Source organism: Carettochelys insculpta, chromosome 5, assembly GCF_033958435.1.
Source record: "Carettochelys insculpta isolate YL-2023 chromosome 5, ASM3395843v1, whole genome shotgun sequence".
Classification (NCBI taxonomy): domain Eukaryota; kingdom Metazoa; phylum Chordata; order Testudines; family Carettochelyidae; genus Carettochelys; species Carettochelys insculpta.
Window position 1 is genome coordinate 128,846,848 of NC_134141.1, and position 137,777 is coordinate 128,984,624.

At 63.5% G+C, this 137,777-nt stretch overlaps 2 protein-coding genes across 9 annotated transcripts; one reads left to right on the plus strand and one right to left on the minus strand.

Moving 5' to 3' along the window:
* Nucleotides 1–12,165: 12,165 nt before the first annotated feature.
* On the plus strand, nucleotides 12,166–41,732 carry SPAG8 (sperm associated antigen 8). 4 transcript variants are annotated; one of them, XM_074995916.1, is made up of 7 exons: nucleotides 12,166–12,209; nucleotides 18,764–19,073; nucleotides 33,303–33,477; nucleotides 35,893–35,938; nucleotides 38,816–38,930; nucleotides 39,210–39,272; nucleotides 40,842–41,732. In XM_074995916.1, the coding sequence occupies exons 1-7, from the start codon at nucleotides 12,169–12,171 to the stop codon at nucleotides 40,977–40,979; spliced, it is 888 nt and encodes a 295-aa protein (XP_074852017.1). In that variant the 5' UTR covers nucleotides 12,166–12,168; the 3' UTR covers nucleotides 40,980–41,732. The 4 variants fall into 4 exon arrangements, with proteins under 4 accessions (XP_074852017.1, XP_074852019.1, XP_074852016.1 ...); XM_074995918.1 differs by having other exon boundaries at nucleotides 40,857–41,732; XM_074995915.1 differs by lacking the exon at nucleotides 40,842–41,732 and having other exon boundaries at nucleotides 39,210–40,013.
* A 117-nt stretch (nucleotides 41,733–41,849) lies between these two features.
* On the minus strand, nucleotides 41,850–106,130 carry NPR2 (natriuretic peptide receptor 2). Of its 5 annotated transcripts, none has more exons than XM_074995913.1 (22): nucleotides 105,323–106,130; nucleotides 79,949–80,148; nucleotides 72,251–72,364; nucleotides 66,221–66,356; nucleotides 65,877–65,971; nucleotides 65,529–65,667; nucleotides 64,205–64,289; nucleotides 61,630–61,750; nucleotides 61,271–61,345; nucleotides 59,957–60,034; nucleotides 59,443–59,547; nucleotides 53,764–53,835; nucleotides 52,996–53,147; nucleotides 51,919–52,074; nucleotides 49,778–49,972; nucleotides 48,956–49,102; nucleotides 45,571–45,694; nucleotides 44,696–44,764; nucleotides 44,358–44,532; nucleotides 44,151–44,249; nucleotides 43,818–43,909; nucleotides 41,850–42,718 (listed from the first exon to the last, which is right to left on the minus strand). In XM_074995913.1, exons 1-22 carry the CDS (start codon nucleotides 106,038–106,040, stop codon nucleotides 42,656–42,658), a joined length of 3,210 nt encoding a protein of 1,069 aa, XP_074852014.1. In that variant the 5' UTR covers nucleotides 106,041–106,130; the 3' UTR covers nucleotides 41,850–42,655. The 5 variants fall into 5 exon arrangements, 2 of the variants coding, with proteins under 2 accessions (XP_074852014.1, XP_074852015.1); XM_074995914.1 differs by having other exon boundaries at nucleotides 49,778–49,946; nucleotides 52,988–53,147; XR_012645821.1 differs by lacking the exons at nucleotides 41,850–42,718; nucleotides 43,818–43,909; nucleotides 44,151–44,249; nucleotides 44,358–44,532 and having other exon boundaries at nucleotides 44,697–44,764; nucleotides 48,956–49,146.
* Nucleotides 106,131–137,777: the final 31,647 nt, after the last annotated feature.

The following is a 137,777-nucleotide window of genomic DNA, read 5'->3' on the forward strand; positions in this document are numbered from 1 at the left end:
TTGTATTTGAAATGTTATTTTCTGGGAGTGCACAAGGGGAGGTCTGGGGACCTATTGTGAGAGGTTCCTAGTCAGGGGAAGCTGCACCCGACAGACAGAGAACGTTATCAAGCTCCAACCCACATCTGAGGAACTCATCTGAAGGTGTAACCCAGCAGAGAGGCGGTGGCTGATTGTTTAAAAAGGACTTGGCCATGTGACCAGCCCATGTGACGGTCCCCATCTAGGACGTGTTTCCACACAAGGTGAACAAAGGGATTCCTTCCACACGCGCAAGGGTACAAAGGGGGCCCCTGGGCGTTCCTCCAGTTTTGTCTTCATTCCCCCAGCTCATCGCTTCAGGAACATCTCTGCTATGAACTCAGCCCAGAAGGATAGCTGACCCATCCTGACATCAGATGTACTCCAGAGACATACGATAGGAGCTTATTCCACCTGCTGCAAGCCTGCACCAAGGACTGTGTGATTGGTGAGTGTAATTTGATTGGTTTAACAATTTTACTCTCACCCTATTTTCTTTCTTTCTTTCTTTCTTTCGATGTTCGATTCTGAAGGAGTGGCCCAGGGTGCTCTTTGGGTAAGATCTGGGCATGGATGTGGCTGGTCCTTCGGACTGGAAGGAGCTGTTTGGATTTGGTGTGATTGTTTTTTGCAACCTCCCACCTGTGTGCAGAGGGGACGGGCTGTGGCACGAGGGAAGCTGGAGTGTCTCAGGGAATTGCTGGGGTGACTTCTCGCTGGCCAGTGGGGCGACAGCCATGCTGGGTGTGACCGGGTCAGTGCCTTATAGTGGAGGCCCCCGGTCTGGGGCTGTCAGTAGCCCTGTCTGAGCAATTCGCCCTGATTTTACCCTCTTGGCAGTGCTTGGAGAACCCCCAGTATAACATCCAGCTGCGGTTGCCAGACTTTTGGGGGGAGAGGGGTTACAGGACAGGCAGCCCCTGCCATGGGCTCAGGGGACCCTGGCAGCCCCTCGGCCGGGAGGCTGCCACTCTGCTGGGGGAGAGTACCCCATGCCCCAGCCAGTTCCCAGCCACGGGGCTGCTGGGGTCCCCCCGGTCTCTGGCCAGGGCTCCGGCGGTGGGAAGCTGGACTGTGGAGCCCCACCAGCAGCCCCCTTGCCATGGAAACCCTGGCCATGGCCTGGGAACTTCCATGACAAGTCCCGTGTCCTACGTCTACCCCCACGGGACAGTTTTACACAAATGCCGGACGCGGGACTTGTCATGGAAATTCAGGCCTGTCCCACAGCTTGCAGGAGGCCTGGCAACCCTAGAGCCAGCCCAGCGCAGGGGTGGCAGTTGCTGGGCTCCTCTCATGGTAATTTGTCAGCACCATTGACCCAAGAGCCTCTGGAAGGGCGCAGGAGATAACAGCTCTCCGCCTTGCTGATAGCCCTGGGCCACCCTGGGCTGGAGCGGCCGGGTCTGTGAACCTCCTGGTGGTGGGGAGCACGAGCTTCTCCTCCAGACATTACCACACGAGCCTCCATCGCCGGGGCTGCCCCAGCCCCAGCCCCAGCCCCAGCCCCAGCCCCAGGCCTGGAGAGGGTGCTCAGGACCCAGCCGCCAGGTGGAGGCCTAACCGGAAAGGCTCGTAGCTCCAGACCTGAGCTGCAGCTTCCCAGCAGGTGCAAGGCAGATGGGGGTGAGAGAACTGGAAGTCACACCCTACCCAGGCCTGTCTAATGGACCCACAGCCCAGGGCACAAGAGCCCTGTGGAGGGGCAGACGCCAGGCCAGACCAGAGCTGGACACCTACCCCAGGCGCCATTCGAACACGGCCACAGAGACCAGGTGCCAGGACTCTGCATTGCGGCAGGGGCATACCTGTGCCAGCACTCAACGCTGCAGGACTGCCAGCATCTTCACTGAGCCTGGCCTGGCCCACGTGGGGCACCCTGGGTCACCACTGGGGCCCTTGGCTGCCAAACTGGGGGGGGCAAGTGTGGGCTGGGGGTGGGGTTATCTGCCAGGTGAGGGGGGGGCAGGTGTGGGGGTGGGGTTATTTGCCAGGTGGGGGAGGGGCAGGTGTGGGACTTGGCCTTACCAATGACTGGCTGGGTTTGGGGAGGAGCCGGGGCCGACTTCAGTGGGCGGGTGCCCCTGCTGTTCAGTGGGGCCAGAACTCTCTTGCTCTGGGTGTGGGGGGAGCTGGGTCGTCCCCCCTCTGTTCCCCACTGTCTGTCTGTTCTCCCCAGGGGCCGCAGGCCTGCCCCAGTCCCTGCGAGCCGCCCCTGCCGCCCCCCCACCAGCCCAGCCCAGCCCTGCCCAGCCCAGCCCAGCCCAGCCCAGGCCACACGCCTGGGGCCTGGTGCCCAGCCTGCCCCAGTCCCTGCGAGCCGCCCCTGCCGCCCCCCCCACCAGCCCAGCCCAGCCCTGCCCAGCCCAGCCCAGCCCAGGCCACACGCCTGGGGCCTGGTGCCCAGCCTGCCCCAGTCCCTGCGAGCCGCCCCTGCCGCCCCGCCACCAGCCCAGCCCAGCCCTGCCCAGCCCAGCCCAGCCCAGGCCACACGCCTGGGGCCTGGTGCCCAGCCTGCCCCAGTCCCTGCGAGCTGCCCCTGCTGCCCCCCCCGCCAGCCCAGCCCACGTGCCTGGGGCCCTGGGGCCCGGCCGGCTCGTGCCCCCCCCACCAGCGACATCCCAGCTCTGGCGCAGCAGGGCCAGGCCAGGGACCCGCGGCTCGGCACAGCAGGCTCCACACGCTGCACCAGCTGCAGCCAGGCCTCCCCGTGGTGCCCGGGGGGGGCAGGAGAGACCTGAGCTCCCTGCCCAGCCCCTCGTCCTGCACCCGCGCAGGCGGAGAGCACGGGGCACAGCCTGCCTGGCGGAGAGCCCAGCTGTTATTGTCGCTCATGTCCCGGCCCGACCTCCTCAAGGGCACAGTGTGAGCTGCATCTGATTGGGCACCGCTCAGCACCGCGGGCAGCCGCCTCCCCCGGGCATCCGTCTCCCCCGCCCCTGCCCCACACCCTGACCCGGCCCTGGGCTCAGCACCACGGGCATCTGCCTCCACCGCCCCCACACCCTGACCCGGCCCTGGGCTCAGCACCACGGGCATCCGCCTCCACCGCCCCCACACCCTGACCCGGCCCTGGGCTCAGCACCCCTGGGCATCCCCTCCCCTGCCCCCACGCCCCGACCCGGCCCTGGGCTCAGCACCCCTGGGCGTCCCCTCCCCTGCCCCCACGCCCCGACCTGGCCCTGGGCTCAGCACCCCTGGGCATCCCCTCCCCTCCCCTCCCCTCCCCCTGCAGCCTGGCCCCAGAGATCGGGCTCACACTCGCAGTGCGTCGCACGCGGCCCTGCACGCTGGTGGGCTCCCTTGTGTGGGAGCTGGCGGCCATGGGGGGGAGGGGCGGGATGTGTCTGTGCTGGAGCGGGGGCCGGGGGGGCTGCGTGCGGAGCAGGCGCTGGCGCTGCCCCAGAGCTGTGCGCTGAGCTGGAGCCAGCGACTGCCATGGTGGGGGGGGTGGCTGAGTGGCGCCAGCAGCTGTCTGGGGAGGTGGAAGCAGGGAGGGGGCCGCGTGCAGAACCACAGCCAGCAGCTGTTATGGGGTGGGAGGGGGCTGCATGTGGCACTGCAGCCGACAGCTGGGGGGGGGGGGGCTGGTCTGAGCGGGGGAGGGGGCTGTGTGCAGAGCCGGCAGCCCTGGGTGTGGGGGGGGCTTAGCCGGGGAGGGGGCTGTGTGCAGAGCCGGCAGCCCTGGGTGTGGGGGGGGCTGAGCCGAGGAGGGGGCTGTGTGCAGAGCCAGCAGCCGTGGGGGGTGGGGGGCTTAGCCGGGGGGGGGCTGTGTGCAGAGCCGGCAGCCCTGGGTGTGGGGGGGCTGAGCTGGGGAGGGGGCTGTGTGCAGAGCCAGCAGCCGTGGGGGGCGGGGGGCTTAGCCGGGGGGGGGGCTGTGTGCAGAGCCGGCAGCCGTGGGGGGCGGGGGGCTGAGCCGGGGAGGGGGCTGTGTGCAGAGCCGGCAGCCCTGGGTGTGGGGGGGCTGAGCCGGGGAGGGGGCTGTGTGCAGAGCTGGCAGCCGTGGGGGGCGGGGGGCTGAGCCGGGGAGGGGGCTGTGTGCAGAGCCGGCAGCCCTGGGTGTGGGGGGGCTGAGCCGGGGAGGGGGCTGTGTGCAGAGCCGGCAGCCGTGGGGGGCGGGGGGCTGAGCCGGGGAGGGGGCTGTGTGCAGAGCCGGCAGCCGTGGGGGGCGGGGGGCTGAGCCGGGGAGGGGGCTGTGTGCAGAGCCAGCAGCCGTGGGGGGTGGGGGGCTTAGCCGGGGGGGGGCTGTGTGCAGAGCCGGCAGCCGTGGGGGGCGGGGGGCTGAGCCGGGGAGGGGGCTGTGTGCAGAGCCGGCAGCCGTAGGCTGAGCCGGGGAGGGGGCTGTGTGCAGAGCCAGCAGCCGTGGGGGGCGTTCGGAGCCAGCAGCTGAAGCTGTCACATCTGGAGGCCGCGTGGGGAGCGGAGCTCCGGCGTTGTTTGACTCTTTCCCAGCAGCTGCTCTGCAGATGGACGCAGGCGCGACGTGGCCGGTGGAGCCCCCCAGCCGGTGGGGCTGGCAGCATCAGCAGCCCTCCCCACTTCGCATGCGGCTCCCAGCGCCCCCCCCTGCGCTCCCCAGCCCGGCCTGCGGCCAGCGAGGGCCGTGACCGCTGCAGCCCCGGGCTGCTGGCCCTGGCGGGGCGCTGGCTGGCGGAGGGCAGCAGAGGCAGATCCAGGCTCGGCGGCAGCCCCGGCCCCTTGCTGGTGCCCCTCGCCCGGCGCCGCCCCTCCAGCACACGCCGCAGCTCTGCTGCAATAACAGCCTGCGTCGGGCGCCTGCCGGCGATTCCCGCCAGGACCTGCCGATCCGCAATCAAAGGGCCCTTCTTCTCCCGGCCGCGGCTGGGCCGCCGAGCTCCTGGGCAGGCTCCAGCTGGCCTCTGGCACCCGGGAGACGCGCACGAGGGGCAGCGTGTGGGGCTGAGCCCCGGCCTGCCCTGTCCGGCCCCAGGCTTCGTGCAGCACCCCGGGGTCCCGGCTGGGCTGCAGGTGAGAGGGGCCTGCTGCGGCCCTCAGCCTGAAACCCGGCGTCTCCGGACCAGCAGAGAGGGCGCTCAGTGGGCCCAGCCCGCGCTTTCCACACAGCTCAGCCAGCTGGGCTGACCCAGGTGGCCTGGGCTCCTCTGCCAACCCCACAGCAGCTGTGTCCGGGTGGGGGCGGTTCCCTGGTCCTGGCGAGGACACAGCCAGTCACCCCCCTTAAAGCAGGGGGGCAGAGACTAGGCGACCAGCTCCCTGGGGGGCCAACCGGCGTTTGCATGGGCTGGGGGAAGCTGGACTGCAAGCAGCTGCTTGGAGCCCACCATGGGAGCCCCCCGCTCAGGTCTGCCCTGGTTTAGAGGCCAGCCTGTGTGTACGGCTCTGGGCGTGCACGGCCGTGTGTACAAGTGGGTGTGGCGGGTGAGTCGCTCACTCGCTGGCTATACGTGCAAAGCGAAAGGCTCCCCGGAGCAGGATCGCTTTTCAGTTCCGTGGAGACAGGCACGGAGCAGACAGCTGGGCAGGACAAGGGCCGGCCGTGCAGCCCTGGGAGTCTGGTTAGCATCACCCCATCTGAGCCGGGGCTGGTGTTGCCGATGCAGCAGAGGCCGCGCTCCACCTCAGCTCTGCCCACCGCCTGTGGAGTCAAACAGGCACCTCAGCATGAGCGAATGGCGGGGAGGGGGGGCTGGGGATCCCTGGCTCGGGGAAGAGCAAGTCCCCTCATGGCCTGTGGGACACAGAGCACCAGGGTTTGCAGGGTGTTCCTGAAACGGAGGGAGGGGCCCAGAGAGCTGAGCTGGGGCAGGACACACAGCAGCTGGCTGCGCTCAGCCCATAGAAGCAAGGTGCTGTGCCCTCCTCTCAGCAACAGCTGCCAGTGTAACTGCCCACAGGTGGGCTCCGACCTGCAGCCTCTGGTGCTTAGGGCAGGCATCTCTCTGGCTTGGGCCAGACGCCAGCTCCTGCTCAGCTTCGGCTGCAGAGGGCACTTCCTCCCTCTCTGTGAAGTGGTGTGGGTGCCACTACCTGGGCCAGTTAACCACACCCAGGTGTGTGGGTTACATCAGGGCTAACGGGGCCATCAGGAGCAGCCACTGGTTGCAGCCAGGGTCCCGCAACGCACTTCTGGGAGGGCTGGGAGCTTTATCGACTTGTGCCTTCTCGGGTTCAGACCTCCCCGCCAGGGCAAATGGGGGCGGGATGCTCCCACCCACTCCCCTCCATTTCAGGGGAAATTCTAGTTGCTGCCAGACTTTTCTGCCTTGCATCCAACTGATTGCCTGGCTCCGTTCCCAGGCACTGGAGCTGGTTCTTTGGCGAAAGCTGCTCTGCGTGCATGGCTGCGACAAGTCACCTCAGACGTTTCACTCTGCTAAGCAGCACATGTTGCATGTCCTTGGTCATGTCCCAGCAGGCTGGTTCCCCACCCCTGCTCCTCCCTGAGATCTGCTCCACTGCTCAGGAGCCTTGCAGTGCGGCTCCAAAACTGGATGCAGTAGCCAGTGTGGTGGGTCCTCCTCCGCTGCCGCCAAGTCATAAGAACATACAAGTGTGTGTGCCAGAGTGGGTCAGACCAAAGGTCCCTCCAGCCCAGCATCCTGTCTGCCAACGGGCAGTGAACAGAACCAGCAATCAATGCGATCCATCCACCGACATCCATTTCAGCCTTTGACAAGCAGAGGCCAGGGACACCGTTCCGACCCAGCCTGGCTGTAGCCATCGATGGACCTGTCTCCATGAATTGACCCAGCTCTTCTCTGAACGCTGTTAAAGTGCTGCTCTTCACACCCTCCCCTGTCTGGGAGCGCCACGGGCCGGCCCTGCGCTGCGTGGAGAAAACCTGCCTCTTGCTGGTTTTACGCCTGCCGCCCATGGGTTTCCTGGGCTGTCACGAGGAACATGTAAATAGCTTCTCCTTATTCACTTTTTCCAAATCTGTCATGAGTTGATAGCCCCCGTAGGCTCCTCCTTCCAAAGCTGAAAAGTCCTGGTTTTTTAATCTCTCCACATGGGACCCCTTCCAAACCACCAATCATTGTCGTTGCCCTTTTCTGAACCTTTTCCAAGCTGAAAGATCTATGAGATGAGGCGACCTCCTCTGCACGCAGTCTTCACGCTGTGGGCGCCCCACGGATTTATAGACAGGCAGTACGATATGTTCCCTGCGTTCATGCTGTCACTCCAGCATTGCTCTGGGAGCTCCTGTCCAGGGTCTCCTCTAAGAGGCCCCAAAGGCCTTTTCAGTCACCGCACCCCATGGCAGGGTTTTGTGGTGCCTGGGGCGTGTCCTTGCAGCTGGCGGTGGTTCAGAAAAGCTCAACTCGCCCAGCAGCTGGGAGCGCGCTGTGCAAATGGCCATCCCCATCAGCAATCCCACACTGGTCTGAGTACCACTGGCACACTTCTCAAGTGCTGACACCAGACGTCCTGCCCCAACAGCTCTGCCCCTACTGAGCCCAGTGGCCTGTCCGAGTTTGGGCCTGGGGACGTTCGGGACGAAGTAGGAACTGACGCACTCTGCCTTGCTCTTCATTTATCTACATGCCCGTACAGAGTCCAGCTCCTCTGAACAAGACTGAAGGGTGCAGCTCTGGCTCTCTGTGGCCAGCCATGGCCCCCAAAGCTCACACCAGCTGGCTCCAGGCTCACAGTGTGCTCATGTAACCCCATGCCTAGGTGTGGTTCACTGTCCCATGGAGAGGCACCTAGCCCACTCACAGAGTGAGAGAGATCACAGAGGGAGCCGTGTTAGTCTGTAGCTTCGAGAACAACAAGCAGTCATGTGGCACCTTATAGACTAACAGATATTTTGGAGCATAAGCTTTCGTGGGCAAAGACCTGCTTCATCAGATGCATGAGTGGGGAGGGGGTTCAGAGGGGTATTTAAAGAGTGGGGTCCCAGTAAGAGGGAGGCCAGAGCTGACAAGGTCTATTCAGCAAGGTGGAAATGGCCCAGTATCAACAGCACTCATCAAAGGAGGAAAAAACAAGTCAGATCAGACAGGGGGATGTGAACCTTTGTCAGTGTCTAATGGGGAGAGATTAACACCCAGAGCAGAGAAGCTGCCTTTGTAAGCTGTGAGCCACTCCCAGTCTCCAAAATATGCTCCAAAATAGCTGTCAGCCTATAAGGTGCCACAAGACTTCTGGTTGCTCTCAGAGAGAGAGAGAAGGACTCTCCCCTGCAGCTGTAGCGGAGAGCCAGCCAGCCGGCTTTCAGCTCAAATTGTAGAGGCTCCTGCACTGAGCTCCAGAGCTCCCGGGACCGAGTCTGCCTGTGGGCAGTTACAGTCAGAGGCACCTGCCTGCCTGGCTTTCTCACTTCTCCCTCTTCCCATCCCTGCTACTCTCACCTTCCCTGGGCTCTCCCTACACACCTCACCCCCGTGCGCTCAGATGGCAGCTGCCGGGCTGCAGCACACAGCCAGCTGCGTGGAGTAGGGGTGATGCTCACGTGGGAGTTCTCACTCACCAGTCTCAAGGGGGTTCTCAGGCATATCCTAACAAGGGGTCAACCAGCTCCCAACCCTACAGGCTCGGGGCAGAGACACCCCCCGGCGTGAGACGACCCTAGTGACAGTGTGATGAGAACTGGGGTGTGCAGTGTCTGCGGAGAACAGTTGTGTATAGGTGTCATGTCCGGCTGTGGCAGTGGTTGTGTGAAGGTGTCATGTTTGGGTGTGACAGCAACTGTGCACTCCAGTTTGGGGAAGTGTTTGTGTGTGGGTGTAACATCTGGGGCAAATGGGTGTAAGTCTGGGCGTGACAGTGATTGTCTGTGGGTGCTGCGTCAGTGTGTGACTAACTGTGCATGGTTGTTGCACCTGGTGCGCTGGTGACTCTGTGCAGGTGTTGTGCTGGGGTGTGACAGTGACTGTGCACAGCTGTTAAGTTGGGGTGTGGCACTGGCTGTGCAGTTGTTGCGTCGGGTCTGACGGTGTTGATCAGGGTGTGACAGTGACTGTGCACAGGTGTTACGTTGGTCTGTGGCACTGGCTGTGCAGTTGTTGCGTCGGGTCTGACGGTGTTGATCAGGGTGTGACAGTGACTGTGCAGGTGTTACGTTGGGGTGTGGGTGAAAGGGTGTGCATACACACCTTTCCTTCCGTGCCCTGTGGGAGCGCAAAGCCCTCAGCCATCAATGGTGCCCTCACTCCTTGGGCCATGCAGGACCTGCCCCTTGCACTGGGTGCAGGGCCAGGAGGGACACCCCCCAGCAGGCAGGAGCAGGAGTTACCCAGGGGATGACCAGGGGTGGGGCACAGACCCAGGGAGAGGGGTCCTGTGTCAGAGCCGTGGGACCCCAGCTGGGTGGGAGGGGCAGGCCAGGAACAATGCAGTACTCACCGGAGCCAAGCTTCACAGCCCTTACACCAGCTGGTCGTCCACACTTGGCCCCTGAGAAAGGCAGCATCCATTCTGGGGTGTTATGGCCAGGGTCCCCCCAGCCCTGTGGGGTCTGTGCCCTGGGTCCCTAGTGCCGGACACACCCCACACCTGGTGGGGTTTGTGTTATGGGAGCTAGGGCCAGAGCACCCCCAAGCTGGGTGAGGTCTGTGCCCTGGGGCCCTAACGCTGGGACCACCCACAGCCCAGTACAGCCTGCACCTTCGGGCCCTGGTGCCAGATCCCCTCAGCAAAGTGCGATCTGTGCTCTGGGGCTGGGGCCAGGGTCCCCCGGCAGATCTGTGCTCTGGGGCTGGGGCCAGGGTCCCCTGGCAGATCTGTGCTCTGGGGGCTGGGGCCAGGGTCCCCCCAAGCCCGGTGGGGTTTGCGCTCCAGGGGGGCTGGGGCCAGGGTCCCTTGACAGATCTGTGCTTTGGGGGCTGGGGCCAGGGTCCCTCGACAGATCTGTGCTCTGGGGCTGGGGCCAGGGTCCCCCGGCAGATCTGTGCTCTGGGGGCTGGGGCCAGGGTCCCTCGACAGATCTGTGCTCTGGGGGCTGGGGCCAGGGTCCCCCCAAGCCCGGTGGGGTTTGCGCTCCAGGGTTCTCCTGAGCCCAGGCACTATAGCAGGGACTGGCAGCTGAGTTCAGCGCTCTGAGATCCCGCCAGGACTGCGTGTGTCAGACGGGCAGCCTGGCAGAGCCCCGGGCTGTGCCCTGGCTGCCCAAAGCTGTAGTCTGGAGCTGGCCGCGGAGCGGGGCTGGGCGGTGCAGGGGATGCACGCCGGCTGCTCTGCACACACGGCTCAAGGCGCTGCTTGTTGTTATAAATATCCCATGGGCAGGCGGAGCGGAGGCCTGGGCTTTGTGGTGCTTGGCGGGGGCTCAGGGCTCCTCCCAGGGCCAGGCGGCTGTGCTCTTGGCTCTGGCCTGCGGGGTGCCTGCTTGTGGGTTTGGCGGGAGGGTCTGGGTTCTCAGCTCGGCCCCGGGACGGTGCCTGCTCTCAACGAAAACGCCCGGCTGGCATTTGTCGGCAGCACACAGCACGGCCTGCGCCGCGGCATGCTCCCTGGGCACCGGCTGGGAGGGTGCGCTGCCGGGGCGCCTGTGCATGGGGGGATTGCACGGGCCGTGGTGCATTGCAGGGGTGGCGCACGGTGTGGTGTGTGCGTGCCGCAGGCGGACGCCTCACGCCCCCTCAGCCTGCTCCTCTCCAGACTAAACAAACCCAGTTCTGCAGGCCTCCCTCACGCTCCCCAGCCCCAGACCCGAGTCGCTGCTGGGGCTCATCCCTGGCCCCTCTCCAGCTTCTCCGCAGCTTTACAGAGACAGGCAGGAACCCGCCCTCTGCACCCAGCCCGCTTGGCCAGGCCCCTTCCTGTGGGGCTGTTGGGGGGCCCAGCCCCTCTCCTGGCCTCCTGGGGCCACGTTCTTTCCACCCGTCCCGTCCCCCCTCCTGGCCCCGGAGTCCCGCCCCTTTCCACCCGACCCGTCACCCCGTCCCCCCTCCTGGCCACAGAGCCCCGCCCCTTTCCACCCGGCCCGTCACCCCGTCCCCCCTCCTGGCCCCGGAGCCCCGGCCCTTTCCACCCGGCCCGTCACCCCGTCCCCCCTCCTGGCCCCGGAGCCCCAGCCCTTTCCACCCGACCCGTCACCCCGTCCCCCATCCTGGCCCCGGAGCCCCGCCCCTTTCCACCCGACCCGTCACCCCGTCCCCCCTCCTGGCCCCAGAGCCCCGCCCCTTTCCACCCGACCCGTCACCCCGTCCCCCCTTCTGGCCCCGGAGCCCCGCCCCTTTCCACCCGACCCGTCACCCCGTCCCCCCTCCTGGCCCCGGAGCCCCGCCCCTTTCCACCCGTCCCGTCACCCCGTCCCCCCTCCTGGCCCCTGAGCCCCGCCCCTTTCCACCCGTCCCGTCACCCCGTCCCCCCTCCTGGCCCCAGAGCCCCGCCCCTTTCCACCGGACCCGTCACCCCGTCCCCCCTCCTGGCCCCAGAGCCCCGCCCCTTTCCACCTGACCCGTCACCCCGTCCCCCCTCCTGGCCCCGGAGCCCCGCCCCTTTCCACCTGACCCGTCACCCCGTCCCCCCTCCTGGCCCCAGAGCCCCGCCCCTTTCCACCCGATCCGTCACCCCGTCCCCCCTCCTGGCCCCAGAGCCCCGCCCCTTTCCACCCGACCCGTCACCCCGTCCCCCCTTCTGGCCCCGGAGCCCCGCCCCTTTCCACCCGATCCGTCACCCCGTCCCCCCTCCTGGCCCCGGAGCCCCGCCCCTTTCCACCCGACCCGTCACCCCGTCCCCCCTTCTGGCCCCAGAGCCCCGCCCCTTTCCACCCGGCCCGTCACCCCGTCCCCCCTCCTGGCCCCAGAGCCCCGCCCCTTTCCACCCGGCCCGTCACCCCGTCCCCCCTCCTGGCCCCGGAGCCCCGCCCCTTCCCACATGGCTCCAGCCCTGCCCCATTGACTCCGCCCCTTGCCGCCTGGCCCCGTGTCTTAGCCCCGCCCCTCCGTGACGGCTGGTCGCAGAGGGGCGGGGCAGGGTACGGGCGGGCTCTGTCCATGCGGCGGGGAGGAGCAGTGTGGGAGTCAGACGTTCGCTTCGCAGCCGTCCAATGGGAGGTGCTTCTTATTGACCACGTGTCTCATGCAGCCAATAGGCGGGTGGCGTCCCGTCGCTTAGGAGACAGGGCCGCGAGGCGGCAGCGCATGCGCTCTGCGGGGGGCCCTTGGGCTTTGCTGTCTCGAGGGCCATCTCGAGGCTGTGGGCGCAGGCGCAGAAGTGATGGAGCCAGAGCGGGCGCGCGGAGACGGGAGCCCGCAGGGGTGAGGGCGCTGCCGGGGCAGCGGGGGCGTGGGTGGGGTCAGAGGTCACCTCCGCTCAAGGTAAAGCTGTGGGGGCGGGGCTCGTGGGGGGGCGGGACCTGGTGTGGGGGCGGGGCTCGTGGGGGGGCGGGTCCTGGTGTGGGGGAGGGGCTCGTGGGGGTGGGACCTGGTGTTGGGGAGGGGCTCGTGGGGGGACGGGACCTGGTGTGGGGGAGGGGCTCGTGGGGGGGCGGGACCTGGTGTGGGGGAGGGGCTTGTCGGGGGGTGGGACCTGGTGTGGGGGAGGGGCTCGTGCGGGTAAGTGGGGAAGGAGGAGGGCACAATTAAGCGGGTTTCCTGGGTGAAGGGGAGTAAGTGGGCCGATCAGCCCCTTGTCCAAGATGCTTGTACACTAATGCCAGAATCCTGGGGAACAAACAGGAAGAATTAGAGGCCCTGGCACAGTCAGAGACGTAGGAGGTGGTTGGAATAACGGAGACTTGGTGGGACGATTCGCATAACAGGACCACGGTCATGGAAAGTTATAAACTGTTTAGGAAGGACAGACGGGAGAAGAGGAGGAGGAGTTGCGCTCTGTGTCAGGGAGCAGTGTGATTGCTCAGAGCTCCAGTATGAGGAAGGAGAAAATCCAGTCAAGTGTCTTTGGGTTCAGCTCAGAGGTGGAAGTAACAGAGGTGATGTTGTAGTTGGTGTCTGTTATAGACCCCCAGATCAGGGAGAGGAGGTAGATGAGGATTTCTTCAGACAGCTAAGTCAGGCTTCCAAATCACAGGCCCTGGTTCTCATGGGAGACTTTAATCATCCGGACGTTAGTTGGGAGACCAGTGCAGCAGCACATGGACAGTCCAGGAAGGTCTTGGAGAATGTTGGGGATAACGTCCTGGTGCAAGTGCTGAAGGAACCAACTGGGGGCCGTGCGCAGCTTGATCTGCTGCTCACAAACAGGGAAGAGTTGAAGAGAACTGGCAGTATTTTAAAGATGTCTTACTGCAGGCACAGGAACATACGATCCCCCTGCATAGTAAGAAATGTAAACATGGTAGGCAGCCAGCTTGGCTTAACAGGGAAATCCTCAGTCAGCTTAAATCTAAAAAGAATGCATACAAGAAATGGAAACGGGGACAGTTCACTAAGGAGGAGTATAAACATACGGCTGGAGAATGCTGGGCAGTAATCAGGAAAGCGAAAGCACAATTGGAACTGCGGCTGGCAAGGGATGTGCAGAGTAACAAGAAGGGTTTCTTTAGGTAAGTTAACAATAAACGGGTTATCAGAGAAGGTGTGGGGCCGTTACTGGATGAGGGAGGTAACCTAGTGACAGATGTTGGAGGAAAAGCTGAAGTACTCAAGGCTTTTTTTGCCTCAGTCTTCATGGACAAAGTCAACTCCCACATGACGGTCCCAGACAATGCAGTACGGGAAGGTGGAGGGCGGCCATCTGTGGGGAAGGAACAAGTTCTGAGCTATCTAGAAAAACTAGATGTGCACAAGTCCATGGGTCTGGATTTAATGCACCCCAGGGTACTGAGGGAATTGGCAGAGGTCATTGCTGAACCTTTGGCCATTATCCTTGAAGACTCTTGGACATCAGGGGAGATACCGGATGACTGGAAACAGGAAAACGCAGTGCCCATCTTTAAAAAAGGAAAGGAGGACAATCCAGGGAATTATAGACCCATCAGCCTTACCTCAATCGCTGGGAAAATAATGGAGGGAATCCTCAAGGAATCTGTTTTGGAGCACTTGGAAGAGGGGAAAGTGATCAAAAGTAGCCAACATGGATTCACCAGGGGCAAGTCTTGCCTGACCAGTCTGATCAGCTTCTATTGACGAGGTAACAAGCTCTGTGGACATGGGGAAGTCAGTGGATGTGATATACCTTGACTTCAGCAAGGCTGTTGATAAGGTCTTCCACAACATTCTTGTCCATAAGTTAAGGACATATGGATTGGATCCTTGGACTATAAGATGGATAGAAAGCTGGCTTGTGGATCAGGCCCAATGGGTAGTGGTCAATGGCTCAATATCTGGATGGTGGTCTGTTTCAAGAGGAGTGCTGTAAGGCTCGATTCTGGGTCCGGTGTTATTGAACATTATTAATGACCTGGATGAGGGACTGGGTTGCACCCTCAGCAAGTTCGCGGATGACACAAAACTAGGGGGAGAGGTAGATATGTTGGAGGGTAAAGAGAGGATCCAGAGGGACCTGGATAAATTGGAGGACTGGGCCAAAAGAAATCTGATGCTGTTCAATAAGGAGAAGTGCAGAGTCCTGCACCTGGGGCGGAAGAATCCCAAACATTGTTATAGGCTGGGGACCGACTGGCTCAGCAGCAGTATGATGGAAAGGGACCTAGGGGTTATGGTGGATGAAAGGCTGGATATGAGTCAACAGTGTGCCCTTGTAGCCAAGAAAGCTAACGGCATACTGGGGTGTATTATGAGGAGCATTTCGAGCAGATCTAGAGAAGTAGTTATTCCTCTTTATTCGGCACTGGTGAGGCCACATCTGGAATATTGTGTCCACTTTTGGGCCCTCCAGTATAAAAAGGATGTGCATTTGCTGGAGCAGGTTCAGTGAAGGGCAACAAAAATGATTAAGGGTCTGGACCACAAGACCTATGAGGAGAGGCTGAGGGATTTGGGCTTGTTTAGTTTACAGAAGAGAAGATGTAGAAGTGATTTAATAGCAGCCTTCAACTTCTTGAAGGGGAGCTCTAAAAAGGAGGGTGAGAAACTGTTCTCAGTGGTGTCAGATGGCAGAACAAGGAGTAATGGTCTGAAGTTGAAGAGGTAGAGGTGTAGGTTGGATATTAGGAAAAACTACTTCCCCAGGCAGGTGGTGAAGCACTGGGATGCGTTGCCTAGAGAGGTGGTGGACTCTCCATCCCTTGAGGTTTTTAAGTCTTGGCAGGACAAGGCCCTGGCTGGGATGACTTAGTGGGGGTTGATCCTGTTTGAAGCAGGGGGCTGGACTAGATGACTCCTGAGGTCCCTTCCAGCCCTGTGATTCTGGGGTGAGACCATGACCTGGTGTGGGGACGGGGCTTGTTTGGGGGGGACATGGTGTGTGGGGGGGACCAAGACCTGGTGTGGGGGCAGAGCTCATGGGGGTTGACCAGTTGTGGGTGTCGGACCTGGTGTAAGGGTGGGGCTCGTGGGGGCGTGACCAGGTGTGGGGGTGGGGCTCGTGGAGGGGGGTGGGACCTGGTGTGGGGACAGGGCTCATGGGGGGTGACCAGGTGTGGGGATGGGGCTCGTGGCAGAGCAGGGCATGTGAGGGGCAGGGGCTAGGTAGCGTCCAGGTGTCTGAGATGTTGCAGGAGCATTGAGCCCCTGGGGCCCGGCCACTGTAGCACAACCTCTGTGCTTGTTTAGAGTCGTAGCACACCAGACCTGGAAGGGACCTCAAGAGGGCATCAAGTCCAGCTCCCTGCCCTCACGGCAGGACCAAGCACCATCCAGACCATCCCCGATAGGTGTCTGTCCAACCTGCTCCTGAATATCTCCAGCGATGGAGATTCCACAACCTCCCTAGGTTTAAAGAAGGGAAGTTTCTGGCTCTTGCAGCCTTAACGTAAGGCTTGGAACTGACCCAGAGGAGCATTGCAGTGATGCTGCCTAGGTCTGCAGTCTCAGAGAAGGGGGAGCTGTGGCTACTGGCCCCAATACAGGCCCCTGGCTGCCTGAGTCTGAGCGGTTTGCTGTGGTGGGGGAATTTCCCCGTGCATCTCATTTGGGTGTCGGGTACAGTAAACTCCTTCATATCGGCAGTCTATCATCTGGAACTCTTAAAGAGCCAGCCTTTACCGTAAGTAAATTTCAGTTACGTTTTCCGTTCAGTACAGTATAGTGAAAGTAAAACGGATAACTGCAGCAAATACAATATGTTTACAGAGTACAGTGTTACTGTTGCTGGTAAATAAAGTGCTCTGCACACGTTTTTGTTTCTCATCCCATCTCATCTTGTTTCTCTTTAGTGCTATGCATTGCTAGGTACACCTCTCTAGTATCCAGAATATTGAATATCCAGCAACCTCCCAGTCCCAGGGCTTCCAGATATGAAAGAGTTTACTGTACTCTGCCAGCTCCACCCCAAGAGAGGGACCACTGGTAGAGTGAGGGTGGCTGCACAAGGATGGGAATAGCACTGGGGCTTGGCTCTTTTAAAGCAGTAGCTGGGTTCTGAAAACTGGGTGGCTTCCTTACTGTTACCCAGTGTCACAGACCCACAGGACTGGAGCATGTCGCCGCTCTGTACAGGCTGGGCAAAATGCAGCCTGAGGGCTGAATCTGGCCTACCAAGCTGCTGGATCTGGCGGATGGGAGCCTCAGCCAGCTTCCTGTCTGCCCCACCCCTCTCTTGGTGCTCAGGAAGGCTTGCTGCATAGCTGTATGAACCCTGCGAGCCTGGGGGAGAGGGAAAAAGCTTCTCACACTGCCCCGCCTTCCCCAGCAAAATCTTTCCGATCCCATTGACTGGTTTTTGGCCAATAGCAGTGTGATGGAGTGGGGGGAGTGCATGTGTGAGTCAGGCTGGATGTCCGAGGCAAGCAGCAGCTCCCAGTGGCTAAGGATGACCCTGGGGCTACAACTGGCAGATAACACCTCTGCCTGAACAAAGAGCAGGGAGGAGCTGAGCTGGGTTTTGAATCGGGGGCGGCAGTTAGAGGCGAGGAAAAGGGAGAGCTGGAAGGCAGCCAGCTGAGGAGGGGGGAAAGCTACACCCCAGAGGGACACCCCTCGGGGTCTTCCCCCCAGGACAGGTTGGAAGGACTGTCTCTGGCTGCTATGCTGTTGCTTCTGTGAGAAACTGGACATCTGTTGCCTAATAAACCTGCTGTTGTACCTGCTGAGTGAGAGTCTCTCCTGCCAGTGGGCGGGGTGCAGTGCAGGGGGACCCCTGAACCCCATCACAAGCAGCTGCCTGCTTGCAGGACGGGCAGCATATGAAGTACCCACTCTTCCTGGCTTGTAGGTTTGAGTTCAGAGGTGTACACATGTCCCCGGAGCTGCTCTGAGTACATCTGCAGGCATGGGAGGCAGGGACCCTGGCTAAGGAACCCATCAGCCTGCTGGCTGGGAGCCACCCAGATAAATGCCTCCTGGCCAGAGCCTGCCTCCCCTCAAACCTCTGCTCCCTGACTGTCCTCTACCCCACATAGCCCAAACCCACTGCATCCCAGCTCCTGTACCCATAACCCCCAGGCCTTGAACCTTTTTCTCCATCCTTCCTCCAGCTCACAACCCCCTCCCAGCCACTGTACTCCAATCTGCTACCCCCATCACAGCCCAAATCCCTGCACCCCTGCACTCCTGCCCCAGGTCACATCCCCTCCCAGCCCCTGCACCCCAATCTCCTACCCCCAGCACAGCCCAAATCCCTCTACGCCCTGCACTCCTGCCCCGGGTCACATCCCCTCCCAGACCCCGCAATCTCTCTTTGTCCTCCTGGACCCTGCACCCCAGTTTCCTGCCCCAGGCCACAACCCCTCCTTCACCCAAAGTCTCTCTCAGACCCTACGCTGCACCCTGCAGCTCATCTCTTACCCCCAAGCTCCTGTCTGCACCCAGCCTCCATCGCAGACCCTGCTCCTTCCCCATGACTATCGGAGGAGTGTGATCCTTGACCATTTACCAGATTCTTGGAGTGCCCCACCCATCAGAAATGATGACCTACTCCTGCTCTAGGAGGGCTGGACTCCTGGGCCTGCAGCCCCCACTGCTTCCTGGGAGCTCTGCTTAGCAAGTTTCACTGAGAGAGACTCTGCTGGAAACTTGCCCGCTCTGCAGGGATCAGTGTACCTCACCCATCACCAGGCGGGTTTCTCAGTCACATGGAACGTAGCAAAGGAAGCCCTCAGGTTAGCACAGAGAGCTGGCGGTTAGAGTATTGCCCAAGCTGGGCAGCCTGGAGCCCAGCCAGGCTGTAGGGCTCCCTTGGGTCAAGCTCTGTCCACCCTTCCATCTGACCTCATTGGTCAGACTCCAGATAAGAGCCCGACTCCTCCCACTGCCCTCACTGATTCCCAACCACACACCTCCCAGCTTCTGCTCTCCAGCTGGGCCCTGGGGAAACCTGGATCCCTCTGGGCCTTGGTCTCTAGGTGTCTAGGCCTGGGTAACTGGAGTTGCCGTCATCTTCTCAAAAGCTCTGCTGATGTGGAGGCCATGGCCCAGACAGCCAAGTGACATTTGTACCTGTGTCTCTTAGCTGGCCCTGGAGCAAACAGCAGTGCAGCACCCTGGGGGAACTGGGGCACACAGGACTCAACATAGTACAGAAAATGTGTACTTCCTTGCACTCTGCCTCCCAGGAAAGAAAAGGAAACTCTGGTGCTTCCGTGGGTGGGGGGAGCTCATTGTCGGGGAGCATGGGATCCCTGCCAGACCAGAGGAAAGCGGGAGGGCTGCCATAGGGCAGGGCTGCATAGGTGGAACCCCACGGACCTTGTCTTTCTGGGTCCCAGGGGAGAGCAGATGTTGACTGTGAGCCCCTTGTGTTGTAACCGTGGGGTAAAGGATGGCTCTTTCTCCCTCCTTGGTACAAACAGGGTGATTCTTCCGGGGCAAGCCTTGCTGCACAGTGGGGGAGAGCTGCTGGTGAGCGATGGAGGGATGGGATCCACCGTGGCAGAGATGCTGCCCTGCCTGGCAGAGCGGCCTGGAGACATGGTGCACAGTGAGGCAGAGATGGAGCCTTGTCTAGTTGAGTTGCCCCCCTGCCACGAAGAGCCAGGGGCCAGCCTTGGAGAGCTGCCGCCCTGCATGGTCAAGAGGCTCCCCAGGACGGCGGAGATGCCTGAGGAGCAGCTGAGGCTTGTATCCCGAGGGACATGCCTAGTCCATAACTGGCAGGAGGAGGTAATTTCCCACTCGGTTTGCAGCAAAGCGGCTGCCTGCTGGTATTTGCACAGTGAATGCCACTGTACGGCGGCCACCCCCACCCTGCCACACCTGGTATCTGCCCCTCTCTGCCCCATATCAGGCCATGGGTGAGGGAACTGGCCAAGGGAGGGAGCCAGCACTGAGCCCATGGACAGGAGAATAAGACGGCTGGGGGATGAGGCTGGCACAGAAGCCAGCACTGAGCTCTTGGGCAGGGGGCTGGCTGGGGGATGGGCTTGCCACTGGCGCTGATAAGCAGCAGGCAGTTGCTAGGGCATCATGGAATTTGTTGCCCCGGATTTCATGGTGCCTTACAGAGCTGCATAGTTTGCATATCAGTAGGGTCAGCCCTGGCAGCTGTAGTGTCTGCCTGAGCCTGCAGGTCCCTGCTGCTGCAACTGGGAGCTTCCCAAGCAACTGCAGGAGCAACAGAAAACTAAGAAGACGGGTCAGTTTCGTGGTTGCTACTCTCCTGTGAGCGAGCAGTGGGGATGCTCTGGAGTCCCATGGCATTCAGTGGCTTGTACAGAGTGGTGCCAGAGGATTCCCTGGAGCCGTTCATGATGAGAGGGCATATTTATCAGATGCTCTCCAGGCAGCGTGTGGCAAGACTGACCACCCTGCCTGCTACCTAGGGCCATAATCTCACCTCTTCTCCCCCTTGGGCACTTCTAGGCCCTCATGCCCAGGTCAGAGCTGAATCTGGCTGGTTCTTTCTGCATCGTGTGTCTAAGATCATGCCCATGCCCACAGCTGGGATAAGAGGGAAGGCCCTCTCATGGATCAGTAACCGGTTAACAGACAGGAGACAAAGGGTAGGGATAAATGGCCAGTTTTCAGAGTGAAGAGAGGTAACTAGTGGTGTCCCCCAAGGGTCCGTGCTGGAAAGCCGTGAGGTGAGCAGATTTGCAGATGACACAAGACCTCTCAAGATGTTTCACTGCAAAGAGCTACAAAAGGATCTTACAAAACTGGGTGACTGGGCAACAAACCGGCAGATGCATTACTTCGCACTTATCAGCACTGAAGTTCATGTTGGAAAACTCGATCCCAAGTCTACGTATAAAGTGATGGGGACTAAATCAGTTGATCTTGGAGTCATTGTGGATGGTTCTCTGAAAACAGCCCCTCCCTGTGCGGAGATAGTCAAACCAGACTATGCTGGGAGTCAATGAGGAATGGATAGCGGATAGGACAGAAAATACCACACTGCCTCTACATAAATCCCTAGTACATAAGAAATAAGAATGGCCACACTGGGTCAGACCAAACGTCCATCCAGCCCCATGTCCTGTCTGCCAACAGCGGCCACTGCCAGGTGCCCCAGAGGGAGCGAACAGAACAGGTGATCCTCAAGTGATCCCTCTCCTGGCATCCATTTCCAGCTGCTGCGAAACAGGCCAGGGATGCCACTCCTACCCAGCCTGGCTAAGAGTCATCCATGGGCCTGTCCTCTGCAAATTTATCCAGCTCTTCTTGGAACCCTGTTAAAGTGCTGCTCTTCCCAACCTCCCCTGGCAAGGAGTTCCACCGGCCGGCCCTGCACGTGTGAAGAAAATCTTCCTTTGGTTAGTTCTAAACCTGCTGCTCATTAATTTCATTGGGTGGCTCCTAGCTCTTACGCTATGGGAACATGTGAAAACTTTCCCTTGCTCACTTTCTCCACACCTGTCGTAATGTTATCGGCCTCTGTCATGTTCCCCCAGTCTCCTCTTTCCTAAGCTGAAAAGCCCCAGTCTTTAATCTCTCATTATACGGCACCTGTTCCAAACCCCTCTTCATTTTTGCTGCTCTTGGCTGAATCTTTTCTAGTGCCAATATGTTTATTTGGAGCCGAGGTGACTGCATCCGTACGCAATATTCGAGATGTGAACATACAATGAATTTATACAGAGACAATGAGAGAGTCTCTGTCTTATTCTTTATCCCTTTCTGATGATTCCCAACATTCTGGTCCCTTTTTTGACTGCTGCAGTACCTTGAGCGGATGCTCCCAGAGAGTCCTCCACAACGGCTCCCAAGATCTCTTACCCACATTTGAATACCGCATGCAGGTGTGGTTGCCCCTTCTCAGAAGAATTTCTGGGAATCAGAAAAGCTTCGGAAAGGGGCAACAAAAAATGGTGAAGTGTGTGTAACGGCTGCCATATGAGAAGAGATTAAAAAGACTGGTCCTTCTCCAACCGGAAAATGAGTGACGGGGGGATATGATAGAGGTCTATAAAATCATGAGTTGGGGCTGGGGGGATAAATGAAATGTTACTGACTCCCTGTGGCACAGGGACGAGGGGTCACCCAATGACATGAACTGGCAGCAGGTTTCAGACACACAAAGTATTTCTTCACTCAGCGCACAGTGGAACTCGCCACCCGCAGATGCTGTGAAGGCCAAGACTACAACAGGGCTCAGAGAAGAGCTAGACAAGTTCATGGAGGTCGTGACAGTTAGGCCCATCAGTGGCTGTTGGCCAGGACAGACGAGGTTTGTCAGAGGCTGGAAGCTGGCGAGGGGTTGGATTGCTGGACGTCGCCTGCTCTGTTCATCCCCTTGGGGCACCTGGTGTTGGCCACTGTGGGCAGACAGCAGACTGGGCTGCATGGACTTTGGTCTGACTGTCCTTGTATCTTTCTGTCTCTCTCATGCTCTGGCCTTGCTTGTCCGACTCATCAGCCCAATCGCGACTCAGTTAATTGAATTCCAGGGTGGGAGGCTCCAGTATCCCGATCCCAATTTTACATGATAGATCGTAGACTCCAAGGCTGGACTGGATTATCCAGTCTGACACCCCTCCTACCTCTCTATCCAGCACAGGCCCTGGGACCAGTCTGACCCCTGTACAGCACAGGCCCTAGGACCGGTCGGACCCCCTGTAACACAGGCTGGAGGCCATCCTGGTATTAATCCCCATTTGAGCAGGATCTGGGTTCATCCAGCCGGAGTTGAACGTGGTCACTTCAACGTGGGAATTGCCTCATGACTTTCGCTGATGTGTGTGTTTTGGTTCCTGTCTGAATGTGTCTGTTTCAGCTCCCAGCTGTTAGGTTGTGACAGTGTCCTCTGCCAGCCAGCCGTGCCCATTCCTCAGCCTGGCTCCCCTCGCAGCAACAGTAACCAGCCCCCTAGCTGCCTCCCCCGAGAGCTGAGGTGAGGGGGATCGGTGGGCAGGGGCGGGGGTTACCCCTGTGGGTGGGGATGCAGAACGGGCCATACAGATTGGTGCTATCTGCACCGTTTTCCTTCCCCAGGGCCCATGGCTGGTTTCTCACTCCCCTTTGCAATGTGTCTGTGGCCAGTGTCTTGTTCCCGTGTTCCAGGCCCTGCAGCAGGAAGTGGCTGAGTTGCTGTCCCTGCTTCACCCTGTGGTCACTGAGCCACCGTCGCTGGCAGGCCTTGGCTGGGCTCAGTCTCCCAGGCCAGGCTGGTGTGTGGGCTCTGTGCTGGCAGGGCTGTGTCCGTATAGCTGAGTTCGCCGGTGACAGCCCCACCGAGGCTCAGTCCCTGTACTGGTGGTGTCGGCATGGCATCACCGTGGCTCACAGCTGCTGGGAGCTGAGCTTGGAGAGAGCCAGCCTGGGCACTCAGGCACTGGAGTCACTGTGCTAGTGCTCTGCAACACCACTCGCCCGAGGGTGGCAGTGCCACACGCCACCCGGCTGCCGGGAGCCCTCGCGGAGCATGGCAGCGCCACACACTCGGAGGTCAGGAGTCACTGGTGAGCTCTCCCCACTCGCTGAGGGTGGCAGTGCCACACGCCACCCAGCTGCCGGGAGCCCTCGCGGAGCATGGCAGTGCCACACACCACCTGGCTGCCGGGAGCCCTCGTGGAGCATGGCAGTGCCACCCACTCGGAGGTCAGGAGTCACTGGTGAGCTCTCCCCACTCGCCGAGGGTGGCAGCGCCACACACCACCCGGCTGCCGGGAGCCCTCGCGGAGCATGGCAGCGCCACCCACTCGGAGGTCAGGAGTCACTGGTGAGCTCTCCCCACTTGCCCGAGGGTGGCAGTGCCACACACCACCCGGGTGCCGGGAGCCCTTGCGGAGCATGGCAGCGCCACCCACTCGGAGGTCAGGAGTCACTGGTGAGCTTTCCCCACTCGCCGAGTGTGGCTGTGCCGCCCACTGCCAGGCATCACTGGTGAGTTAGGAACATAAGAGCAGCCATACTGGGTCAGCAAAGGTGCATCTATCCCACTGTCCTGTCTTCACTTTAGCCTCAACTCAGATACCCTCCTGGCTAAAGTGATGGTCACCAAAAGAGCTGTGTTGTAACTTAGGAACAGCAGGGAACAGGAAGCAAGGGGTTTAAAAGGAGCTTCTGTGAGTTTGACAGCAACAGATTCAGGTCCATGCAGGCAGAGGGGCCTGCACCTGTGGTGTGACCCTCTGCAGGCCCCTCATAAACCTTTTTACCACTGGGTCTAAGAAAACTGAAGATATCTTGGGGCCTGGGTGCAAGGCTGAAATGGCTGCTAAATCAGCCTTGATGGAGGATAAGGACAGCCCCTCTGGAGTTAAATGCCGTAAGTAGTCTAAGATCGAGGGTACTGAGGCCTGTAACGGGGACAGCCTGAAATACTTACCTGGAAAACCTTTTCCGCTTGGCCATATAGGCCGCCTTCATGGAAGGTTTCCTACTGTTCAACGGCACCTGCCTCACCAGATCCAAGCATGAGAGTTCCACGGCCATAAAACATGGAGCTTCCAAGCTGTGAGGTGCATGGACTGGAAGTTGGGGTGCTGCAGCCACCCCTCCTTCTGCGTCAACAGCTCTGGGCCTAAAGGGAGTGTTACTGGGTTGCATACTAACATAGCCATTGGAACTGAGTACCAGTGCTGCCTGGCCCACGTGGAAGCCCCCAGAATGACAGACACCTGATCTGATGAAATACTGAGCAGGACCTTGTGGGTGGGCGGAATCAGAGGGAAGGCGGACAGCAGCAGCCCTGTTCAGGAAATGCTGAACACATCCGCCAAGGACCTCGGACTCCAGTTCCAGTAAGAACAAAACATCCAGCACTTTGCACTGAGGTGCGAGGCCAACAAGTCCACTTGGGGATGTCCCCACCTTTGGAAAATTAAGCGCAGCACATCCGGGTGTAGCAACCACTCATGGTCCATAAAGAACCTGCTGGGAGAGTCCACCAATGCATTGTGGACTCCTGGAAGATAGTGGACCTGCAGAAAGATTTGAGGTTGAATGCAAAACTCCCTTAGCCTGAGGGCCGCATGACACAGGAGAGGGGAGCCTCCTGACCCCCCCCAGCCCCTGTTTGTTTATATAGTACATTGCTGCTGTGCTGTCTCTACTCACTGACGTGTAATGCCCCAGTAAATTGTCCCAAAAGACCTCGCAAGCCAGAGAAGTGCCTCTGAGCTCCCTGACATTGATTTGGAGCTTGAGGTCTGCTTTGCCCCACAGCGCCTGGGCTTGGTGCTCCCCATCCCAGGCCAGAGGCATCTGTTCCAGGGAAAGCAATGGCTGGGGAGGTCTGAATGGGACTCCCGCGCAGACCATTTGAGCATCTAGCCACCAATCCAGCGCAGACAGAATTTATGGGGGCTCCATCACTGAGCCTGTGCTGTCTGACAGGCTGATTCACTGAAGTGTGCCACAGCTGAAGGGGGTACTGGACTATAAACATACAAACTGCCATGCGGCTCAGCAGCCTCATACAGCAGCTGGCCATCGTGGTGGGGGAACTGGCAATTTCATGAGCGATAGCTACCATAGACTGAAACCTGCTGTCTGGCAGGAAGGCCACCACCACCATGCGTTTGGTGAAGACCCTCAGGGCAGTGGACAGGCTGAACACAAGGACTGTAAACAGGTAGTGTTCCTGCCTACCACAGACCATAAAGACCTCCTGTGCAACGTGAAAACAAGCATCTTGTACGTCGAGAGCAGCAAATAAGTCCTGTGGCTCCAGCAGTGGGATGTGAGACCCAGAGAGCTCAGAAGAAATCTTATCTTTTTTACAAACTTGTTCAGGGTTTGTATGTCCAGGATGGGCCTCAGGCCCCCTTTGATTTTGGAATAAAACCCGTGCCCTCAAAACTGGCGAGGGATCTCTTCCATAGCCCCCCATTGGAGAAAGGATTGTATCTCCTGCCTGAGCACTCTCGTGAGAGGGGTCCCTGAAAAGGGACAGGGAAGGGAGGTAGTATCCACCGGTCTGATGTTATACAGCACCAGGCAGGATAGAAAGGGGATAGGCAAAAGGAAAACAACTCCGCCATGAAGCCACTGAGAGCTCCATGCTAGTCCCAAGCCTGGATGAAGGAGGAGGGTTGGTAAGATGTGTGTCGATGCGCTGACCGTCAAACAACAATACGAATGAAATCTGGTTCCAGTACAGCCAAATGTTAAAAGATGCTGGCTCAGACGTCACCCAGATAAACAAGGTCTGCAATACCAATTGAGCTATCAGGGTTGGGTCAGTAAGTTGGCTACCGAAAGAAAATTACACCTAACGAGGTGAGAAGCTGGTAGAGTTTGCTACAGAGCATGAGATGGTGATTTGCAACACGAGATTCCAGCAAAAGGGCTGTAGGATGTGGACATGGCGATCGAATGATGGGAAGTATCCAAGAACATGATAGATATGATTTTGATAAGAAGAAGATGGATAACATCAGCACAGCAGTGCCAAACTTTCCAAGGAGCAGGTACAGACTCAGACCACAGTCTAGTGATTGCAAACATCAAGATAAAACTCAAAAGAAAGTGTAAGACACAGTTTAAGAAAAGAAGAGACGTGGCGGGGCTATGTGAGGAAGAAACAGGGAATGCGTACACAGCAGCGCTCGAAGAGACGATTAAGAATATAGCCACAGAGAAAGACCTAGATAAGAGAGTCGCAGGGATAGCCATCACTGTAGAAGAGGCAATTAAGCAGACTGTTCCAGGAGAAGAAAAGATCAATAAGAAGTGGATTACCCAGAAGACACTGAAGTTGGTTCAAAAGAAAAGAGCGTTGAAGATCAGAAGAGCTGTTTCTGAGTTGGCAGAACAGCAATATAGGATGAAATGCAATGAGGTAAGGAAAGCAGCCAGAAAGGATAAGGAGAAAGGTTAGAGCAGCAATGTGAAGATATCGAGAGGTATTACAGCGAATGTAAGACCAGGGAGGCATATAAGACAATTAGGAATATTAATAGGAAATGGCAACCGAAGCAGATGGTGATCAAAGATGAAAACGAAGAAGTGCTCATGAACAGGGAGAAGATTGTGCATCGATGGACAAGATATTGCACTGATCTATACAAAGGACAGTTGGACCCGAGTGTGTCAGAGAGACTGATTGAAGAATTGAAAGAGAGATTTCCCCCGAGCATCGAGAGCGAGACCGATATTTCGAAGGAGGAAGTAGAAAAAGCAGTGAAACAACTAAAGAACAACAAGAGCCCTGGAAATGATAAGATCACGGGAGAGATGGTCAAATACGGTGGAGAAAGCAGGATTCAGGAAATACACCGACTGTGTACTATAGCATGGAAAGAAGGGAAGGTGCCTCAGGAATGGACAAGATCTGTGCTAGTGACAACACCCAAGAAAGGAAGTACATTGGAGTGCAAGAACTACAGAACGATTGCCCTAACGAGTCATCTAGGTAAGGTGCTGATGATGATACTGACTGAGAGATTAAGATCGCAGATAGAAGAGCATATAGCAGACGAGTAAGCGGGGTTCAAAAAAGATAGAAGTACCATGCAGCAGATATTGGCACTAAGACTGATAGCGGAGAAAGCTCGATGAAAGAACAAGAACGTATACACTTGCTTCGTCGATTTCTCAAAAGACGTTTGACAGTATAGATCAGAAAGTGACTTGGGCAGTTTTGGAGTCATATGGAGTGGATAGCAGACTGATGCGGTTGTTGAAAGATATGAATGATAATGTGGAGGCAGCGATGAGAACATGTGGGGAGTTGGGAAGTTGGTTTAAAACAAGTAGACGTACAAGTAGACATACAAGACAAGGAGATCCAATATCACCAAGTATCTTTATCGCACATCTGGAGAGAGCGACGGACAAGGTCAAGGAAGAGGTAGAAGGGATATCTGTGCACGGGAAAAGAATTAACAACTTGAGGTTCGCGGGTGATATAGTTATCACTGAGGAAGATGAGGAAAAGCTAGCGAAAGTGGTGCAGGTGTTAAACAAAGAAGGGAAGCGGTACGGACTGATTATGAACATCGACAAAACAAAAACAAAGGTATTTGGAGATAAGGAAATAGGAAGCAAGATTAGTGTGGATGGTATTGAACTAGAAAATGTAGAGAAGTTCACATATCTGGGGAGCAACATAATGTATGATCTAGACTGTAAGAAGGAAATAGCGACTAGAATAGCGAAAGCAAGTTTGAAGGCGATGGATAAGATCTGGAAAAGCAAAGCAATTAGCTTGAGAATGAAGCTGGGCGACTTGAAAACGAGTGTATTCAGCAGCATGTTGTACGGATGTGAGACGGGTGATAACGAAAGATTTGAAAAGAAGAATATTGGCATTTGAAAGGAATTGTAATAGAAAGATTTTGAGAATAGGATGGATGCAGAAGGTCACCAGTGAGGAATTATAAAAAGGTTATAAAGCGGGAGCTACAACTGTTTGGACATATTTGCAGAATGAACGAAAAATCAAGACCCTAGTGTTCGACATCATGGACGGTTCGAATAGGAGAGGCAGCCCCACAGATAATGGACAGATGATGTAGTAGATTGGTGTGGAGCTAGTCTACAGAAACTAACCCACTCTGCACTGGATAGGGAAAGATGGAAGGAAATAGTGAGGGTGGCGTCGGACACCAATACGTGCTGGGCCAGCGGTTATTGATGATCATGATGAAAAGGAAAACAAGGGGTGTGCTGGACCTACGTCGGGGATTGGTGTGGTTCTCTTGACTGTGCCATCAAAATGCTTGCTTCGGTCCTGGCGGGGGCTTATGATGACCCTGCCCCTGGTTCTACTGGTCAGAACGCCTCCTGCCAGCACAGTTTCTCCTCCTACTCTTAACTCGCTGGTGCTGGGGGATTGTCTGGCTGGAGGGCTGGGGGTTAAATGTCTGTGCTGGGTCACAGGCCTATGAAGACCCAGTGAGTGCAACGTGGCCCTCAAATCCTTGAGGCTATGAAGCCTCTAACCAGTCTTTCCTGAATATAATGTTGGGCCTTTGAAAGGAAGGGTCTGAATTGTTTGTTGTACCTCAGAGGGAGGCCAGAGACTTGTAGCCAGGCCCCCCTGCAGCATTGCCACCCTCAATGCCATAACTTGGGTAGTGGTGTTTGCTGTGTCCAGTGGCGCCTGAAATGCTGCCCTGGACGGGGGTTTGTTCTCTTTCACAAGTGCTGTCAGTTCTGGTGTGGCATCTGGAGGGACTCTCCTTGAGGATTAGGACAGGGAGTTGGCAGGGTTATATGCCTATCTGCTGACCAGGGCCTGCTGGTTAGCTGTGTGTGCTCAGTTGTAAACCCAGTGGAATACATTTTCCTGCCTTCGAGGTCCAGGCGTTTTGCCTCTCTGTTCCTAAGCGAGGGGCCTAGAAATCTTTCTCTGTCTCTGTGGTTTGCTGCATCGACCATACGGGAGTCAGTGGGAGGGTGGGTAAAGACACTTGTTTCCCTGGGAAGGGATGAAGTAGCAGGGTTTGGTTTTCCATGCCGTGGGCAAGGCTGAGACAAGAGTCTGCCACACTGTCTTTGCAGTATTAGCGATTGTCTTAGTCAAGGGTAGGGCTATACTCATGGGAGCTGAGGAGGACAAGATGTCTCTGACTGGGTCCATTTCATCTTTATTCTCCGCTTGGACCCCAAGGCCTTGGGCCACTCAGCATAAAAGCTGTTGAAACATTCAGCCATCCTCTAAGACTGGGGATGCCGATGACCCCTCAACCACCTCTTTGGGGAAGGAGGAGGAGGAGATGCCTGTCAGATCAGCCTGCAATGGCAAGGGGGGAAGCCCTGAGTCCCCTACCTGAGGTCCCGGCCCCAGCTGCAGTGCCTGGAGCATGCTGCCCATAAGCAAAAGTGACACATGAGGCACCGGGGGCTGATGGCACCAAGGCCATCACCTGTTGCAAGGGCCCCTGCCACTGCACCAGACCCAATGGTGCCAACCCCAATGGTGCTGTGAGGCCCAGCATTGAGGCAGGAGGCAGCGAAACTGCTGGAGCCAGTGTCGACATCCATGCCAGTGGCGTTGGAGCTAGGGAACCTGGTGGTGCTAAGAAGGACACCTCCGACTGGTAGGAGGGTCCCCGGGCTTGATCTCTTGGAGGGGTGCCCAGTGAGGCTGACAGCACTAGAGGAGCTCCTGGACAGGCTGACACCGAAGGCACCCTTAAAGGGAGTCCTGCAACCTGCCCGTGACTCTTGAAAACCCACAGGGGCCTTGCACGGTTGGCAGCTACCTATTATTGTCTGAACGCCGACTCCGGTGACCACGTCTGCTGTGGTGAGATGTGGACTGGAAACTTCCACGCCTCCCAGAACTCGAGTAGTAAGAGTCTGACTGCGATGTGTCCAGCGCTGAAGACAGTACCTGCACTGATGTCTGCTAGGCCGGTGCCTGCGTCGGTGCCAGTGAAGCCAGCTGGACCTGCGCTACTGAAGGTGCCTGAGGCAGTTGTAACTGGTCCAGCACCAAGGTGGAGGATGATGCCAACAAGGATGGCATCCTCAATGGCCTAGAGAAAGGGGTAAGCAGTGAGGTGGCAAAGTTTGCAGATGACACCAAACTGTTCAGGATAGTCAAAACCAAAGCAGACTGTGAAGAACTTCAAAAAGATCTCAGCAAACTGAGTGATTGGGCAGCAAAATGACAAATGAAATTTAATGTGCATAAGTGTAAGGTAATGCACATTGGGAAAAATAACCCCAATTAGACATACAATGTGATGGGGGCAAATTTAGCTACAACAGATCAGGAAAGGGATCTTGGAATTATAGTGGATAGTTCTCTGAAGACATCCACGCAGTGTGCAGCGGCAGTCAGTAAAGCAAATAGGATGTTAGGAATAATTAAAAAAGGGATAGAAAATAAGACAAAGAATATCTTACTTCCCCTATATAAAACTGCAGTACGCCCACATCTTGAGTTCTGTGTGCAGATGTGGTCTCCTCACCTCAAAAAAGATATATTGGTGTTAGAAACGGTTCAGAAAAGGGCAACTAAAATGATTAAGGGTTTGGAACGGGTCCCATATGAGGAGAGGCTAGAGAGACTGGGACTTTTCAGTCTAGAAGAGATGAGATTGAGGGGTGATATGATAGAGGTATATAAAATCATGAATGGTGTGGAGAAAGTGAATACAGAAAAGTTATTTACTTGTTCCCATAATATAAGAACTAGAGGACACCAAATGAAATTAATGGGTAGCAGGTTCAAAACTAATAAAAGAGAGTTTTTCTTCACACAGCGCACAGCCAACCTGTGGAACTCCTTACCAGAGGACGCTGTGAAGGCCAGCACTCTAACAGAGTTTAAAAAAGAGCTTGATAAATATTTGGAGGTTAGGCCCATAGATGGCTATTAGCAAGGGGTAAGGTATGGTGCCTAGCCTTTTGTCGAAGGCGGGAGATGGATGGCAGGAGACAAATCGCTTGATCGTTGTCTTCGGTTCACCTCCTCTGGGGCACCTGGCATTGGCTACTGTCGGCAGACAGGATACTGGGCTAGATGGACTTTTGGTCTGACCCAGTATGGCCGCTCTTATGTTCTTATCTGGGTAACCACTTGGCTTGGTATTGGCACCGTAGGGGATGGCAGGCGAGTGAGCATAGCCTGCTTCCCATCTGGCATGAAGTGGCTAAGCACCTTCCTCGGCGGCAAGGGGCCTGATGCTGTGATTTGTAAAAAGCCCTGTGCCCCTCAAAATGCCTCTGGTGTTGAGGGCTCCTGTCTCACACTGGAGTGGACACATGCACCTACTGAGCATGGCCATGGCATGGTGCAGCAGGCACCATAGGTCCCTCACGGCCGAGGCACTGGGGATTGGCTCTTATGCCGTTTAGCGAGATGAGGTGCCAGTCGTTGCTCATGGTGCTGGGAGCCTTTGGACTGTGTTGAGCCCAGTGCTGGTGCTAGGGCACTCTGCGCCAAGGAGGCTGTGCTGCATATGCTGGAGGGGGAAGTGTCTGGCTGCAAAGCCACCTCCAGAAGTAGGACTTTAAGCCTTTGAGCTCTGTCCTTCGAAGTCCTAGTCTTAAATCTTGTGCAGATTGTGCAGCGGTCTCCTTGAGGGCCTTCACTCACACAGTGGAGACAAGCAGGCTGTGCATCACTTTTGCACGTTCGCTTGCCACATTGCAAGTAGTTCGTAAAGCTGGGAGAGCCCGTATCCCCCGGCCCGCGGGAGGTGACACAGATGGACCGCAATGCGCATCTCAGCTCTTTCAACGTGTAACCCCTAACCATTTGGAGCATTAACAGCTAACTAGAAGGATTTACACTGTGAACAGTAGTAACAGAGAGGAAGCCCTGGGAGGCTGTACGCCAACAAAACAAAGCAGCAGGAACGGCTTTTGTGGCACAGCTGATGAAGTGGCTCTTTAAAGTACTATGAACCATTGGCGGGGATGGACTAAGAGAAGGGGAGCAAGGCGAGAAGGTACTGAGTGGAGCCGGGGTGGGAGGAGGGCAGGTCGGGTGTTGCGTATGTTGGTCACCCTAGTGGTGCCACTTTAGGGGACACCACCCCGATCCAATGGGTACTGGCTAGGGGTAGAAGGTTCCTGGCAACTAGGCATGCGCCAACGCACACCCAGTTTGGAAAGCACATGAGCAATCACTTGAAGAAGAACCTACCATTCATTCCTACCCTGTTTTCCTGTCTTTAACCAGTGACAGAGAGGAAGCCGTGTGAGTCGGCGCTCCACCAAAACAAAGAGCAGAAAGGTAGCACTTTAAAGACTAACAAAATGATTTATTCAGTGATGAGCTTTTGTGGGCCAGGCCCACTTCATCAGATCCATTTCATTTCCAACACAGACTGACATGACTACAGAAGACAAAAAAAAAAATTGCAAAACTGATGAATCAAATAGGATTGAAGGACGGGGGTGAGGGATAGGGGTGAGGGTGAGGGGGATGTTAACTGTCCTGTCTGAGATAATTACGAACATCGAAGGAAGGGAAGCAGTCCTTGTAATGTGCGAGGTAACGGATGCCTCTGTTCACACCATGCGTTAATGTCTTTTAATCAGTTATCAATCCATGAGTGGACCTTCCCGCATATACCCTGACAACTTATTTTACTTAAGAGCCAAGAGCCTTTGGTGAGGGACCTTGTCAAAGGCTTTCTGGAAAGCTAAGTACTCTATAGCTGCTGGATAACCCTAGTCCCCATCCTTAGTGACCATCTCAAAACACTTCAGAGCAGTAAGGCATGATTGCCTTTTACAGAAACCATGTTGGCTTTTCCCCAACAATTTATGTTTGTCTGTGTGTCTGACAATTTTAGTCTTTACTATAGTTTCAACTAATTGGCCAGTACTGACATTAGACTTACTGGTCTGTAATTGCGAGGCTCACCTGTAGAGCCCTTTTTAAATACTGGCATCACATCAGCTACCTTCCAGTCAAGAGGTGCAGAAGCTGATTTAAAGGATAAATTACAACCCACAGTTAATGTCTGCAATGTCACATTTGAGTTCTTTCGGCACTCTGGTGAATGCCACCTGGTCCCAGTGACTTGTGAAGTTCTTGCTGCTCTCTTAGCATGGCAGTGCCACACACTACCAGGCTGCCTGGAGTCACTGGTGAGTTCTCCCTTTTCACCGGTGGTGGCAGTGACTGGTGCATTCTCCCTGCTGGCTGCGTGTGACAGTGCCACATGATACCAGGCAGATGGAAGTCACTGGTGAGTTCTCCCCACTTGCCAACATGGCAGTGCCCCAGGCTGCCAGGAGTCAGTCACTGGTGAGGTCTCCCCGCTTGCTGAGCATGGCAGTGCCCCAGGCTGCCAGGAGTCAGTCACTGGTGAGGTCTCCCTGCTTGCTGAGCATGGCACTGCTGCATGCCACCTGGCCGCCAGGCAGTGTGAGCAGGGTATGTACCTAGCAGGCCCCATTACCGCTGTAGCACTAGGTAACAAAACACAGGCCCATCTGCTGTTGCGGTGTTGGAGGGGAGCTGCTCTTCTGGGGGGTGGGACGCCAGGCTGGCTGTGCCTGCCCCAGACTCTGGGCTCTGCTGCTTGTTTCCAGCGTGCTACGAACCAGCTGGATGAAGCGCCATGTGCCAAGCTGGGCAGCGAGGGCTTCGTCTACCGGCATGGCCACCGTGGGCTGCTCACCCTGCAGTGCTGCTTGCCGCTGGCCACCAGCACCACCATGCAGGATTCTTACCACAGGCCTCAAAGCACCAGGGTGCCTGTGCGCGGTGAGGCTGGGGGCTGATGTGGCTGGGTTTGGGGGGGGGAAGGGGCAGCATGCTAGGCCACTCACCTGTCCTGGATCTGGGCCTGACTGTGTTCTGCAGGTGCAGGTGTAGCCGGGTGTGTGTGTGGGGGGGGGGGGATGGCCCCAGAGCTGAGCTGGTGCTGGGACTGGCAGCCATGTCTGTGGCCAAGTGCATGGCCCCCCCCCCCGTCCCATGGGAGAGCGCACACCTGGTTTGGGGCAGCAATGGTGGCAGGCCACTGTAGCACTTTTCCAGCAGACAGCGCCCACACTATGGTTCCAGGGTCCATTCCCCCCCCGCCCCCACGGGGATGCAGCTGGCTCGGGGAGGGGGGCCGGGGCAGGCATTGGAGACAGTACACAATCCAGCTGTGCCATGGTGGTCTGGGCCCAGACTGGCTGGCTGTGGGCGGTGGCAGAACAGCCCAGCATCCCACAGCAGCCAGTGGCAGGGCAGGCAGCAAGCATGGTTTACGCTCCTGGGTGTTGTATGTAACAGCACTGCCCCCCCCCCCGCTCTGCGCACACGCGTGTGTGCTCGAAGCAAACACCGCACGCTGTCGGCTGCACGGCACACATCCCTCCCCACACTCCTCGGGCAACTGGTGCTCATGGGCGCCCCCAGTGCCCTTTACATCCCCCCCCGCTCCACACACACATGCGCGTGCGTGTGCTCCAAGCAAACACCGCACGCTGTCGGCTGCACAGCACACACCCCTCCCCACACTCCTCGGGCAACTGGTGCTCATGGGCGCCCCCAGTGCCCTTTACATCCCCCCCCCGCTCCACACACACACACACACGCGCGTGCGTGTGCTCAAAGCAAACACCGCACGCTGTCGGCTGCACGGCACACACCCCTCCCCACACTCCTCGGGCAACTGGTGCTCATGGGCGCCCCCAGTGCCCTTTACCCCCCCCCCCCGCTCCACACACACACACACATGCGCGTGCGTGTGCTCGAAGCAAACACCGCACGCTGTCAGCTGCATGGCACACACCCCTCCCCACACTCCTCGGGCAACTGGTGCTCATGGGCGCCCCCAGTGCCCTTTACATCCCCCCCCGCTCCACACACACACACACGCGCGTGCGTGTGCTCCAAGCAAACACCGCACGCTGTCGGCTGCACGGCACACACCCCTCCCCACACTCCTCGGGCAACTGGTGCTCATGGGCGCCCCCAGTGCCCTTTACATCCCCCCCCCCACTCCACACACACACACACACGCGCGTGCGTGTGCTCAAAGCAAACACCGCACGCTGTCGGCTGCATGGCACACACCCCTCCCCACACTCCTCGGGCAACTGGTGCTCATGGGCGCCCCCAGTGCCCTTTACCGCCCCCCCCCGCTCCACACACACGCACACATGCGCGTGCGTGTGCTCGAAGCAAACACCGCACGCTGTCGGCTGCATGGCACACACCCCTCCCCACACTCCTCGGGCAACTGGTGCTCATGGGCGCCCCCAGTGCCCTTTACATCCCCCCCCACTCCACACACACACACACACACACGCACGTGCGTGTGCTCAAAGCAAACACCGCACGCTGTCGGCTGCATGCCACACACCTCTCCCCACACTCCTCGGGCAACTGGTGCTCATGGGCGCCCCCAGTGCCCTTTACCCCCCCCGGTCCACACACACACACACATGCGCGTGCGTGTGCTCGAAGCAAACACCGCACGCTGTCAGCTGCATGCCACACACCCCTCCCCACACTCCTCGGGCAACTGGTGCTCATGGGCGCCCCCAGTGCCCTTTACATCCCCCCCCCGCTCCACACACACACACGCGCGTGCGTGTGCTCAAAGCAAACACCGCACGCTGTCGGCTGCACGGCACACACCTCTCCCCACACTCCTCGGGCAACTGGTGCTCATGGGCGCCCCCAGTGCCCTTTACATCCCCCCCCCGCTCCACACACACACACGCGCGTGCGTGTGCTCAAAGCAAACACCGCACGCTGTCAGCTGCACGGCACACACCTCTCCCCACACTCCTCGGGCAACCGGTGCTCATGGGCGCCCCCAGTGCCCTTTACATCCCCCCCCCCGCTCCACACACACACACACACACACACACACACACACACATGCGCGTGCGTGTGCTCGAAGCAAACACCGCACGCTGTCGGCTGCACGGCACACACCCCTCCCCACACTCCTCGGGCAACCGGTGCTCATGGGCGCCCCCTGTGCCCTTTACCACCCCCCAGCAGCTGCAGGCCCTGCTCATGGCTCACGTGGGCTGAGGCGCCTGGCGCTGTAGCTGCCAGTCTGGGACTGCTGCCGTGACGTGCCCTGCACCCCATAGGCCGCCTGCCCCCCATCTGTGTGCTGACTGCAGCAGCTACAGCACCTAGGCACTGAGGTCCCTTCTCTCCCTGCAGGCCAGCGGGCAGCCATACTGGAGCTCATGCTGTACCAGAACTACCGGTAAGTCTGCTGCCCTTCCCTGCCCCAGCGCAGGCACCTGGTGAGCAGGGCGTGGCTGGGGCAGGCTAACTGCTGTGCTTGCCCCGCTTCAGAGGCCTGGCCCCAGCTCAGGAGAGCCCTGCAGGGAGCAGAGCCCCAGGGCTGGGCAACCCAGGAGAAGCGCCAGCTGCGCTGGGTGTCCACGCTGCAGCTGGAGGTGGGGTGCCCAGCATGGGTAGCTGCTCACTAGCCTGTGCTGAATGACACTGGCCCCTGCAGGGCTGGCAGCAGCTGAGGTGTGCCACCCCTCCTCCCCAGGGCTGAGGCTTCTGGCTGCAGAGCCAGGCTTACCATGCCAGCCTGCCATGGGGGGCAGCTGTAGGGAGACGTACCCTGGAGCCTGTGCACAGAGCAGCCTGCACGAATCAGAGACTCACAGGGCTGGACGGGACCTCAGAGCTGCGTCTACACGTGCACGCTACTTCGAAGTAGCGGCACCAACTTCGAAATAGCGCCCGACGTCTACACGCGTCTACACGCGTCGGGCGCTATTTCGAAGTTAACTTCGACGTTAGGCGGCGAGACGTCGAAGTCGCTAACCTCATGAGGAGATAGGAATAGCGCCCTACTTCGACGTTCAACGTCGAAGTAGGGACCGTGTAGACTATCCGCGTCCCGCAACGTCGAAATTGCTGGGTCCTCCATGGCGGCCATCAGCTGGGGGGTTGAGAGACGCTCTCTCTCCAGCCCCTGCGGGGCTCTATGGTCACCGTGGGCAGCAGCCCTTAGCCCAGGGCTTCTGGCTGCTTCTGCGGCAGCTGGGGATCTATGCTGCAGGCACAGGGTCTGCAACCAGTTGTCAGCTCTGTGTATCTTGTGTTGTTTAGTGCAACTGTGTCTGGGAGGGGCCCTTTAAGGGAGCGGCTTGCTGTTGAGTCCGCCCTGTGACCCTGTCTGCAGCTGTGCCTGGCATCCCTATTTCGATGTGTGCTACTTTGACGTGTAGACGTTCCCTCGCTGCGCCTATTTCGATGTTGGGCTGAGCAACGTCGAAATTGAACATCGACGTTGCTGGCCCTGGAGGACGTGTAGACGTTATTCATCGAAATAGACTATTTCGATGTTGGCTGCACGTGTAGACGTAGCCCAGGAGTCATCTAGTCCAGCCCCCTGCCTACAGCAGGAGCAACCCCACTAAGTCATCCCAGCCAGGACCTTGTCCAGCTGGGACTTAAACACCTCTAGGGATGGAGAATCCACCACCTCTCTAGGTAACACATTCCAGTGCTTCACCACCCGCCTGGGGAAGTAGTTTTTACTAATATCCAACCTACACCCCCCGCCCCCCGGTAACTTCAGACCATTGCTCCTTGGTCCGCTGTCTGACACCACTGAAAACAGCCTCTTGCCATCCTCTTTAGAGCTCCCCTGCAGGAAGGTGAAGGCTGCTATTAATTTACGCCCCCGCCCCCCCGGCCCCTTCACCCTGACGTGCTGTGCTGGCACTGCCAACACGCCTGTGCCTTTGGCTGTGCTGGGGGCTGTTTCCCCTGGCGTTCAGGTCCTCCTTTCTCACGCTTCAGGAGACAGTGCGTGGGTCTGCCCTGGCACCTAGCCCTGCGTGCTGGGGGCGGCCAGCTCTGGGGCAAGGCAGGGCAGCGCTTGTGTCTGTCATACCCTGTTTTATTCTGCGTACCTGGAGCCCCAGCCTGGCATGCCCCCTGTGAGGCTGCCCAGCCCAGGTGGCGGCTGAGCCTGGAGTGGGGTGTGCCCTGTTGGCTGAGTGGGTGGGCGGCTGCCCAGGAGGGGTTTGGGTGCTGCCCAGCTGATTGGCAGAACACCCCGAGCCAGCAGTGTGTTTCTAGTGGTGGCACACAGCCGCCCATGCACACCCCACTTATCCCAGGCAAGGCTGGCTGCACTTAGTGAGCCCCTAGGTATGAGCTGGGTGGGCTGCCCAGGCACCGCAGGGCTCTTTGGCCTGTACGCTGGTGGGGTGGCTGGACAGCAGCCCCTGGCAGGGTGCCCAGGGGGCCCATGGAGGTGGGTCACTGCTGCAAAGGGCCTGGGCCAGGGCCAGTGCCAGCTGGTTCTTGGGCCAGCCCAGCCCCCGCCCCCCCCAACTCAATGGGAGGCCAGGCTGGCTCAGCCTCCGGGGGAGGCCTGCAGCCCCCGTCCTGTGCCCTGGCTGGGCTGCGTCATGCTCAGGGCCTGGGGTTCCTGTTGCGTTTCCTTCACACTAGCGCTGGAGTTGTGTGCTGGCCGGCTCGCCCAGGCCCTGGGGTAAGGGACCCCTTTGCCCCCCACTGGGGAAAGCCGCGCCGTGCCGCAGCAGATGGGGGGGGGGCAGTGCTCTGGCCCAACACAATGTGACTGGGTGGTTCTGCTGGCCCAGCCAGGGGAGCATGGGGGTGGGGGGGTAACGGCTGGCCGGGGGATGGGCGTGGGGGCTGGCAGGTGGAGGCTCAGGTGGGGCAGAGGTAGCTCAATGTGAGCATTGCTGGGCCTGGGGGGGGCGGGTGCCGTGGCGAGGGCTGTTCAGGGGTGTAGGGGCCAGCCCGTGACTGTGGGCGTCTGACCAACGGGAGCGCACATGGCACAGTGCAGCCAGGGCTGTGTGCTGCTGCCGGGCATTGGCCTGCCAGTGCTGGGCCAGCCCCTACCCGCCCTGCGTGGCTCTGCCAGCGTCGTACTGCCCCATCCCTGGGTGCAGCCTGCTCCCCCGCACAGGAAGGCTCCCGCTGCTCCGCCAACTTGCCCAGGCTGCGCTCCATGACCCTGGGGGGGTCTTCAGCCTGCTCCCCTGGGGTGCAGCCAGGCCAGGACACCAGCGGGCTCTGCTGCCCTGTGCTCGGCTGGCCAGCCCAGCCCCTCAGTAACCCCAGCGGCTCTCTGCAGGAAGGAGACACTGGCGGAGCTTTACCCTCCTGCTGGGCCCATGGAGTCGCGCTCCACAACCCATCGGGACTACCGCAAGGAGGGCTTCCAGGCTGTGCTGCTGCCCCACACCAGGGTGAGACCTGCCCCCGTGTGGGTGCCCGGCCTGCAGGCAAGGGGTGGGGGAAGAGGGAGAGGCAGCTGGCCTGGTTGAATAGGCAGCTGGTAGGGCACAGGGCACCTGGTGTCAGCCAGTGCTGCAGTGCCCCACAGCGTGGGTGGTGCCCTGGGGATGGTTGGGGCAGCCCCAGCAGAGTGCCTGGCCCTGGGTGCTGTAAGCCGTGAGCTGCAGCTCCCTGCACAGCGCCCGGCCATGCCCAGCTGATGGGCACAGTCTGCCTTTTGCTCCTCCCAGCCCCACGACTACCACCGTGAGCAGCCCCGCACCTTCTGGCTGGAGAGCGCCCGCCAGCTGACGGTGAGTAGCCGGGTCCGTGCCAGCCGGCTGCCTGCGGCAATGAGCTGGAGTCCCACCAGCTCCGCCACCCCACCTGTTGTCCGCCTGCAGCCACTGGCAGGGCTGGGCCTGCCCCAACGGACTGGCAGCCCCCCCAGCGGCAGGGGACGGCAGTGACTCCTGCTCCTCCCTGCCCAGCCCTGCGGAGCTCCGCCCGCCAGACCCCACGTTAGGCAGCCAGACGGGGGGGCACTCCCCTGCCCCCTTCCTCTTCTGCTCCAGCTAAACCTGCCCATCTGCAGCCCCCGTGCCCGGGGCTCTGCCCATCTGTGTGCCCTGTCCCTCGGCTGACAGCCCTGCCCGTCGGCCTCTGCCCCGTCTGTGTCTGCCTCATCCCTGCCCGCCCGCATCTGCAGCCCCCGTGCCCAGGGCTCTGCCCATCTGTGTGCCCTGTCCCTCGGCTGACAGCCCTGCCCGTCGGCCTCTGCCCCGTCTGTGTCTGCCTCATCCCTGCCCGCCCGCATCTGCAGCCCCCGTGCCCAGGGCTCTGCCCATCTGTGTGCCCTGTCCCTCGGCTGACAGCCCTGCCCGTCGGCCTCTGCCCCGTCTGTGTCTGCCTCATCCCTGCCCGCCCGCATCTGCCCTGTCCCTGCCCGTCGGCCTCTGCCCCCTCTGTGCCTGCCTCATCCCTGCCCGTCTGCATCTGCCCCCTCTGTGCCTGCCTCATCCCTGCCCGCCTGCATCTGCCCTGTCCCTGCCCGTCGGCCTCTGCCCCCTCTGTGCCTGCCTCATCCCTGCCCGTCAGCCTCTGCCCCCTCTGTGCCTGCCTCATCCCTGCCCGTCTGCATCTGCCCCCTCTGTGCCTGCCTCATCCCTGCCCGCCTGCATCTGCCCTGTCCCTGCCCGTCGGCCTCTGCCCCCTCTGTGCCTGCCTCATCCCTGCCCGCCTGCATCTGCCCCCTCTGCATCTGCCCTGTCCCTGCCCGTCGGCCTCTGCCCCCTCTGTGCCTGCCTCATCCCTGCCCGCCTGCATCTGCCCCCTCTGCATCTGCCCTGTCCCTGCCCGTCGGCCTCTGCCCCCTCTGTGCCTGCCTCATCCCTGCCCGCCTGCGTCTGCCCCCTCTGCATCTGCCCTGTCCCTGCCCGTCGGCCTCTGCCCCCTCTGTGTCTGCCTCATCCCTGCCTGTCCACATCTGCCCTGTCCCTGCCCGTCGGCCTCTGCCCCCTCTGTGCCTGCCTCATCCCTGCCTGTCCGCATCTGCCCTGTCCCTGCCCGCCAGCCTCTGCCCCCTCTGTGCCTGCCTCATCCCTGCCCGCCTGCGTCTGCCCTGTCCCTGCCCGTCGGCCTCTGTCCCATCCGTGTGCGCCTCATCTCTGCCCATCTGCCCTGTCCCTCGGCTGACAGCCGTCTGTTGGCCTGTACCCTGTCCCTGCCCCTGCCCCTCCGTGTCCGCCCTGCTCGTTGGCCTCTGCCCCATCCACATTTGCCCTGTGCCCCCAAAGGCCCTGCCCCACCCATCTGCATCTTCCCTGTCTCCCCGTCGAGTCCCCTGCTACACCCCTGCTCTGCTCACTTGGGCCACTGCCCAGTTCCTCCTCTTGCAGGGTGTCTCCAACTTCCGTAGCGGCGAGACCCCCTTCCGAAGGAACGCGACCTTCACCACCCCAGTCAGCGAGTACCTGGGCCAGCCCCTGCCCTGCGCCCCAGAGAACCACCCCACACTCTAGCTCCCGCAGGACAATAAAAGGGCTGGGGCCAGCTGGCTGGTGTGAGGTGGGGGTCTGTGCTTGGGGGGAGGGCAGCCCTGAATGGGGGCAGGGAGCTGGCTGGCCTGGGCAGTGAGCAGCAGGAAGCAGTGGTTAGGGCCCTGCGCAGACTCAGGGCCCTGCCAGCACCTGTGCACTGGGGGGGTATGGTGCTGTGCTGAGCCAGGCCCTGGCTGCCCCTGTAACGGGCCCTGTTAGCTCAGCCCTGCTGGTGATCCCAGGGCCAGGTATGGTGCTTCGTCCCCGCTGTCTCGGGCCTGAGGCCATGGCCTGCCCAAGCGCCTTCCTGAGCCTCCTGCAGGGGTAGTGCAGTGCAGAGTGAGGCTGGCTGCACGGGGCGGGTCTGGCCTGGCCCAGCCTTTGCCCTGGTGCCAGTGGGGCTGGCAGAGGCAGCAGGAGCTGACACCGGGCCGGGGAGGGGAGCAGGCTGGGCTGCTGAGCTCTGTGCGACTCTGTGACACCTGAGGCTCCCAGCGCTGCCTCCCTTGGGCCCAGCTGGCCCTGGGGGGCTCAGCTCCCTGCTGGCAGGCCTTGGCCAGACAGAGCCCTGGGCAAAGGGGCCTTCCCATAAGCTGCTGGTGCTGAGCTGGGGAGAGCGCCGCAGGCGGGGTGGCTGGAGAGGTGGTGGCCTGGCTCTGCTCCATGCCCCAGAGCCACATGGGTCCTCACTGCCAATGCTGCCCAGAGCCCCCCCGCCCGCAGTAGGTGCTGCTGGAGCTAGTGTTCACAGCAGCCAGGGTGGCACTGCCCTGCTCCCCGACAGCCACACGGGGTTGCACGAGGCAGCGTCTTCGAGCGCCCCTCCCAGTAAGACGCAGGGTCAGTGCAGGGTCCGAGTCAGGAAGTCTGTATTTCAGGCCGCTCCTGTACAGTTTGATCCCCACTTTCACACCCAAGCGCGGCTGTGGGCACTTCCTGGGCATGGGCCTTGCCCAGTCTGAAGAGTACTTCCAGGGCAAGGGGGGGATGTGAGCCTGGTACAAGGCAGGGCACGAGCAGCCGCTGTGTCACAGGGCAGCAGCAGAGGAAGCTGCTCCGCACGCCATGCCGAGGGCCAGCCCTGGCAGCAGCCCCCAGCTCGCTCCCCTCTGGGAGGGGCAGCTCCTGCCAGGTGCTGAGTGCGGCAGAAAGGCGCAGCCAGGCCCCTGGGGGATGGGCTCAGAGCCAGCTGGGCCTGGGGGCAGTGAGGCTGAGGGGCTCAGAGCCAGCTGAGCATGGGGAGGGGAATGGGTTACAGAGACGCAGGGCCCCAGGGGCTGGGTCTCAGGTGGTGCCCGGGGCCAGGCCAGCCCCTCCCTGGCGCAGGGTCAGCTGGGCTCCCCAGAGCACAGTGGGGTGGTGCCGACCCCGCTGGCCCCGTCAGGGCCTGGCGTCGGGTGCTGAGTGGAAGGAGCATGCAGCTGAGGCAGGCAGGGCCAGGCGGGCAGCACCGCCGAGTGCCAGCCCCGCATGTCTGCCGGCAGAACAGGGCCGTGTCGCTGGGACCCGTGGTGCTCAGCTGTTGGCTTTAGGTCTGCAGTCCATAGGCACAGCCCGGTGCCAGCCTGTGAGCCGCTGGCACATGGGGCGACGCTGAGCCATGGAATCTGCTCGCGGCAGAGCCCCCGTCACAGCCCGTGCACAGGGCAGGGCCAGCCTCAGATGACGCTGTTGTCTGTCCGTTCGCCCAGCAGCCAGTACGTCCGCATCTTCCCCTTCCCCTGGAAGCCAGAGGGGCCATCAGGCCAGCGCCAGCACCCCCGGCTCGCTCACACGCACGCCGCGCTCCCTGCCCGTACGAGAGCGTGGGGCTGTGCCCTTCGCTCCCAGCTGGGCAGCAAGCTCTGGCACTGCCCGCTCACGAGGTGATCTCTCCCTGGGGCTGAAGTGGGCACAGGGCTTGCTGGGCTCTCAAGGGCTGCGTCTACACGTGCACGCTACTTCGAAGTAGCGGCAGTAACTTCGAAATAGCGCCCGTCACGTCTACACGTGTTGGGCGCTATTTCGAAGTTGAAATCGACGTTAGGCGGCGAGACGTCGAAGTCGCTAACCCCATGAGGGGATGGGAATAGCGCCCTACTTCGACGTTCAACATCGAAGTAGGGACGTGTAGACGTTCCGCGTCCCGCAACATCGAAATAGCGGGGTCCTCCATGGCGGCCATCAGCTGGGGGGTTGAGAGATACTCTCTCTCCAGCCCTTGCGGGGCTCTGTGGTCACCGTGGGCAGCAGCCCTTAGCCCAGGGCTTCTGGCTGCTGCTGCTGCAGCTGGGGGTCCGTGCTGCATATACAGGGTCTGCAACTAGTTGTTGGCTCTGTGTATCTTGCACTGTTTAATGAAAGTGTGTCTGGGAGGGGCCCTTTAAGGGAGCGACTTGCTGTTGAGTCCGCCCCGTGACCCTGTCTGCAGCTGTGCCTGGCTCCCTTATTTCGATGTGTGCTACTTTGGCGTGTAGACGTTCCCTCGCTGTGCCTATTTCGATGTTGGGCTGAGCAACGTCGAAGCTGAACATCGACGTTGCCAGCCCTGGAGGACGTGTAGACGTTATTCATCGAAATAGCCTATTTCGATGTCGCAACATCGAAATAAGCTATTTCGAAGTTGGGTGCACGTGTAGACGTAGCCAAGCTGTGCAGGGGCCCTTCTCTGCATGACCACGGCCCTGGTACCCTGGGCTGCTGCTGCCCATGGCTGGTCCCCCCATCTGCTCCCAGCTCACACCTGCTGGTGGTGCCTGGCACCCCATCCCGGCCAGGGGCCCAGCTGGCCTGTGCTTGCCCAGCAGCACCAAGACACCAGCACCCCGTCCCCAGACTCACTTTCATCTCCACGTCTCCACGGAGCTCCAGCTCGAAGCAGCCCAGCTCGTCCAGGATCTCCTTGGTGGCGCAGGAGATGTGAATCTTCAGCGCTGATTGGAGGGAAGAGTCAGCTGGGGCCAAGGTGCGTTTGGGGGGTGGGCTGGAGCGACACCCCGGGCCCACTGCTCACCTCTGGGCTGGGGGTGGCTGCGCTAGACAGGCCCAACTGGGCGGTTCCAACAACACCCCTTCCCCGTGGCAGTGCGGGTCAGGCCCGGGCTGGGCAGGCTCGGCAGCCAGGGCCCGGCGGGGGGGGTACGCGGCGAGGCCGGGGCCAGGCGTGCGACTTACCCTGCCCGCTGGACTCCATGCGTGAGGCTGTGTTCACCGTGTCCCCAAACAGGCAGTACCGGGGCATCTTCAGTCCCACCACCCCGGCACAGACGGGCCCTGCCCAGGGAGAGAGCCGTCACCTCTGCACGGCGCCCGGCCCCCCAGCTCCCAGCCGGTGCCCTTCCAGGCAGCCCGTGCAGGCGGCGGGGTCTGGGGGCAGCTCACCGCTGTGGATGCCAATGCGCAGCCGGAGCTGGTCGCTGGGCCGGTGCTGGATCCGGAAGGTTTTCACGGCCTCCAGCAGTGCCAGGGCCATGCGGACGATCTCGCGGGCGTGCAGCTTCCCGTTCCGCACCGGCAGCCCCGACACCACCATGTAGGCGTCCCCGATCGTCTCCACCTGGGGGCCCGCAGAGTCAGGGCTCAGTGCAGCTATACAGCTGCTGCCTGCCAGCTGCGCCCCGCCTGAATGCCCGGCCCAGGGCCTTGTCCCCCGGCTCCAGCCCTGGGCCCCCCAGGCCCTGCCCTGCCCTGCCCTGCCCTGCGAGCGCCCAGCCCCTCACCTTGTACACATCGAAGTTGTCAATGATGGCGTCGAAACAGGTGTAGAGATCGTTCAGGAGGGTCACCACCTGTGGGGAGCACGGGTGAGGGTGGGCGCCAGCCTCCCGGGCCTCTCACCAGGCAGCTGCCCCCCTGCCCTGGCCAGCTGTGCTGAGCACCCCAGGGACTGGGCTGCTGGGGAAGTGGGGGCTACTCCCTGGCGACTCTCAGATGCCTCGCAAGGGGCTGTCCAGCTATCGGCAGTCAGGGCGTCCCTAGGGGTGCAGGGCATGGGACCACCCCCCACTCTTTGCCAGGCTCTGCCCCCCACCCCACCTCTTCCCACCTCCCCCATCCTCCAACCCCTCCACTCCGTCCTCTGGAGGGACAGCTCTGCCTCAGTTACCCCCAGGGGGTGCTCTGCCCCACCCCCACTCACCTGCACGGGGGGTGCTCCCCCCCCGGTTACCTGCATGGGGTGCTCCCCCACAGGACACTTGCATGGGGGTCCTCCCCCCAGCTTACCTGCATAAGGGTGCTCCCCCCCAGTTACCTGCATGGGGTGCTCCCCCACAGGATACCTGCGTGGGGTGCTCTCCCCAGTTACCTGCATGGGGTGCTCTCCCCAGTTACCTGCGTGGGGGGTGCTCCCCCACAGGATACCTGCGTGGGGTGCTCTCCCCAGTTACCTGCATGGGGTGCTCCCCCACAGGATACCTGCGTGGGGTGCCCCCCAGTTACCTGCATGGGGTGCTCCCCCACAGGATACCTGCATGGGGGTGCCCTCCCGGTTACCTGCGTGGGGTGCTCTCCCCAGTTACCTGCATGGGGTGCCCCCCGGTTACCTGCGTGGGGTGCTCTCCCCAGTTACCTACATGGGGTGCCCCCCAGTTACCTGCATGGGGGTGCTTTCAGCCGACAGGGCCGTGAACCCCACAATGTCGCTGAAGTAGATGGTGACGCTGTCAAAGGCCTCGGCCTGCACAGTCTCCCCACGCTTCAGCTGCTCGGCCACAGAGCTGGGGTTGGGGGGAGCCAGTGTCAGAGCTGCCGGCCCAGACTGGCAACCCCCTGCTGGGTAATGGGAGCAGGGCCAAGCGCCAGGCCCCTGCCCTGCCCCCAGCACTGTGCAGGGCAGGCCAGTGCTCAGGCCCCTAGCCCCTGTCCCCCCCCCTGCCGCAGGCGACTCAGCAGCGAGAATGCCCTGGCAGCCCCTGGCCCCCAGGCTGCTCCAAGGGCTGAGAGGGTCTCTGAAGGGCTGGGGGAGGGCCCAGGGACTGCCCAGCAGTGGCCCAGGCATCTCTTGCTGGGCACCCCCTCCCCACAACCATCCCTAGACCTGCCCCCCAACAAGCCTCCCCAGCCCAGCAGAGCGCAGCTCCGCGCTGCCTCCTCCCAGGCGAAGGGCAGGGGCACCCTGACCACAGGGACGTTAGTGGACTTCAAGCTGAACGTGCAAACCCCTGGTGCAAGCAGCGTCCTAGGCTTGCACCAAAGCTTGGGCCGCCTGCGGAAAGCGGGTGAGTCACTGGGTCGGGGATGCTGCTGTGTGGCCCTGGGGAGTTGTAAGTGCTGGCTCTGGGCTTGTGGGTGAAACTGTAGCCTCCAGGAGAGCTCCACAGTAGGAGGTGCGGCAACCTACGGTGAGAGGGTTTCTAGGCAGGGGGAGCCGCACTGACGGCCGAAGGGCCCCGTGTCACGTGGCTGGATTTCTGTACTGGCTGTAAACAAGTGCTCAGACACCACATCCACCGCCCAGCTGCCTGGGACTTGACTTGGCAGTGGGTGCAGCCCAATTGGAGGCTGTCTTCTGGGACTCACCCAATGGCCATTTGCCACAACAGCCCCCCTGGGTCAGGTGGGGACGGGCCCTGCAGGGACTATGGGAAGAAGAAAGGGGCTTTGTCCCTGAACACAAGAGAGAACTGCGAGAGAACAATGGTGTCCCAGCACGTGGACCCCAGCGGGCTGCACCTACAGTTCTCCAGTGACGGTATCTACGTGACCTGAAACGAACTCTCAGAGACACTCAAGAATCAGCAGATAACATCGCTGTGGCTGATGTGCATAAAGTGTCACTTTAACCATCCTTCTCCCTCACCCTGGTCTGTCTTTTCTGTTAGTAACTCTTTAGATATTTAGATCTGAGGAACTGGCGAGCGTGTTGTTTTGGGTAAGATCCAAGTCTATAGTGACCGGGGTCTGGGGCTGGACCCTTTGGGTCTGGGAGAATCTGTGCGGTGTTGGTGAAACAGGCTTAAGAGCCTCTCACCTAAGTTGGGGTTGTTGCTCTGGGCTGGTGCAGCAGCTGGGCAGTCTGTGGGTTTGCTCGTGTGGCTCTGGCTGGCCAGTGGGGCTGGCAGAGGTGCTGTGGTGGCTGGTTGGATTTGCCTTAGTGAGAAGGAAGTCCCAGCCCGGGCTGTGAGTGGCCCAGATTTTAAGCAAAGGTGCCCCGGACTGATTTCTCCAGCCGTGCCCAGAACCCCCGTTCTATCACACCTCATTGATTCCAATCCATGTCTGAGGAGGCTGGCTCTGAACAGGCCATGGCGGATTGCCTGAAAGGGACACAGACAGGTGACCTGCCCATGTGTTGGGCTCCATGTCTGCCACTGGGATTCCCTCCACATGGGCAAGGGGATAAAGCGGCCCTGGGGCTGTTCCACCTTTGTCTGCTGTGCGTGGGGCCTGGCCAGTCGCTGATCCGGCCTGAGAAGGCTGCACTCCGGAGACTTTTACATGGTGTTGCCAGATTTTTGAAAAGTTACATGGGACAGGCAGCCCCACCTGTGGGATCCCTGGCCAGGGCAGCCTGCCCTGCGTAACAGTGCTGAAAACCAGGGTGGAGCGGGATCCGCAGCCCTGCCGCTGGGAGTCAGCTGGCGCATGGAGCCCTGCTGGCAGTGCCAGCCGTGGGACCCCCAGCCATGTCAGGGCTGGGGGACGACCTACAGCCCTGCCCCTGGGAGCTGGCTTGGCACTGAGCCTGGCTGGGAAGGCAGGAATCCCTGCAGCACAGCCCGGCATCTCAGAGTAGCTGCGTGCCAATGACTGCCATTGGCAGCCTCAGCTGCAGGAACCCTGCTCAGTCAGTCAGTTGGTCAGTCGGTTGGTTGGTCCATTGGTTGGTAAGTCCGTTGGTTGTTTGGTCGGTCTGTCCATCCATCCATCCATCAGTCAGTCCATCCGTCCGTCCGGCGGTCAGTCGGTCGGTCCGTCCATCCATCTGTTTGGTCAGTTGGTCAGTCCATTGGTTGGTCGGTAGGTCGGTCAGTCCGTCTGTCTGTCCGTCCGTCCATCGGTCTGTTTGGTCGGTTGGTCAGTCGGTCGGTCCATCCATCCACCAGTCAGTCGGTCGGTCCGTTGGTCAGTCCCTCAGCCGGTCCATTGGTCGGTCGGTTGGTCTGTCTGTCCATTGGCTGGTACGTCGGTCGGTCGGTCGGTCAGTCGGTCCGTTTGGTTGGTCGGTCGGGAGGCAATTGTTACGACAATTCCCAGCAGGACATTTTTGTTCGAATGTGGGCCACGGGACTGGTTGTGGGAATGTGGGACTGAGCCGCACATTGTGGGACCGCTGGTAACCCTACTTGTATGGAAGTAGCCTGCTCCACCTCCGCCTCTGTGGCAACCGGCACCAAGAACTTTGGGACTGGGGTGTGTAATTTGGTGGCTTTAACAATTTTCCTCTCACCCGTGTCCTTCTTTCTGTTTATTCATAGCCCTCTGGATGGTAGATTGGAGAGGCCGGGCCTGGCTGCCCCGGGGTCAGGTCTGAGGTGCGCACCGACCCGGGGGTGGCTGGGCCCTCGGGAGGGAAGAGCCTGTGTGGATCTGGGGAGGTGGGTTTCCCACCTGCGTGCAGAGGGGACGGGCAGTGGCAGGAGGGAAGCTGGAGTGTGGCAGGGACGTGCTGGGGTGACTTTGTGCTGCTGGCCAGAGAGGCGACAGCCGTGCTGGGTGTGACGGGTTTTGTGCTTGTAGTGGAGGCCCCCGGCCTGGACTGTCAGTAGCCCCGTCTGAGCAGTTCGCCTGCTTTGGCTCTCTCAGGTGCGCCCAGAAAACCTCCCATATTCCGCCCCGCTGCGGGCAGGTGCCCGACTCACTGCCTGACTTCCTCTGGCTCCCCTCCTGCCCCTGCCCAAGGCTGGCCGCTGTGCTCCTGCAGGGGTGCTGGATCTCACAGGCCCCCTGCCCTGCCCCTCAACGCACACGTGGGGAGGCGCTTGGCACACCCAGCCCATGCGGGAGCTTGGCCGGTGCCTCGCGTGCGGGTCTCTTACTGAGGCAGGATCTGGTAGAGCAGGTTCTCGGCTTTGCGCTTCTCCTCCAGGTAGGCCTGGGTCCGCTCCTCCACCAGCTTCTCCAGGTTGTTGGCGTACTGCTCCATGCGCGACAGCAGGTTGTCCAGGATGCTGGTGCTGCCCTCCCTGCAGAGACAGGCCAGCAGCCGGCCCAGGGAGCAGAGGGGCCCCTTGTGTCCATGACACAGTGGGGCGCTGTAACACAGGCCCAGCCAGTGCCCACTCCCCAGGGCTGTGGCTCCGTCTCCTCTCGGGGGAGGCTGTGACACCCCACAATGCCCGACGGTATTCACACCAAGCTCTGAGTCATGTTCCTTGACCACTGTGTGCCTCAGTTTCCCTTATGGTCTGCATGGCGCCACGTGGATGTGGGGGGAGGCCAGCCTGTCTGCCCTTGGAGAGGCTGACACAGGCCTGGCTGTGGTCTGGCTCAGGGGCCAGCACCGTAGCAATGGAGGGTCTGAACGCCCAGAGTGGGCGTGAGCAGCCTGCACCCCCGGGCTCAGCTGCTGCCCAGCGGCCCACACACAATTGGGGAGGTGGGGGAGAAGAGACCCTGCCATCTTCCCACTTTCCGGGGGGCCACGTGGGCCACACCCCAACACCTCGGGATTCCCATTCCCCGAGGAGTCAGGAGAGCAACCTGTTCCCCACCCCGCCCAACCCTGGCCCCCGGGTGCCTCCTTCACACACCCTGGCGCCACTCCCAGCCGTCCCCAGGCCCTGAGGGGGAGCGGGCAGCCCCGTACCCCTCCCAGCACCCCAGGACCCAGCGGAGGGCCCCCCCCCCGGGACACCCACTTGTTGAATCTGCGGATGAAAATCTTGATCTGGCTGAAGTCGGGGCGGTCGGCGGGCTCCTGGGCCCAGCAGCGCTGCATGAGAGCGGCCAGTTCCTCGCTGTGCTGCCCCAGGTCGACGGAGGGCCGGAAATAGGGTGCCTGGCTATTGCGCACCTTCTGCACGACCTCTGCAGAGACAGGCGCATCACCCGGCCTGCCACACGCCCGCCAAAGGCATGGAGTCCAGTCAGGCGCCAGGCCCTGTCCCGGTGTGACCTCCCCCTGCCTGGGCCGGACACCCCCACTCGCTGCCCTGTGCCGGTCTGACCTCCCCCCGCCTGGGCCGGACACCCCCAGGGCACCCGCACTCGCTGCCCTGCGCCGGTCTGACCTCCCCCCGCCTGGGCTGGACGCCCCCAGGGCACCTGCACTCGCTGCCCTGTGCCGGTGTGACCTCCCCCCGCCTGGGCCGGACGCCCCCAGGGCACCCGCACTCGCTGCCCTGCGCCGGTCTGACCTCCCCCCGCCTGGGCCGGACGCCCCCAGGGCACCCGCACTCGCTGCCCTGCGCCAGTCTGACCTCCCCCCGCCTGGGCCGGACGCCCCCAGGGCACCCGCACTCGCTGCCCTGTGCCGGTCTGACCTCCCCCTGCCTGGGCCGGACAACCCCACTCGCTGCCCTGTGCCGGTCTGACCTCCCCCCGCCTGGGCCGGACGCCCCCAGGGCACCCGCACTCGCTGCCCTGCGCCAGTCTGACCTCCCCCCGCCTGGGCCGGACGCCCCCAGGGCACCTGCACTCGCTGCCCTGCGCCGGTCTGACCTCCCCCCGCCTGGGCCGGACGCCCCCAGGGCACCTGCACTCGCTGCCCTGCGCCGGTCTGACCTCCCCCCGCCTGGGCCGGACGCCCCCAGGGCACCTGCACTCGCTGCCCTGCGCCGGTCTGACCTCCCCCCGCCTGGGCTGGACGCCCCCAGGGCACCTGCACTCGCTGCCCTGTGCCGGTGTGACCTCCCCCCGCCTGGGCCGGACGCCCCCAGGGCACCCGCACTCGCTGCCCTGCGCCGGTCTGACCTCCCCCCACCTGGGCCGGACGCCCCCAGGGCACCCGCACTCGCTGCCCTGCACCGGTCTGACCTCCCCCCGCCTGGGCCGGACGCCCCCAGGGCACCCGCACTCGCTGCCCTGTGCCGGTCTGACCTCCCCCTGCCTGGGCCGGACAACCCCACTCGCTGCCCTGTGCCGGTCTGACCTCCCCCCGCCTGGGCCGGACGCCCCCAGGGCACCCGCACTCGCTGCCCTGCGCCAGTCTGACCTCCCCCCGCCTGGGCCGGACGCCCCCAGGGCACCTGCACTCGCTGCCCTGCGCCGGTCTGACCTCCCCCCGCCTGGGCCGGACGCCCCCAGGGCACCTGCACTCGCTGCCCTGCGCCGGTCTGACCTCCCCCCGCCTGGGCCGGACGCCCCCAGGGCACCTGCACTCGCTGCCCTGCGCCGGTCTGACCTCCCCCCGCCTGGGCCGGACGCCCCCAGGGCACCTGCACTTGCTGCCCTGCGCTGGTCTGACCTCCCCCCGCCTGGGCTGGACGCCCCCAAGGCACCCGCACTCGCTGCCCTGCGCCGGTCTGACCTCCCCCCGCCTGGGCCGAACGCCCCCAGGGCACCTGCACTTGCTGCCCTGCGCTGGTCTGACCTCCCCCCGCCTGGGCCGGACACCCCCAAGGCACCCGCACTTGCTGCCCTGCGCCGGTGTGACCTCCCCCCGCCTGGGCCGGACATCCCCAGGGCACCCTCACTCGCTGCCCTGCGCCAGTCTGACCTCCCCCTGCTTGGGCCGGACACCCCCAAGGCACCCGCACTCGCTGCCCTGCGCCGGTCTGACCTCCCCCCGCCTGGGCCGGACACCCCCAAGGCACCCGCACTTGCTGCCCTGCGCCGGTCTGACCTCCCCCTGCTTGGGCCGGACGCCCCTAGGGAACTGTCACTCACTGTCCTGCACCTAGGGAGTCTGCCCCCTATCCCTGCCCCACTCCTAGCAACCCAGCCCCACAATGCTCCTCCTCCCTGCCCACACTGTCCCCTCAGCACTCACACCTCAGGGCCCAATCCCTGCCACCCTGTCCTGGAGACACTACCCCCCCACAGCCCCAGGGACTCTCACCCTTGGGGCTCAGGTCCATGCCCTCGATGTAGAAGGGCCCATTTCGCAGGGCGATCTCCTGCAGGATGATGCCAAAGCTGTACACGTCGGCCTTCTGCATACCCTGCAGGGGCAGGCGCCCCTTCTGCAGGAGCTCTGGGGCCGTCCACAGCTTCTCTGGAAGGGCAAGAAGCACAGCTGAACCCATCTGGAGCCCCCTGGGCACAGCCCAGCCAGATCAGGGAGCCCCGCCGGAGGTGCGCACGGCCCGGCCGGCTAAGGGAGCCCCGCCAGAGGTGCGCACGGCCCGGCCAGCCGAGGGAGCCCTGCCGGAGGTGTGCACGGCCCAGCCGGCTGAGGGAGCCCCGCAGGAGGTGTGCACGGCCCAGCCGGCTGAGGGAGCCCCGCAGGAGGTGTGCACGGCCCAGCCGGCCGAGGGAGCCCCGCCAGAGGTGCGCACGGCCCGGCCGGCCGAGGGAGCCCCGCAGGAGGTGTGCACGGCCCGGCCAGCCGAGGGAGCCCTGCCGGAGGTGTGCACGGCCCAGCCGGCTGAGGGAGCCCCGCAGGAGGTGTGCACGGCCCAGCCGGCTGAGGGAGCCCCGCAGGAGGTGTGCACGGCCCAGCCGGCCGAGGGAGCCCCGCAGGAGGTGTGCACGGCCCAGCCGGCTGAGGGAGCCCCGCAGGAGGTGTGCACGGCCCAGCCGGCCGAGGGAGCCCCGCCGGAGGTGTGCACGGCCCAGCCGGCTGAGGGAGCCCCGCCGGAGGTGTGCACGGCCCAGCCGGCCGAGGGAGCCCCGCCGGAGGTGTGCACGGCCCAGCCGGCCGAGGGAGCCCCGCCGGAGGTGTGCACGGCCCAGCCGGCCGAGGGAGCCCCGCCGGAGGTGTGCACGGCCCAGCCGGCCGAGGGAGCCCCGCCGGAGGTGTGCACGGCCCAGCCGGCCGAGGGAGCCCCGCCGGAGGTGTGCACGGCCCAGGCTGGCGGCTGCTGAAGGAGGAGCTGTGGGGCAGCCCAGGAGCAAAGGCCTGGCTGAGCTGCCCTCAGGCCTGGCATGCTGGCAGCACCGGGCCGGGAGGGCAGTAGGGCACTCACTGGCGTACAGCGCGTAGCTGTCCTCGGCGTCGCTGCTGGAGCGGAAGCTGGCCAGCCCATAGTCCGTGATCTTCAGCACGAAGCGGCTGTCCACCACGCAGTTGGAGGACTTGAGGCTACCGTGGTGCCCAATGATGCTGTTGTGGAGAAAGGCCATTCCCTGTGCCAGAGAGGCACTGCTGAGACCTCGCCCGCTGGCCTCGGGGGCCAGGGCCTGACCTATGCCCCAGCCGGGACCTGGGGAGCCCCTGGGGTGGTACCTGCAGCCCCCGGGCGTGGGCACAGCCACCAAGGGGTCTCCAGCAGAGAGCTCACGGCCCATCTGGCTGGGGGCTGGGGCCAGGGGCTCTGCACTCCTGAGGCACTTGAAGCAAGGCCAGGTGGTTCCCTTCTCTAGAGTGTGGGCCCCCCGGCGCCAGCACCAGCGCCAGAGCAGGGCTGGTGCTGCCGTCTGGCTCTGGAACTCGCTCCTGACCAGCCCTGCTCCCCCAATGCCAGCAGGGCCCAGGAGAGGCACCCGCCCCCCAGCTCCGGGAGGGGTGCCCACCTCGCAGGTCCGGGAGAGGCGCCTGCCCCACAGCTCAGAGACCTGCCCCACGGCTCTGGGGGAGGTGCCCACCCCGCAGGTCCGGGAGAGGCGCCTGCCCCACAGCTCAGAGACCTGCCCCACGGCTCTGGGGGAGGTGCCCACCCCGCAGGTCCGGGAGAGGCGCCTGCCCCACGGCTCAGAGACCTGCCCCACGGCTCTGGGGGAGGTGCCCGCCCCGCGCTCGTACCTTGACGATGTCGTTGATGAGCGAGTAGCGGAACATCCAGTCCAGGTTGATGCTGTCGTTCTCCAGGATGTCCTGGGGGCGGAGAGGGGAGTGTGTTAGGAGTGGGCTCTGGGTCCCCAGCCAAGCAGCCGCCTGCCAGGCGCTCGCCTCAGGGCTGATGTGCCCCATCCCAGGGGACCTGCAGCTGCCAGCACCAGGAGTCCCACCCAGCCACACCGGAGCCCTCATGGCCCTGTGCCTGGCAGACCCCGCGCTGCGAGGCTGCTGTCAGGACCAGCCTGCCACGGTGACGTGGGCCCTCTCTCCCAGGGGCACAGGGCGTAAGGCCGGCAGGGCCCTGACCACATGGAGTCCCTCCGCAGCCCTGCACAGGGCACTGGGCCCTGAGCGACAGAGACCCCACCACAGCCCTCGCGCTCAGCTGCCCCCCTCAACGTTTACACTGGTTTCCCAAGTGGCACTTGCCTGGCACCAGCTTCCAGCCATTGGTTCCCACCAGCCTTTCCCTGCTAGCTTCAGAGCCCAGGCCCACCGTCCAGCCAGCACGCCCCCTCTGGGCCTGCGCGTGCCCTGGGGCAGGGAGGTGCGCTCCCCTGCGCCCAGCCCTGGGGAGCCCCACCCCAGGGACCACATCTGGTTCCAGTGTCTGCGTCTCAGCGGAGAGAGGCCGCGAAGGGCCAGGGCAGGGATCCGAGGGCTACAGAAACTGCTGGCCAGAGCAGCGTCCGGAGCATGGCGCGTACCGTGTGCAGACAGAAGCCCTGGTGTGATGGAGTGGGGGGGGTGCATGTGTGAGTCAGGCTGGATGTCCGAGGCAAGCAGCAGCTCCCAGTGGCTAAGGATGACCCTGGGGCTACAACTGGCAGATAACACCTCTGCCTGAACAAAGAGCAGGGAGGAGCTGAGCTGGGGGTTTTGAATCGGGGGCGGCAGTTAGAGGGAGGAAAAGGGAGAGCTGGAAGGCAGCCAGCCTGAGGAGGGGGAAAGCTACACCCCAGAGGGGCTCCCCTCGGGGTCTTCCCCCCAGAACAGGTCGGAAGGACTGTCTCTGGCTGCTGTGCTGTCGCTTCTGTGAGAAACTGGGCATCTGTTGTCTAATAAACCTTCTGTTGTACCTGCTGAATGAGAGTCTCTCCTGCCAGCGGACGGGGTGCAGTGCAGGGGGACCCCTGAACCCCATCACACCTGGCTCTGCCGGACTCCCCGCACTAGCAGGGAAAGCCGGGCAAATTCCAGCAGGGAATACAAGTGCCAGTCGTTGACACTGCCGCAGCGCAGTGGGACCACCACTGCTTGTGGAGACGAGCGCCTGGCTGCTGGGAGGGGCAGGCTGTCTGCGACGGAAGCTGGCTCCATTTCCAGGTGTGTGTCTGCAACCAGCCAGGCCCAGGGCCAGAGGAGAAAACGCTGCCAGTTGTCTGGCTGTGGGGTGGGGGGCAGCGTGCCCCTGCAGGAAGCTGGTCCTTTGTCTGAGCCAGGTGCCACTCAGCCTGTGGTGGCTGAGGATAACGCAGCTGTCCCAGAGTCGGCTCTGGACACAACTGGAGCCCAGAGAGGGACAGGTCCTAGCTTGGTGTCTGCTGGGGAGGACAACGCTTTAACTCGACTGAATCCAGCCAGCGTCATGAGAGAACCCCAGAGACTGAACAGTTCTGGTGCTGGGAGAGGGTGAGAAACCTGTCTGGTCAGGGTGATCCCCTAACCAGCGCACACAGAGAGCACGGGGTGATAGAACTGTGGTGCCGACAGACAGCAGGACAACTTGCAGCGAGGAGCTGCCCATCCTCGTGTGCCGAGCCTGGCCTGTAAGGATGGCTGGAAAGGGAATGGAAGTGCCTGTCACCTTCCCTGCAGTGAAGTGGAAACTGCAGTGGGAAGGAGCAAGCCTCTGAGCTTTTAGTTAGCAAAGCTGTTTGCCTGAGAGGCGCCCAGATGGGCCAGAGCTGGTTCTGGGTGCGAGCGAGGGAGCAATGCCCTCGAAAGCCAGGTGACAGCACAGTGCTGACCGAAGCTCCTGAAAAGGAGATTTCCCCAGGTCTTTGCAAGCCGTGTACGGAGACAGAAGGGGAGGCTGACCGAGGAAGAGCAGACCAAATGTCCGTCTGTCTCGAGAAGGCAGCAGTTTAGCTGGCAAGTAGTTTGTTTCAGTTCCTAACCAGCAGGATTTCTCTGCCGAGGGTGAAACCACTGGCCTTGGTTTGGAAGGTCCAATGTGGACAGCTTAGAGGAGGTTTCAGGCGGATGGAAAATTATTCCAAGGAAGCTGAATCTGTCGGAATTGGCAGAGCCCTGTGAGGACCATGTGGATGTGTCTGACCAGTCCGTGCTCCTGGGCATGGATGTTTCCGCGTCAGTTCTGTTCATGGGCAGTCAGTGTCGGGTTCAGAGGAAGGACTGGGTAGCTGAGTGTGCAGAACCAGAACAGCCGCATGGCTGATCTCTCTAGGGTGCAGGGGTGGTGGGTGAAGCCCCATCTCCAGACACTAAACATGGGTAATCTTTAATGGTCTCCACCTCTGATTCCCTGTGGAAGCAGAAGCTGGTGAGGGAAGGGCAACAGACCTGTGAGTGTGACCGGACAGTGAAAATGGACCTGAGCCTTTGGGACAGAGAGCAGCTTTGGAAGTAGTGACAGTTAAGGAGCTGGAAACTGATGAACATATCAGTGTCTGTGTCGACACCAACGACCCGACTGACTGGGGGGAGAAAGCCTCCCTGGGGGTTAGCAGCCCCATGGCCACTGTTAGCCCAGCCAGCGAGGGAGAGCCCTCAGGGCAAAGAGGAAGGAAAAAACGTGGCTTTGCAAAGGGAAGCCACAGGGGAACACTGAAGGCGTGGGGCCGAGGACGGGGCCTGACCAGAGAATTGGGCCTGTGCCCCAGCAATGGGTTTGCTCTTGTTAGTGATGTTAACTGTCGTGACTGCTGACCCCAAACCCTGTAAAGACGGAACATGTGCGTGATGTCTGGGGGCTCTGGACCACGGTGTGCGCCGAAAGAGCCTGTAATTCTAGAAGTGCACACTGGGTGCCTACAACTAGTTGTAGACCGTCTCCCTCGAGAAAGGACAGCTCACAGCTGGCATGTGGTATGAAAGGGGAAACTGAGGCACCCCCCAGCGCGTGCCTGGCTGAATGCCAGACTTCCCACCCCCTAAGGGAGGGGAACGTCTAACGGATGTCGTGGTATTTGGAGCGCAGCCATTCGCCAAGTTCGCTATTTTGTTTCGCTCTTGGCAAGATCACCTGAAACAGGGTCTGCAACCGAAAGAGCGAGCAGAGCCTTTTTGTCAGGCTGGGTTACGGAATCAACCCTCCACGAGCGCCGTGCGCGGGAGTCGCTGCAAAACGCTGCAGGTAAATACACACAAGTGAGCGACGGCGGCGAACGCCCGGTTGGTCGCCCGCTTTAAGAACGGCGCACGCAAGGATTGGCACCCGTCAGAACGTTGGTCCCCAGCCCAGGCTCTACTGCCCCACCCTGCAAACCCGCCTCCTGCCTCCTCAGGCCTACCCCGCTGAGCCCCAAACCACCATTCCAGCCCCAGATTTAACCCCTTCAGCCCCAAAGCCAGGATCTTCCAGGCTCGGCCAAGGAGCTCCTGCCCAGCCCCGGCAGAGCAGGCTCAGCCGCCCCTCCTCCCAGCTCTCCTGCAGGCTGCCCTCGCCCCGGCTCCCTGACCTGCCAGCTGTCCCCCACTGCCGCTGGGCGCTCAGCGGCTCCAGAGGCTGCTGCTGCTGCTGCAGCCAAACAACTAAATTCCCTTTTGACTGCCGGCGCTGTTTACCAGGCAGCAGCCTCCGAAGCCACTGCTGACCCCAAGCCGCAAGTGGCTCTGGAGCTGCAGGTTGCTGACCTCTGGCCTAAAACGTGTAGAAACCATGCTGCAGAAGCAGGTGCAATCCACAGTTGTTCTCACCCAGCATTACCTTGGATCTGTAAAAGAATATGACACTGCGCTGGGGCTGTCACCTTACTGGATGCTAAAATGAACATGCAGACACTGCTGCAACCACCATCCTAGGTTCGCATCAAACCGTGTGCCAAGGGGGCCAAGGGAGGTGTGTAATGAAAGCTGCTCACTCGCTGGGTCTGTTTATTCTGCTCCTACATTCGTATCGCTTTTATCTGTGGAGTTACAAGTATGGGCTCAGCGCTTGCATTTGAGATGTAAGTTTCTGGGAGACCTCAAGGGGAGGCCTGGTGCCCTGGCGTGAGAGGTCCCTAGTCAGGGGAAGCTGCACTTGACAAAACGTCTTATCGGGTGCCAAGCCACAGCTCAGCAATTTGGCTGTTGATTTGTAACCCACAGACAGGCGATGGCTGATTGCCTGAAAAGGACTTGGACAGGTGACCTGCCTATGCGAGAGGCTCTATCTGGGATGTGCTTCCACACAGGGAGAACAATGGAACTTCCTCCGCATAAGCAAAGGTATAGAGAGGGCCCTGAGGTTTCTCTGTCTTAGTCCAGCTCATCACTTCAGGAGCATCTCTGCTGTGAACTGAGCCCAGAAGGATCGCTGACCTGTCCCAGCAAAGGATGTGCTCCAGAGACTTTTACCATAGCAGCCTGCTCCACCTGCTGCAGCCTGCACCAAGAACCGTGTGATTGGTGTGTGTAATTTAGTTGCTTTGACGGTTTTTACTCTCGCCCTATTTGTTCTTTCTTTTTAGTCATAAACCTTTAGATGTTAGACGGTAACGGACTGACCTCACGTGCTGTTTTGGGTAAGGCCTGAGGCGTATGTTGATCTGGGATGTGGCTGGTCCCTTTGGTACTGGAAGAGCCTGTGTGGATTTGGTGAGATCGGGTTCATACCCTGTGTGTGGAGGGGTCGGGCTGTGGTATGAGGGAAGCTGGGGCGTCTCAGGGAGTTGCTGGGGTGACGTCTCGCTGGCCAGTGAGGTGACAGCCATGCTCGGTGTGACAGGTTTGGTGCCCTGTAGTGGAGGCCCCGCAGTCCGGGCTGGCAGTAGCCCTGTTTTAAGCAGTTCACTCTGATTTGGCCCTCTCAGCTGTGCCCAGAAAACCTATATTCCACCACTCCAATCCTGCGAGAACAGGGGTTGTCACCCCTGTGCACATTCCAATTCCCACCGCCAGCCACCCAGGCAGAGTTCCTGTTCCCATCCCATCTCCATCAGCCTTCTGCCGTCCTGTCCTCACTAGCCAGCGACGGGCTCTTCCCCGCGGTCCCCTCTGGCACACAGGGAGGCGGTTCTGGGCACCCCAGAAGCTCTGCTTTCAGGATTCCCACCCGCGGTCACATTGGTCTGTTGAAAACGTCCCTCCGGGCTCTGCTCTGGGAGACGCCCTTCTGGAGCTGGACATGCTGATCACACGGGCTGGAACCGCCCCTGCTTGCACCTACTGAACGTGGCCAGATCTCGGTCACAGGTCCTGGGCAGTGACCAGACTCCCAACCCGGGATTAACTGGTCTGCAGCCATGCCGACGTGCTCCCCTGTGCCGGGGGTAACCCCCTCACACTAGCAGAGCTTCTGTAGCGTCTCGTGACAGCGGATCCAGCAGCCCACGGGCAGGAGAGCCCCATCTGCCGTTACTGGGGACGATGCAGACCCTTCCCACCCCGGCAGAGGCGCTGGAGGAGGCGCTGTCCTGCCTGCTGGTTGGACCAGTGGCCCGTTACAGACCCTGCCAGCCCCTCGCCAGGGCTCACCTGCAGGCTGCCCCGCGGGCAGTACTCGGTCACGATGCAGATGTTGGGAGGGTCGATGCAGGCGCCGATGAACCTGGTCAGGTGGTTGAACTGGATGTCCCTCATCTGGGCCGGAAAGAGAAGCAGGGACCCTCAGAGCCTGGCTGGGCACCACTGCACCCCGAGGCCTGCAAGGGGAGGGACCAGCCTGGGCGCCTGGCGCTCAGCACAGCCGCCGTGAGGTCCCCGGGGCAGGAGCTCAGCCGCAGGCCACACTGCGAGGAGCAGCGCGCAGCTGTCCCTAGGCCTGGCCTGGGCCCAAGAGCCAGCGGAGGCACACGCGTACCACGCTTCGCACACCCCGTGAGCACACCAACCATGACCTGTGCCGCGTGGGGGGCCCAGGCTCCACAAGGCATCCCGCCAGCCGGGCCAGGCGCTGAGCCACACTGCACGCGGCCAGTGCTGGGAAGCCCCTAAGCCGGCCAGCGCCAGGCACTGCCCTCTCCCACCGCAGCCTGGCCCGGGTACCTACGTGCTTCAGCTCAAAGAGCACCTGCCGCGTCAGCTCGATCCGCTTCTTGTTCATGTGCTTGATGGCCACCACATTGCCCTGGGGGCAGGGAGAGGGTCAGTGCCTGCCCGCAGGGCTCGGCACCAGGGGAGGGAGCCGGGCAGGGCTCGGTGCCAGCGGAGGGAGCCGGGCAGGGCTAAGCGCCAGGGGACGGAGCCGGGGAGGGAGCCGGGCAGGGCTCGGCACCAGGGGAGGGAGCCGGGCAGGGCTAAGCGCCAGGGGACGGAGCCGGGCAGGGCTAGGCGCCAGGGGACGGAGCCGGGCAGGGCTAAGCGCCAGGGGACGGAGCCGGGGAGGGAGCCGGGCAGGGCTAAGCGCCAGGGGACGGAGCCAGGGAGGGAGCCGGGCAGGGCTCGGCGCCAGGGGACGGAGCCAGGCAGGGCTAAGCGCCAGGGGACGGAGCCGGGGAGGGAGCCGGGCAGGGCTCGGCACCAGGGGAGGGAGCCGGGCAGGGCTAAGCGCCAGGGGACGGAGCCGGGGAGGGAGCCGGGCAGGGCTAAGTGCCAGGGGAGGGAGCCGGGCAGGGCTCGGCGCCAGGGGAGGGAGCCGGGCAGGGCTCGGAGCCAGGGGAGGGAGCCGGGCAGGGCTCGGTGCCAGGGGAGGGAGCCGGGCAGGGCTAAGCGCCAGGGGACGGAGCCGGGGAGGGAGCCGGGCAGGGCTAAGCGCCAGGGGAGGGAGCCGGGCAGGGCTCGGAGCCAGGGGAGGGAGCCGGGCAGGGCTCGGTGCCAGGGGAGGGAGCCGGGCAGGGCTCGGTGCCAGGGGAGAGAGCCGGGCAGGGCTCGGCGCCAGGGGACGGAGCCAGGCAGGGCTAAGCGCCAGGGGAGGGAGCCGCGCAGGGCTCGGCGCCAGGGGACGGAGCCGCGCAGGGCTAAGCGCCAGGGGAGAGAGCCGGGCAGGGCTCGGCGCCAGGGGAGAGAGCCGCGCAGGGCTAAGCGCCAGGGGAGAGAGCCGGGCAGGGCTCGGCACCAGGGGACGGAGCCGCGCAGGGCTCGGCGCCAGGGGACGGAGCCGGGCAGGGCTCGGCGCCAGGGGAGGGAGCCGGGCAGGGCTCGGCGCCAGGGGAGAGAGCCGGGCAGGGCTCGGCGCCAGGGGACGGAGCCGCGCAGGGCTCGGCGCCAGGGGAGGGAGCCGGGCAGGGCTCGGCGCCAGGGGAGAGAGCCGGGCAGGGCTCGGCGCCAGGGGACGGAGCCGCGCAGGGCTAAGCGCCAGGGGAGGGAGCCGCGCAGGGCTCGGCGCCGGGCCAGGCCACAGGTAGGGAGAGCTGCAGGCACTCACCTTGAAGTGGCCGGTGTTGGCGAAGATCTGGTACTTGCCATGGGCCGTCATGAGGGAGCCGTAGCTGGAGCCTCGCTGGGAGGGAAGCAGTTGTTAGGCAGGGGCAGGCCGCTAGGCTGGGGACAGCAGAAGGGGCAGCAGCGTGGGATGGTCAGTGGGTGCCTGGAGGTGATGGGGCGGCTGCAGGGGCTGAGGGGTGCACAGAGCCTGGTACACAGGGACCAGCTCTCCAGGGCAGGGAGGGGCACAGGGCCCTGGAGGGGAGGGCTGGGGGGGGGGCAGGTCTCGGGGGAGGGGCGGGGCACAGATCCCCCTTCTCTGGGGGGAGGGCCCGGTTCAGGGGCGCAAGGGGTTCTCACCAGCGACAGGGTGAGCCGGCTGCCCGCCCCCTTGTGGTAGCGCTCGGCTGTCCCGAACTGCAGCTCGTCCCAGCGGATTCTCCACAGCATGCTGGCCAGCTCCTTCTCCACCCGCAGCTTCCTGGGGGCGCAGGCCGTCAGTGCGGCTCCAGGGCACCCCTCTAGGGTCTGGCCTGCCCCCAGCCCGCCGTCTGTCCAGGGCGCAGCCGGACCCTTGTGCCACCCTGCCCCCCACCGGGCTGGTCCCGTCACACTCAGCGTGCACACGCAGCGTAACGTGCCGTGGGTGTGCAGCACACGCGTGCTGGGGAACACAAACATGGGGGGGAGCCTGTGACTAAGGGGGGCTGAGCTGCACCCCTCTGAGGACGCAGTCACCCCCTGCTGCAGCCCTCTGGCAGCTGTGGCCAGTCGGATGGGAGGGGGGCCCGAGCACACTGCCCGGGCATGAGGCACCGGGTGGCACCCATGGCCGGTCACCCTGGCGAGCTTCCTCCCAGCCCTGCACTGGCACAGTGCTGCCAGCCCCTGCACCCCACAGCGCCTCTCCTCCATGGGGGCAGCTCTGCCCGGCAGCGGCACCTGCCAGCCTGGGGCTTGGGAAGAGCAGCACGAGCCAGGCCAGAGCTGTGCCGCCCCAGGGAGCGGGCGCTGCAGAGCCTGGCCTGGCACTCTGGGGTGGGCCAAGAGGCAGAGCCCTGCAGTCCTGGGGATCTGCTCAGGACCTGGCGCCTGTGGCTCATTGCTGCAGATGTGAGTCTGATACTGCACCCACTCTGGGCTCTACCCAGCGGGGCACAAAGCTCAGGGAGGGGTATCTGGCATCACTGGATGAGCGGCACGGGGGGACCGTTCTCAGGAAGCTGCAGGCCCCAGCGAGGGGCACAGAGCACAAGTCTGGGAGAGACACTAACAACCGCAGCCCCCAAGCGAAAATAGGCTGCCATGGCCAGCGTCGCTGCTCAAGAGGCCTGTGGTATTGGCACCGCGCCGGGGGGAGGGACGCGGCTCTGACACCGTGTAAAAGGGAGGGACATGGCTCCGACACCGCGCCGGGGGGAGGGACGCGGCTCCGACACCGTGTAAAAGGGAGGGACATGGCTCCGACACCGCGCCAGAGGGAAGGACATGGCTCCAACGCCACGCTGGGGGGAGGGATGCGGCTCCGACGCTGTGTAAAAGGGAGGGACGCGGCTCTGACACCACGCCGGGGGGAGGGACGCGGCTCCGACACCGTGCCATGAGGAAGGATGAGGCTCTGATACTGCGCTGGGGGGATGGACGCAGCTCTGACACTGCACCAAGGGGAGGGACGCGGCTCCGACACTGTGCAAAAGGGAGGGGTGCACCTCCGACACTGCACTGGGGGGAGGTACTTGGCTCCGACACTGCGCCGGGGGGAGGGACGCGGCTCCGACACTGCGCCGGGGGGAGGGACGCGGCTCCGACACTGCACCGGGGGGAGGGACGTGGCTCCGACACCACGCTGGGGGGGGTGAGGGACACGGCTCCGACACCGCGCCAAGGGGGAGGGGTGCACCTCCGACACCGCACCGGCGGAAGGGATGCGGCTCCGACACCGCGCCAAGGAGGAGGGACGCAGCTCCGACACCGCGCCGGGGGGGGAGGGATGTGGCTCCCACACTGCGACGGGGGGAGGGACGCGGCTCCGACACTGTGCAAAAGGGAGGGGTGCACCTCCGACACCGCGCCGGGGGAAGGACGCGGCTCCGACACCGCGCCAAGGGGGATGGACACGGCTCCGACACCGCGCCAAGGAGGAGGGACGCGGCTCTGACACCGCGCCGGGGGGGGAGGGGTGTGGCTCCCACACTGCGCCGGGGGGAGGGACACGGCTCCGACACCGCACCGGGGGGGGGGAAGGACACAGCTCCGACACTGTGCAAAAGGGAGGGGTGCACCTCCGACACTGCACGGGGGGGAGGTACTTGGCTCCGACACCGCGCCGGGGGAAGGACACGGCTCCGACACCGCGCCGGGGGTGGGGATGTGGCTCTGACACCGCGCCAGGGGGAGGGACGCAGCTCTGACATCACGCCAAGGGGGAGGGACGCGGCTCCGACACTGCAGCGGGGGGGGAGGGACGCGGCTCCAACACCGTGCCAAGGGGGAGGGACGCGGCTCCGACACCACACCGGGGGGAGGGACGCAGCTCTGACACCACGGCGGGGGGGGAGGGACACAGCTCCAACACCGTGCCATGAGGAAGGATGAGGCTCTGATACTGCGCCGGGGGGATGGACGCAGCTCTGACACTGCACCAAGGGGAGGGACACGGCTCCGACACTGTGCAAAAGGGAGGGGTGCACCTCCGACACCGCGCCGGGGGAAGGACGCGGCTCCGACACAGCACCGGGGGGGGGGGGACGCGGCTCCGACACAGCACCGGGCGGGGGGAGGGACACGGTTCCGACACCGCGCCGGGGGGGGGGAGGGACGCGGCTCCGACACCGCGCCGGGGGGAGGGACGCGGCTCCGACACGGTGCCGGAAGCAGAGCACACTGCCGGTGGCGGCCCCAGGGCAGGGTGCCATGGCAGGACGCAGCCTCTCACCTGAAAATCAGGAAGCTGGAGATCCCAAAGATGACGAGGGTGAGGCCGGTGCCCAGCGCCACGATGGCCAGCGTGGAGAACGGGGCTGGAAAGAGGAGCGCACAGCTCCTTAGTGGGAGGGGGCTCCCCAAGCATGCGCTGTGCCTGTCGCACGCTCAGCCCTTCCGCTGGGCTCCCACCATGAGCCGCCCCCAGCCTGGGCCTAGCCCCAGTCCTGAGGGTGGCAGCCCCAGGCCTGGCAGAGCCCCCCGAGCTCAGAGACCCGGGAAGAGTCGTGGGGAAGGTACCAGCCCCTAAGGCGGGGTTGACAAGCCAAAGAACCAGAAGAGCCACTCTTCCAATTCAGCACACACAGAGCGACTCGAGAGACCGGGGACGGTCCTCAGCGAGCAACGCCGCACCGCGCTTTCGTGACCCGTTTGAGAGCAGTGCACACGACGGCTTATGACGCGGGATGTGGCTAGCGCAGGGCACTCACGAGCTGGTTCCTCACACGGCCCACGTGCGTCTGCACCATCATCCTCCTGCCTTTCACTCTCAGCCCACTACAGTTATGCCACTTTTACAGCACGTGTAATTTCCCTTTTCCCGCTTACAGCGTGCTGCCCTTCACAGCAGGAACGCCGCCAGCCGCCTTCGCCTTTGCCAAATCAAGGCATCGTCAGCAACACTTGCAAAGCTCAGCCGGGGAGGGCCAGCTCGGGGGTGTGAGCGTGGGCCTGCTAAACCCCGGGCTGTGAGCTCAGGGCGGCGCTGAGGGGGCTGGGGCAAATAGACTTGAAAAAACAAAAATCTGCCAGGGATGGTGCTTGGCCCTGCCAGGAGGGCAGGCCGCTGCACTCGATGACCTCTGCAGGTCCCTTGCAGCTCTGAGAGAGGCAGATCTCCATCCCGCTGTGCGGTGCACGTGTTAAAGGGGAGTTACCCAACATCTGGAGACCGCACATCGCTTGCAGGACGTTCACCAGGTATCGGAAATAATCAGGAGGCTTTTTCACTTTGCAATTACAATGTCGGGAGCCACAGAGGCCCTTAAAGAGACGCATGCAGCCCTTGCCCTAAGGAGAAGTGGGGGCTGGGGGGTGGCCACAGTCCTGGCAGAGCACCCCGAGCTCAGCCCCGAAGAAGAGGTGGGGGTGGGGGCCGGGGCCTGGCAGGGGAGCAGGTATCCCTGCAGTTCTGGGCAGTTTGCTGCGGGTGGGGCATGTGCCTCCCAGTGGAGAGGCTGCCGGCCCCAGGGCTGCACCCACACCCCGCCCCGGCTGCCTGCCGGGGAGCAGTGGTGTGGGTGGGGCTCAGGAGCCGGCCCTGGCAGACCTCTTACCTCCACTTTTGTCACAGGAGGGGTCGTCCACGTCGAAGACACAGGGGGGGCTGTCGAGGGGGGGTGCCCCCTTCACCCAGTGAATGGGCCTCCCTGGCCAGGTCAGCTTCTTCTCAGCCCCCACGTAGTGCGCGGCCACCTGCATGGAGAGGGAACGGCTGGGTCTCGGCTCCCGCCACGGCAATGCCCCGGCACCACCAGCCCCGCCCAGGCCCCAGCCAGCAGGTGCCCCCCATGCAGCCCCCGAGCAGGCCAGAAGCTGCCATGCACCTCCTGTCCCCCTGGGGCCCGGCTGGGGCTCCCCGCACTGGGGCAGCTCCTGCTGCAGAGGGCCAGGCCTGCACCCACCTCAAACTCCCCGCTCTGGGGGTCGCCCATCGCCCACAGGCTGAAGTCCGTGTCCCGGTCGTTGTTGCTGTCCATGCTCACCAGCCCGGTCACCCCTGGAAGGGAGGGACAGGTGAGCGCCCAGGGCTGCGAGGAAAGAGCTCCCTGCCCAGGCAGTGCTCAGTGGCTCCCCCCGAAAACGCGAGCGGCACCTGGGTCTGGGGGATCCCCTCCACCCCCAGCAGTCCCTGTGCCCAGCTGGGTGCTGCGCTCGATCGCCCTGGGGTCAGCGCAGGCGTGGCGGGGACGGGGGTGGGGCCCTGCCAGCCCCAGGCCGGGCAGCATCTCCCCCCGCCCCCCCGTACCATAGAACTTCCGGTCCCGCATCCTCTGCACGATGCGCAGCCCGTCCTTCTGGGAGCCGCCCTCGGCCAGCGTCTCGTTCAGCGCCAGGGCGTAGAGCAGCACGCCGTCGTGGAAGCAGCCGGCCACCAGGTTCATCTGCGCCGGAGACAGTCACGGTCCTGCGCCCGCTGCGGAGACGCGCGTGCCTACCCGCCGACGCCGCCTGCCCCAGGGACAGCCCCGCGCCCTCACCCGCCGACCCCAGGGACAGCCCCGCGCCCTCACCCGCCGACGCCGCCTGCCCCAGGGACAGCCCCGCGCCCTCACCCGCCGACGCCGCCTGCACCAGGGACAGCCCGGCGCCCTCACCCGCCGACCCCGCCTGCACCAGGGACAGCCCCGCGCCCTCACCCGCCGACGCCGCCTGCCCCAGGGACAGCCCCGCGCCCTCACCCGCCGACGCCGCCTGCCCCAGGGACAGCCCCGCGCCCTCACCCGCCGACGCTGCCTGCCCCAGGGACAGCCCCGCGCCCTCACCCGCCAACGCCGCCTGCACCAGGGACAGCCCCGCGCCCTCACCCGCCGACCCCAGGGACAGCCCCGCGCCCTCACCCGCCGACGCCGCCTGCCCCAGGGACAGCCCCGCGCCCTCACCCGCCGACACCGCCTGCACCAAGGACAGCCCCGTGCCCTCACCCGCCGACGCCGCCTGCACCAAGGACAGCCCCGCGCCCTCACCCGCCGACCCCGCCTGCACCAAGGACAGCCCCGCGCCCTCACCCGCCGACGCCGCCTGCACCAAGGACAGCCCCGCGCCCTCACCCGCTGACCCCGCCTGCACCAAGGACAGCCCCGCGCCCTCACCCGCCGATGCCGCCTGCACCAAGGACAGCCCCGCGCCCTCACCCGCCGACCCCGCCTGCACCAAGGACAGCCCCGCGGCGTTATCCGCCGACGCCGCCTGCCCCAGGGACAGCCCCGCGCCCTCACCCGCCGACACCGCCTGCCCCAGAGACAGCCCCACACCCAGCCTGGCTCCAGCCCCATGCCCTTACCCACCAACGCCGCCTGTACGCCTTCCCTGAATGACACGGAGACAGACCCTTATCCCCCAACCCCTGTACACCTTCCCTGCACCTGCCCCAAGGACAGCCCCACAACCGGCCTGGCTCCAGCCCAATGGCCCTTACCCCCCCCACAACACCTGTACGCCTTCCCAGTGTCCACCCCAAGCCTGCAGTGGAGACAGTCCCGCTTAGCCCCCAACTTCATGGTCCTTACCCCGATCCAGCCTGCACATAGCCTGGCCAGCTGCAGCCATCACCAGAGCTGCCCCCAGACCCTGTCCCAGCCACGTTCCATGCTTGCAGCCTGACCCCCTGTGGGAGGTGTCTGTGCCCTCTGCTCCGCATAGGAGCCAGCCAGGGCAGCAGCCGCAGCATCCCCACCTCAGCACTGCGCCCCTAACCGGGGGGTGGGTAGGGACTGCCAAGCAGCCTCGCAGCAGAGCCATAGTGGGGGTGCTACAAGCCCAACCACTCTCCAGAGACTCACCAACAGCCAGGACGACCCCCAGTGCCCTGGCTCCAGTCCCCTTCCCCAGCCAGTCCTCCTCCTAGGGACCACCCAGGGGGACCCCAAAAGGCAGAGAAAACCCCACAGCTGGCCCAGGCTGGCCCACGGGAGCTGAGAAGCTGCTTCTCGGCCTCCAAGGACACTCGGGAGCTGACTGAGAGGGCGCCTGAGCCGCTAGCCCTATGTCTGAAACACCACGGGAGACGGGAGAGGCTGCAGCAGAACTCTGCCCGCTACGGAAAGGGAATGAGGACAACCCAGAGCATCGCAGACAAGGCAGCTTCACCTCCGGAGCAAAGAACCCAGGAGTCGACCTGCACACGTCTGGAAGATAATTAGGCGCCAGGCAGCAGCCAGCATAGATTAGTAAGGAACCAATCGTGTCTAACCAGCCTCAGAGCTTCCTTGCACAGGCCGTCAGCCTTGTGGCTCGGGGAGCGGGAGATGTGGCGTACCTAATCTTAGCAAAGCGTGTGCTACGGTCTTGCACGACCTTCTCTTTGAGAAATGAGGGAACTACAACCTCAGGTGGGGCTCCTGTGAGGGGGTGCGTGGCTGGCTGGCTAGGAAGTTATCAGTGGTTCACAGTCAGGCTGGAAGGGAAAAGGTTCTGCAGCAGTCACTTCTGGGACCGGTTCTGTCCAATATCTTCCAGACCGATGTAGATACTGGCACAGAGCATTTGCGCATCACATCTGCTGAGGACACCAAGCTGGCGGGGTTGCAAGCAGCAAGGGAGGTTTAGTCTGGCCAGCAGGAAAATCTCTCTAACTGTCAGGGGCGTTAATTAAGCACTGGAGTCAGTCTCCTGGGGCAGCTGTGGGAGCTCCTGCTGACCGGCCTCTGACACTTCCGGGATATCGGACACAGAGAGTCTGTATTTTCTGCTATGAAAGCGAGACACAACGGTACTTCTTCATTGCTACGCGACCTCGTTACGCTGCCTCCTTTGGGTTTTGCTGTGTGTGTTGCTGTTTGTTTGGGGGGTGTTATGTATTTAGGTCTGATGTGATGCAGTGGGTGGGTGTCTGTGGATTTTATTCCCTGAGCTAGTATGCATGGGTTTCCTAGTGTCCTACAGTAACCTGAGGTGGCTGCCTCAGTTTCCCCAGGCACGACATTGGTGCACAGTGGGTAATGGGAGTTTCAGTGTGACGATGTTTCACACGTAGACAATGGAGCTCCAGGCTCTTTGTAACCTAGGCAACCAGGTGACACTGTTCTTCCTGGGGAAACAGGACAGAAGCGGGACGAAGGGCCAGGCTGGTGTGAATTGGAATGGGGTGGGGGTGGGGCGGGTGGGGGTGGCTGGGGAGGGAGGAAGGGGCCAGGGCCCAGCTCAGGGACCCCTGTGGGCCCCCCTCCCTGAGATGGATTATACCGACGGTTTCTGGTCCCTGTGCTGAGCAGTCTGTTCTGGAGCCACATCTGCCTGCAGGTGAGGGCAACGCCTGCCTGCCCCCTCACGTGGCCCTGGCCCACTCCAGGGCGTGTGACGACCTGCCGGGTGCTGCTTGCCCCACAGTGTGTGAACACTGCTCTAGGTGCTGCCTGGCCCTGCCGCGAGGACTTCTGGAGGTCCACCGATTCCTGGGGGTGCCTGGGCTCAGGCAGGAGCTCAGGTTCTAGGGCCCTACAGCATCCTGCAGCGCGAGAGGCAGCCTCACCCAGACCCCCCCAGCAGGGAAGCAGCCCCACCGCCCAAGTCCCAGGGCCCAAGTCAGCTGGCAGGGGCCCGCCGGACGCTGGCTTTGCTGTCTCATTCGCCCTAGACGTAGCCAAGCCTCCCTGCCATGCAGCCACCATGAGACCCTGCAGCAGTGAGTTCCACAGGCCAAGGGGAGCATTCCCTCTGTCCAGCTGAAAGCCTGCTGCCCTTTGCCGTCCCTGGAGCATGCTCGTGGTGCACAGGAGGGGAGAGAGACGCCCACAAACAGCCCCACCCACCTCACCGTACAGGCACAGCGCAAGTGACGGCCCAGGCAACCCCATCGCACACGTTGCCGCTTCTGAATCCAGGGCGTTGCTAAGCGACGCTCCCGGCGGCACATTCACCACGCAAGAAAGAAGAGGTCAAGGCTGCCCTCCCTCCTCTGCTTCCTGCCAACGCCACAGCCCACAGCAGCTGGCACTGTGCAGGGCACTGCAACAGCCTTACCTCTGACCCGCGCCCCGGCCGCGACGGCCTTACCTCTGACCCGCGCCCCGGCCGCGACGGCCTTAACTCTCACCCCAGCCCGGCCGCGGCGGCCTTAACTCTGACCCCAGCCCGGCCGCCTGGGCACAGCCGCTGCTGCTGCAGCCAGACTCTGCAGTGCACTGGCACCCTTCCCACCACTGCAGCTGCCACTTGAGGCTGAGAAGGGCAGTGCACGGTATGGCCAGTACACGTGTGGGGGCTTGAGGCCAGAGTACTTGTCAGGGCAGTGTGGGTGTACGTGTGTAAAGGCAATGTGTGGGGGAGTGCGCGCATGTGTGCAGTTTGCAGTATGGTCAGTGCACGTGTGTGGGTGTATGAGGGCAGCGTGTGATAAGGTCAGTGTATGTGTGTGGGTGTGCAGGAGCAGCATGTGATATGGTCAGTGTATGTGTGTGGGTGTGTAAGAGCAGTGTGTGGTACGGTCAGTGTGGGTGTGTAAGAGCAGCATGTGATATGGTCAGTGTAGGTGTGTGGGTGTATAAGAGCAGCGTGTGGTATAGTCAGGGTACGTGTGTGGGTGTGTAAGAGCAGCATATGGTATGGTCAGTGTGGGTGTGGGAGGGCAGCATGTGATACGGTCAGTGTACGTGTGTGGGTGTGCAAGGGCAGTGTGTGGTATGGTCAGTGTACATGTGTGGCTGTGCAAGGGCAGTGTGTGGTATGCTCAGTGTACATGTGTGGTTGTGCAAGGGCAGTGTGTGGTATGCTCAGTGTACATGTGTGGTTGTGCAAGGGCAGTGTGTGGTATGCTCAGTGTATGTGTGTGTGTGTAAGAGCAGCATGTGATATGGTCAGTGTAGGTGTGTGGGTGTATAAGAGCAGCGTGTGGTATAGTCATGGTATGTGTGTGGGTGTGGGAGGGCAGCATGTGATATGGTCAGTGTAGGTGTGTGGGTGTGTGAGCACAATGTGTGGTATGGTCAGCGTAAGTGTGTGGGTGTGTAAGAGCAGCATGTGGTATGGTCAGTGTACAACTGTGGGTGTGTAAGAGCAGCATATGGTATGGTCAGTGTGGGCGTGTGGGTGTGTAAGAGCAGCATGTGGTATGGTCACTGTATGTGTATAGGTGTATAAGAGCAGTGTGTGGTATGCCCAGCGTGGGTGTGTGGGTGTGTGGGTGTGAGGGCAGCGTGTGGTATGGTCAGTTTGGGTGTGTGAGGGCAGCATGTGGTATGGTCAGTGTGGGTGTGTGGGTATGTGAGGGCAGCATGTGGTATGGTCAGTGTGGGTGTGTGGGTGTGGATGAGCAGCGTGTGGTATGGTCAGTGTACAAGTGTGGGTGTGTAAGAGCAGCATGTGGTAGGTCAGTGTATGTGTGTGGGTGTGTAAGAGCAGTGTGTGGTATGGTCAGTTTACAAGTGTGGGTATGTAAGAGCAGCATATGATATGGTCAGTGTGGGGATGTGTAAGAGCAGCATGTGGTATGGTCACTGTATGTGTGTGGGTGTGTAAGAGCAGTGTGTGGTATGGCCAGCGTGGGTGTGTGGGTGTGTGAGGGCAGTGTGTGGTATGGTCAGTGTGGGTGTGTGAGGGCAGCGTGTGGTATGGTCAGTGTGGGTGTGTTGGTGTGTGAGGGCAGCGTGTGGTACAGTCAGTGTAGGTGTATGGGTGTGGAAGAGCAGTGTGTGTGAACGTGCGTACAAGGGCAGTGTGTGTAAGGGCCTCCTACGCGTTCAGGGCTGTCTGTATGTGAGCAGGGCACCGCCGCCCCACAGCGGAGACCTGAGCTGCACTGTGGGAAGCACATTGCCCCCAGAGGGAAGGGGCTGGGCGGTGCCCCTCAAGCCCAGCTGTGCTAGGGGGCTGGGCAGGACGCAGAGTTCCCCAGCTAGGAAGGGGGCTGCACGGGAAGGGGCCACTCGCGCCCCCAACCTGAGCTGGGTCCCTTCTCTCCTTCCCACGTGCACCTTGCCCTCCGCTTGGCTCACCCACCCGCCCCGGCCCCACTCCCGTGGGGAGCTGGAGCCCGCACACCCACCTCCTGTGCCAGCTGCGGACATGGGCAATGCGGCCAGGCCCAGCCCTCCCCGGCCCCACTCCCGTGGGGAGCTGGAGCCCGCACGCCCACCTCCTGTGCCAGCTGCGGGCATGGGCAATGCGGCCAGGCCCAGCCCAGGAACCACAGCAGAGTCCAGTACCCACATCTCCCAGGTGCAAGCCTGGCCCTGCCCCCGTCACACCAGGGCACCCCAGCAGTGGCCTGACGGAAGGGCCAGGTAGCTCGGAAACACGCACGCACACACATGCACACGTGTGTGCAGCCACACCCACTCACCAGGGAGTAGCCGAGCTCCACCCCATAGGCCTCCCTGGCTCGCTGGATCAGCTGGCTCTGGAAGTGCTGATACTCGGGGTTCTGGGGCTCGTGGTAGGTGATCACCAACACCGTCTGCAAGGCAAAGCACACGTCTTGGCCTCCTACCCGCGAGCGAGTACCCCACCTTGCTGGGCCGGAGAGGGGCTCACCTCGGGGTGGGGATTTTCTCTACCGTACGTGTGCACTCTAGGTGTGCCTCAGTTTCCCCTGTGTGCAGCAGTGTTGCCTAGTGGGTATTCAGGGCTGGTGCTCGCAGCAGAGGCTCAGTGGGAATGGCTCTCAGCTCCCTGGGGCTCAGCCCCATAACTAGGGAGCTTTTCAGAGGACAATGGCAACCAGGGTGACGTGTGAGGCCTAGGAACCAGCGACCATGGACCCCGGGAGAACAAGGGTGGGGTGGGCCTGGCTGCACACAGGGGCTGAAGGGACTCAGAGGTGGGGGGCAGCGCTCGGGGCTGACCAGGGGACCCAGCAGCAACGTCCTTTTCCCAGGGCTCCTCAGGGTCTTCCAGTGCTGTGCCCAGATGACGGCTATTGCGCCTGCCTGCCCGCCCGTCCGCCCACCCTCCCACAGCGTGTCCCCGCAGACGCTGCCCCCCACGTCCCCGCAGACGCTGCCCCCCACGTCCCCGCAGACGCTGCCCCCACTTCCCTGCAGACGCTGCCCCCCATGTCCCCGCAGACGCTGCCTCCCACTTCCCTGCAGACGCTGCCCCCCATGTCCCCGCAGACGCTGCCCCCTCTTCCCTGCAGACGCTGCCCCCCCTTCCCTGCAGACGCTGCCCCCCATGTCCCCGCAGACGCTGCCCCCCATGTCCCCGCAGACGCTGCCCCCTCTTCCCTGCAGACGCTGCCCCCCATGTCCCCGCAGACGCTGCCCCCACTTCCCTGCAGACGCTGCCCCCCACTTCCCCGCAGACGCTGCCCCCCACTTCCCCGCAGACGCTGCCCCCCCATGTCCCCGCAGACGCTGCCCCCTCTTCCCTGCAGACGCTGCCCCCACTTCCCCGCAGACGCTGCCCCCCATGTCCCCGCAGACGCTGCCCCCTCTTCCCTGCAGACGCTGCCCCCCATGTCCCCGCAGACGCTGCCCCCTCTTCCCTGCAGACGCTGCCCCCCATGTCCCCGCAGACGCTGCCCCCACTTCCCTGCAGACGCTGCCCCCCATGTCCCCGCAGACGCTGCCCCCTCTTCCCTGCAGACGCTGCCCCCCATGTCCCCGCAGACGCTGCCCCCACTTCCCTGCAGACGCTGCCCCCCATGTCCCCGCAGACGCTGCCCCCATTTCCCTGCAGACGCTGACCCCTACGTCCCCGCAGACGCTGCCCCCACTTCCCTGCAGACGCTGCCCCCCATGTCCCCGCAGACGCTGCCCCCACTTCCCTGCAGACGCTGCCCCCCATGTGCCTGCAGACGCTGCCCCCACTTCCCTGCAGACGCTGCCCCCTACGTCCCCGCAGACGCTGCCCCCACTTCCCTGCAGACACTGACCCCTACGTCCCCGCAGACGCTGCCCCCACTTCCCTGCAGACGCTGCCCCCCATGTCCCCGCAGACGCTGCCCCCACTTCCCTGCAGACGCTGCCCCCCATGTGCCTGCAGACGCTGCCCCCTACGTCCCCGCAGACGCTGCCCCCACTTCCCTGCAGACGCTGCCCCCCACTTCCCCGCAGACGCTGCCCCCCATGTCCCCGCAGACGCTGCCCCCACTTCCCTGCAGACGCTGCCCCCCACGTCCCCGCAGACGCTGCCCCCACTTCCCTGCAGACGCTGCCCCCCACGTCCCCGCAGACGCTGCCCCCACTTCCCTGCAGACGCTGCCCCCCATGTCCCCGCAGACGCTGCCCCCTACGTCCCTGCAGACGCTGCCCCCCATGTGCCTGCAGACGCTGCCCCCACTTCCCTGCAGACGCTGCCCCCTACGTCCCCGCAGACGCTGCCCCCACTTCCCTGCAGACGCTGCCCCCCACTTCCCCGCAGACGCTGCCCCCCATGTCCCTGCAGACGCTGCCCCCACTTCCCTGCAGACGCTGCCCCCCATGTCCCCGCAGACGCTGCCTCCACTTCCCTGCAGACGCTGCCCCCACTTCCCTGCAGACGCTGCCCCCTACGTCCCTGCAGACGCTGCCCCCTATGTCCCCGCAGACGCTGCCCCCCCTTCCCCGCAGACGCTGCCCCCCATGTCCCCGCAGACGCTGCCCCCACTTCCCTGCAGACGCTGCCCCCTATGTCCCCGCAGACACTGCCCCCACTTCCCCGCAGACGCTGCCCCCCATGTCCCCGCAGACGCTGCCCCCACTTCCCTGCAGACGCTGCCCCCAACGTCCCTGCAGACGCTGCCCCCCCACATCTCTACAGACGCTGCCCCCAACATCCCGGCAGACACTGCCCCCCATTCCCTGCAGACATTGCCCCCCGACATCCCTGCGGACACTGCCTTCCATTCCCTGCAGATGCTGCACCCCACATCCTCGCAGACGCTGTCCCCCATGTCCGTGCAGAGGCTACCCCCCACGTCCCTACAGAGGCTGCCCCCCACTCCCTGCAGACGCTGCCCCCCACGTCTCTACAGACACTGCACCCAATGTCCCCGCAGACGCTGCCCCCTACGTCCCTGCAGACGCTGCCCCCCATGTGCCTGTAGACGCTGCCCCCACTTCCCCGCAGACGCTGCCCCCTACGTCCCCGCAGACGCTTCCCCCACTTCCCCGCAGACACTGCCCCCCATGTCCCCGCAGACGCTGCCCCCACTTCCCTGCAGACGCTGCCCCCTATGTCCCCGCAGACACTGCCCCCGCTTCCCTGCAGACGCTGCCCCCTATATCCCCACAGACACTGCCCCCACTTCCCTGCAGACGTTGCCCCCTATGTCCCCGCAGACGCTGCCCCCACTTCCCTGCAGACGCTGCCCCCCATGTCCCTGCAGACGCTGCCCCCAATGTCCCTGCAGACGCTGCCCCCCCACATCTCTACAGACACTGCACCCAACATCCCGGCAGACACTGCCCCCCATTCCCTGCAGACATTGCCCCCCTACATCCCTGCAGACACTGCCTTCCATTCCCTGCAGATGCTGCACCCCACATCCTCGCAGACGCTGTCCCCCATGTCCGTGCAGAGGCTACCCCCCACGTCCCTACAGAGGCTGCCCCCCACTCCCTGCAGACGCTGCCCCCCACGTCTCTACAGACACTGCACCCAATGTCCCAGCAGATGCTGGCCCCCATGTCCCTACAGAGGCTGCCCCCCACGTATCTGCAGACGCAAACCCATGGCTGCCCCCCATGACCGCCCAGAAGCTGCCCATGTCCCCGCAGACGCTGCCCCCATTCCCTGCAGACGTTTCCCCCCACGGCCCCAGATGCTGCCCCCCAGGTTCCCATGGACACTGCCCCCCACGTCGCTGCACAAGCCTCTCTGGGGTTTGCACCGGTGGGACTCGCTGAGATGAGCTCTCGGAGCGCTGGGGGCTGCAGGCCCAGAGGTCCAGTCTGAGGAGGTGCTGCAGCCGTGCGGCTTGCGCTGGGGGGACAGCAAGACCCTGGGGGCTCGGACATCTCAGCGTCTGTGCAGCAGCTGCTCCAAAGCTGGGGACCCCAGGCCTGTCCTGGGGGTCTGACCCCACGTGAGCATCTGGGTGGGGTCCCACTGCTCTGTGCTTTGCTCCCGAGGGGGAGCTCCTGGGTGGGTCCCAGCCACGCTCCCAGGCATGGACATGGAAGGTCTGGCAGGGGCCTGACCCCGACCTCGACCCCGACCCCGACCCCGACCCCGGCCCCGGCCCCGGCCCAATGCAGGCCTGACCCTGACGCCCAGCCTGGCGCTGGCCCGACCCTGACCCCAACCCCGGCCCCAGCCCAATGCAGGCCTGACCCTGACCCCTGACCCCAACCCTGGCCCTGTCCCAATGCTGGCCTGACCCTGACCTGACCCCGATCCCCAGCCCCAGCCCAATGCAGGCCTGACCCTGACCCCTGGCCTGGCGCTGGCCTGACCCCTGACCCCAACCCTGGCCCTGTCCCAATGCAGGCCTGACCCTGACCCCTGGCCTGGCGCTGGCCTGACCCCTGACCCTCAGGCAAGCACAGCTCAGACTGCACACCTCACCTCTAACCCCCCAGCCCTGACCCCCGGGCCTGACCCACCACAGACCCAGCCCCGACCCCCAGGCCTGACCCACCACAGACCCAGCTCCGACCCCCGGGACTGACCCACCACAGGCCCAGCCCCGACCCCCAGGCCTGACCCACCACAGACCCAACCCTGACCCCCAGGCCTGACCCACCATAGACCCAGCCCCAACCCCCAGGCCTGACCCACCATAGACCCAGCCCCGACCCCCAGCCCCAAACCCTAGGCCTGACCCACTGCAGACCCAGACCCGACCCCCGGGCCTGACCCAGCACAGACCCAACCCTGACCCCCAGGCCTGACCCAGCCCCGACCCGCAGGCCTGACCCACTGCAGACCCAGACCCGACCCCCGGGCCTGACCCAGCACAGACCCAACCCTGACCCACCACAGACCCAGCCCCGACCCCCGGGCCTGACCCACCACAGACCCAGCCCCGACCCCCGGGCCTGACCCACCACAGACCCAGCCCCGACCCCCAGGCCTGACCCACCACAGACCCAGCTCCGACCCCCGGGACTGACCCACCACAGGCCCAGCCCCGACCCCCAGGCCTGACCCACCACAGACCCAACCCTGACCCCCAGGCCTGACCCACCATAGACCCAGCCCCAACCCCCAGGCCTGACCCACCATAGACCCAGCCCCAACCCCCAGGCCTGACCCACCATAGACCCAGCCCCGACCCCCAGGCCTGACCCAGGCCTGACCCAGCCCCAAACCCTAGGCCTGACCCACTGCAGACCCAGACCCGACCCCCGGGCCTGACCCAGCACAGACCCAACCCTGACCCCCAGGCCTGACCCAGCCCCGACCCGCAGGCCTGACCCACTGCAGACCCAGACCCGACCCCCGGGCCTGACCCAGCACAGACCCAACCCTGACCCACCACAGACCCAGCCCCGACCCCCGGGCCTGACCCACCACAGACCCAGCCCCGACCCCCGGGCCTGACCCAGAACAGACCCAGCCCCAACCCCCAGGCCTGACCCACCACAGACCCAGCTCCAACCCCCCGGCCTGACCCAGCCCCGACCCGCAGGCCTGACCCAGGCCTGACCCAGCCCCGACCCCTAGGCCTGATCCACCGCAGACCTAGCCCCGACCCCCAGGCCTGACCCACCACAGGCCCAGCCCCGACCCCCAGGCCTGACCCAGAACAGACCCAGCCCCAACCCCCAGGCCTGACCCACCACAGACCCAGCCCCGACCCCCAGGCCTGACCCACCACAGACCCAGCCCTGACCCCCAGGCCTGACCCACCACAGACCCAGCTCAGACCCCCCCGGCCTGACCCAGCCCCGACCCGCAGGCCTGACCCAGGCCAGATCCAGCCCCAACCCCTAGGCCTGATCCACCGCAGACCCAGACCCGACCCCCAGGCCTGACCCAGCACAGACCCAACCCCAACCCCCAGGCCTGACCCACCACAGACCCAGCCCCGACCCCCAGGCCTGACCCAGCCCCGACCCGCAGGCCTGACCCAGGCCTGACCCAGCCCCGACCCCTAGGCCTGATCCACCGCAGACCCAGCCCCGACCCCCAGGCCTGACCCACCACAGACCCAGCTCCGACCCCCGGGCCTGACCCACCACAGACTCAGCCCTGACCCCTAGGCCTGACCTGGAACAGACCCAGCCCCAACCCCCAGGCCTGACCCACCACAGACCCAGCTCCGACCCCCAGGCCTGACCCACCACAGACCCGACGCACCACAGACCCAGACCCAACTCCCAGGCCTGACCCAGCACAGACCCAGCTCCGATCCCCGGGACTGATCCACCATAGACCCAGCTCCGACCCCTGGGCCTGACCCACCACAGACTCAGCCCCGACCCCCGGGCCTGACCTGGAACAGACCCAGCCCCGACCCCCAGGCCTGACCTGGAACAGACCCAGCCCCGACCCCCAGGCCTGACCCACCACAGACCCAGCACTGACCCCCAGGCCTGACCTGGCACAGACTCAGTGTGATGGGGTTCAGGGGTCCCCCTGCACTGCACCCCGTCCGCTGGCAGGAGTGACTCTCACTCAGCAGGTACAACAGGAGGTTTCTTAGGCAACAGAAGCCCAGTTTCTCACAGAAGCAACAGTACAGCAGTCAGAGACAGTCCTTCCAACCCGTCCTGGGGAGAGGAGCCCGAGGGGTGCCCCTCTGGGGTGTAGCTTTCCCCCTCCTCAGGCTGGCTGCCTTCCAGCTCCTCTTTCCCCAGCCTCTAACTGCTGCCCCTGATTCAAACCCAGCTCCGCTCCTCCCTGCTCTGTGTTCAGGGCAGAGGTGTTACCTGCCAGTTGTAGCCCCAGGGTCATCCTTAGCCACTGGGAGCTGCTCTGCTTGTCTTACACACATCCAGCCTGAGTCTCTCACATGCACCCCCCCAGCACAGGCACCGGCGGCCTGGGGCGAGCGCGGCTCTCGCCCTGGGGTCGCGGCGCCGGGGGCCTGGGCCGAGCGCGGCTCTCGCCCTGGGGTCGCGGCGCCAGCGGCCTGGGCCGAGCGTGGCTCTCGCCCTGGGGTCGCGGCGCCGGCGGCCTGGGGTGAGCGCGGCTCTCACTCTGGGGTCGTGGCACCGGCAGCCTGGGCTGAGCGCGGCTCTCGCTCTGGGGTCGTGGCGCCGGCAGCCTGGGGTGAGCGCGGCTCTCGCTCTGGGGTCATGGCGCCGGCAGCCTGGGGTGAGCGCGGCACACAGAGACAGGGATGCACTCCTGCTGCTGGGCGCCTCAACAATGCAATCCCACCCACCGTTCGTGCTCTCCCCTGGAAGCAGTGCGGCGCAGTGTCTGCAGACGGGGTGCAGTGCTTGGGGACCTCTGAACCCCACGACAAGCGGTGCTCCCCCTTCTGCCCCGGGAAGGCCCCCAACAACCTGGGAGGGCCACCCATCCTTCAGGAATCTCCCCGCCGGGCGGGTGCCGCTCTGCCCTGCCCGTGTGCCCCAGGCGTGCAAGGCACATGGCAATACGCTGAGCTGGGCAGGACCCGGGCCCTTGCCAGAAGCACAGATGGGAGGGGGCGGGTCATTTGGGAAAGGTGCCGGGCGAAGGACGGCAGTGCGGGTGAAAGGGCGTGTGGGGGGCACGTCCCTCGCTCCCCAGCACCTCCGCACGGCTCCTTTCGGCCCACGCGGCGTCGCCACCAGAGCTCTCCCGACACCCGCCGTGCTGGACGGCGCAAGCCACAAGCTCAGGCTGGGCCCCTTCACCAGGCACTGCCGCAGCTCTCCAGAGGAGTATGCCCAGCGCCGTGTGCCCCCAAGGCCTAAGGAGGCTCCTGCAGGGCCCGGATGCAGCAATGGCCGTGGGGAGGGGCTGGGGAGAGCCTGGGAGCAGGCCAGGAGGGGGAGTGGTGTCGGGGCAATAGCAGAGAGGCGCTGCGCGGGGGCTGGAGGACAGTGGGACCCCAGGTGGGTCATGGCACGTTTCTTTGGACCATGCAGAGCTGGTTTAAGAAGCTCTGGATGGGGAGAGCAGAGGGGTGCTCCCAGGGACAGGCCCAGCCCTGAGTCCCAGCCCGGGGAGCGGGTACCTGGAAGGCCTCTTGCAGGCGGGAGTCCTGACTCTGCTTGTTCTGCCAGGGCTTCCGGGCATCGCGAGCGGCGCTGGCACGCAGGCTCTCCCCAAACACGTCCACGTAGAAGAAGACATAGTCACCGCTGGTCATGCTCTCCCGCTGGGCCAGCCTCATAACCTGGTGCAGCATCTCCAGGGGGCCACAGATATAGATCACTGAGGGGGGAACAGGCAGCATCAGTCACTGGGTGGGACGGAGTGGGATGGGAAGAGGGTGTCAGTCACTGTGGGGCAGAGACAGGCAGAGGTGGGGCACAGGCGGTGCCAGTCGCTGGGGGACAGAGACAGGCAGAGAAGGGGCACAGGCAGTGCCAGTCGCTGGGGGACAGAGACAGGCAGAGAAGGGGCACAGGCGGTGTCAGTCGCTGTGGGGCAGAGACAGGCAGAGAAGGGGCACAAGCGATGCCAGTCGCTGTGGGACAGAGACAGGCAGAGAAGGGGCACAGGCGGTGTCAATCACTGTGTGGTACAGACAGGCAGAGAAGGGGCACAGGGGGTGTCAGTCGCTGTGTGGTAGAGACATGCAGAGAAGGGGCACAGGCGGTGTCAGTCGCTGTGGGGCAGAGACATGCACAGAAGGGGCACAGGCCGTGTCAGTCGCTGTGGGGCAGAGACAGGAAGAGAAGGGGCACAGGCGGTGTCAGTCGCTCTGGGGCAGAGACAGGCAGAGAAGGGGCACAGGCGGTGTCAGTCGCTGCGTGGTAGAGACAGGCAGAGAAGGGGCACAGGCGGTGTCAGTCGCTGTGGGGCAGAGACAGGCAGAGAAGGGGCACAGGCGATGCCAGTCGCTGTGGCACAGAGACAGGCAGAGAAGGGGCACAGGCGATGCCAGTCGCTGTGGGACAGAGACAGGCAGAGAAGGGGCACAGGCGGTGCCAGTCGCTGTGTGGTAGAGACATGCAGAGAAGGGGCACAGGCGGTGTCAGTCGCTGTGGGACAGAGACAGGCAGAGAAGGGGCACAGGCGGTGCCAGTCGCTGGAGGACAGAGACAGGCAGAGAAGGGGCACAGGCGGTGTCAGTCGCTGTGGGGCAGAGACAGGCAGAGAAGGGGCACAGGCGGTGTCAGTCGCTGTGGGGCAGAGACATGCACAGAAGGGGCACAGGCGGTGCCAGTCGCTGGGGGACAGAGACAGGCAGAGAAGGGGCACAGGCGGTGCCAGTCGCTGTGGGACAGAGACAGGCAGAGAAGGGGCACAGGTGGTGTCAGTCGCTGTGTGGTAGAGACAGGCAGAGGTGGGGCACAGGCGGTGCCAGTCGCTGTGGGACAGAGACATGCACAGAAGGGGCACAGGCAGTGCCAGTCGCTCTGGGACAGAGACAGGCAGAGAAGGGGCACAGGCGGTGTCAGTCGCTGTGTGGTAGAGACAGGCAGAGGTGGGGCACAGGCGGTGCCAGTCGCTGTGGGACAGAGACATGCACAGAAGGGGCACAGGCAGTGCCAGTCGCTCTGGGACAGAGACAGGCAGAGAAGGGGCACAGGCGGTGTCAGTCGCTGTGTGGTAGAGACAGGCAGAGGTGGGGCACAGGCGGTGCCAGTCGCTGTGGGACAGAGACATGCACAGAAGGGGCACAGGCAGTGCCAGTCGCTCTGGGACAGAGACAGGCAGAGAAGGGGCACAGGCGGTGTCAATCACTGTGTGGTAGAGACATGCAGAGAAGGGGCACAGGCGGTGTCAGTCGCTGTGGGACAGAGACAGGCAGAGAAGGGGCACAGGCGGTGTCAGTCGCTGTGGGGCAGAGACAGGCAGAGAAGGGGCACAGGCGGTGCCAGTCGCTGGGGGACAGAGACATGCACAGAAGGGGCACAGGCGGTGCCAGTCGCTGGGGGACAGAGACAGGCAGAGAAGGGGCACAGGCGGTGTCAGTCGCTGTGGGGCAGAGACAGGCAGAGAAGGGGCACAGGCGGTGCCAGTCGCTGTGGGACAGAGACAGGCAGAGAAGGGGCACAGGCGGTGTCAGTCGCTGTGTGGTAGAGACAGGCAGAGGTGGGGCACAGGCGGTGCCAGTCGCTGTGGGACAGAGACATGCACAGAAGGGGCACAGGCAGTGCCAGTCGCTCTGGGACAGAGACAGGCAGAGAAGGGGCACAGGCGGTGCCAGTCGCTGTGTGGTAGAGACAGGCAGAGAAGGGGCACAGGCGGTGCCAGTCACTGTGGGACAGAGACAGGCAGAGAAGGGGCACAGGCGGTGTCAGTCGCTGTGGGAGGGAGACATGCAGAGAAGGGGCACAGGCGGTGTCAGTCGCTGTGGGGCAGAGACAGGCAGAGAAGGGGCACAGGCGGTGTCAATCACTGTGTGGTAGAGACATGCAGAGAAGGGGCACAGGCGGTGTCAGTCGCTGTGTGGTAGAGACAGGCAGAGAAGGGGCACAGGCGGTGTCAGTCGCTGTGGGACACAGACAGGCAGAGAAGGGGCACAGGCGGTGTCAGTCGCTGTGGGACAGAGACAGGAAGAGAAGGGGCACAGGCGGTGCCAGTCGCTGGGGGACAGAGACAGGCAGAGAAGGGGCACAGGCGGTGTTAGTCGCTGCGTGGTAGAGACAGGCAGAGAAGGGGCACAGGCGGTGTCAGTCGCTGTGGGGCAGAGACAGGCAGAGAAGGGGCACAGGCGATGCCAGTCGCTGTGGGACAGAGACAGGCAGAGAAGTGGCACAGGCGGTGTCAGTCGCTGTGTGGTAGAGACATGCAGAGAAGGGGCACAGGCGGTGTCAGTCGCTGTGGGACAGAGACAGGCAGAGAAGGGACACAGGCGGTGCCAGTTGCTGTGTGGTAGAGACAGGCAGAGAAGGGGCACAGGCGGTGTCAGTCGCTGTGGGACAGAGACAGGCAGAGAAGGGGCACAGGCGGTGCCAGTCGCTGTGGGACAGAGACATGCACAGAAGGGGCACAGGCGGTGCCAGTCGCTGTGTGGTAGAGACATGCACAGAAGGGGCACAGGCGGTGCCAGTCGCTGGGGGACAGAGACAGGCAGAGAAGGGGCACAGGCGGTGTCAGTCGCTGTGTGGTAGAGACAGGCAGAGGTGGGGCACAGGCGGTGCCAGTCGCTGTGGGACAGAGACATGCACAGAAGGGGCACAGGCGGTGCCAGTCGCTGTGGGGCAGAGACAGGCAGAGAAGGGGCACAGGCGGTGCCAGTCACTGTGGGACAGAGACAGGCAGAGAAGGGGCACAGGCGGTGTCAGTCGCTGTGGGGCAGAGACAGGCAGAGAAGGGGCACAGGCGGTGTCAGTCACTGTGGGACAGAGACATGCAGAGAAGGGGCACAGGCGGTGTCAGTCGCTGTGTGGTAGAGACAGGCAGAGAAGGGGCACAGGCGGTGTCAGTCGCTGTGTGGTAGAGACAGGCGGAGAAGGGGCACAGGCGGTGTCAGTCGCTGTGGGACAGAGACAGGAAGAGAAGGGGCACAGGCGGTGTCAGTCACTGGGGGAGGAAGACATGCAGAGAAGGGGCACAGGCGGTGTCAGTCACTGTGGGGCAGAGACAGGCAGAGAAGGGGCACAGGCGGTGTCAGTCACTGTGGGACAGAGACAGGCAGAGAAGGGGCACAGGTGGTGTCAGTCGCTGTGGGGCAGAAACAGGCGAACAGTATGAGCAGACCTCACTGCACAAAGGTGTGTCCCCGTTCACCCCCCCAGCCTGGCCTTTCCAAGGCTGGCTAGCTGGGCTCTGCTGTGCACCTCGGGGTGCAGGCTGGGCCCCGAGGAATACACAGGAAAGCCAGAGCCTGCCTGGAGCTGGCCACACAGGTCCCAGAGCCCTGGCCCCGATGGCAGGGGACTCACATCGACAGGTTGGCAGCCACAGCTGCTGCCAGACAGGGCCAACTCAGCATGTGTCAGCCCGGGGCCCTGCAGCAGCCAGTGTGGGATTAGCATCCAGGCTGGGGCCCAGCTCAGGCTCCAATGGTTAGAAACTGGATCGCCCCTGCGAAGAAATGTCCGGCTGCTGCCCGGCTGCCAGTGCCGCCACCTCCCGCCAGTCCCCTCGGAAAGCTGCTCATGGCTGCTCTGCGGGCGCCAGGGCGCAGTGAGTCCCACAGGCCCTTCACCAGCAATGCCAACGCCCTCCACTCAATCCACTCTCAACCTCCCTCTCCTCAGCCTCCTTGGGCGCCCCCCCGCGGGGGAGACTCCCAGCCCCCCTTGCCAAACTCCATCGCCCCAGCAGCGCCGCACCGCACCCCCCTCAGAACGGCACTCCTTGTCCCCGCCCCCTGCAGGTCCCCCCCGAGTCCCAACGAACCTCCCCCCCAGACAGCACATTCACACCCAACAGACCGATGCCAGGGCAGCGCCTCCCCCACCCCCATGCCCCTCCGGCCGCCCCCCCATGCACCCCAGGGCTGCCGCAGCAGGGGCTTGGAGCAGAAAGTCCAGCCCTTGGGAGCAGCCAGCCAGCAGCCTAGACTGCAGCCCACAAGCCAAATGCTGCCAGCTGCCGGGGCCCAGGAACAGCTGGGCTGAGCAGGCAGGCGTTGAGAGGAGTGAGGCAGAGCCAGCCGCAGGGCCAAGGAGAGCAGCCCGGGCTGTGGTCAGCCTGCTCCTGTGCTGCCGTCAGGTCCAGGTGAGTGGCCAGAGGAGATCACAGGGAAGGGCATCCTGCTCAGCCCAGACCGTGGCTCCATGCCCCCGGGCCGAGCGACTCCATCCGCAGGCAGCAATTTTCCTGCCCCACTAGCCCCTCTGCACACCCAGAGCCTGGAGCAGCTACAGCCCCTGGGGCTGCAACACGCCTGCGCGGCCCACTCCTGCAATGAGGCCCCTTGGCACCAGGCCTGCACCCTGGCCAGGGACCGAGATCTGACTGCCCCACTGCTCCTCCCCCAGGTGAAACACCACAGCGTCCCAGTGCGGCTACTGGGTGTTGGGCTGAGCTCACAAGCACTGCTACAACCACTGCTCTGTTCACAGCAAACCTTGGGCCAAGCGTGGCCTCAATGGACGATTCACTGGCCTCTCATGCTGCTCACACGCTGGGGTCACGTCTGTATGCGTAGTGACAAGTACAGGCTCTGTACTTGCATGTCAAACGTCTGCTTCTGGGGGCACCAACAGGACGGTGGCCGGATGTGAGTGCAGCCAGTTAGTGCTTGACTGACAAAGGGCCTTAACAGCGTCAATTCACTGGGAGGACTTGGCTGTGACCTTGCAGCCCAGTTGACAGGTGAGCTGATAGCCCAAAAAGGACCAGGACAGGCGACCTGCCCATGTGACAAACTCCACCTTGGGAGGTACCACTTCACAGGGAGAACAACAGATAAAGAGGGCTCTGGGGTTCCTCCATCTTCGTCTTCAGTCCAGCTCACCCCTTCTGGAGCATCTTTGCTATGGATGGAGCTGGGAAGGATCGCTGACCCAGCCTCACAAAGGCTGTGCTCCAGAGACTTCTAAAATGGGAGACTAGTCCACCTCTGCTGCAGCCTTCAGCAAGAACTTGATAATTGGTGCATGTAATCCGACTGCGGAAACCATTTCTCTCTTTCTTTGACTCTTTAGATGTTAGACACTAAGGGCCGGGCCCAGTGCGCTCTTTGGGGTAAGGTCTGATGCTCACATTGGCCTGAGAATGTGTCCGGACTTTTCAGGACCTTTAGGACTAGAAGAACCTCTGTGGATTGGTGAGATTGGTTTTCATAACCTCTCTCCGGTGTGAGGAAGGGACTGGCTGGGGCACAAGGGAAGAGTTTCCTGTTCTGTAACTGGTGGTCTTCAAGACGTGTTGCTCATGTGCATTCCAAACTGGCTCTTCTCAAAACTCGGTCAGACACGGCATCTGTCTTCCACGTGGCCCCTGCAGTACTGGTACCAGACACCCGAAATGACTGACTTTTGAAATGGACCCCACTTCTGGAGAAGTGCATCTGACGAAGCGGGTCTTTGCCACGAAAGCTCATGCTCCAAAATATCTGTCAGTCTATAAGGTGCCACAAGACTTCTCGCTGTTCACTTCTGGAGAATTGAAAGCAACACATCTGGGCGTAACGACCACTCGTGGTCCACGAAGGACCAGCTCAGATGGTCCGCCAGCAATTTGTGCAGCCCCTGCCGATGACAGGCCTGCAGGAGGAGCGGATGTCGAAAGCGGAACTCCCAGAGCCTGAGGGACCCATGACTCAGGGGAGAGGAACATGCACCCCGTTGTCTACGCCGTCCGTTGCTGTGGTGCTGCCCGTGCTCATGACACGCAACGTCCCGCTAGACTGTCCTGAAACACCTCGCAAGTGAGCCGGACGGCCCTGAGCATTCATGTGCAGCTGGACATCTGCCTTGTCCCACACAGCTTGAGTCCGGCGCGCCCCCAAACGTGCCCCCACCCCAGGTCTCAGGTGTCCTTTACTAGGGGGAGAGAGGGCGGGGGGACGCTGAAGGGAACTCCTGCGCAAACCGACTGGGCATCTAGCCACCAGCGCAGGGCTGACCAAGTCTGGGGTGGTGCCATCACCAACGACTCCACGTTGTGTCCCACAGGCCAGCACGCTGAGGCGAGCCATGGATGAAGAGGGCGCATCAGCAGTCTGGCGAGCTGGACTACGAATGTACATGCACCATGTTGCCCAGCCGCCTCCTGCAGCCTCTGGCCATCACGGTTAGGAACCCGCTCATCTCACAGACAAGAGACGCCATGGCCTGAAATCAGCTGCCTGGCAGGAAGGGCCCAGCACACTCCGCATCCAGGAGGGCCCCTGCAAACTTCACTGACTGAGTGGAAACCAAACCCGACTTTGCCTTGCTGACCAGGCCGAGGTCGGCAAACATGTGGCGGATCAGTTGTACATGCTGGAACACTTGGTTCTGCGAGTGTCCCCGACAAACCCGTCACTCAGGTACGGGAACAGTTGTACCCTGCGCCTGAGTAGGAAGGTCTGGGGGTGTGATGTGGGTGTGTGACAGGCCGAGCAGCTCACACTGGCTGGAGATGGTCCCCTGGAGCTGTAACATCTCTGTCCCTGCACAAGGAGCAGGAAGGAGCCCAGCTGGGTTTGAATCAGAGGGGGCAGTTAGGTGAGGGGGGAGTTGGAAGGCAGTTAGTCTGTGCTGGAGGGGCTACACCCTAGATGGGATACCCCTTGGGCCTTCCCTGCCCCAGATGGATTGGAATGACTGTCTCTGCCAGCTGTACTTACACCTCTGCGCTGCGCGTCTCTGTCGACTAATAAACTTCCTGTTCTACCTGCTGAGTGAAAAATCACTCCTGCCTGCGGACAGGGTGCAGAGCTTGGGGACCCCTGAATCCCATTACAGCTGGTGTCAGCAGTGGGATGCACTGCACCTGTGGATGGGCTCCCAGCAGCGACTGACTGGACACAGCAGAAGGAAGGAGGTGTACAAGAGCCAGCAGTGCCGAAGGCAGAACAAAGCGATTATTGGGAGCTGTGGGGTGCTGCAGCTTCGGCCAGTGAACCTGCACCCCAGAAAACAGGAGGGAGATGGATTACACCCGACTCCTGAAGGCAGACCTCTCTGGGCTGTGCAGAGAGGGGCCTGACCATGGGGGAGGTGACCAAGGCCCAGCTGATTACCCTGCTGGAAGAGAATGACTGGTCCAGGGGCCTGGATCCCCTCCCAACAGGAAGCACAGGGTCACCACCCGGGAGCATTTCAGATTCTCAGGCAGGACAGGGGGCTGGGGTCTGTCGGACAGACGCAGTGCCCACCAGGCCACACTCTACTAGCAGTGGTTCCTCATGGGCAGAGTCCCCTCGACAGAGTTGCAACAGCTGGAGATCGAGGTGCGATTGCAGAACTGGAAAAGCACGGGCAGGAGCACCAGGACTGAGAGAGACGACGGCTGCACAAGCAGACCATGGCAGATCTGAGGTTCTAAAGGTCATGGCTGCGGTGAGTGGGGAGAGGGCCAGGAGGCCCAGGACTGGCAGCCGCTTTGAGAAGCATGTGCTACCCCAGTGAAAGGATGCGGAGGACCTGGATGGGTTTCTCACCTACTTCGAGTGAGCCTGTGAGGTGCACCAGGTCCCGCCCCCCAGCCAACTGCCTCCTGCAGCTCACCCCCTTACTGGATCAGAAGGCTGCCGAGGTGCTCAACCAGCTGGAGGGGTGTGATGGAGTTCAGGGGACCCCCTGCACTGCACCCTGGCCGCAGGCAGGAGTGACTCTCACTCAGCAGGTACAACAGGAAGTTTATTAGGCAACAGAGGCCCAATTTCTCACAGACACGTCAGTGCAGCAGTCAGAGACAGTCGTTCCAACCCGTCCTGGGGAGAGGAGCCCGAGGGGTGCCCCTCTGGGGTGTAGCTTCCCCCTCCTCAGGCTGGCTCCTTCCAGCTCCCTCTCCCCCCAGCTTCTAACTGCCACCCCAGAATCAAACCCAGCTCGGCTCCTCCCTCCTCTTTGTTCAGGGCTGAGGTGTTACCTGCCAGCCTAGGTTATAACCCCAGGGTCATTCTTAGCCGCTGGGAGCTGCTCGGCTTGTCTCCCACACATGCAGCCTGAGTCTCACACATGCACCCCCCCACTCCATCACAAGGGGCTGCAGGCCAGGACTGCAAATGGGTCAAACAGGTCCTGCTGCGTAAGTTCGGGCTGACCCCCGAGACACACAGGAAGATGTTCCAGGAGGTGCAGAAGGGGCTGGAGGAGACCTGAGGAGACCTGGGCTCCCGCCTGATGCAGTTCTTCCCCCAGTGACTTTGGGATGGGAGCTCAGACCGCAGAGGACCTGGTTAAGCTGATGGTTCTGGAACGGTTCTATGGAGCGCTCCTGCCTGACCTGAGGCTGTGGTTCAAGGACCGGAAGCCAGAGGACTCACACGGTGCAGGGAAGCTGGCTGATGAGTTCACAGCCAGCCAGGACAGGTGTGAAAGGGAATCCTGGAGAGACTGAGTCCTGGCTGTATGACGGGGAGGCAAACCCAGGAAAGACGAGGCAGCCAACCATCCCCAGAGGGCCAGCCAGGGCCTGGATGGAGCAGCCAGCCCGAAGGAAGTAATGAGACCTGAGCTGTTATTGCTGTGGGCAGAAGGGGCATGGACAAGCCCAGTGCCCCACGTTCCCAGACAGGTCAAGCAGGCTGGTGGGGTGAGCCGGGTGGAGTCCCAGCGGCCAGAGGGGCTGGCTGCCCAGGCAGGTGGGGCTGATGGTGCATCCTCAGGTGAGGAGGAACCAGGCCCAAGGACCAGGTCCTGGGGGGACCCAGATGCGCAGGGCTCAGTTTGCAGAGTGGAGGCAGGGCTGCCTCTGCAGAGCGGGTGCTTCACACCCCTCGCGGTGGGCATGAGGAAGGTACAGATGTGACCCTGGCCTGGCCCGGCCCAGGGTGGTGACACCAGACCGGATGATGGCCCAATTCCCATCTGACTGTCACGGGAGTAGACTGGACCCGTCAAAGTGCCTGTGGTGAGGGTGCACCTGAAATGGGGGGGACAAGGAGGGCCCCAAGGAGGTGGGCGAGCACCATTATTTGCCCACTGATGTACTAATGGTGGTGAGATGGAGTGGGGGATACCTGTGTGTGCGTGAGGGGCTCACAGAGGGTGGGGGGCTCCTGCTGAGGGTCACCCTGACGACCAGGTGACACCTTTGTACTGCAGACAAAGGGGGAGGTGGAGCCTGAGGGGTTTGAACTGGAACTGGGAGTTGGAAGCAGTGAGTCTGGGCTGGGAGAGAGCGAGACCAAGGAGGGGGCAAGGCCCTGGCTCTGGGGGCCCCTCGGGGCCTCCTCTCCCCAGCATGGATGGGACTGGCTGTTTCTGACGGCTGCACTAACTCCTCTGTACAACGCTGTGTCCTGTCGGCTAATAAACCCGCTGTTCTCCTGCCAAGTGACAGTCACCCCTGCCTGCGGACAGGTGCAGAGCTTGGGGGACCCCGAACCCCATCACACTGCTGTCAGGAGTGGGATGTTCTGCACCCCAAGGATGGAGCGCCCAGCAGTAAGTGACGGGGGCCCAGGAGGAAGAAGGGGGGGCCAGCAAGACCCAGGTGTGCTGAAGGGCAGTGAGGTGCAGTTCCCCAAGGCAGAGGGGCCTGCGGCTGAACCCAAGCAACTGCGGGCTTGGTCCTCAAGAGGGGGTGTCACACCCGAGGAGGGGTTACTCCTGGGAGTCAGTTGGAGTTGGTCCCAGAAGGTGGAGGGGCCGAGAGCCCAAACCCCAGGAACAAGTGACCCGCGAGGAGGCTGACGCTGAATGAGTTCGTCCCAAGACAGTGTGGTCGTGGTCCTTGAGAGCGGGTGTCACACTGAAGAAGGGGTTCCTCTGAGAGTGTTGGAGTCGGTCCCAGAGGGCAGAGGGACCAACGGCCTAACTGCGGGGAGCTTGTGACCCGCAAGGAGTCTGGCACACTGAAGGGATTCTTCCAGGGATCGTGGGGTGCAGAGGGCATCAGCCTGAGAGCCTGCAACCACGCTGAGCAACTCTGTGAAGTGGCAGCACCTGGAAACCAAATCAAGATTAAAGAAGCTGGACAAGGCAGCGTGGATGTGCAGTGGCAGAGCTGAGGGTTAAGGAAACTCCTGCAGAGGTGAGCCCAGATCGGGTCAGGGAACCCGGGACTGCATGGAGCTCTGAACCGAGTGGCCTGCCACAGCTCAAGGAGGGAAGGAGCAATTCCAACCCATCATCTACTAGTGGCCAAGACAGACCTGCGAAGAGTTTTCCAGGCCTGGGCTGAGGACGGTGCCTGTGTGTCTGTGCAGGAAAGCAGCTTGTCCACTGGGAATGGCAAGTTGTCTGTGAGAGAAGCTGCCTCACCTTCTGGGCGTGGGTCTGAGACCAGCCAGTGGGGCTGGGACAAAGGACAGAGTCTCCCATTGTCTGTCTGTGTGAAACAGCAGCAGCAGCCTGGGGAGAGAGCAGAGCCTGCATTTGGAAAAGGTGCCAACGAGGAAACTCGTCCATTATCAGAGGAGAATTCCCCAGCCTGGGGTGGCTGGAGAGGGAACCCAGAAAGAGCATTCCAGGTGTGACTCTGAATGCAGCCATGGGGGCTGGAACAGAGGGAATGGCTCTGGGATGGGCAGTGGTATCCCTGATAAAGATGCTGGTCCTTGGTGCAAGAAAGGTGCTTGTCTGTAAGAGCCAGGACCTGCCTGAGTGTGAAACCACTGGCTGTGCTCTGTAAGGGTCCAAAGCAGGCAGGGTAAAGGTTTCTCAGGAATTGGAAGTTAGTCCAAGTAAAGTGAAAACTATCAGGGAATGTGAACAACCCTGTGAGGACCAAGTGAAACGGCTGCACAGTCAGTCTCTGTACGATGCAGGAGAGGGCCAGCAATTCCCTATCTCCAGATGGTGGAAACACTTATATTCTCATACTGGATTCGACTTCTGATTCCATGGGGAGGCAGTAGTTGGAGGTGGAAGGACAAAGGAGCTTTGGGCCTGGTGGGCCAGTAAGGGATAAACAGGGATTCCTCCATGTGGTTCCTTCATGTGGATTCTGCGTCTGGGACTCACAAAACAACTGAAGAAGTGGGTCTGTCCCACGAAAGCTCATCACCTAATAAACCATTTTGCTAGTCTTTAAAGTGCTACTTGACGGCTTTTTTTTTTTTTTTTTTAGAAAGCAGTTTGGTTTGCAAATTTCCAGACTGGCTGGGAGGGGGCCGTCTCCCTGAGATCATCAATGGCCCAGCTCTTGTTAGAAGGGAGGGCACAGACAGAGAGATCAGATTTCCACCCCAGGGGGCAAGAGAGAAGAATAGAACTTGATGGTGCACAGAAAGGCCTCAGCCATTTATCCCCAAAATAATTCTCAAGGAGGTTACACAAAGGTTGTGGTCTACCAAAGATCAATGTGAATGTACAGTTGCAATGGGTTTGTTCTGTTACTCACGCTGACGGCTGTAACCAAGGGGTGCTGCTACCAAAAGCTGTAGAATTGTACCATGTATTGAATGTTTGGAAAGAGCCATGTGACATGATGACATGGATGTAGAAGCATGAGTTGTATGTTGTGATGGAGTGGGGGGGGTGCATGTGTGAGTCAGGCTGGATGTCCGAGGCAAACAGCAGCTCCCAGTGGCTAAGGATGACCCTGGGGCTACAACTGGCAGATAACACCTCTGCCTAAACAAAGAGCAGGGAGGAGCTGAGCTGGGGTTTTTGAATCGGGGGCGGCAGTTAGAGGCGAGGAGAAGGGAGAGCTGGAAGGCAGCCAGCCTGAGGAGGGGAAAGCTACACCCCAGAGGGGCACCCCTCGGGGTCTTCCCCCCAGGACAGGTTGGAAGGACTGTCTCTGGCTGCTATGCTGTTGCTTCTGTGAGAAACTGGACATCCGTTGCCTAATAAACCTGCTGTTGTACCTGCTGAGTGAGAGTCACTCCTGCCAGCGGACGGGGTGCAGTGCAGGGGGACCCCTGAACCCCATCACACTGGTGTCAGAAGTGGGATGCACTGCACCCACGGATGAGCTCCCAGCAGTGGCTGACTGAGCACCAGAGAAGGAAGGAGTCTCACAAGAGTCAGAGGGAGAACAGAGCCATTCCTGCAGCTGCTGCTGGTGAGTGGATACCCCGGGAAATAGCGGGGAGATGGATTATACCCGACTCCTGAAGGCAGAGCTAGCAGGGCTGTGCAGAGAGAGGGGCCTGACCGTGGGGAAGGCGACCAAGGCCCAGCTGATTGCACAGCTGGAAGAGAATGACCGATCCGGGGGGGCAGAGCCTGTCCCGGCAGAAAGTGGCCGGTCAGCCTCGGGAAGCATTTCGGATTCTCCGACAGGAGCAGGGGCTCGACGCCGTCCGACAGACGCGGTGCCCACCAGGTCGCGCTCAGCTAGCGGTGGTCCATCGCGGGCAGAGTCCCCCGCCGCAGAGCTGAGACGGCTGGAACTCGAGGTGAAATTAAAGGAACTGGAGCACCAGGAACGGGAAAGAGAGCGTGAGCGCCAGGAACGAGAAAGAGAGCGTGAGCTTGAGCGCCAGGAACGAGAAAGAGAGCGTGAGCACGAGTGCCAGCTACAAGAGAGACAGCGGGAGGAGAGAGAGCGAGAGCGGGAGCATGAGCGAACCATGGCAGAGGCGAGACGCCAAGAGGCCCCAGCTGCGGTAAGCGGGGAGAGGGCCAGACGGCTCGGGGTGGCCAGTCACTTGGAGACGCGTGTGCTGGCCCAGTGTCAGGACACAGGGGACATGGACGAGTTCCTTACCGCCTTCGAGCGAGCCTGTGAGTTGCATGAGGTTCCCCCAGATGAGTGGCTCCGGCACCTCACCCCCTTGCTAGGCCGGAAGGGCGCAGCGGTGCTCAGCCAGCTGGTGGGGCTGCAGCCTGGGGACTATGAACGGTTCAAACAGGCCCTGCTGCATAAGTTCGGGCTGACTCCGGAGATGTACAAGAAGAAGTTCCAGGAGGCGCAGAAGAGGCCAGAGGAAACCCACGTAGATACAACCGCCCGCCTGAAGCAATACTACCAGAAGTGGGCATTCGGAATGGGAGTCCAGTCCGTAGAGGACCTGATCGAGCTGGCGGTTGTGGAGCGATTCTACGAGATGTGCGCACCTGACCTGAGGGTGTGGCTCGTGGACCGGAAGCCAGGGGACTCACATGATGCAGGGAAACTGGCAGATGACTTCACAAACAGCCGGGCCAGGTTTGAAAGTGAGCCCCACAAGGAGAGGGAGTCTCGGAGAGAGAGGGAGTCCCGGAGGGAGAGGGAGTCCTGGAGAAACCGAGAATCTCAGAGAGACCGGTCCCTAACTGTACGACAGAGGGGACCACCTCTTGGGCAAGCCCAGGAAAGAGGGGCCAGCCACCCACCCCCCAGAGAGCCAAACAGAGCCCGGACAGAGCAGCCGGCCCGAGGGACACAACCAGACCCAGGCTGTTACCGCTGTAGGCGAAAGGGGCATAGAGCAGCCCAGTGCCCCAGGCTCCCAGACAGGTTGAGCAGGCCGGGGGGTCATGGAGTCAACTGGGTGGGGTCCCAGAAGTCAGAGGGGCTGGCGGCCAAGGCGGGTGGTGCTGACAAGGGGCACTCAGATTGGGCCGAATCCGCCCCACAGACCAGCTCCTCAGGGGGACCAAAGGCTCAGAGGCCAGTTTACAGAGTGGGGGCAGCGCTACCTCTGTGGAGCAAGTGTCTCAAACACCTCGAGGTAGATGGGAAAAAGGTCACGGGGTTCTGGGACACAGGCGCTGACGTGACGCTGGCCCGACCCGGGGTGGTGGCACCGGGCTGCATGATACCCGATTCCCACCTGACGATAACAGGAATTGATGGGACCCCTTTCAAGGTGCCCATGGCCAGGGTGCACCTGAAATGGGGGAAGAAGGAAGGCCCCAAGGAAGTGGGCGTGCACAGCCATTTGCCGGCAGATGTACTGATGGGGGCTGACCTGGAGAACTGGCAAGGTGAACGCCCTCGTGCCCTGGTCCTGACCCGTAGCCAAAGAAAACGAGGGGTGCGCTCCCCAGATTCAGGGGTACAGGCCCAGCCAAAGCCACAGGGGCCAACCCTGAGAGAAAGGGGGCTCCCAAAAACCAGATCTCACAGGCCAGGGATGCTGGAGCCAGGCAGGGATGGGGAAGTAGCCTCCGCTCCTGCCCGAGCGGAAGAATTCCAGGCAGAGCAGCAGAGAGACCCCTCCTTGCAGAAGCTGAGGGAACTGGCCAGTCTCAGCCCAGCTCCGCAGCTGGGGGAGGGCTGCAGGGAGAGATTCCTGTGGGAAAAGGGATTCCTGTACCGGGAATGGGCTCCCAGACGCAAAGCGGAGCCATGGAAGGTCCAGAGGCAACTGGTGGTTCCCCAAAAGTACCGGCGCAGGCTGCTGTACCTAGCTCATGATGTCCCGCTCGCAGGACACCAGGGGATCCACCGCACCAGGAGAAGGTTGTTACAGAACTTTTTCTGGCCAGGGATCTTTGCAGCTGTCCGTCTGTATTGCCTGTCCTGCGATCCCTGCCAGAGGGTGGGGAAGAGCCGGGACAAGGGGAAAGCTGCCCTGCGGCCACTGCCCATCATAGAGGAGCCTTTCCAGAAAGTGGCTATAGACATAGTGGGCCCCTTCAGCAAGGCAACGCGTTCGGGGAAGAAATATATTTTGGTAGTGGTAGATTTTGCCACGCGATACCCAGAAGCAGTGGCCTTGACCTCTATCGACGCTGACACCGTGGCAGATGCACTGCTGTCCATTTTCAGCAGAGTGGGGTTCCCCAAGGAGGTCCTCACAGATCAGGGGTCCAACTTCATGTCGGCCCTACTGCAAAGCTTGTGGGACAAGTGTGGGGTCCGGCACACCTGGGCCACAGCCTACCACCCGCAGACCAATGGGCTGGTGGAGAGGTTCAATGGGACTCTGAAGCAGATGCTGAGAACCTTCATGAATCAATACCCCCATGACTGGGACAAGTACTTACCCCACCTGCTGTTTGCATACAGGGAGGTGCCCCAGGAATCCACGGGGTTCTCCCCGTTTGAGCTGCTGTATGGAAGGAGGGTACGGGGACCCTTGGACTTGCTCAGAGAAGAGTGGGAGGGGACGGCCTCCCCTGAAGGGGAGTCAGTGGTACAGTATGTACTGACCTTCCGGGAAAAACTCACCGAGCTCATGGGCCTGGCCAGGGAGAACCTCTCCATGGCCCAAAGGAAGCAAAAGGTCTGGTATGACCGTAACGCCAGGGCCCGAGCCTATGCCACCGGGGACCAAGTGATGGTCCTTATACCTGTGCGGCGGAACAAGCTGCAAGCGGCCTGGGATGGGCCCTTCAAGGTCGTCAAACAGCTAAATGACGTGAATTATGTGGTGGAACTGTCGAACCGGGCCCACCGCCACCGGGTCTATCATGTGAACATGATGAAACCTTACTGGGACAGGCAGAACTTGGTGCTGGCCGTGTGCAGACACTGGGAGGGGCAGGGGGAAGATCCCTTGGTGGATTTACTCACAAGGACTGGAGCCGGCTCCTTGCTGGAGTCTATTCCCCTCTCAGACCAGCTGACCCCTGCCCAGCAGACGGAGATCAAGGAGGTGCTGCATTCGCATCAACAGCTGTTCTCGGACAGACCCGGACGCACTGACCTGGCTGTCCACCGAATAGAGACAGGCACCCACGCCCCTATCAAGTGTGTGCCATTCAGAGCCACAGGGAGGACGGCTCAGGACATAGAGCGGGAGGTTGAAGACATGCTGGCTCTGGGGGTGATCCAACCCTCGTCCAGCCCCTGGGCCTCTCCCGTGGTGTTAGTCCCTAAAAAAGATGGGTCTGTTCGGTTTTGTGTGGACTATCGCAAGCTTAACGCCAGCACTGTCTCGGACGCCTACCCCATGCCCAGGCCTGATGACCTTTTAGACAAGCTGGGGGGAGCCCGTTACCTCACCACCATAGACCTCACCAAGGGGTACTGGCAAGTGCCATTAGACCAAGATGCCCGGCTGAAGTCGGCTTTCATCACTCCTGTGGGGCTCTACGAGTTCTTGGTCCTGCCCTTCGGCCTCAAGGGGGCACCCGCTACCTTCCAGCGTCTGGTGGACCGGCTACTGAAAGGGATGGAGAGCTTTGCCCTGGCTTACATGGACGACATTTGCATCTTCAGCCAGACGTGGGAGGACCATGTGTCCCAGGTCAAGCAGGTGCTGGACCGACTCCAGAAGGCTGGTCTGACTATCAAGGCAGGGAAGTGCAAGGTGGGAATGGCTGAGGTGACCTACCTGGGCCACAAGGTGGGCAGCGGCTGCTTAAAGCCAGAGCCAGCTAAAGTGGAGGCTGTCAGAGATTGGCCAACACCCCAGACTAAGAAGCAGGTCCAGGCCTTCATTGGGATGGCGGGGTACTACCGGAGGTTTGTGCCCCACTTTAGCTCCATCGCAGCCCCCCTCACGGAGCTGTGTAAAAAGGGAAAGCCTGACAAGGTGGTTTGGACCGAGCAGTGCCAAGAGGCCCTCTGCGCGCTGAAGGAGGCTCTGGTCAGGGCCCCAGTGCTGGCAAATCCAGACTTCAACAAGCCCTTCCTGGTGTTCACCGATGCCTCGGACGTGGGGCTGGGGGCGGTGCTAATGCAGGTGACTGACAAAGGGGAGAAACACCCCATTGTGTACCTGAGTAAGAAGCTGCTGCCCCGGGAGCAGAGCTACGCGGCCATAGAGAAGGAATGTCTGGCCATGGTGTGGGCGCTGGGGAAGCTGCAGCCGTACCTGTTTGGACGGCGTTTCACCGTGTACACCGATCACTCACCCCTGACCTGGCTGCATCACATGAAAGGGGCCAACGCCAAGCTCCTGCGGTGGAGTCTGCTCCTGCAGGACTACGACATGGAGGTGGTCCACGTCAAGGGGAACAACAACACCATAGCCGATGCCCTGTCACGCAGGGAGGGCCCCGAACTTCCCCAGGTCACTGGCTAAGTGACCCCGCTCAGTGCGGTCTGGAAGGGGGGAGAGATGTGATGGAGTGGGGGGGGTGCATGTGTGAGTCAGGCTGGATGTCCGAGGCAAACAGCAGCTCCCAGTGGCTAAGGATGACCCTGGGGCTACAACTGGCAGATAACACCTCTGCCCTGAACAAAGAGCAGGGAGGAGCTGAGCTGGGGTTTTTGAATCGGGGGCGGCAGTTAGAGGCGAGGAGAAGGGAGAGCTGGAAGGCAGCCAGCCTGAGGAGGGGGAAAGCTACACCCCAGAGGGGCACCCCTCGGGGTCTTCCCCCCAGGACAGGTTGGAAGGACTGTCTCTGGCTGCTATGCTGTTGCTTCTGTGAGAAACTGGACATCCGTTGCCTAATAAACCTGCTGTTGTACCTGCTGAGTGAGAGTCACTCCTGCCAGCGGACGGGGTGCAGTGCAGGGGGACCCCTGAACCCCATCACATATGTTGAAGGAGTTTGTAATTCTGAAATGTCACCATTGTTCCCTGTAACTCGTTTGCAACTTCTCACATGAGGAGGAACATTCCAAACCTATTGTGTGGCATGGAAGGGGAAACTGAGGCACACAACCATTTTGGTGGTCTGGCTAAATGCCAAGGGTGGAAACCATTTGTACCTTCCTTTACTGGACTGTAACTGAATTCCAAACGTTGGCTGGAGCAGCTTCATGGACTGGTGGGCAGATGGGGCAGGGCCCAGACCAGAGAAGAACTGTTTAATCTGCTGGTGCTGCAGCAGCTGTATGGGCTCTGCCTGCCCGACTTGAGAACGTGGCTGATGGACCAGAGACCAAAGCCGGGAGACCAACCAACCCGAGGGAACTAAAGGGACTTGCCCGGCCGCACCACACGAAAAGGGCCAAGACCAAGCTCCAGACTTGGAGCCTCCTCCAGCAGGATTATGACATGGAGGTAGTAACATCGAGGGGAGCACTGAGGGTACAGCCGATGCTCTATCCCATGGGGAAGACCCTGAACTTCCCCAGGTCACTGGCTGAGTGACCCTGCTCAGTTCGGTCTGGGAGGGGCGAGAGATGTGATGGAGTGGGGGATACCTGTGTGTGTGTGAGTGGCTCACAGAGGCTGTGGGGTTCCTGCTGAGGGTAACCTTGACGACCAGGTAACACCTTTGTACTGGAGACAAAGGAGGAGGTGGAGCCTGAGGGGTTTGAACTGGAACTGGGAGTTGGGAAGCAGTTAGTCTGGGCGGACAGAGAGCGAGACCAAGGAGGGGGCAAGGCCCCAGCTCTGGGGGGCCCCTCGGGGCCTCCTCTCCCCAGCATGGATTGAACTGGCTGTCTCTGCCGGCTCCACTGACTCCTCTGTATGATGCTGTGTCCTGCCAACTAATAAGCCTGCTGTTCTCCTGCTGAGTGAGAGTCACTCCTGCCTGCCGACAGCGTACAGAGCTTGGGGGACCCTGAACCCCAACACAGGAGGGTGACCTGGAACGCTGGCTGGGTGAATGTCCTCAGGCCCTGGTCTTGACCCACAGGCAAAGGTGAGGGGGGCTCTCCCCAGGTCCAGAGAGAACATCCCACCAGAGCCACAGAGGCCAACCTTGGGAGTCAGGGGGCCCCAAGAGCAGGGTCTCCCAGGCCGGCTCCCGCCCCTGCCCCAGCTGAGGAGTTGCAGGCAGAGTTGCAGAGAGACCCCTCCTTGCAGAAGAAGCTGAGGGAACTGCCAGTCTCTGCACGACCCCACCGCTGGGGGAGGGCTGCAGGGGCAGAGTCCTGTGGGAGAAGGGATTCCTGTCCTGGGAATGGGTTCCCATATGGAAAGCGAAGCTGGGGGGGGTCTGGGGGTGGCTGGTGGCTCCCCAGAACTTTTTCTGGCTGGGACTCTTTGCTGCTGCCATGGGTATTGCTGGTCCTGTGGCCCCTGCCAGAGGGTGGGGAAGGCCCAGGACAAGGGAAAAGCTGCTTTAAGACCACTGCCCATCATAGAGGAGCCTCGGAAAGCCCAGGCTGGGGGTGTGAACAGGGACATGTGTTTGGTGCTGGCCGTGTGCAGGCGCTGGGAGGGGCAGGGGATGATCTCTTGGTGAATCTGATACGAGAGCCAGCTCCTTACTGGAGTCTCTTCCCCTCTCTGACCAGCTGACCCCTGCCCAGCAGATGGGAGATCAGGGAGGTGCTGTGTTCATACCAACGGCCGTTCTCTGACCCGCCTGCACTCACTGACCTGGCTGTCCACCAAACACAGACAGGTGCCCACGCTCCTATAAAGTGTGTGCTGTTCAGAGCCACAGGGAAAACAGTGTGATGGGGTTCAGGGGTCCCCATGCGCTGCACCCTGGCCGCAGGCAGGAGTGACTCTCACTCAGCAGGTACAACAGGAGGTTTATTAGGTGACAAAGGCCCAGTTTCTCACAGAAGAGTCAGTGCAGCAATCAGAGACAGTCCTTCCAACCCGTCCTGGGGAGAGGAGCCCGAGGGGAGCCCCTCTGGGGTGCAGCTTCCCCCTCCTCAGGCTGGCTGCCTTCCAGCTCCTCTTCCCCCAGCCTCTAACTGCCACCCCAGAATCAAACCCAGCTCGGCTCCTCCTTCCTCTGTGTTCAGGGCAGAGGTGTTACCTGCCAGCCTGGGTTATAGCCCCAGGGTCATCCTTAGCCGCTGGGAGCTGCTCTGCCTGTCTCACACATCCAGCCTGAGTCTCACACGCACCCCCCTCACTCCATCACATCACACACGGAGCCAAACCTCAAAACTCCACGTGCAGAAATCACACGCGCACACATGGAGCCAATATTTATAATTCCACATGCAGAAATCAACCCCCCCAGCCCCCCACAGGCCTCCAGCCAGCCCCCCACATGCTGGGCCCCCCAACCCACACAGGCCTTCAGCCAGCCCCCATATGCTGGGTCCCCTGCCCCCCACAGGCCTCCAGCCAGTCCCCCACACGCTGGGCCCCAGCCAGCCCCACAGGCCTCCAGCCAGTCCCCCACAAGCTGGGTCCCCTGCCCCTCACAGGCCTCCAGCCAGCCCCCCGCACGCTGGAACCCAGCCAGCCCCACAGGCCTCCAGCCAGCCCCCCGCATGCTGGGCCCCCCAACCCACACTGGCCTCCAGCCAGCCCCCCACATGCTGGTCCCCTGCCCCCCACAGGCCTCCAGCCAGCCCACCGCATGCTGGGTCCCCTGCCCCCCACAGGCCTCCAGCCAGCCCCCCCCACACTGGGTCCCCTGCCCCCCACAGGCCTCCAGCCAGCCCCCCGCATGCTGGGCCCCCCAACCCACACTGGCCTCCAGCCAGCCCCCCCCCACACTGGGTCCCCTGCCCCCCACAGGCCTCCAGCCAGCCCCCCACTAGCAGACTCTGTCCCAGGCCCCCAGGATGTTCTGCGGCAGTACAGCAAGGACCGGCTCATCCCCACTGCATCAGCCTTGCCCCTGCTCCCCGGCCCCCATCTCCTGCTCTGGCGTCTCAGCCCCCCTCCGCCCGAGCCTGCCCCTCTTATTCTCTGGGTCTGGCCCAGCCCCTCTGCCCCCCCATGCTCACACCCCTGCTGTGGCTGGCCCAGCCCCCCGCCCTCCAGGCGCAGGGGGAGCCGGCTGAGCTGCCCTGGGCACCAGCCCGGTGCAGGCTGAATGATGGCTGGGCTGCGCAGGTCCCTGGATCCCTGCCCCTCGCGCCGCCCAGCACTAATTGGAACCAGAGCGGCTGCCCTGGCGGCGCCGGGGGACGGCCAGAGGGCTGTGGAGCCCGCACCCCCAGCGCTGCCAGCCGAGAGCCCCTCCCGCAGGCCTGCAGCAGGAATGTGGCACGCAGGCTTGCCCACGCCCTGACGGGGGAGGGCCGCCCGGGGGCTGGAGCCAGCTAGCAGCCAGACGGGGAGACGCCAGCCTCTGGCCCAGGCCTGGCGCAGGATGCAGACAGGAGGGCCCCCGGCCGGGCTGTGGACAAAGCACTTTCTCCCAAACCGGCCCAGCCCGGGGCCCCTTGCACCCTCACCAGCACCCAGCACAGACAGGCCTGGCCGGCAGGGCCGGGGCTCACCTGCCAGGCACAGGCACCACAGGCCACGAGCCCCCCGTGCCACCGGCAAAGGCCGGGAGCTAGGGCAGCCCAGGCACAGAGCAGGAGGAACCAGCCCCCTCTCCTCCACGTGCTGATGGCGAAGGCACAGTCGGCTCCACTGATGCTGCTGCCGTGGGGCAGGGTGGGACTCAACTGCCCCTGGGAGCACCCAGGCCTGAGTGCACAGTGCTGCGGAAGGAGGGCCACAGACTCACGGCTGCTCCCCGGCCTGCTGGGTCAGCGCCCAGAGCTGCAACCTCACAGCACACAAGAAACTCCAGTCAAACCTCAACGCAAGGGCACACGGCCAGAGCCACTCGCCAGGCCAGAGGGATGCGTGGGCCATGAGCATGTGGCGCGAAGCAGGGGGCCCTGGCCACACACCAGCAGGTGGGTACGGGGAACACGCTCCAGGGACCCAGGGCTGGAGCCGGACTCGCGGGGAGGACGGAGGCTGGAAGCGGAAGCACACGCCAGCAGCTGGGCACAGGGGGACGCGCTCCAGGGACCCAGGGCTGGAGCCGGACTCGCGGGGAGGACGGAGGCTGGAAGCGGAAGCACACGCCAGCAGCTGGGCACAGGGGGACGCGCTCCAGGGACCCACGGCCGGAGCCGGACTCGCGGGGAGGACGGAGGCTGGAAGCGGAAGCACACGCCAGCAGCTGGGTACAGGGGAACACGCTCCAGGGACCCACGGCCGGAGCCAGACTCACGGGGAGGACGGAGGCGGGAAGCGGAAGCACACGCCAGCAGCTGGGCACAGGGGGACGCGCTCCAGGGACCCACGGCCGGAGCCGGACTCGCGGGGAGGACGGAGGCTGGAAGCGGAAGCACACGCCAGCAGCTGGGCACAGGGGGACGCGCTCCAGGGACCCAGGGCTGGAGCCGGACTCGCGGGGAGGACGGAGGCTGGAAGCGGAAGCACACGCCAGCAGCTGGGCACAGGGGGACGCGCTCCAGGGACCCACGGCCGGAGCCGGACTCGCGGGGAGGACGGAGGCTGGAAGCGGAAGCACACGCCAGCAGCTGGGTACGGGGAACACGCTCCAGGGACCCACGGCCGGAGCCAGACTCACGGGGAGGACGGAGGCGGGAAGCGGAAGCACACGCCAGCAGCTGGGCACAGGGGGAACGTGCTCCAGGGACCCACGGCCGGAGCTGGGCACGGAGGGAAGCAAATGCTGGGAATTTCCACCCGGAACAGGTCGCCGGGTCAAGGGCAGCACCAGCTAGTTCCAACCTCAGACCAACACTTCCCAGGTCAGGCTCAGGCCCTGTGGCCCATGCCAAGGCCGGCTGGCCCCATAACAAGTGAGTAGAGCAAGAGCTTCCTCCCAGCCCTGACGCAGTGCCCAGAGCATTCACCTGGGGCCGGGGGAGGCTGGACACGTACAATGCGCCGAAGTCAGTCCTGGCACCTCCCCTCTCCAGCCGGGCCCACTGTGGCCAGGGCAGATATAAATAACTAAAGCTGCCCTGGAGCAGGGACTCAGCCTTGTGGCCCAGTGCGGGGGGGAGCGAGGACTCGACTCCCCAGGTTGGGCGCTACCTGTTTCCCACTGTCCCACGGCAAGACCAGGCGGGTGCCTCAGTTTCCCCAGGCACAGCAGCCGTGCGCGTGGTGAGGGGCGTGTCCGTCTGATGACCTCCCACAGGTACTCAATGGCCTCCTGCCCTTTGTAACCTCAGCAACCAGGTGCCACCTTCTTCCCCCCCCTCACAGGACAGGTGGGAGGAGGGGCCTGGCTGGTGTGACTGGAACTGGGGTGAGGGTGGGGAAGGGGCGGGGACCGGCTCCGGGCCCCTCCCCTCGAGACGGCATGTACTGATGGCGCCTGTGCTGACCTGTCTGTTCTGCACCGTGTCCCTTTCACCCACTAACCCTCCTGTTCTCCTGCCGAGGGAGTCGCCCCGCCTGCGAATGGGAGGTGCAGGGCTCGTGATCGCCCTGGCACTGCCCACCCGACCCGGGCATGGGGCATTCAGACCCCCCACTGGGCTGGGAACCGCTCGCGCTTGCAGGGATGTGACGCCCCCGCAGGCCAGGTCACCACAGACCCCAGCTCTGACCAATGCTTCAGTCCGGACCTGGGCCTGCAGCCCCCTTCCCCCTGCAGGACTGTGGGCAGCCCAGCGGCTCCACGCCCTCCCCCCGGGGGGCAGCCAGGCTTCCCAGGGAGCGGAGCGGAGCAGAGCGGTGCAGTGTGGCGCCCACCAGCCCCTCCCTGTTCTTCTTAATGACACAGCATCTCAGGGCCCATTAGCAAGCAGCTGCCTCCGGAATCAATAACCCCCCCCTCTCATCAATAATGAACCAGCCTCGGGCTGTCCTTGGGCTCCAGCTGCTCCGTAATCTTCTTTCTCCATTTCCTCCTGCGCCCGATATAGCCCGTCTCCCAGGGCCCCCACCCCCGGCCAGCAGCCGACAGCTTTATCAATCCATCAGCAGCCTGGCGCAGCCCCCGGCCTGGAATCCCAGAGCTGCCCGCCTGCCGGGAAAAGTCACGCTTGTTTCCAGCTCATCTCTCTGGGGGCTGGCGCATGTCACATTGCCCAGCCTAGCCTGGGGCATGCACCAGATTGGCCTTGCCCTGCTGCTGCTGCCTACAAAGGGCTTTCAGCCTACGCCACCTTCTCCAGGGCTCTGCTCAGGGCCAAAGGCCCATCTGGGCATGAATACGTCCTAGGTGCTCCTTGCCCACCCTCTGCCTCACCTCTCTGCTGCAGGGCGGTGCCCGGTATCGCGGATTCAGGCTCTCGCTGGGGGGCCGGGCAGCGCCGGGTGCCGCGGGGCCCTGCTCTCGCTGGGGGCCTCAGTGCTGCCGTGAGAACTAAACCCCCTGAAGTCCGACCCAGCGCCCTGAGCCTCACTAGCAGGAGCTGGAGGCCGGAGCGCCCTGCGCGGGCCTGGGGCCCCCGAAGCAGCAAGTCTGCGAAGCGCGGGTCGGGGGGAAGGGGCCGCGGCAGGTGGGTCAGGGCTACCTCGCTCCCCTCTGGCCTCACCCCTAGCCGGGCACAGAGCGCCGGCCCGCCCTGCCTCGCTCCCGGCTCCTGCTACCTCCCCTCCGCACCCTCCGCGTCCCCGCTTCCCGGCCCCCACCGCCCCGCGCTGAGCCCGGCGCCCTGCTCCCTCTGCGCCCCGCCCCGCCCCGCCCCGCCGCGGAGGCGAGGTCCAACGCCGGGCCCAGGAGCGCGGGGCGCTGCGCTCGGCCACCGCGCAGGAGACCAAGACGTGGCTTGTGGCTGGCACCGGGCGGGCACCGACGCTCCCGCGGGCCCGGCCAGGTCTGCTGCGCGGACACTCAGCCCGATTTCCCAGGAGCAGCGCCTCCGCGCCCGCCCAGAGAGCACAACGGGGTCCGGAGCCCTAAGTCCACCCGGCCACCCCTTGCGCTGCCGCATACAGCTCCCTGCCTCCCCTGTGCGCACCTCCCGGCACTGCGCCCCGCCCCGCGGTGCTCGGCGCTGCACACTACCCCTTACACCCACCGTGCCCTATCCCGTGCGCAGGTCCCAGCGCTGCGCCCTGACCCCACACGCCCTACCCCTTGCACACTTCCAAGCGCTGCGCCCCGCCCCGCCCCGCCCCGCGCACCCCACCCCGGGGCTAGGCGCTGCGCCCTGCCTCGTGCATCCCACCAGCGCTGCGCCCTGCCCCGCGCACTCCCGCCAGGTGCTCGGCTGCGCCCTGCCCCGTGCATCCCACCGGCGCTGCGCCTCTCCCCGCGCACTCTCGCCAGGTGCTCGGCTGCGCCCTGCCCCGTGCATCCCACCGGCGCTGCGCCCTGCCCCGCGCACTCCCGCCAGGTGCTCGGCTGCGCCCTGCCCCGTGCATCCCACCGGCGCTGCGCCCTGCCCCGTGCACTCCCCCCAGGTGCTCGGCGCTGCGCCTCTCCCCGCGCACTCCCCCCAAGCGCTCGGCTTCGCCCTGCCCCGCGCACCCCGCCGGCGCTGCGCTGTGCCCCGCCCGCCCAGGTGCTCGGCGCTGCGCCCTCACCGCGGCCGCTGGTGCGGATGAAGTGCACGGCCGCCTCGGCGCCGCCCTCCTCGGGCCCGTAGACGTGGTGGCGCAGGGTGAGGTTGGGCGCCTCCTGCAGCGCCTGGAACACGCCCTCCATGGCGAAGTAGTAGGGCCGGTCGTCCGTCTTGCGGTCGGCGTAGAGCAGCGCGGCGCGCGCGCTCCAGTTGAAGTGCGCGTGCAGCTGCCAGGCGAAGGCGCCCAGCTGCGGCGCCGAGGGCCCGGTGCGCACCGTGGTGCCGTAGTGGTCCCGCTTGTGGCCGAAGCCCGCGGCCGCCGCGCCCGCCGTGATGAGCGGCAGGCGCCAGTGCGAGGCGAAGCGCCCCACCGAGGCGGCCGCGTAGACGCAGCCGGGCCCGAAGAGCACGTCGGGGTCGTGGTAGAGCTTCAGGTCCACGGCGTGCAGGGGCGCCACGTACTCGGAGCAGGCGCCCTCCTGCTCGGAGCTGCGGACGTGCAGGCGCACGGCCAGCGGGCGCGGCAGCAGCGGCGGCTCCCCGCGCTGCAGCGCCTCCAGCGCCAGCCCGATGGCGGGCCCCACGCGCGGCCAGGCCCACGCGTAGCTCACGTTGCGCTCGGGCAGCACCACGGCCAGGCTCAGGCTCAGGCTCAGGTTCGCGCCCTCGGGCTGGGCGCGGCCGGCGGCGCACAGCGCGCCCAGGAGTAGGAGCGGCAGCAGCGGGCGCGGCGCGGCCATGGGGCCCGGCCCGGCTCGGCTCCGCTCGCGGCTCCTGCTGCCTCGGCCGCCGCGGGCTCCCGAATGCGCCGCGCTGCCGTGAGAGGCCGCCGCCGCCGCCTCCTCCCCCCGGCCCCCGCGGCGCGGCCCGGCCCGGCCCGGCCCGGCCCCGCGCCTCCCTCTCTCCCTCCGGACGCGACGGCGCAGCGCCCCCTGCCGCGCCGCCCTGAGCTCCCGCCCGCCTGGCCCGGCGCCGGGGGCTGCAGCGGGCCCGGGGACGGCGTCGGCGAAGGCGCCCCGGGAAAGCGGACCGCGCGCCCCCGCAGCGCCGCCCCCGTCCGGGTGCCCGTCCCGGGGGCTGGGGACCCGATGCGCCCCCCGGGATGAGCCTTGGCCTCACGCCGCCATCGCACACGCCTCCCGCGCAGCGACCGTGTGCGGCCCCTGGGGCTGCCTCCACCAGCGCCCCAGGCCTGGAAAGCCGGGAGCCTCCCCAGCCGGCGGCTCCCCACACCCTCAGTAGAGCCTTGGCTGCCCCTTGCAGAGCGGAAGGGCAGCCCCCAGCTCGCAGGCTCCCTGGCAGCATCCAGAAAGGCCTGGAGGAGTAGCCATGCACTGGAGCTTCACCGATCTGTGCCCGGGGCTGGGCATGGAGGGGGGACGTGTGGGTGCAGCAGAGGGACTCTGCTGGCAGAGCAGAGCAGAGCAGAGCAGAGCAGACCTTGCTGTCCGGGTGCCACTTCTCTTGCTCCTGCACAGGCAGGCCTGGTGGTCCTGTTAGTGGCAGCGCCTGAGGCTTGGCCACGTGGGTAGAGTGAGACCCGTTTTGGCAGTGTGCGAGTGGCACTGCCCTGGCGAGGAGAGGGTGCTGGCTAGGGAACGGATGCTGTGTTGCAGGGCAGAGGAGCTGCAGGGCTGCGCTCTCTGGGGCAGGCCTGAGCCTGCGCTGCCCAGGGCCCTGCTGTGGCTCTTTTCTCAGCTGGCTTCAGGCCTGGGCCTGGCAGCGCGGCACCTGCCTGAACAGGGGGCTGAGCTCTTGGGCAGCCAGCAGGGAGAGGGTCAGGAGCCCCCCAGCTGATCAGCAGAGCACCCACAGCCAGGAGCCTGTGTTTCCAGGGTGGTGAATGTCACATTTATTCCACCTGTGGCTAGAAGAATGGCGGGGTCCCTGGTCCAGATGCACGGGTGCTGCCGGCGTGGTACAGGTCCATGGTACAGAGCGAGCTGGGCGCCCGGCTCAGCACAGCTCTGCCAGAGTGCTCCCTGTGGGCAACTTAGCACCCAGCCTCCGGAGTGCCAGGCTGGCTCCTGTCGCTTTACTGAGCAGCTGCAGTGCAGGCAGGCAGGGTGGCCAGGGGTGAGCCCCTGGGTGCAGCAGTGACTCTTCTGTGGGGGCCCAGACACATCCGGACATGGCTACCCCACCAGTCTGAGCACGTCTGGTGCCCCACGTGGTCCCTGCTGAGAGCTGAGCATGAGCTGCTCCAGGGGTTTGGTGGGAGGTGTTTGCCAAGAAGGTGTTTAAGAGCTCTGTGCAAAGTAGTGTCTGAGGTTCCAAGTGACTGGAGCTGAAGCAGGTGACCTGAGGTGGGTCGGGGATCAGCTCACTCAAGCAAGAGCAAGAACGCTGACTGTGTGTCAAGCCAGTCCTGTTTGCTGGGCTTGTACCTGGCCTGGGCAGCAACAAAGACAAGAGCACCCCAGGAGAAGACTCTGAGCTGGAGCCTGAGAACTCCCCGGAAGTGAATGAAATGCCCAGTTAGGAAAGGGGCCTAGGCGTGGGACTGGATGAGTGAGGGCACAAGGCAGTACGGTTACAGAGGAGACCCCCTGCCCACCCACATCTCCTGAGTGGCAGACCCAGCTCTCCGGCCAGGCCAGGCCAGGCACTGTGTGGGCAGGACAGGAGGCTGTCAGCGCGCAGGTCGCCTGCAGAACTCGTCTTTCGTTGGCACTGGGGTTCCCAGCTGCCAACTGGCATTTGGTTTGGCTCCGTGTCTCAGGCTGTTGAACGCTTTGCTTTGGTTTGCCTGTGGATGGGGCCGAGGGCCTGGCTGAAGGAGAGCTGTGTGTTAGGGGGAACCAAGGCCCTGGCACCCTGCGCCCAGGTAGGCAGCAGGCCAGGGGAGGGCTGGCACTTGTGTAACCCAGTGAGACAGGACAGCGCCTCCCCCAACCCTGTGGGCACAGTCCAGGGCCTCACGGTTCACCCCAGGGCCTCATCTCGGGTAAACAGGGCCACAAGCACCTTGTCAGCAGGCCTCCAGGAGCCAGCGCAGCCTGTCGGCATCTAGCGCCAGGCGCCACAGCCAGTGGGGCCCTTTGCTCTCGCTGGCATGTGGCTCTGGGGCCAGGGAGCAGGCCAGCAGCTGGGGCTAGGGGCTGGGAGTGGGTGGGTGGGCAGCTGGGCCTGGGAAAGAGGAGGGGGCTGAGAGTGAGCCAATGAGGTGCCAAGGGGCTGGGAGCAGGCAGGTAGCTGGGCCTGGGGGACAGGGAGTGCTCCGTCTGGGAGCAGGCCAGCAACTAGGCCCAGGAGTCGAGGACGAAGCCAGTGAGGGGGTTGGGGGCTGGGAGCAGAGCGGTGGCTGGGCCCTGGGGGCTGGTAGTGGGCTGGCAAGAGGGCTGGGAGCAAGCTGGGGACTGGGGGCTGGGGGCTGGTAGTGGGCTGGGGGCTCGGAGCAGGCCAGCGGCTGGGGGCTGGTAGTGGGCTGGGGGATGGGAGCAGGCTGGCGGCTGGCTGGGGGCTGGTTGGGGGCTGGGAGCAGGCCGGCAGCTGGGGCCTGGCAGTGGGCTGGGGGCTCGGAGCAGGCCAGCGGCTGGGGGCTGGTAGCGGGCCGGGGGCTGGGAGCAGGCCAGCAGCTGGGGGCTGGTAGTGGGCTGGGGGCTGGGAGCAGGCCGGCAGCTGGGGGCTGGTAGTGGGCTGGGGGCTGGGAGCAGGCCGGCAGCTGGGGGCTGGAGGCTGGCTGGGGGCTGGGAGCAGGCCAGCAGCTGGAGGCTGGTAGTGGGCTGGGGGCTGGGAGCAGGCCGGCAGCTGGGGGCTGGAGGCTGGTAGTGGGCTGGGGGCTGGGAGCAGGCCGGCAGCTGGGGGCTGGTAGTGGGCTGGGGGCTGGGAGCAGGCCGGCAGCTGGGGGCTGGAGGCTGGCTGGGGGCTGGGAGCAGGCCGGCGGCTGGGGGCTGGTAGTGGGCTGGGGGCTGGGGGCTGGGAGCAGGCCGGCGGCTGGGGGCTGGGAGCAGGCCGGCGGCTAGGGGCTGGTAGTGGGCTGGGGGCTGGGAGCAGGCCGGCAGCTGGGGGCTGGCTGGGGGCTGGGAGCAGGCCGGCGGCTGGGGGCTGGCTGGGAGCAGGCCGGCGGCTGGGGGCTGGCTGGAGGCTGGGAGCAGGATGGCAGCTGGGGGCTGGCTGGGAGCAGGACGGTGGCTGGAGGCTGGCAGTGGGCTGGGGGCTCTTAGCAGGCCAGAGGCTGGGGGCTGGCAGTGGGCTGGGGGCTCTTAGCAGGCCAGCGGCTGGGGGCTGGCTGGGGGCTGGGAGCAGGACGGCAGCTGGGGGCTGGGGGCTGGCTGGGAGCAGGCTGGCGGCTGGGGCCTGGGGCTGGCTGGGAGCAGGCTGGGGGCTGGGGGCTGGAAGGGAGCCAGCAAGGGGGCTGGGAGAGGCTGGGTGGTTGGGCTGGAGCTGCAGGCTCCCGGAAAGTATCAGCTGGGCCAGAGCGCTGCTCCTGTGGGCTCAGCAGCAGAGGTGACAGCCCAGCCCCTGGCATCCAGCTCTGCACTGGTCCTCCCACGACCAGAGTCCTGCCCCAGGTCTGGCCTGATACTGCAGAGCTCCAGGCTGGGCCGGGGCTGCCTGAGAGGTGTCCCCCCGCCACAGCCAGCTCTCCCCAGCTGTGCCCTTCTGGAACCACGGACCTCTTCCCTGGGGGAGGCTCATGAGCGTGGCAGGCCTGGCCAGGGCTATGGGTCCTGCTCCCCAAAAGAGAGTGGCACCTCACCTCCCCACCCGCTGGCCTAGCTGCAAGCTCAGCTCTGTGCCCCGCGCGCCCCAGGTCCATGGCATTGGCAGGGTCTGCCCCGCCAGCCGGCAGGGAGAGAGCAAGTCTCCATTCTGCTTGCTGCGTCCTTGGGAAGTGCCTGGGTGCTACCCTGGCCAAGAGAGATGCTGCTAGTCCTGGGGGAGGAGCCCCCTTATGGGCTGCATGAGCTCTCCACAGCCAGGGCCACTGGCAGCTCTGTGTGCGCAGCACCTGGCACGCTGGGCCCTGGCCCCCGCGCACCACTGCAGGGCGTGTGTATGGGCTGGAGTAACCCTCCTGGACACAGCTGGTTTAACAGCCGCCCCTTCCCTCTGCAAACAGACCAGTTCTTGGGTGCAACCAGGTCCCTGAAACAATAGCAGCCTCTGTCCAAAGCACTGGCCGTGCCCAGGCACGTGGGGGAGGGTGCTGGCAGGGTATTGTCTGGGGAGGCGTCTCTGTCTCCATGACGGGCAGGAGCACCACAAAGGAAGTAGAGCTCTGCAGGTCCACAGATCTCCATGTTGTATGGCAGGGGCCAGTCTGCCTTCCCCGCCTGCCGTGCCAGGCCGTACCTCCTGCCCGCCCACTGCGCCTCACCATACCAGGCTGTGCTTCCTGCCTGCCGCGCCTCACCGTGCCAGGCTGCGCTTCCCACCCGCCTGCTGCGCCTCAATGTGCCAGGCCACGCTTCCCACCCGCCATAGCACACCGTGCCAGGCCACGCTTCCCACCCGCCATAGCACACCGTACCAGGCCATGCTTCCCGCCCGCCCGCCGCGCCTCAATGTGCCAGGCCGCGCTTCCCGCCCACCCGCCGTGCCTCAATGTGCCAGGCCGCGCTTCCCGCCCGCCATAGCACACCGTACCAGGCCATGCTTCCCGCCCGCCCGCCGCGCCTCAATGTGCCAGGCCGCGCTTCCCGCCCACCCGCCGTGCCTCAATGTGCCAGGCCACGCTTCCCACCCGCCATAGCACACCGTACCAGGCCATGCTTCCCGCCCGCCCGCCGTGCCTCAATGTGCCAGGCCGCGCTTCCCGCCCGCCTGCCGTGCCTCAATGTGCCAGGCCGCGCTTCCCGCCCGCCTGCCGTGCCTCAATGTGCCAGGCCGCGCTTCCCGCCCGCCATGGCACACCGTACCAGGCCGCGCTTCCCGCCCGCCCGCCGCGCCTCACCGTGCCAGGCCGTACTTCCCACCCGCCCACCGTGCCGCACTGTGCCAGGCCGTACTTCCTGCCTGCCGTGCCTCACCGTGCCAGGCCGAGCTTCCCGCCCGCCATGGCGCACCGTACCAGGCTGTGCTTCCCGCCCGCCCGCCATGCCTCACCGTGCCAGGCCAAGCTTCCCGCCCGCCATGGCGCACCGTACCAGGCCGCGCTTCCCGCCCGCCCGCCACGCCTCACCGTGCCAGGCCATACTTCCCGCCCGCACTTCCTGCCCGCCGTGCCTCCCCGTGCCAGGCCGAGCTTCCCGCCTGCCATGGCGCACCGTACCAGGCCGTGCTTCCCGCCCGCCTGCCGCGCCTCACCGTGCCAGGCCGAGCTTCCCGCCCGCCTGCCGCGCCTCACCGTGCCAGGCCGCGCTTCCCGCCCACCCGCCGTGCCTCAATGTGCCAGGCCGCGCTTCCCGCCCACCCGCCGTGCCTCAATGTGCCAGGCCGCGCTTCCCGCCCGCCCGCCGTGCCTCAATGTGCCAGGCCGCGCTTCCCGCCCGCCATAGCACACCGTACCAGGCCATGCTTCCCGCCCGCCTGCCGCGCCTCACCGTGCCAGGCCGCGCTTCCCGCCCACCCGCCGTGCCTCAATGTGCCAGGCCGCGCTTCCCGCCCACCCGCCGTGCCTCAATGTGCCAGGCCGCGCTTCCCGCCCGCCTGCCGTGCCTCAATGTGCCAGGCCGCGCTTCCCGCCCGCCCGCCGTGCCTCAATGTGCCAGGCCACGCTTCCCACCCGCCATAGCACACCGTGCCAGGCCACGCTTCCCACCCGCCATAGCACACCGTACCAGGCCATGCTTCCCGCCCGCCCGCCGCGCCTCAATGTGCCAGGCCGCGCTTCCCGCCCACCCGCCGTGCCTCAATGTGCCAGGCCGCGCTTCCCGCCCGCCATAGCACACCGTACCAGGCCATGCTTCCCGCCCGCCCGCCGCGCCTCAATGTGCCAGGCCGCGCTTCCCGCCCACCCGCCGTGCCTCAATGTGCCAGGCCACGCTTCCCACCCGCCATAGCACACCGTACCAGGCCATGCTTCCCGCCCGCCCGCCGTGCCTCAATGTGCCAGGCCGCGCTTCCCGCCCGCCTGCCGTGCCTCAATGTGCCAGGCCGCGCTTCCCGCCCGCCTGCCGTGCCTCAATGTGCCAGGCCGCGCTTCCCGCCCGCCATGGCACACCGTACCAGGCCGCGCTTCCCGCCCGCCCGCCGCGCCTCACCGTGCCAGGCCGTACTTCCCACCCGCCCACCGTGCCGCACTGTGCCAGGCCGTACTTCCTGCCTGCCGTGCCTCACCGTGCCAGGCCGAGCTTCCCGCCCGCCATGGCGCACCGTACCAGGCTGTGCTTCCCGCCCGCCTGCCATGCCTCACCGTGCCAGGCCAAGCTTCCCGCCCGCCCGCCATGCCTCACCGTGCCAGGCCGTACTTCCCACCCGCCCACCGTGCCGCACTGTGCCAGGCCGTACTTCCTGCCTGCCATGCCTCACCGTGCCAGGCCAAGCTTCCCGCCCGCCATGGCGCACCGTACCAGGCCGCGCTTCCCGCCCGCCCGCCACGCCTCACCGTGCCAGGCCGTACTTCCCGCCCGCACTTCCTGCCCGCCGTGCCTCCCCGTGCCAGGCCGAGCTTCCCACCTGCCATGGCGCACCGTACCAGGCTGTGCTTCCCGCCCGCCTGCCGTGCCTCACCGTGCCAGGCTGAGCTTCCCGCCCGCCATGGCGCACCATACCAGGCCGCGCTTCCCGCCTGCCCACCGCGCCTCACCGTGCCAGGCCGTACTTCCCACCCGCCCACCGCGCCGCACTGTGCCAGGCCGTACTTCCTGCCCGCCGTGCCAGGCCGAGCTTCCCGCCCGCCATGGCGCACCGTACCAGGCCGTGCTTCCCGCCCGCCTGCCATGCCTCACCGTACCAGGCCGTGCCTCCCGCCTGCCTGCGGTGCCTCACCGTACCAGGCCGTGCTTCCCGCCCACCATGCCAGGCTGCCTTCCCAAGCTGCGTCAGAGAAGCATCCCCCGGTTCCTGCCGTGTGTGAGGAAGTGAGGCCCAGCGGGTCAGGAGGGCAGGGCAGGCTGACGCAGCTGTTACCCTGTGGTGCGGTAAGGGGCAGACCCCCATTGCCTTTGCCACCCACCTCTCGGCTTTGGGTCCCTCCCGGCCATAGGATGGTTGGGGTGGCCACCAGAGTGTGGGGATGAGCGGGCAGGGCGCAGCCTGTGGTGGGGCAGAGGATGTCCTGGGCCCCACTCCTGGAGTACTGGGGGAAGTTACCCCAGGTCCTGCCCTCCCTCAGAATGGCCTTGCAGGCAGGCAAAGGCGGCAAGACAGGGCCGGTCGCCGCCGCGAGGCCGGACGAGACGCAGAAGACTACAGGGCGCCAGGGACTGTGGTGTGAGAAGGAGATGGCAGCAGCAGGGCAGGATGCGGAGCAGGGGCACAACGAACTGCCAGGCGATGCCCAGCCGCAGGCCCCGTCCTCCACACTGCTGCGGCCGGCCCCCCGCCTGTGCCCCGGCTCCCCTCCGCTGCCTCGCAGCCTGCCCCCCAACCCCCCACCTGTGCCCCGGCTCCCCTCCGCTGCCTCGCAGCCTGCCCCCCAACCCCCCGCCTGTGCCCCGGCTCCCCTCCGCTGCCTCGCAGCCTGGCCCCCAAACCCCCGCCTGTGCCCCGGCTCCCCTCCGCTGCCTCGCAGCCTGCCCCCCAAACCCCCCACCTGTGCCCCGGCTCCCCTCCGCTGCCTCGCAGCCTGCCCCCCAAACCCCCCGCCTGTGCCCCGGCTCCCCTCCGCTGCCTCGCAGCCTGCCCCCCAACCCCCCGCCTGTGCCCCGGCTCCCCTCCGCTGCCTCGCAGCCTGGCCCCCAAACCCCCGCCTGTGCCCCGGCTCCCCTCCGCTGCCTCGCAGCCTGACCCCCAAACCCCCGCCTGTGCCCCGGCTCCCCTCCGCTGCCTCGCAGCCTGACCCCCAACCCCCCGCCTGTGCCCCGGCTCCCCTCCGCTGCCTCGCAGCCTGGCCCCCAACCCCCCACCTGTGCCCCGGCTCCCCTCCGCTGCCTCGCAGCCTGGCCCCCAACCCCCCGCCTGTGCCCCGGCTCCCCTCCGCTGCCTCGCAGCCTGCCCCCCCCCGCCTGTGCCCCGGCTCCCCTCCGCTGCCTCGCAGCCTGCCCCCCCCCGCCTGTGCCCCGGCTCCCCTCTGCTGCCTCGCAGCCTGACCCCCCCCGCCTGTGCCCCGGCTCCCCTCCGCTGCCTCGCAGCCTGCCCCCCCCCGCCTGTGCCCCGGCTCCCCTCCGCTGCCTCGCAGCCTGCCCCCCCCCACCTGTGCCCCGGCTCCCCTCCGCTGCCTCGCAGCCTGGCCCCCAACCCCCCGCCTGTGCCCCGGCTCCCCTCCGCTGCCTCGCAGCCTGGCCCCCAACCCCCCGCCTGTGCCCCGGCTCCCCTCCGCTGCCTCGCAGCCTGGCCCCCAACCCCCCGCCTGTGCCCCGGCTCCCCTCCGCTGCCTCGCAGCCTGGCCCCCAACCCCCCGCCTGTGCCCCGGCTCCCCTCCGCTGCCTCGCAGCCTGACCCCCAAACCCCCCGCCTGTGCCCCGGCTCCCCTCCGCTGCCTCGCAGCCTGACCCCCAAACCCCCGCCTGTGCCCCGGCTCCCCTCCGCTGCCTCGCAGCCTGGCCCCCAACCCCCCACCTGTGCCCCGGCTCCCCTCCGCTGCCTCGCAGGCTGGCCCCCAACCCCCCGCCTGTGCCCCGGCTCCCCTCCGCTGCCTCGCAGCCTGACCCCCCCCACCTGTGCCCCGGCTCCCCTCCGCTGCCTCGCAGCCTGCCCCCCAACCCCCCACCTGTGCCCCGGCTCCCCTCCGCTGCCTCGCAGCCTGACCCCCAACCCCCCGCCTGTGCCCCGGCTCCCCTCCGCTGCCTCGCAGCCTGGCCCCCAACCCCCCGCCTGTGCCCCGGCTCCCCTCCGCTGCCTCGCAGCCTGGCCCCCAACCCCCCGCCTGTGCCCCGGCTCCCCTCCGCTGCCTCGCAGCCTGACCCCCAAACCCCCCGCCTGTGCCCCGGCTCCCCTCCGCTGCCTCGCAGCCTGACCCCCAAACCCCCCGCCTGTGCCCCGGCTCCCCTCCGCTGCCTCGCAGCCTGGCCCCCAACCCCCCACCTGTGCCCCGGCTCCCCTCCGCTGCCTCGCAGCCTGGCCCCCCCAACCCCCCGCCTGTGCCCCGGCTCCCCTCCGCTGCCTCGCAGCCTGACCCCCAAACCCCCCACCTGTGCCCCGGCTCCCCTCCGCTGCCTCGCAGCCTGACCCCCAAACCCCCACCTGTGCCCCGGCTCCCCTCCGCTGCCTCGCAGCATGACCCCCAACCCCCCGCCTGTGCCCCGGCTCCCCTCCGCTGCCTCGCAGCCTGACCCCCCCCCACCTGTGCCCCGGCTCCCCTCCGCTGCCTCGCAGCCTGCCCCCCAACCCCCACCTGTGCCCCGGCTCCCCTCCGCTGCCTCGCAGCCTGACCCCCAAACCCCCCGCCTGTGCCCCGGCTCCCCTCCGCTGCCTCGCAGCCTGCCCCCAACCCCCGCCTGTGCCCCGGCTCCCCTCCGCTGCCTCGCAGCCTGCCCCCCCCCACCTGTGCCCCGGCTCCCCTCCGCTGCCTCGCAGCCTGACCCCCAATCCCCTGCCTGTGCCCCGGCTCCCCTCCGCTGCCTCGCAGCCTGCCCCCCAATCCCCCCGCCTGTGCCCCGGCTCCCCTCCGCTGCCTCGCAGCCTGCCCCCCAATCCCCTGCCTGTGCCCCGGCTCCCCTCCGCTGCCTCGCAGCCTGGCCCCCCCCCACCTGTGCCCCGGCTCCCCTCCGCTGCCTCGCAGCCTGCCCCCCAAACCCCTGCCTGTGCCCCGGCTTCCCTCCGCTGCCTCGCAGCCTGACCCCCCCCACCTGTGCCCCGGCTCCCCTCCGCTGCCTCGCAGCCTGACCCCCAACCCCCCGCCTGTGCCCCGGCTCCCCTCCGCTGCCTCGCAGCCTGACCCCCAAACCCCCCTCCTGTGCCCCGGCTCCCCTCCGCTGCCTCGCAGCCTGGCCCCCCAACCCCCGCCTGTGCCCCGGCTCCCCTCCGCTGCCTCGCAGCCTGACCCCCAACCCCCCGCCTGTGCCCCGGCTCCCCTCCGCTGCCTCGCAGCCTGACCCCCAAACCCCCCACCTGTGCCCCGGCTCCCCTCCGCTGCCTCGCAGCCTGACCCCCAACCCCCCACCTGTGCCCCGGCTCCCCTCCGCTGCCTCGCAGCCTGACCCCCAACCCCCCGCCTGTGCCCCGGCTCCCCTCCGCTGCCTCGCAGCCTGCCCCCCAACCCCCCGCCTGTGCCCCGGCTCCCCTCCGCTGCCTCGCAGCCTGACCCCCAACCCCCCGCCTGTGCCCCGGCTCCCCTCCGCTGCCTCGCAGCCTGCCCCCCAACCCCCCGCCTGTGCCCCGGCTCCCCTCCGCTGCCTCGCAGCCTGACCCCCAACCCCCCGCCTGTGCCCCGGCTCCCCTCCGCTGCCTCGCAGCCTGACCCCCAACCCCCCGCCTGTGCCCCGGCTCCCCTCCGCTGCCTCGCAGCCTGACCCCCAACCCCCCGCCTGTGCCCCGGCTCCCCTCCGCTGCCTCGCAGCCTGACCCCCAAACCCCCCGCCTGTGCCCCGGCTCCCCTCCGCTGCCTCGCAGCCTGACCCCCAAACCCCCCGCCTGTGCCCCGGCTCCCCTCCGCTGCCTCGCAGCCTGCCCCCCAACCCCCCGCCTGTGCCCCGGCTCCCCTCCGCTGCCTCGCAGCCTGACCCCCAAACCCCCCGCCTGTGCCCCGGCTCCCCTCCGCTGCCTCGCAGCCTGACCCCCAAACCCCCCGCCTGTGCCCCGGCTCCCCTCCGCTGCCTCGCAGCCTGCCCCCCAACCCCCCGCCTGTGCCCCGGCTCCCCTCCGCTGCCTCGCAGCCTGACCCCCAAACCCCCCGCCTGTGCCCCGGCTCCCCTCCGCTGCCTCGCAGCCTGACCCCCAACCCCCCGCCTGTGCCCCGGCTCCCCTCCGCTGCCTCGCAGCCTGACCCCCAACCCCCCGCCTGTGCCCCGGCTCCCCTCCGCTGCCTCGCAGCCTGCCCCCCAAACCCCCGCCTGTGCCCCGGCTTCCCTCCGCTGCCTCGCAGCCTGCCCCCCAAACCCCCGCCTGTGCCCCGGCTCCCCTCCGCTGCCTCACAGCCTGCCCCCCAACCCCCCGCCTGTGCCCCGGCTCCCCTCCGCTGCCTCGCAGCCTGCCCCCCCCAACCCCCCGCCTGTGCCCCGGCTCCCCTCCGCTGCCTCGCAGCCTGCCCCCCCCAACCCCCCGCCTGTGCCCCGGCTCCCCTCCGCTGCCTCGCAGCCTGCCCCCCAACCCCCCGCCTGTGCCCCGGCTCCCCTCCGCTGCCTCGCAGCCTGACCCCCAACCCCCGCCTGTGCCCCGGCTCCCCTCCGCTGCCTCGCAGCCTGCCCCCCCCCACCTGTGCCCCGGCTCCCCTCCGCTGCCTCGCAGCCTGGCCCCCAACCCCCCACCTGTGCCCCGGCTCCCCTCCGCTGCCTCGCAGCCTGCCCCCCCCCACCTGTGCCCCGGCTCCCCTCCGCTGCCTCGCAGCCTGGCCCCCAACCCCCCGCCTGTGCCCCGGCTCCCCTCCGCTGCCTCGCAGCCTGCCCCCCCCCCACCTGTGCCCCGAGTCCCCTCCGCTTCCTCGCAGCCTGACCCCCAAACCCCTGCCTGTGCCCCGGCTCCCCTCCGCTGCCTCGCAGCCTGGCCCCCAAGCCCCTCCCAGCCTGTGCCCCGGCTCCCCTCCGCTGCCTCGCAGCCTGGCCCCCCCGCCTGTGCCCCGGCTCCCCTCCGCTGCCTCGCAGCCTGGCCCCCAAGCCCCTCCCAGCCTGTGCCCCGGCTCCCCTCTCCACATGTTGCCTTCACCCCTCTGTGGAGTCTGCAGCACAAGCTTCCCCCAGTCAGTGGCCAAGTGGGAGCTGAGTTGGGCCCCCCCCAGCTCCTGTCTTTGCCAGGCCATTGCAGCAAGCAGAAGGTCTGGGCCAGAGCAGCAGCAGGTTCCAGTGGGGCTCAAGCAGGGGCCAGGCGCTGCAGTGGGGGCCAGGATGCTGGGGCTGGAGTGGGGCGCTGGGGCTGGGGATGGAGTGGGGCCGGGGCCGGGGCCGGGGCTGAAGTGGGGGCTGGGGCACTGAGACTGGAGCGGGGCTGGGCCAGGGCGCACGGCTGGAGGTGAGACTGGGGTGCAGGGTTGGGGATGGGAGCCGGGGTGCTGAGGCTGGAGGGGGATGTGGTGTACAGGGGCAGGGAGGGGGGCCGGGGTGCAGGGCTGGAGGGGGATCTGGGGTGCAGGGGTGGGGAGGGGGGCTGGGGCTGGGGCTGGAGAGGACCCAGGGTACTGGGGCTGGAGGGGGATCTGGGGTGCAGGGGCAGGGCCGGGACACAGGGCTGGAGAGGGATCTGGGGTGCAGGGGCTGGGCCGGGGCACGGGGCTGGAGGGGGGACTGGGGTGCGGGGCTGGGGTGCTGGGGCTGGAGGGGGATCTGGGGTGCAGGGGCAGGGCCGGGACACAGGGCTGGAGAGGGATCTGGGGTGCAGGGGCTGGGCCGGGGCACGGGGCTGGAGGGGGGACTGGGGTGCGGGGCTGGGGTGCTGGGGCTGGAGGGGGATCTGGGGTGCAGGGCTGGGGCCGGGGCGCAGGGCTGGAGAGAAGGTGGGGTGCAGGGGCTGGGCCGGGGCACGGAGCTGGGGTGCTGGGACTGGAGGGGGATCTGGGGTGCAGGGGTGGGGCCAGGGTGCAGGGCTGGAGCGGGGCCAGGGCGCAGAGCCGGGGTGCTGGTGCTGGAAGGGGGACTGGGGTGCAGGGACGGTGCTGGTGCTGGAAGGGGGACTGGGGTGCAGGGGCGGGGAGGGGGACTGGGGCGCACGGCTGGAGCGGGGCCGGGGTGCTGGGGCTGGAGAGGAGCTGGAGCGCAGGGCTGGAGAGGACCCCGGGGTGCTGGGGCTGGAGGGGGATCCGGGGTGCAGGGGCAGGGAGGGGGACTGGGGCGCAGGGCTGGAGAGGACCCCGGGGTGCTGGGGCTGGAGGGGGATCCGGGGTGCAGGGGCAGGGAGGGGGACTGGGGCGCAGGGCTGGAGAGGAGCCGGGGTGCTGGGGCTGGAGGGGGATCCGGGGTGCAGGGGCAGGGAGGGGGACTGGGGCGCAGGGCTGGAGAGGACCCCGGGGGTGTTGGGGCTGGAGGGGGATCCGGGGCGCAGGGGCGGGGAGGGGGACTGGGGCGCAGGGCTGGAGAGGACCCCGGGGGTGTTGGGGCTGGAGGGGGATCCGGGGTGCAGGGGCGGGGAGGGGGACTGGGGCGCAGGGCTGGAGAGGACCCCGGGGGTGTTGGGGCTGGAGGGGGATCCGGGGTGCAGGGGCGGGGAGGGGGACTGGGGCGCAGGGCTGGAGAGGACCCCGGGGGTGTTGGGGCTGGAGGGGGATCCGGGGTGCAGGGGCGGGGAGGGGGACTGGGGCGCAGGGCTGGAGAGGACCCCGGGGGTGTTGGGGCTGGAGGGGGATCCGGGGTGCAGGGGCAGGGAGGGGGACTGGGGCGCAGGGCTGGAGAGGAGCCGGGGTGCTGGGGCTGGAGGGGGATCCGGGGTGCAGGGGCAGGGAGGGGGACTGGGGCGCAGGGCTGGAGAGGAGCCGGGGTGCTGGGGCTGGAGGGGGATCCGGGGTGCAGGGGCGGGGAGGGGGACTGGGGCGCAGGGCTGGAGAGGAGCCGGGGTGCTGGGGCTGGAGGGGGATCCGGGGTGCAGGGGCGGGGAGGGGGACTGGGGCGCAGGGCTGGAGAGGACCCCGGGGGTGTTGGGGCTGGAGGGGGATCCGGGGCGCAGGGGCGGGGAGGGGGACTGGGGCGCAGGGCTGGAGAGGACCCCGGGGGTGTTGGGGCTGGAGGGGGATCCGGGGCGCAGGGGCGGGGAGGGGGACTGGGGCCGCGGCCCAGCCTGGCTCTCCCGGGGCTGCGCAGCGCGAAGCAGCAGCTCGGCCTGCCGGCCTGGCGCGGCTCCGGGCGTTCCTCTCGTTCCTGGCCGGTCCCGCGGGGCGGAGCGGAGCGGGGCGGGCGGCCGGGAGCAGGGCCTGCAGCGCAGCGCAGCGCAGAGCAGCGCCAGCGCTTGTGAAGCTGGCGGCAGATGTGAGACCCGCTGCGGCCCCCGAGGCTGCTCCCCGCTGGGGCCCGGCCTGCCGCCCGGAGCAGGCATGTGGGAAGGTCCCCGGCCGTCTGGCTGGTGCGCTGGGCCGGCGGCGGCACCAGTCCGCACACGCTGTGCCAGGGAGCCAAGCGCAAGCGGCTGGCGATGCCGGGGGGGCGTCTGGCCAGCAGCACCTGGCGGCAGAGGCCGGGGCGCGGGGGGGCCAGGGGGAATGCCTGGGCTGGGCAGACAGGCGCTGAGGCCTGGCAGGAGCCGGGGGGGTCAGGGCCCCATAGTGAAGGGGGGTGGTGGCGTGTGCTAGGGGAGAAACTGTGTACAGGGGATAGGGGCAATTCCCCTGCATCCCCGTCCCCATGTGGAGACTCTAGGCCCAAGAGGGGCAGGTGGGACAGGCCCCTCCGTGGGGTGAGGCCCTGGCCCCAGGGGCACAGTCTAACCCTAGTGTGAGGAGGGGAGCGGGGAGTTGCCTGTAAAGCTATAAGCCTGGGGCAGGTGCAGATTCCCCACCCCCCACAACCCTATTGCCCATGGGAGGCAGTGGTGATGGTGGTGGGGATTTTATTCCCAGGGTCTGTGGCATTTCCCACTGTCCTGCAGAACTCCAGGGGTGCCTCAGTTTCCCCAGGCACACCAGCGGTGTGTGGCGGTGAGGGGGGTGTCTGTGGGCCAATGTCTCACTGTGATGGAGTGATTCTTGTGGGAAAAGGGATTCCTGGACCGGGAATGGGCTCCCAGAGGCAAAGCGGAGCCATGGAAGGTACAGAGGCAACTGGTGGTCCCCCAAAAGTACCGGCGCAGGTTGCTGTACCTAGCCCATGATGTCCCACTCGCAGGACACCAGGGGATCCACCGCACCAGAAGGTTGTTACAGAACTTTTTTTGGCCTGGGATCTTTGCAGCTGTCCGTCTGTATTGCCTGTCCTGCGATCCCTGCCAGAGGGTGGGGAAGACCTGGGACAAGGGGAAAGCTGCCTTGAGGCCACTGCCCATCATAGAGGAGCCTTTCCAGAAAGTGGCTATAGACATAGTGGGACCCTTCAGCAAGGCAACGCATTCGGGGAAGAAATATATTTTGGTGGTGGTAGATTTTGCCACACGATACCCAGAAGCAGTGGCCTTGACCTCTGTCGATGCTGACACCGTGGCGGATGCACTGCTGTCCATTTTCAGCAGAGTGGGGTTCCCCAAGGAGGTGCTCACAGATCAGGGGTCCAACTTCACGTCGGCCCTACTGCAAAGCTTGTGGGACAAGTGTGGGGTCTGGCACACCTGGGCCACAGCCTACCACCCGCAGACCAATGGACTGGTGGAGAGGTTCAATGGGACTCTGAAGCAGATGCTGAGAACCTTCATGAATCAATACCCCCATGACTGGGACAAGTACTTACCCCACCTGCTGTTTGCGTACAGGGAGGTGCCCCAGGAATCCACGGGGTTCTCCCCGTTTGAGCTGCTGTATGGAAGGAGGGTACGGGGACCCTTGGACTTGCTCAGAGAAGAGTGGGAGGGGACGGCCTCTCCTGAAGGGGAGTCAGTGGTACAGTATGTACTGACCTTCCGGGAAAAACTCACCGAGCTCATGGGCCTGGCCAGGGAGAACCTCTCCATGGCCCAAAGGAAGCAAAAGGTCTGGTATGACCGTAACGCCCGGGCCCGAGCCTATGCCACCGGGGATCAAGTGATGGTCCTTGTACCTGTGCGGCGGAACAAGCTGCAAGCGGCCTGGGATGGGCCGTTCAAGGTCGTCAAACAGCTAAATAACGTGAATTATATGGTGGAACTGTCAAACCGGGCCCACAGCCACTGGGTCTATCATGTGAACCTGATGAAACCTTACTGGGACAGAGAGAACTTGGTGCTGGCCGTGTGCAGACACTGGGAGGGGCAGGGGGATGATCCCTTGGTGGATTTGCTCACAAGGACTGGAGCCAGCTCCTTGCTGGAGTCTATTCCCCTCTCAGACCAGCTGACCCCTGCCCAGCAGACGGAGATCAAGGAGGTGCTGCATTCGCACCAACAGCTGTTCTCGGACAGACCCGGACGCACTGACCTGGCTGTCCACCGAATAGAGACAGGCACCCACGCCCCTATCAAGTGTGTGCCATTCAGATTCACAGGGAGGACGGCTCAGGACATAGAGCGGGAGGTTGAAGACATGCTGGCTCTGGGGGTGATCCAACCCTCGTCCAGCCCCTGGGCCTCTCCCGTGGTGTTAGTCCCTAAAAAAGATGGGTCTGTTCGGTTTTGTGTGGACTATCGCAAGCTTAACGCCATCACCGTATCGGACGCCTACCCTATGCCTAGGCCTGATGACCTCTTAGACAAGCTGGGGGGAGCCCGTTACCTCACCACCATAGACCTCACCAAGGGGTACTGGCAAGTGCCATTAGACGAAGATGCCCGGCTCAAGTCAGCTTTCATCACCCCTGTGGGGCTCTACGAGTTCCTGGTCCTGCCCTTCGGCCTCAAGGGGGCACCCGCTACCTTCCAGCGTCTGGTGGACCAGCTACTGAAGGGGATGGAGAGCTTTGCCCTGGCTTACATGGATGACGTTTGCATCTTCAGCCAGACGTGGGAGGACCATGTGTCCCAAGTCAAGCAGGTGCTGGACCGACTCCAGAAGGCCGGGCTGACTGTCAAGGCAGGGAAGTGCAAGGTGGGAATGGCTGAGGTGACCTACCTGGGCCACAAGGTGGGCAGCGGCTGCTTAAAGCCAGAGCCAGCTAAAGTGGAGGCTGTTAGAGATTGGCCCACACCCCAGACTAAGAAACAGGTCCAGGCCTTCATTGGGATGGCGGGGTACTACCGGAGGTTTGTGCCCCACTTTAGCTCCATCGCAGCCCCCCTCACGGAGCTGTGTAACAAGGGAAAGCCTGACAAGGTGGTTTGGACCGAGCAGTGCCAAGAGGCCCTCTGCGCTGAAGGAGGCTCTGGTCAGGGCCCCAGTGCTGGCAAATCCAGACTTTGACAAACCCTTCCTGGTGTTCACCGATGCCTCAGACGTGGGGCTGGGGGTGGTGCTAATGCAGGTGAATGACAAAGGGGAGAAATACCCCATCGTGTACCTGAGTAAGAAGCTGCTGCCCCAGGAGCAGAACTCCGCAGCCATAGAGAAGGAATGTCTGGCCATGGTGTGGGCGCTGGGGAAGCTGCAGCCGTACCTGTTTGGACGGCGTTTCACCGTGTACACCGATCACTCACCCCTGACCTGGCTGCATCACATGAAAGGGGCCAACGCCAAGCTCCTGCGGTGGAGTCTGCTCCTGCAGGACTACGACATGGAGGTGGTCCATGTGAAGGGGAACAACAACACCATAGCCGATGCCCTGTGTGATGGAGTGGGGGATACCTGTGTGTGTGTGAGTGGCTCACAGAGGGTGTGGGTCTCCTGCTGAGGGTAATCTTGATGATCAGGTAACACCTTTGTACTGCAGACAAAGGAGGAGGTGGAGCCTGAGGGGTTTGAATTGGAACTGGGAGTTGGAAGCAGTTAGTCTGGGCTGGGAGAGAGAGAGGGACAAAGGAGGGGGCCAGGCCCCAGCTCTGGGGGCCCCTCGGGGCCTCCTCTCCCCAACATGGATTGGACTGGCTGTCTCTGCCTGCTGCACTGACTCCTCTGTACGATGCTGTGTCCTGTCGGCTAATAAACCTGCTGTTTTCCTGCTGAGTGAGAGACTCTCCTGCCTGCGGACAGGGTGCAGAGCTTGGGAGACCCCAGAACCCCATCACACTGGTGTCAGAAGTGGGATGTTCTGCACCCTGAGGATGGAGCATCCAGCAGTAAGTGACCGGGGCCCCGGAAGAAGTGGGGCCTGCGAGACCCAGGTGTGCTGAAGGGCAGTGAAGTGCAGTTCCCCAAGGCGGAGGGGCCTGCGGCCAAACCCAAGCAACTGTGGTCGTGGTCCTTGAGAGGGGGTGTCACACCCGAGGAGGGGTTACTCCTGGGAATCTGTTGGAGTCGGTCCCAGAAGGTGGAGGGGCCGAGAGCCCAACCCCCAGGAACAAGTGACCCCTGAGGAGGCTGACGCTGAATGAGTTCTTCCCAAGACAGTGTGTTCATGGTCCCTGAGAGCGGGTGTCACACTGAAGAAGGGGTTCTGCTGGGAGTCTGTTGGAGTCGGTCCCAGCGGGCGGAGGGGCCTACGGCGGCCTAACCCTGGGCAGCTTGTGACCCGCAAGGAGCCTGGCACACTGAAGGGATTCTTCCAGGAATCGTGGGGTACAGAGGGCATCAGCCTGAGAGCCTGCAACCACGCTGAGCAACTCTGCTGTGAAGTGGCAGCACCTGGAAACCGAATCGAGATTAAAGAAGCTGGACAAGGCAGCGTGGATGTGCAGTGGCGGAGCTGAGGGCTGGGGAGAATCCTGCAGAGGTGAGCCCGAATCGGGGCAGGGAACCCTGGACTGCCTGGAGCTCTGAACCGAGTGGCCTGCCACAGCTCAAGGAGGGAAGGAGCGATTCCAACCCATCATCTACTAGTGGCCAAGACAGACCTGCAAAGAGTTTTCCAGGCCTGGGCCAAGGAAGGTGCCTGTGTGTCTGTGCAGGAAAGCAGCTGATCCACTGGGAATGGCAAGTTGTCTGTGAGAGAAGCTGCTCCACCTTCTGTGTGTGTGTGGAGACCAGCCGGGGGGCTGGGACAAAGGAGAGAGTGTCTCCCATTGTCTGTCTGTGTTGAACAGCAGCAGCAGCAGCCTGGGGAGAGAGCAGAGCCTGCATTTGGAAAAGGTGCCAATGAGGAAACTAGCCCATTGTCTGAGGAGGATTCCTCAGCCTGGGGTGGCTGGAGAAGGATCCACCAGAAAAGAGCATTCCAGGTGTGTCTCTGAATCCAGCCATGGGGGCTGGAGCAGAGGGAGTGGCTCTGGGATGGGCAGTGGTATCCCTGCTAAGGACACTGGTCCTTGGTGCAAGAAAAGTGCTTCTGCTTCTGGGGAAGTGAATCCTTTGCCTGAGCCTGTGGGGGCTCGAGATGGAGCCAAGGTCCCAGAGCTGGATCTGAGGGCAGCTGAAGCCCAGATGGGAAGTGGGCCTACCTCTGTGTCTCTCAGGGGGGATGATGCTTTAACTTGGTCTAATCCAGTTAGGATCATCAGGGAATCCCAGAGACCAGAAGATTCTGGTACTTGTTCTTTGCCTGATGCTGAGGTGTTATTGGGAGGGGGTGAGAGGACTCTGTCCTACCAGAGTCATCCTCTCGCCAGGACACAAGAACAGACGGGCAATGGAGTTATGCTGAGTGATGAAGATAAAGGAGCTGGTAGCAGAAGGGAGGAAAGGGACCCTGACCTTCTGTCTGGTGGTACTGGCTGTCTGCCTGGAGGGGGATTACGTGGGAATCTGCCTAACAGGCCAGAAGTGATCCTGGGTGTAGGTGAAACCCAGGAGCTGGTTGTGGCTCAAGGGAGTAGTGCCCCCGTGGAGGCAGACAGGGGTGAGTTATTGTTTGGGGGAGCTCTTGAGGAAAAGAATTTCCCTGAAACTTTTCCTGACCCGTCTGTGGGGACTGCAGAAAATGGGAGTGAGGTGAAGGAGAGTGAACAGGAAAGGTGCTTGTCTGTAAGCACCAGAGCAGCCCTTTGCCTGGGGAGAAGTTTGTTTCAGCTCCTGATGGCCAGGACCTGCCTGAGTGTGAAACCACTGGCTGTGCTCTGGAAGGGTCCAAAGCAGGCAGTGTAAAAGTTTCTCAGGAATTGGAAGCTGGTGCAAGTAAAGTAAAAACTATCAGGGAATGTGAGCAGCCCTGTGAGAACCAAGTAAAACAGTGGCACAGCCAATCTCTGTAGGATGCAGGAGAGGGCCAGCAATTCCCCATCTCCAGATGGTGGAAACACTTATATTCTCATACTGGATTCGACTTCTGATTCCATGGGGAGGCAGTAGTTGGAGGTGGAAGGACGAAGGAGCAGTGGGCCTGGTGGGCCAGTAAGGGATAAACAGGGATTCCTTCATGTGGATTCTGCGTCTGGGACTCACAAAACAACTCTCAGAAAGCAGTTTGGTTTGCAAATTTCCAGACTGGCTGGAAGGGGGCCGTCTCCCTGAGATCATCAATGGCCCAGCTCTTGTTAGACGGGAGGGCACAGCCAGAGAGATCAAATTTCCACCCCAGGGGGCAAGGGAGAAGATTAGAACTTGATGGTGCTAAGAAAGGCCTCAGCCATTTATCCCCAAAATACCAAATTCTCAAGGAGGTTACACAAAAGTTGTGGTCTACCAAAGAGCAACGTAAATGTACAGTTGCAATGGGTTTGTTCTGTTACTCACGCTGACTGCTGTAACCAAGGGGTGCTGCTACCAACAGCTGTAGAATTGTACCATAAGAACATAAGAACATAAGAATGGCCATACTGGGTCAGACCAAAGGTCCATCAAGCCCAGCATCCCATCTGCCGACGGTGGCCAATGCCAGGTGCCCCAGAGAAGGAGAACAGAAGACAAGTGATTTATCTCCTGCCATCCATCTCCTGCCCTTGTTATGAAGGCTAGGGCACCATACTTTATCCCTGGCTAATAGCCATTTATGGACCTGACCTGCAAAAATTTATCAAGCTCTTTTTTAAACCCTAATAGAGTCCTGGCCTTCACAGCCTCCTCGGGCAAGGAGTTCCACAGGTTGACTGTGCGCTGTGTGAAGAAAAATTTCCTTTTATTAGTTTTGAACCTACTACCCATCAATTTCATTTGGTGTCCCCTAGTTCTTGTATTATGGGAAAAGGTAAATAATTTTTCTATATTCACTTTCTCCACACCATTCATGATTTTATATACCTCTATCATATCGCCCCTCAATCGCCTCTTTTCCAAACTGAAAAGTCCCAGTCTCTCTAGCCTCTCCCCATATGGGACCCTTTCCAAGCCCCTAATCATCTTAGTCGCCCTTTTCTGAACCTTTTCTAATGCCAATATATCTTTTTTGAGGTGAGGAGACCACATCTGCACGCAGTACTCGAGATGTGGGCGTACCATAGTTTTATATAGGGGAAGTATGATATCTTTTGTCTTATTATCGATCCCTTTTTTAATAATTCCTAACATCCTATTTGCCTTACTAACTGCCGCTGCACACTGCGTGGATGTCTTCAGAGAACTATCCACTATAACTCCAAGATCCCTTTCCTGATCTGTCGTAGCTAAATTTGACCCCATCATGTAGTACGTGTAATTTGGGTTATTTTTTCCAACGTGCATTACCTTACACTTACCCACATTAAATTTCATTTGCCATTTTGCTGCCCAATCACTCAGTTTGCTGAGATCTCCTTGTAGTTCTTCACAATCCCTTTTGGTTTTGACTGTCCTGAACAACTTGGTGTCATCTGCAAACTTTGCCACCTCACTGCTTACCTCATTTTCTAGATCATTGATGAACAAGTTGAACAGGATCGGTCCCAGGACTGAGCCCTGGGGAACACCACTAGTTACCCCTCTCCATTGTGAAAATTTACCATTTATTCCAACCCTTTGTTTTCTGTCTTTTAACCAATTTCCGATCCATGAAAGGACCTTTCCTCCTATCCCATGACCACCTAATTTACATAAAAGCCTTTGGTGTGGGACCGTGTCAAAGGCTTTCTGGAAATCTAGGTATATTATGTCCACTGGGTGCCCCTTGTCCGCATGTTTATTAACCCCTTCAAAGAATTCTAATAGATTAGACAGACACGACTTCCCTCTGCAGAAACCATGCTGACTTTTGCCCAACAATTCGTGCTCTTCTATGTGCCTTGCAATTTTACTCTTTACTAGTGTTTCTACTAATTTACCTGGTACTGATGTTAAACTTATCGGTCTATAATTGCCAGGATCTCCTCTAGAGCCTTTTTTAAATATTGGTGTTATATTGGCCGTCTTCCAGTCATTTGGTACCAAAGTGGATTTAAAGGATAGGTTACAAACCACTGTTAATAACTCCGCAATTTCACATTTGAGTTCTTTCAGAACCCTTGGGTGAATGCCATCTGGTCCTGGAGACTTGTTACTATTCAGCTTATCAATTAATTCCAAAACCTCCTCTAATGTCACTTCAATCTGAGTGAGTTCCTCAGATTTGTCGCCTAAAAAGGCTGGCTCAGATTTAGGAACCTCTGTAACATCTTCAGCCGTGAAGACTGAAGCAAAGAAATCATTTAATCGCTCCGCAATGGCACTGTCTTCCTTGATCGCTCCTTTTATATCTTTATCATCCAAGGGCCCCACTGCTTTTTTAGCAGGCTTCCTGCTTCTAATGTATTTAAAAAACATTTTACTATTGTTTTTTGAATTTTTGGCTAGCTGTTCCTCAAACTCTTTTTTGGCTTTTCTTACTACATTATGACAGTTAATTTGGGAGTGTTTATGTTTATGTTATGTTTATGTTTATGTTTATGTTTAGTGTTTATGTTATGTGTTTATGTTCCTTTCTATTTTCTATTTTCCTATTTACCATGTACTGAATGTTTGGAAAGAGCCATGTGACATGATGACATTGATGTAAAAGCATAAATTGTATGTTAAAGAAGTCTGTAACTCTAAAATGTCACCATTGTTCCCTGTAACTAGTCTTGCAACCTCTGACATGAGAAGGAACATTCCAAACCTATTGTGTGGCATGGAAGGGGAAACTGAGGCACACAGCCATTGTGGTGGTCTGGCTAAATGCCAGGGATGGAAGCATTTGTACCTTCCGTTACTGGACTGTAACTGAATTCCAGACATTGGCTGGAGCAGCTGTATGGACTGGTGGTCAGATGGGGCAGGACCCAAACCACAAAAAACCTGTTTAATCTGTTGGTGCTGCAGCATCTGTATGGGCTCTGCCCGCCCGACTTGAGAACGTGGCTAACGGACCGGGGCCGAAGCAGGGAGACCGACCAACCCAAGGGAACTAAAGGAACTTGCCCGGCTGCATCACATGAAAAGGGCCAAGACCAAGCTCCTGACTTGGAGCCTCCCCCAGCAGGCCTATAATGTGGAGGTGGTACACATCGAGGGGAGAACAAAGGGTACAGCTGATGCCCTGTCACAAGGGGAGAGCCCCAAACTTCCCCAGGTCACCAGTTGAGTGACCCCGCTCAGTTCGGTCTGGAAGGGGGGAGAGGTGTGATGGAGTGGGGGATACCTGTGTGTGTGTGAGTGGCTCACAGAGGGTGTGGGTCTCCTGCTGAGGGTAATCTTGATGATCAGGTAACACCTTTGTACTGCAGACAAAGGAGGAGGTGGAGCCTGAGGGGTTTGAATTGGAACTGGGAGTTGGAAGCAGTTAGTCTGGGCTGGAAGAGAGAGAGGGACAAAGGAGGGGGCCAGGCCCCAGCTCTGGGGGCCCCTCGGGGCCTCCTCTCCGCAACATGGATTGGACTGGCTGTCTCTGCCTGCTGCACTGACTCCTCTGTACGATGCTGTGTCCTGTCGGCTAATAAACCTGCTGTTTTCCTGCTGAGTGAGAGACTCTCCTGCCTGCGGACGGGGTGCAGAGCTTGGGGGACCCCAGAACCCCATCACACCCTGTCACGCAGGGAGGGCCCCGAACTTCCCCAGGTCACTGGCTAAGTGACCCCACTCAGTTCGGTCTGGAAGCGGGGAGAGATGTGATGGAGTGGGGGTGGTGCGTGTGTGAGTCAGGCTGGATGTCTGAGGCAAGCAGCAGCTCCCAGTGGCTAAGGATGACCCTGGGGCTACAACTGGCAGGTAACACCTCTGCCCTGAACAAAGAGGAGGGAAGAGCTGAGCTGGGTTTGAATCAGGGTCGGCAGTTAGGAAGCTGGGGGAAGAGGAGCTGGAAGGCAGCGAGCCGGAGGAGGGGAAAGCTACACCCCAGAGGGGCACCCCTCGGGGTCTTCTCCCCAGGACGGGTTGGAAGGACTGTCTCTGGCTGCTGTACTGACGCTTCTGTGAGAAACTGGGCATCTGTTGCCTACTAAACCTCCTGTTGTACCTGCTGAGTGAGAGTCACTCCTGTCAGCGGACGGGGTGCAGTGCAGGGGGACCCCTGAACCCCATCACAAGGGGGCTGGTGGTTGGGATTTGGACAGGGCAGTGGGGGCGAGGGACAGGCTGGGCCAGCTGGAGAGGGAGGGGGCAGAGCCAGGCCCTGGCTGGGGGACCCCTCTGGGCCCCTCTCCCCGAGGTGGATGGTGCTGACGGCATCTGGTGTCTGTGCTAAGTCTGTTCTGCACTGGGGCCCTGTCGCCTGATCCCCTCCTGTTCTCCTGCCGAGTGAGAGCCACGTCCGCCTGCTTGCGGGGGGCAGGGCCTGGGGACCCCCACTTGGTGGCAGCCTGACTGGAGCTGCCCCCCAGCAGCAGCTGGCCGGGTACAGCCCTCTGCCAGCACAGAAGCCTGCCTGCAGCAGCCACGGAGGGGCAGAGAAGGGAAGTGACCACGCAGAGCGTGTCGGGCAGCCAGTAGGAAGAGGAAAGGGAGCAGGACAGATCCTGACGAGAGTCCGGCCCTGACGTGGAGCGTCCCTCCCTGCGGGCGGCTAAGTGCAGCCCAGTCGAAGGGCTGCGAGCCACGGAAACGTCCCCTCGGGCATGACGAAGGGTCCCCGCCTGAGGAGCGAGTCAGGCCGGGCACCGGGGCCATGCACAGCCCCCCTGCCCCAGAGCTGCGCCTGCACCGCTGTCCCAGCTGCGGGCACGGGGGGCTTTGCTGGCACCAGACAACAGCCGGTGGCCAGTGTGGGGGGTCCACACTCCCTCCAGCCCCATCAGCGCCTGGGGCAGTGGCCAAAGGCCGCCAAGGCCAAACCCCGTGAGCGAGCGAGCCATGGCCTGGCCTCCGGCTGTGCAGCGCCCGAGGCAGCTCAAGGCCACCGCCCTGCTGCCAGCCTCCCGGGCCCAGCTCAGGTTACACGGGGCTGGATATGGCACTGGGCTCTGGGCCTCCCCCGCCACGTCCTCTGCCATTGGCTCTGCCCCCCCCCGCAGCTGTGCTCTGCTTCCTCCCCCCAAAGCAATTAACTGTCCCAGCCCCTCTGGCCTCTCCCCCGCCAGGAATTAACACGGCTCTTCAGTTACACTCTTCTCAGTCCTTAGAAATGGTCTCACACACACACACACACACACACACACCCCAATTACACTCTTCTCAGTCCTTAGAAATGGTCTCACACACACACACACACACACACACACCCCAATTACACTCTTCTCAGTCCTTAGAAATGGTCTCACACACACACACACACACACACACACACACACACACACCCCAATTACACTCTTCTCAGTCCTTAGAAATGGTCTCACACACACACACACACACACACACACCCCAATTACACTCTTCTCAGTCCTTAGAAATGGTCTCTCACACACACACACACACACACACACACACACACACACACCCCAATTACACTCTTCTCAGTCCTTAGAAATGGTCTCACACACACACACACACACACACCCCCCAATTACACTCTTCTCAGTCCTTAGAAATGGTCTCACACACACACACACACACACACACACACACACACACACACACACCAATTACACTCTTCTCAGTCCTTAGAAATGGTCTCACACACACACACACACACACACACACACACACACACACACACCCCAATTACACTCTTCTCAGTCCTTAGAAATGGTCTCTCTCACACACACACACACACACACACACACACACACCAATTACAATCTTCTCAGTCCTTAGAAATGGTCTCACACCCCCCCCCCCAATTACACTCTTCTCAGTCCTTAGAAATGGTCACACACACACACACACACACACACACACACACCAATTACACTCTTCTCAGTCCTTAGAAATGGTCTCACACACACACACACACACACACACACACACCCCAATTACACTCTTCTCAGTCCTTAGAAATGGTCTCTCTCTCGCTCTCTCTCTCACACACACACACACACACACACACACACACACACCGCCCCAATTACACTCTTCTCAGTCCTTAGGAGTTGTCTCTCTCTCGCTCGCACAAAAAACCTGGACAGACATGAGGACCGGTCTGACCCCTGCACAGCACAGACCCTAGGACTGGTCTGTCCCCCGCACAGCGCAGGCCCCAGGACCGGTCTGTCCCCTGCACAGCGCAGGCCCCAGGACCGGTCTGACCCCCGCAGAGCGCAGGCCCCAGGACCGGTCTGTCCCCCGTACAGCGCAGGCCCTAGGACCGGTCTGTCCCCTGCACAGCGCAGGCCCCAGGACCGGTCTGTCCCCCGTACAGCGCAGGCCCTAGGACCGGTCTGTCCCCCGTACAGCGCAGGCCCTAGGACCGGTCTGTCCCCTGCACAGCGCAGGCCCCAGGACCGGTCTGTCCCCCGTACAGCGCAGGCCCTAGGACCGGTCTGTCCCCCGTACAGCGCAGGCCCTAGGACCGGTCTGTCCCCCGCACAGCGCAGGCCCCAGGACTGGTCTGACCCCCGTACAGCGCAGGCCCTAGGACCGGTCTGTTCCCTGCACAGCGCAGGCCCCAGGACCGGTCTGTCCCCCGTACAGCGCAGGCCCTAGGACCGGTCTGTCCCCCGTACAGCGCAGGCCCTAGGACCGGTCTGTCCCCTGCACAGCGCAGGCCCCAGGACCGGTCTGTCCCCCGTACAGCGCAGGCCCTAGGACCGGTCTGTCCCCCGTACAGCGCAGGCCCTAGGACCGGTCTGTCCCCCGTACAGCGCAGGCCCCAGGACCGGTCTGTCCCCTGCACAGCGCAGGCCCCAGGACCGGTCTGTCCCCCGTACAGCGCAGGCCCTAGGACCGGTCTGTCCCCCGTACAGCGCAGGCCCTAGGACCGGTCTGTCCCCCGCACAGCGCAGGCCCCAGGACTGGTCTGACCCCCGTACAGCGCAGGCCCTAGCACCGGTCTGTCCCCCGTACAGCGCAGGCCCTAGGACCGGTCTGACCCCCGCACAGCGCAGGCCCCAGGACCGGTCTGTCCCCCGTACAGCGCAGGCCCTAGGACCGGTCTGTCCCCTGTACAGCGCAGGCCCAAGGACCGGTCTGTCCCCTGCACAGTGCAGGTCCCAGGACCGGTCTGTCCCCTGTACAACGCAGGCCCTAGGACCGGTCTGTCCCCCGTACAGTGCAGGCCCCAGGACCGGTCTGACCCCCGTACAGTGCAGGCCCCAGGACCGGTCTGACCCCCGTACAGCGCAGGCCCTAGGACCGGTCTGTCCCCCGTACAGCGCAGGCCCTAGGACCGGTCTGACCCCCGTACAGCGCAGGCCCTAGGACCGGTCTGTCCCCCGTACAGCGCAGGCCCTAGGACCGGTCTGACCCCCGCACAGCGCAGGCCCCAGGACCGGTCTGTCCCCCGTACAGCGCAGGCCCTAGGACCGGTCTGTCCCCCGTACAGCGCAGGCCCCAGGACCGGTCTGTCCCCCGTACAGTGCAGGCCCCAGGACCGGTCTGTCCCCCGTACAGCGCAGGCCCTAGGACCGGTCTGACCCCCGTACAGCGCAGGCCCTAGGACCGGTCTGACCCCTGCACAGCGCAGGCCCCAGGACCGGTCTGTCCCCTGCACAGCGCAGGCCCTAGGACCGGTCTGACCCCCGCACAGCGTAGGCCCCAGGACCGGTCTGACCCCCGTACAGCGCAGGCCCTAGGACCGGTCTGTCCCCTGCACAGCGCAGGCCCAAGGACCGGTCTGTCCCCTGCACAGTGCAGGCCCTAGGACCGGTCTGTCCCCCGTACAGCGCAGGCCCTAGGACCGGTCTGTCCCCCGTACAGCGCAGGCCCCAGGACCGGTCTGACCCCTGCACAGCGCAGGCCCTAGGACTGGTCTGTCCCCCGTACAGCGCAGGCCCTAGGACCGGTCTGTCCCCCGTACAGCGCAGGCCCTAGGACCGGTCTGACCCCCGCACAGCGCAGGCCCTAGGACCGGTCTGTCCCCCGTACAGCGCAGGCCCTAGGACCGGTCTGACCCCCGTACAGCGCAGGCCCTAGGATCGGTCTGACCCCCGCACAGCGCAGGCCCTAGGACCGGTCTGACCCCCGTACAGCGCAGGCCCTAGGACCGGTCTGACCCCTGCACAGCGCAGGCCCTAGGACCGGTCTGTCCCCCGTACAGCGCAGGCCCTAGGACCGGTCTGTCCCCCGTACAGCGCAGGCCCTAGGACCGGTCTGACCCCTGCACAGCGCAGGCCCTAAGACCGGTCTGACCCCCGTACAGCGCAGGCCCTAGGACCGGTCTGTCCCCCGTACAGCGCAGGCCATACGATCGGTCTGACCCCCGTACAGCGCAGGCCCTAGGATCGGTCTGACCCCCGCACAGCGCAGGCCCTAGGACCGGTCTGACCCCCGTACAGCGCAGGCCCTAGGACCGGTCTGTCCCCTGCACAGCGCAGGCCCAAGGACCGGTCTGTCCCCTGCACAGTGCAGGCCCTAGGACCGGTCTGTCCCCCGTACAGCGCAGGCCCTAGGACCGGTCTGTCCCCCGTACAGCGCAGGCCCCAGGACCGGTCTGACCCCTGCACAGCGCAGGCCCTAGGACCGGTCTGTCCCCCGTACAGCGCAGGCGCTAGGACCGGTCTGTCCCCCGTACAGCGCAGGCCCTAGGACCGGTCTGACCCCCGCACAGCGCAGGCCCTAGGACCGGTCTGTCCCCCGTACAGCGCAGGCCCTAGGACCGGTCTGACCCCCGTACAGCGCAGGCCCTAGGATCGGTCTGACCCCCGCACAGCGCAGGCCCTAGGACCGGTCTGACCCCCGTACAGCGCAGGCCCTAGGACCGGTCTGACCCCTGCACAGCGCAGGCCCTAGGACCGGTCTGTCCCCCGTACAGCGCAGGCCCTAGGACCGGTCTGTCCCCCGTACAGCGCAGGCCCTAGGACCGGTCTGTCCCCCGTACAGCGCAGGCCCTAGGACCGGTCTGACCCCTGCACAGCGCAGGCCCTAAGACCGGTCTGACCCCCGTACAGCGCAGGCCCTAGGACCGGTCTGTCCCCCGTACAGCGCAGGCCCTAGGACCGGTCTGACCCCCGTACAGCGCAGGCCCTAGGATCGGTCTGACCCCCGCACAGCGCAGGCCCTAGGACCGGTCTGACCCCCGTACAGCGCAGGCCCTAGGACCGGTCTGACCCCTGCACAGCGCAGGCCCTAGGACCGGTCTGTCCCCCGTACAGCGCAGGCCCTAGGACCGGTCTGTCCCCCGTACAGCGCAGGCCCTAGGACCGGTCTGACCCCTGCACAGCGCAGGCCCTAGGACCGGTCTGACCCCCGTACAGCGCAGGCCCTAGGACCGGTCTGTCCCCCGTACAGCGCAGGCCCTAGGACCGGTCTGACCCCCGTACAGCGCAGGCCCTAGGATCGGTCTGACCCCCGCACAGCGCAGGCCCTAGGACCGGTCTGACCCCTGCACAGCGCAGGCCCTAGGACCGGTCTGTCCCCCGTACAGCGCAGGCCCTAGGACCGGTCTGTCCCCCGTACAGCGCAGGCCCTAGGACCGGTCTGACCCCTGCACAGCGCAGGCCCTAGGACCGGTCTGTCCCCCGTACAGCGCAGGCCCTAGGACCGGTCTGTCCCCCGTACAGCGCAGGCCCTAGGACCGGTCTGACCCCTGCACAGCGCAGGCCCTAAGACCGGTCTGACCCCTGTACAGCGCAGGCCCTAGGACCGGTCTGACCCCCGCACAGCGCAGGCCCCAGGACCGGTCTGTCCCCCGTACAGCGCAGGCCCTAGGACCGGTCTGTCCCCCGCACAGAGCAGGCCCCAGGACCGGTCTGTCCCTCGTACAACGCAGGTCCCAGGTCCGGTCTGTCCCCCGTACAGCGCAGGCCCTAGGACCGGTCTGACCCCCGTACAGCGCAGGCCCTAGGACCGGTCTGTCCCCCGTACGGCGCAGGCCCTAGGACCGGTCTGACCCCCGTACAGCGCAGGCCCTAGGACCGGTCTGTCCCCTGCACAGCGCAGGCCCTAGGACCGGTCTGTCCCCCGTACAGCGCAGGCCCTAGGACTGGTCTGTCCCCTGCACAGCGCAGGCTCCAGGACCGGTGTGTCCCCTGCACAGCGCAGGCCCTAGGACCGGTCTGACCCCCGCACAGCGCAGGCCCTAGGACCGGTCTGTCCCCTGCACAGCGCAGGCCCTAGGACCGGTCTGACCCCCGTACAGCGCAGGCTCCAGGACCGGTCTGTCCCCCGTACGGCACAGGATAAAATAGTGCTTGGAGCAGACCTGTTTGGGAAACGTCACAGCGAGCGGCAGATCTCCCGATGACCGGGGTCAGTTGTTGCGAACCATTCAGCCTGCACTTGCTTGGCTTCGACTTCCAGCCCCGGCCACGCTACACCTCCTCTGTGAGCCTGTGGGGCCCAGAGTTCAGCAGCTGTGCCCTTCCAGGGGCTGACCGCCTGGAATCACAGCCCCTGGGGCCCTGTGCCCTGCACCTGTCACTAGCAGGCAGGTTTCCAACCCTTTCATTGCCGCAGGGCTCTTCCCTGACGCCCCGCACCTTACCAGCCTCCTTTCCAGCAGCAGCTGCACTGGGGCCGATAGCCTCCATGCTGCACCGAGAGGCTCCCACGTCGCCGGCACCAGGAGGTACCTTCAGGTCCCAGTACCTCTTCCAGGGAGACACAGGCCAGGTCCTGCCTGTCGGCTGGAGGCACGGGGTGCCCTAGTCTGCCCCAGGGCTCCTGTGCTGGGCTTGAGATGCAGCAGGCCCGCCTGGGAGGTGCTCACCATGCGGCCTTGCCCCAGAGGGCCCTGGGGCGCAGGGCCCCAGCATTTCCAGGTCTGGTAGAGGAGACGTGGGGGCGGTGCTGGGAAACACAACAGAGGGGATGCAAGGCTGCTGTTGTAGCATGTGTGGACCAATGAGGCAGCATTGCTGAATGCCCCCTTTGCCCCGGGCCTGGGGCAGTTCCACCCCAGGGGGCTTGCAGCAGCTGGGAGACTGACAGACACCCCCCCCCATTCCTGGGGCAATTCCACCCCAGGGGGCTTACAGCGGCTGGGAGACTGACAGACCCCTGGTCCTGGGGCAATTCCACCCCAGGGGGCTTGCAGCGGTTGGGAGGCTGACAGACCCCCAGTCCTGGGGCAATTCCACCCCAGGGGGCTTGCAGCAGCTGGGCAGCTGACAGACCCACCCCCCCCCGGTCCTGGGCAATTCCACCCCAGGGGCCTTGTAGCGGTGGGGAGGCTGACAGACCCCCAGTCCTGGGGCAATTCCACCCCAGGGAGCTTGCAGCGGCTGGGAGGCTGATAGACCCCCAGTCCTGGGGCAGTTCCACCCCAGAGGGCTTGCAGCGGCTGGGCGGCTGACAGACCCCAGTGGCTGGGGTGGAACTGAACCGGGAGGTCTGGAGCTTAGTACAATAACGAACGCTACAGTGTGAGCCAAAAGCAGCTGGCTGCAGAGCAGGGTCCTTATGCTCACTGTAAGGGGCTTGGTGGGACTGGATGGGC

What these genes read in the sequence shown, in the direction of transcription:
- NPR2 (XM_074995913.1), bottom strand. Translation starts at nt 106,040, where the DNA reads ATGGCCGCGCCGCGCCCGCTGCTGCCGCTCCTACTCCTGGGCGCGCTG. An exon ending in CTCCTGTGACAAAAGTGGAG is followed by an intron (nt 64,290 to 65,528) that starts GTAAGAGGTCTG and finishes TCCTCTTTCCAG; the next exon opens with CCCCGTTCTCCACGCTGGCC. An exon ending in GCCGGCTCACCCTGTCGCTG is followed by an intron (nt 61,346 to 61,629) that starts GTGAGAACCCCT and finishes CTTCCCTCCCAG; the next exon opens with CGAGGCTCCAGCTACGGCTC.
- SPAG8 (XM_074995915.1), top strand. Translation starts at nt 12,169, where the DNA reads ATGGAGCCAGAGCGGGCGCGCGGAGACGGGAGCCCGCAGGG. An exon ending in GGAGACGGGAGCCCGCAGGG is followed by an intron (nt 12,210 to 18,763) that starts GTGAGGGCGCTG and finishes TGGTACAAACAG; the next exon opens with GGTGATTCTTCCGGGGCAAG. An exon ending in CACCAGGGTGCCTGTGCGCG is followed by an intron (nt 33,478 to 35,892) that starts GTGAGGCTGGGG and finishes CTCTCCCTGCAG; the next exon opens with GCCAGCGGGCAGCCATACTG.